At 39.0% G+C, this 144,179-nt stretch overlaps 1 protein-coding gene across 3 annotated transcripts; it reads right to left on the reverse strand.

Annotated features, from left to right (window-relative positions):
- Positions 1-8,920: 8,920 nt before the first annotated feature.
- rnf167 (ring finger protein 167) lies at positions 8,921-108,783 on the reverse strand. 3 transcript variants are annotated; one of them, XM_028798165.2, is made up of 11 exons: positions 108,598-108,783; positions 79,971-80,059; positions 63,376-63,496; positions 62,971-63,054; positions 44,140-44,262; positions 40,294-40,381; positions 31,213-31,303; positions 30,096-30,201; positions 29,496-29,589; positions 11,706-11,786; positions 8,921-10,983 (listed from the first exon to the last, which is right to left on the reverse strand). In XM_028798165.2, the coding sequence occupies exons 3-11, from the start codon at positions 63,487-63,489 to the stop codon at positions 10,616-10,618; spliced, it is 1,149 nt and encodes a 382-aa protein (XP_028653998.2). In that variant the 5' UTR covers positions 63,490-63,496; positions 79,971-80,059; positions 108,598-108,783; the 3' UTR covers positions 8,921-10,615. The 3 variants fall into 3 exon arrangements, with proteins under 3 accessions (XP_028653998.2, XP_051780046.1, XP_028654000.2); XM_051924086.1 differs by having other exon boundaries at positions 108,594-108,783; XM_028798167.2 differs by lacking the exon at positions 79,971-80,059.
- Positions 108,784-144,179: the final 35,396 nt, after the last annotated feature.

Here is a 144,179-nt window from a genome sequence, read left to right on the forward strand (position 1 = left end):
TTCTTATGGGAAAAATAGTCTTGACTTACAACCAACTTGAGTTACAACCAGCCCTCACGAATTAATTGAGTAAGGGTCCACTGTATTGGACTTAACTATGTGAGGAGGCACGCCTGTGAGGCCTGGTCAGTGAAAGCCTTCATTTAATAAAGAACTCCATAGCTATGAGCACATATTTAGTGAACTTCTAAGAGTTTGTATTGTCTAGTGAGGAATGAACCCCCTCTGAATTTATTTCACCTCAAGTTGAGCGAAATCCCGGAAATGTTGGGTGTACTTCTCCAAACACTGCAAAATGCATTGAAGTCAAGGAAGACCTGATCTAGTTTTGAGTGGATTATAAAGGTGCAGCCTTTTAAGTGTCCTTGAGGGTTAAGGAAAAGTCTGTCAATTATGTTGGACTGATTATTGTGAACAAATATGTGATCTGAGCAGTGAGGTAATCACTGTCACTCAAATCCATTCCTGAGGCACATATTGGTTGTGCCACAAAGTGGCTGCGTGGGATTGGCTCCTTCCATTGTTTGTAGTTGCAGCTCCAGGCACAGCTGAAGGTCTATTTTGTTTTCCTATGTATCTGTACAGATGCTTCATGCTTTCTTCTTCCATCAAAAAGAAAGAGGATCTTTGTAAATAGTAATAAATCTTTTTATTTTTTCACAAGGTGTCCTGTGTTTTTTCCTTTAAGGCTTGTTTTGCAATCCTTGCATTGCACATGGCTAATTTGCATGTATAATTAGCCATGTGGCACTAAGTTACTCTTAATACTGCAGGAATTTCTTTTTATTTTAAATGCTTGCAGGATGGAAATCTGGCAGTGCTTACCAACTTTTGTGCCTTTGGGACACATTTTCACCTTTTCATGTTCACTAACGACCCACCATATGGATATCCAAAAAGCCCTGAGGCTTGAAAGGATTGTGAATGGAAGAAAGGAGTGCTGTTGAGAAAAACATTTTACAACACTGTCAAGCTTTTGATGGGGTTGGGGGAAGGCTTTAGTTTCAGTGCATCTCACTAACTGAAACCTCATATTTTTTTTTTCTGGTGGGTCATGTTGGTAACGATTGTAAAGTACGCATGCGTGAAAGTTTTGCACATGGAGGCTACAGTTCCAATGATGTTGTGCTGGACTAGCAAACTATCAGCTGGCAGTATGGTGAATTTCTAGGAACATATTTGGGGAACAAGGTCACCAGCGAACCCAGCACATTCAAAATGAAAAACGATATGGCAAAATATGCTGATCAACACTAGGAGTTATCCATTTGTTTAGTCTGTGTGTGAACCCCCCTTTATTTCACACAGAATGTTATTATAGTGAACATGACCGACTTTACAATTTATTACAACTGTTTTATAGTAAGCAGGTTAAGTGACTTGTTCAGGTTTACACACAATGGAAACTGAATAGACAAAATTGTGGTTTCTCTTTGAATTTGAAACAGGTCCAGATTTGAGACTGAAATATCTGCCAAGATATTGCAAAATAAAAACTGCAGCTATTATAATCAACAGTAATAAAAAAATAGCAATGATATTTATAAAAACCTCCAGATGTATAGTTTTCCTAGTGATAGCCAACAGTGACAACATAAAAAGATGGGCAGACCAGACCAGCGTTGTGCTCCTGGAGCAATTTTCAGGCTAAGAGCCTCTCTTAAATACCCAACGGAGTAGGATCCTGTTCAGCATTAAGGGGAGTTTAATTCAGCAACCCTCCAGATACCAGCGCAGATCCTTAGCCACAGAGCCACCTCATAACCAAGAGTGGGTGAAAAACCCCAGAAACCTGCTTTCTTAAAAAGCCATGTTTACATGTACAAATAATCTCCTTTGGCAAAATGCTCCAACGTCATTAAACCATGCTAAGAGTTACACATAATCATCGAACACCATAAATCTAAGCATTGAGCCTGTGATCATTTTCTTGTGTTTTATAAATACAGTATGTTTAGTCCATCATGTGCTCTTAAGTAAACATTCATCCCCTTTTCAGCTCTTCAACTTGAGCCCCCAATGATATGAGGTATGAACCATTGTCTGCTGTACCACATACAGTATTTAGAGCAAATGGTTGGATTAAACCCTATAAATAGGTTTCTGTTACCAGTCTGCATGCAACACACTCTTCTGCATGGTTGTGACTTTGAGCTCTGCAAAGGACCGGCATACCAGTATGTATGCTACTTGTCTTATACCTAAGGCTGCTGGGATAATAATAATGGCAGTATTTTCACTTCAATAAAATAAGCATTGTGTTAGGTTGCCACTTACTTTAAAAAGTAATCAGGCAGCTTAACACACATTGCTTTTTATGTGTTACCCTCTTAGTCTCAAGATTGTGCTGCTGTTATTGTTATGATGCAGACAATTCTCTTTGCATTAAGAAACAAACTTTTCTACCTGACCCCTATATTCTGTCTCTTCCCCTTTATCAAAAATACCCGATAAGTGCAGAATCATCTGAGAATATCTGCAAATGACATGGCCTGATATTATATTTAGTCTATAGTCTGAGGTGAACAGAGTGTAGAGAAAAGGTGACTGTTCATTGTGGTCTCACAAACTGCGGTCTACCTGACAGATAGTCCATCATCCAGGACACCATAAGCTCATCCACCTGCACATCTCTGAGTTTACCCCTTAACAGGGATGGGTGTTTGGTACTGAAGGCACTGGAGATATCAAAAAACATAATCCTCGCAGTGCCTATAGAACACCAAGAGCCAAGTCACACCTACACTTCAGAGCCAGCATGGTGGAGCATTATGGTGCTGCAACTCGGGGACATTGTTAACACCGAGACTTAACAAATGAAGGCAATTCTGAGATAAATGAGTGAACACTGCACCATTAAATACAGAAGATGTAAATAAAACTGAGTGTATGGCTATGCGTTTCCATATTTGTGTGTGATCAATAATTTTACATCCTTTAATCTTGAAAGTCAGATTGTCCCTGGTGAGAGCTCCATGCAGCTTTCTCAGCTCATGCTTACCAGATCTTTACCTTCTTATTTATCAGCAAACAGCAGCACTTGTCCCTGGGTTCTCTTCCCTGGTCCTCCCTGCGTGGAGTTTGCATGTTCTCCCCATGTCTGCATGGGTTTCCTCCCAGAGTCCAAAGACATGCAGGTTAGGTGCATTGGCGATCCTAAATTGTCCCTAGTGTGTGTGCCCTGTGGTGGGCTGACGCCCTACCTGGGATTGTTCCTACCTTGCACCCTGTGCTGGCTGGGATTGGCTCCAGCAGACCCCCGTGACCCTGTGTTAGGATATAGCGGGTTGGACAATGACTGACTGACTGCAACACTTGTCCATTTCCTTTCTCACCTTGGCTGGTTCAGGATCAAGCAGGACAGAAAACTTTCTCTCCTGCCTCAGATGAGATGCCAGTCCATCAAAGGGTACACAGCAAACATGAGTACATGTAAACAGCATTGACACGGCCCAACTAAGATCAGAAACAACTGAAGCACACAGCACAAGTCACATAAGAGGGCTGATGTGCATCACAAAACCGGCACTATGAATACATGTTCAGACACCGGCATATACTGAAATATTTGTAATTGCTGTACTGTATCTACAAGAAATGAAATCAGAAACCAAGAGAAATGCTATTTATACAAGAAGGCTTAAGCCGTATATTTTATTTGTGCTGCCTGAAGGCTCACAAGTATGAACAGCTGCGATATGATGTATGCATGCCCTAAGGTTTTCAATTAGTTCATATGCGCTGAATAAAGAATTTAAGATCATTAATTTAAGTTTGAACATAAAACACTGTTCATTAAGTTTCCCAAAGCAGGCAAAATGTATTGGGTAATGTGCCATATAGCAGCAAATTTGGTGAATTAGACCAGGCATTGCCTCGGGACAACTCATAACTCACATGTTCTTCTACATTTCTTTTAGTCTCACGTTTCATTTACAAAAGCGTCGGAATAAAATCAGAAATGGCAGAGTTTGAATTCTGTAGGGCTGTAGCATTACTCCATTTTGTGCAGTTTTAATCAAAATAGTTAGCTGCTGTTAAGTGTGCTGCTTGTACTTTTTCTCTAAATGTTTAATTTACATCGGTATTTGCAAGTGTAAAACCACTGCCGATTCAGCACAAAGCTGTTTTTATGCTTCCAGTTTTGATGGATATTTTGCTTAAATAGCTAAAGGTCAAAGAAAATATCTGATTAAATTTGATGAGAGTTTTACCAAAAGTAATCAGCATATTGTACGATTCCATTAAAAATGATTAGATTACTGCATGCCAGTCTAATTGACACATCTTTGATGGAAGCATTAACACTGCTGTCCCAGAAGTCTAAAAATCTCCTGCAGCCCTGAATTAACAGCTGGATCACAAGGTGCCCGATGCCAGTCTCTGCTGCCATTTCTCTAGTTGACATTTTCTCCGGGTTTTTTAAGTAAATTTAGCAATGATTGGCAATTTCTGCAACTTTAAAGTGTGTGACCCGTTTTCTGACACTACTAGCACCTTCATGGGGCCAAAAAAGCTGTGTGTGAAAGACAACTACAAGGCTGCTTGTTTCACAGGAAATGTAATCAACACACACTGCTTAAACTAGAACCTTGTTGTACACACTTTATGCAATCCAGGCAGGTGTAGAAACTTCAGAAGAAACTTTGGCACATTTTAGTATTGTCAGGCATTTCTTGGTAATTCTGTTACGCTGGTTACATTCATATCACATGAATACTTATGAAAAGATGTCCTAATCACTCCCCTCTCTCTCTCTCTTTCTTCTCATAATCAATTGCAGTGTCACAGAACTACTGTATGTGACAGAACACTCAAGTTCAATGAACTTGCTAAGGAGAAAGTCAGAAGCCCTATTAGTAACATGAGCTGAGAGTGTCCTCCATGGGCTCAATTGGATAAAATATTTTTTGTCGCTAAAGTGAGGGCCAGAAGTCATGTCCCCCAGAAGCCTAGTGGGGACAGCCTGTGACAGAAGCTCTGCCAGTGTGAACAGAACCTCTTAGAAGACAATAATCCTACTTGGGTCTGGATCTGGACTCATCATAACTTGAAATATACAAGTATTCAAAAAAAAATGCAGGAATGCCATTCTTAAAATTACAGAAGTAGTTTGATATACGTACATCAACCTGGCTGGGATTTTTCTTTTCATTCTCTCCTGGAAGATGGATGGAGTTGAGCTTTAGCTTCTTTCATTTTTTCATCCTAATGCTACAAACTGAGTATTAGCTGAAATAAAGACACTTGGAAAGATGTGTTATTCAGTGTGATATACACTGATCAGCCACAGCATTAAAACCACTTGTGTAATATTGTGCAGGTACCCTTTGTGCCCCCCAAACCGGTGCTGACCTTTGTGTTGTTCCAATGCACATAAAGGAAATAAACGTGTATACCAAAACATTTGTAATTGCAACAATTTTCTGGGAGAAATGGTGCATTTTCTGGGAAAATTCCAGGGGTGCCGATAATTTCGGCCATGATTGTATGTACGAGGGAAGTGTGATAGCGGTGAGATCCGCGGCAGGAGTGACAGATGCATTCAAGGTGGAGGTGGGATTACATTAGGGATCGGCTCTGAGCCCTTTATTAGCAATGGTTATGGACAGGTCTACGAATAAGATTAGACAAGTGTCCCAGTGAACTATGATGCTTGCTGATGACATTGTGATCTGTAGCGAGAGTAGGGAGCAGGTTAAGGAGGCCCTGGAAAGGAGGAGATATGCTCTAGAGAGGAGAGCAATGAAGGTCAGTAGGACCAAGACAGAATACATGTGAATGAATGAGAGGGAGGTCAGAGGAATGGTGAGGATGCAGGGAGTAGAGTTGGCGAAGGTGAATAAGTTTAACTTCTTGGGATCAACAGTACAGAGTAATGGGGATTGTGAAAAAGAGTGCAGGCAGGGTGGAATGGGTGGAGAAGAGTGGCAGGGGTGATTTGTGACAGACGGGTATCAGCAAGAGTGAAAGGGAAGGACTACATGACGGCAATGAGACCAGCTTTGTTATATGGGCTGGAGACGGTGGCACTTAAAGATGCTATGAGTTGCATTGGGTGTGACGAGGATGGACAGGATTAGAAATTAGTACATTAGAGGGTCAGCTCAGGTTGGACAGTTGGGAGACAGAGAAGTGAGATTGTGTTGGTTTGGATATGTGCAGAGGAGAGATGCTGGGTATATTGGGAAAAGAATGTTAAGGATAGAGCTGCCAGGTAAGAGGAAAAGAGAAAGGTCTAAGAGAAGGTTTATGGATGTGGTAAGAGAAATCATGGAGGTGATAGGGTTGGCTGGGCCCCTTGGTTCCAGTGAGGGCTACTGTTAATGCTACTGAATACAAAGACATTTTAAACAATTGTGCATTTCAAACTTTGTGGCAACAGTTAGGGGAAGCCCCTTTTCTGCTCCAGCATGACTATGCTCCTGTGTCCAAGGACTGGTTCATAAAGACATGGAGGAACTCAAGCAGCCTAGAATGTACTCTAGCATAGAATCCTGACCTCAACCTTAAAGAACACTTTGTGATGAGCAGGAATTGAGACCGCAAGTCAGCTCTTCTCATCCAACATCAGAACCTGACCTCACAAATGCTCGTATAGTTGAAGGGGCACAGATTCCCTCAGGAACACTTCCAAAATTTTTTGGAAAGCCTTCCCAGAAGAGTGGAGGCTGTTATTGCCATAAATGTGTGTGGGCAGTTGCTGCAACTCTGTATTAATGGTTTTAGAATGGGATGTCCAACAAGCTCATATAGGTGTGATGGTCTGGTGTCCACATTTTTTTTTTAATATAGTGCATATACTGGACTATAAAAAACACATTTTTAATGTACAACAAAACATACTGTATATATAACAAGTCTAAAATTATGTTTTGCACAAAATGTAAAGAAATGGCTGCAATAATCACATTAAGGTTAAAATTTTTAACAAATTAAATGGAAAGGCAACACCTGCATTAGCAAACCCCAAAACATTTACTACCATAACTGTTGCATAAGGGAAAGTGAAGAAAAGACAGAAGAAAAACCTACAAATACAATAGTGGTGCAGGAAAGCAAAAAATCAGCATTTAGATAAACTTGAATTATTTACAGGGCATGTACGTACATGACATGGGTACTGAGAGTAGAAGTATGTATAGCTGGTCGACAGCTACCTACATGCCACCAGTCCTGATCCTTCTAGATCTCTCCTCAGCCTTTGACACAGTCAACCATGAGACCCTTCTTGCCATCCTCTCTGACCTTGGCATTACTGAGTCTGCTCTCAGATTTCAGTCCCACATCTTGGGCAGATCACACCATATGTCCTTATATGGATAGATGTGAAGTGTGTCTTAAAAATTAGTGCTGGGTTCTCTACTTTTCTCTCTCTTCACTACCTCACTGGGCCCCACCATCCAATCCTATAGTTTCTCATATCAGTGATATGCTGATGATACCAGCCTGTACCAGTCTTTTCCTCCTGAAGACAGCATGGTATTGGCTAGATTCTCTGTATCTTAGTTATGTTTCAACCTGGATGAAGGGCCATCATCTATAGCTCAAGCTGGCAAAGATGTAGTTTCTTGTTACCCTGGCAAGCCAGTCTGCTCAACTTCTCATCACTGTACAGCGTGCTCATTGTAACTAACACCATTCAAGTCAGCATGTAACTTTGGGGTGGTGATTGATGAGCAGCTGCTGTATCTTTCTGTGACCACATTTCAACAGTCTCTTATTTGTGCAGATTAACTCTATATAACATCCACAAAAATCAGATCTGACATAGTATGCAGAACAACATCTGGTCCAGGCTTTGGTCTTGTCACATTTGGATTACCACAATTCACTATCAGCAGGAGGACTGACGTGTGCTATCATCAAATCAGTAAAGATGGACCAAAATGCAAAGGCCCGTCTTGTATTTAATTAGCTAAGAAAAATTTATATCATTCCACTGTTCAGTTCACTACACTGGCTTCCGGTAAGCAGCACACATCAAGTACCAATCCTTGATGATTACCAACAGAGTAATCAATGGGTACAGCACCTGTGTATACGGGGACACTGGTGAGATGCTATGCTAATTCTCACCCACTAAGGTCTGCTGATGAACAGGTTCTGGTTATGCCACCATGTTTGCTGTTCTGGGTATATGTCTAATTGTTAATGAATACCTTGACTCTGTGTAAATCTGTCATATTGCTAATTGATATTTTTGTTACGCTACCTTTCTAGCTCTTCACTTTTGGAGATAACTTTTGTAACCTGTCCTACTACACTAGTTCAAAACCATCCCTAGACTGAGGTTACTCTATTATGTTGACCTCGTTTGGAAGTCACTTTGGATTAAGGCAACTTTTAAGAAAATAAGTAAGTGTATTCGGGGAAGTTATCACACTACAAGACACTATTCAAAATAATACTCAAAAATAATTCCACATGTTTACAGCTGTTCAGCATAATTTCAAAACTACAGCAAAATTCTAATGAACACAACTTGTTCTATTCAGAAATAAGAGGACTCTGTTGATTTGCTACAATATTAACGTGGTAATGATATATAGCCTATATCTTAATAAATTGTTTATAGGTGTAATGAGTAATAATCAAAAATGTATACTGATATTATCAAATCATGTCACAAAAAATCAGTTAAGCCAATGATTCCTTTGCTCTTCCACTGCTCTTATAACTACAAATTAGGCTTTCAGAAATCTTTTATGATTAAGAAGTTTGTAATAAAAAGAAGAAACATTACAATCACACAAACATTTTTAACGAATATAAATGTATTAGGGAAATTATCACGTAAAACAAAAAACGAAATCATCAGAATGTGTACAATGTGGAACAAAAACAAAAAGCTAATTTGGACTTATCTTTAAATAACAAATGGAAAAAAGGCTATAAAAATGCTTTACAGAATGGGTAATTCTAGTAAAATTAGAATTTTATTCTTTCATGGCACAGACAATAAGACATCTCATTAATTTTTAAAGAAACAGTAGTACAGACCCATTTAAAAAAATCTTACATAGAAATACAGAGAAACGGTGTTTCAGGCTAGAAACTGGTAATGTTGTATATAATAAAGCATGGGAAAAAATCTAAAAGCACAAGATACAGTACAGTACAATCATTTGGTCCAACTGACACCACCCTCCCCAAAATTGTATGCAAAGGTAAAAATAGAGTGAGAAAACAATAACCATTTTGATAATATACAGTATACATGTACATATAAAATAGTCCTACAGCAAGGCATGATATGCATCAATATCAATGTGGTTCATTTCTTTTTGGATTACCATCAATTTTATATTTACCATAAGGGTTTCTAACAGCACTTCACTGTTTTGTTTAATAAAGCTAATAATATAAATTTTTTAATATTATTAAACGCTTTTCCTCAAAAACAAAAAATGTCAGTTGCTCAAAGGACAAACTGGTGAAGAATAAAATACCACCTGCCAATTAGGTTAATGGAAAGAATCCCAGAAATTGTTTTACTGAGCCCATATACGTAGTGTACAGTAATTTGGGGACAAAGCAAAGATATTTATTTGGTTATTATATTTCAAGAACTGAATATGTCTTATAGGCAACTGAAAAACACTTTTAGCTCAACAAGAAAGAAGAATACTGATCATATTATTAAAGGCATATTTTTTACTGGCTAACACAGAGCACTTTTACTTTAAATTTACTTTACCTGGGGTTAAAAACTCTTAAGGTGTTTCTGTATTTGAATTTCAGTTAAAGGTCTATATAAATGAACTGATCTACTGGAATTTGTCAATGAAATTATACTGAAACAGTTTCTTTATTGCCATGTAGATCTGGTAAGTGGTGGCACTGATTCATAGTTTGTGGACTGTAAAATCTCTCCGGGCCTGCAAAACTGTTTTAAAAGTAATACATTAAGTTAACAGGAACAAAAAATTAAAAATAAAACTACCTTCTCTGTATCAAACAGCAGTCGCAAATCCAAGTTTCCTATGGTGCTACAGACCAGCTGAAAATACTCCCAAGGACCTTCTTTGAGGAGTCTACTAATTAGGGGTAACTTATCTGTGAAATTAAAAATTAATTTATATGCACAAAAACTGTGTGCTTGGATTAAGCTAAAGATATCCCTTTTGATCACATTATAAATGTGACCATGATCAGGTAAATTGACTTTGGAAAAATGAGAAATATAAAGATTCAGCATTATCACATTTCTGCATTATTAGTTTTTTATGGTAAAGTGCATCTTCCTTCTAGACCATTAGTCCACCCATTCCATTAATTAACTGTTTACAAAGTGAAGAACAAAATACTTAAAGCACAAAATTTCATTAACAGTAAGTTTAAAAAAAAAAAAAAAAAAAAAAGTTTAACCCTCCCCCCACCCCAAACAACCTGTAAACAATCCGTACATTACAAAAGACCATATGGATGCAAAGTATAGATTTCTACAGTTGATCATACAGCAGATTAGAAAACCCACCAAGGTAGTTATTGCAGCTGTAATAAGTAGTGGAGTCACTTTGCTTTTTGTTAAAAATAGAAAAGCATAAAACACACTGTTGTATTTGTAGAAGCAATAGTCAAGAGTTGTACTAAAGCAGAATATATGGGATTATCAGATGTTTATTGGGCTTCTAGATTGTTCCTCATTGGCTGAGGGGTTTAGAAGTTGAACGGTGTCTCCTTCTGACTGGCTGCATTGGCTATCAGAATCGTCCTCATTTTCAGATGCATAGTAGTCATCTTGGGGAATGATGCCACCTGATTCCTCCATGGAGCCAAAGGAATGGACACCACCACCCAGGGGTGGGTTGGACGGGCTTAACAAAGGAGTACGCTCAGAGCTTCCACCAACTTCTGGGTTGTTTTCCTCTTCTACCTCAGATTCAGAATCGTCATCTGAGCGGAAAGGACGTTGCTTACACACAGGGCAAGTTTTCTTTGTCTGTGTGAGCCAAGGGTCCACACACTTGCAATGATAAGCTGCAGAATGAGGAATAAGTAACACAGCCAATAAATATGGTAGTTTGAATCATGAAGCACAACATCAAAGAAAAGACATCTGTTATCTGTTATAAGAGCAACAATATCAAAAAAGACTCTCAAAAGCATAAGTGTCAGTGTAAATTAAAACATAAAAACAGGAATGTGATGTGCTTTATTTGTGAGTAAACTTTCTTATAGGCTGCACCTTACTGGATGGATACTGAGTGAACAGGGCATAAACAGTTACCTTACACAAGTGACAAAAATCACATATTGCAGGCTGAACAAAATTGTTCAGTTTATATTATACACATACACACAATCATTATAAGTCAGTAATATGTTAATGTTTTAATTTGCTTATTAGTGTTAAATTTGCTATATGGTCCAAACATCCCACAACAAGCTGAAAACAGGCAGAATGGTCTGGAGGAATCCTCTGATCAACAAGATAAAGAGTATAGTAATTACAAATAGGGAAGAGTAACTAAATACTATGACTTTTCTTTATTCTCCAAAAAAAGTTTAGGGAAACAAAAAACTTAAACATGACAAGAAGACTATATGAAACATACCGATATAGTGAAATTCACAAGAATAATACAGCAAAATAATGATTGAGATGTACAGTATACTGTCCTTCCTCACTGGTTACAGTCCCACAACACAACCCTGAAGTGCCCAAAAGTAGTAAGCACATGCAGATAAACCGATTTTACCATGAGAGCAGGGAAGAATTCTCAGTTTATCAGCTTCTTCATATTCCTCTAAGCAGATGGCACAGACATCATATATGTCACCTGCAGTGGAAGAAGTATAAATCATATTCAGTACATGTATAATTATAACCAATATGCTAAAAGTGTACTGCTTTTGAATTTAGACATTTTGTTTAAAATAAAACCTTAAAACAAAAACTTCATCACAAAGTTACTCTGCCAAAAGACGGATGAAACACACTGATTGCACAGGCTTTTTAAATCAAATTAAAACTGTTTCACATTTTATTTTAGTGGTAAGGCATTACAATGAAAACCTGGGGGTTTGTGATAGAAAATAAAAAAAAGATACAAAATAGTGTGCCACATAATGAATCTATAAAAAAAGAAAGTTCTATTAAAAGCATAGTCTGAAAAAGATGATCTTAAAGACAGTACAATATGTAGTACAGTGACTTTAATATTACAAGGAAAAGTGTGTATTAATTTTATTTGCCATTATAAGAAAAAGTATAAAGTAATATTACATGTAACATATCCAAAGCATTACTTGGGGAAAAAAAAAGGATCACCATTCAATAATGTTTAGATCTACATTTTTCTTGTTGGACTCACAAGGACTTAACACGGCCAACTATATGGCATATGCACACATAACAAAATTGAGGCAATTCAGAGCTTCCAATTTGATTTCCTTTCACAAGCCATAGACATGTTTGTAGCCAAAGTCTCTAAAGTTTAAAATTTTAGCTTCTATTACAGAAAAGGAAGAAAAAAAAATTAAACCACACCCATTCACAAAGAACATTAAAACAGGAAGTTAAACTGCTAGTGACTTTGAAAAAAGGAAGTGGTTAAAACTAACATTCTGCAAAAGAGGAGCTCAAGGTACAGCAAGCACCAGTACGTGCATAGATTTTGCACAAGGCTTGTGATTGCCTTTTAAGGTCATGAAAGAGTAGTGAAGAGGGTAACAAGATGACAAGCATCAAGGCAGACTTGCACACACGTTATCAGAAAGCCACAAACTAAGTGGTGGTAAAACAAAAGTTCACAGCTCTAATCATTAAAAACATTAATAAAATCAAGTAGTTTTAAAGAGATGATGGTCACACTCTACCTCTTTAAATATAATTGCAAAATAGTCAAGATCCTGTTAACTATTTGCTCATAAACATTCAAAGTAAAAGAAGAACAAAGCAAAGTAAGCTTGTTTTTATATATACACACACACATATTAATGCATACATAAACAAAAATGGAAAAAGTCTGTGAAAAAATATATATGACCTAAGGTCTAGTGGAAACATGACACTAAGAAAAAAGAGGAAACAAGAAAAAGGCAACTTTATTATTAATTTGCCCACTGTCTATCAATGTAGAACTAAAAGTAATCATTAACAAATTATCTGTTAAAGGTTGAGACATTTCAGAGAGATTCACGTAAGAAGCTAACAAGCACTAAATCAACTTCACTGAGTGGCAGTATACACATTTTTTCAGCTTCCTCCTCCTCCTTCTCATTTCTAGGTGTGAGCAAATCAGTTGGTGCCACAGAACTGACAATCAGATCACAGCCTCTAGATATTTGAAAAGAATTACCAAGTTATATTGTTAAATTAAAGCACAGCACTTGGCAGCTTCCTATAAGTATCAAGATACTGGGGCATCTATTACCTAATCAAATTAGCTTGACTGACAGAATAGTCTCCTCTCATTTGTAAAATTTTCTGTATTTTTAAGAGTCTTCTTATTTGTGAACATTTAGTTTCAATTCTTATTTTTTGTCAGACTAAGAATTTTAGGAACCAACTATTTAAAGCTGAAAAAATCTAATTAAATATATTAATGTTTTTAGTATTGATTTTTGGATGGAGAATAAAAATGCTTTATGAAATCATAATTATTCAGTGTTTAATTATAGTATAACCGAAGCCAGATCAGCACACTCAGCTAGGGAAGATTAGAAAACAAGCCATACTTCAATAGCACAGGGTCAGAAACAAATGAAGTTACTACACTGAAAATGTTTTATGCATCGGGTATAATGTGTATATATAAAAAAAAAATCTAAAAATCTTCCAAATAAACACCTGACAATTATAATAAAAAGTTCATGATTTGTAAATGTTAAAGAGAAAGTGATCAGATAAATTACATTAAAAGTATTTACTGGGTCTGGTTTGGAACTATTTTTCATTAATGTATAAGAGTTCCTTTTTATATTCATCAATTTAACTACAGCAAAAAATAGCTACTAAATTTTACAAATGAGTTGTAAAACTCCACTGTTCGCTTTCTTTCCAAAGAATATACTTGACCAGGGTATTCAACTCCTGTCCTGGAGGTCTGCAGTCAGTAAAGTTTTTCATTCCAACTAGTTTCATAATTAGAAAATGAAACCTGGTATTTAATTATCTGGAGTATTTGTACTGACACAGATACTTCATGATGCATGTACACAGCTAAATGGAAGCATGCTAGCTGAAGAGCTTGTGGCTCCTTTGTCATTTACACCTCATTATTAACTGAAGGCTGGTTAAGAAAACAGGCAACAATTAAAACCTTAACACAGCTGCTTAAAATTAAAACAGGCAATTAAGGGCTCTGAATTGTAACAAACAAGGTACCTAAAACTAAGCCCCAAAACACAGTATTTTAGTAATAAATAAATGGGCTATAATTAAAAATTTGGTTAAAGCAAAAACCTGTAGTCACTGTGAACCTCCAGGACCAGAGATGTTAGGTGTTACATCATGTTGCTATGACTGAATATACAAAGAACATACTTGCATGAAAATGATTGTTACAACATTGAACACCACCATGCAATTTCTCCTGCTTAAAAATAAACAGGTAACCCAATTCAAAACAGAAACTGTAGTAATGAAAGTTATGACAGAGGGCATGAAAAAGGTCAAAGAGCAACTGTACGAAAGCAAAATGTAAACCATCAAATTTCACATTTCTTTTACATTATTTGACAATACAATTGTCTTACTTAAAAAATGCAACTGAAGCATTGCAAGATTATTTTGCTATTATGCCATTGTAGAACACTGTTAGAACATCAACATTTTTAGATGGATTCATCCTAAGAAGATGAGAAAAACTGAAACAGTGCACACAACAGAATAATTTAAAATTTTTTTTATAAAAAGTATTAATGTGATGAGCCACGCAACACACATGCTTACTTAAATGTACCTTACTGTTCTTGACTCACTTTCTTTGTATATTTTACATAAAAAAAACAAACCATAATGCTCACGTCAAAGGTCAGTCTAAAATCAATTACTAAACAATTCAATGGTTCACTAAATTATAAAGTATATGTAGCTTTTCAAATTATGTTACATTATCTAGAATTTAAACATAAAAATTTGACTACACTTTAGAAAATAAATATAGCTACTTACAAGGAAGTAAGAAGTAAGTAAGAAAGAAGACACTGAAGGATACATTTTGCTTGTGATAATATCAAGACAATGACTGGAATAATGTTAGTTTTTTGCCTAGTACTTCTTGCCTTAAATTACTTATCTAGTATACTTAACTAGAAAGGTAAAAAAAATGTCCAGGAAGTTTACAGTGGCACATATCTCCTGAATGTAGAATTACATGGTCAACCACTGCAAATAAAGATCGTATTCAGATATAGAAATTAACCAACAATTTAAAATTTACCAAGGATAAGTACAGTTACAGTTTATAAATGCAGTGACTATTTGTGATGGAAAAAGATGAGTATAAAACTTAACTCAATAGGTGCTCTTTTAATCCAAACAAGGTAATGCACATTAAGGAGGAAGCCACTGGTTTGCTAATCTCTTAGGCTGTTGCTTCTTTCTAGCTGAGTCATAAAGTCTAGAGCCATCTTTCGGTATTATTCGCTATTAAAAGTCTCTAGCAATAATGTCACTTATGTTGATCTTTCATTTGTGTATTAAGTACCTTTTAAAGATTACTAATTAAAACGTAAAACTGTATTAATATAAACTGCATGTTTTAATTAGGCTCTTAATGACCAAATGTTTTTTTTACCTCCAATCATGTTGAAATTCTCACATGCCACACTTTTTTTTTCACCCTATTCTCACCATGTAGACATTTGATAAATGTTTAGCACTTTAGTGTCTGTTACTAAACTCTGCTGCAATGCTAAGTCGAGCTCTTGGCATAACATGTACTCCAATGGTATTAAAATATGTATTTTAAGTAGAACATTCCAAAACTACAAAAAATACAAACCATGCACAAAACCTTCTGAATATGAACCTGAAGAGAGTGTTTCACACTGATGATTTTATTAATAGCTACAAATGATCTCCTGTGCACTAAAATATTTGATTTACAAATTTATAACATTAGATGTTTATTGTGTGTTTATGGTTTCAGAACAAACAGAACACTTTGTCTTATTGAATTTGTAATGTAGGAGAAAAATACATTTTGGGTATTTATTCTTGCCTAGTCAATATGTACTAGATCCCCTTCACATGCCAAAGTCAAGAGATGGACTTCAGAATACTATCATGATGAGGATATCTCATTCTCAAATACCACCTAAATTCAATTCAACATTACAGTTTGTTCTATGGTGGCAACACTTTCTTTTGTCAGTGCTTAAGAATGGATGTGCATGAGATATGAGATACTACAGTATATGGATTAGTGATCTGTCATCTGTATTAATTCTTCAAGGCCAATTAAATATGAGCAAGGCCTATGCATAATGGGTGCATAGAATGTTGATTTCTGAAGTGATGCAACACTGCACTAAAAGTTCCAAGAAGAATCTCAAGCTAAATAATTTGGAATGGGAGAAATTAAGGAAATATTAAATAACTGGAGGTGAAATCCTGATATATCATTATAACCGAGAGACCCAACTGAAACAAAGGAAGCAAGGTGATTTTCAAAAACCAAAGAAATCTAACATCCAAGCCAGTACCAGTAAATATCACATTCACTTTTTTATGACATTATGGGTCTGGTCCAGATTTATTACAGCCCCCAAAAGTCCCATATAATTGGTCAATGTTACGCTTATTTACTTTGCCATTTACAGATGTCTCCATGGAAAAATTGATGATAAATATAGTTGAGCATCCAAGCATCCAATTTGAGCTTCATGATAACCTTGCAAAGCATAGTTTGCAAAGGTTGCACTATGAAACAGAATTGGAGATGCCATTATGATTTAAATTTGTTCTCATGTTATTCTCTACACTTTGAAGAGTACTGTATATATGAAACAACATTTTTGAAAATACAGGAAACCATGTCCCATACTGATTCAATGCAGTATGCAGCATTTTAAATTCCAATACGGGAATGGGGACGATCCCATATTATAAGGGAGAGGTGTTTTGAATGAAGTTCTTTATCAAGAAACAACATACAAAATTATCAAGATTAATTTCATGAATGGAAAAATAAAGTTTCACTTAAGAGCATAATTTCATGTGCCAAATGAATATATCCCATGACTGTGAAAAAATAAGACTGACTTGGAAAATACCAAATGTTTCCTTTAGGATAGACAAGTCAAAACATGAAGTAACCTGTGAAAGCACTCATATTGACAATGAAAGAAATTCTGCCTCTGAATCAACTGTTGACAACAGAAAAGAATTTGCTCTTACTGAACCATATACTGCTAGCACACTTGCCTATTTAAAATGTACTCTGTAGATTGATAGTCTACATCTGTAACCCTAACCTTTTTTTGTTTTTTATAAAAACTATTCCCCCGTTCTTCTTATGTTTTAAATATTCTGTAGTGCACAGAGACAAAAAAAAAAAAAATCTATGATACAGTTCAACGTCAATACAAACAGCTGGTGTGTAGTGCAGGACCTGAACAGACTTGCATTATTTATAAGTAACAACGACTAGAGTGCATTGAAAATTAAAAATGACAACAGTGTGCAAAGAAAAAAGTGTTTTTGTACTTTATGCTCCTAGATAATTTCACTTTCCATGTGTCCCCACTTTTGACATACTCAACAGAACTGAAACAGTAATGTATACTGCTCAAACACTTCAGAAACAGTTAAATTTAGTACTACAAACTGTTTATAAAATTTATCTCATTTAAAGGTGACCCTTAGAAAGGATGCAATTTAAGGCTGAATTTAAAAAAAAAAAATTCAATAGGACAATAGTCTGTCTTTTTTTCAACAACAAAAGCTAGAGTATGGTGAACAGACTGTGGAAAAATAATGTTACTGCATTTATAGTATCATAAAAAAGTTTTCCTGATGCTGTATTAACATGGAGACCCATGAGTAACTGTTTATTAAATGACTAATGAGATACTATTTTAGATAAAAAAAAGACTTCTCTTAAGATTAAAGTAGTTTTTTACCTTCAGAAAATATATCAATACAATTGAGACATTGCACAAATATTTCATGATGAGCTGCTATTAACGGTGTCACTAGAATATATAATTAACACTTAAGTTTGAGATAATTTAATACTCTAACAGGCCCTATGACCAAAGGAGAACTTATATAAATATGTATTTTTAATATTTGTTTAATAACCGCTTGTTCCAAAAAGGAACATCTTATATGAAGCTGAAATTGTCAAGCAAAGCAGTATCCAGCATTCTTATCCAGAAATTCCACAACTGCACTATTTATAAACTGGTACTGTAGAATTTTATTGTTTGACAATAAAAAAAGGTATACCCTTTATTTAATTTTCCAAACAATCTGATATTTTCAGGATTAGCAAGGGTAAAAGCACCCAACATTGTTTGGGATAGAGATTGTTTGGGATTCTTAGAGAATTTACTATCAATTTTGCATGTATGTACATTGAATGTCTAGACATTTAACTTTAAAGTATGCTGCTAACTTTTCATATCAAAACTATGGAAACAATACTATTTAGTGGTCAGACCAGAATACAGTAAACACTGAATGAATGACAGCAACAATTTAGGAATAATTTAATTTAGTAGTATAATTGTTAGCAATGGTACTTCAAGCCAAGACTCAGTAAATGATTCAGTGCTTAAAATTTAGCGTGGGATTGCACGTATCAGGCAGACACTTGGTAATTCCCGCAAATTCTAAATTTTAATGAATACATTTCCAGCACATTTTTATTTGGTAGTACTCTTTCTTACTTATTGTAGGAACACTCAACATCATTTTATTCTCTCTCTCCCCCCCCCCCCCCCCCCCCCCCCACTGTTTTACGTTTTGTTAAAATGTACTATGTCGCCTTCCTGTTGAGCCATTGCTCTGGGCCAGAACACGCAGTTGTGGAATATAGTAACTTCAGATTGCGCTGGGCCAGAACACGCAGTTGTGGAATATAGTAACTTCAGCGAAATTGTCCAAGTGTGCAGCAAAAGACGAGGTTATGGGGCTTATGGCTCCTTTGTTTAAACTTCCCTTTATAATTCAGACCATCCAACAAGATTAGTTTTACAACAGAAAGGGGTTGAAATGGGATATTGACACACAGGTATTCTGCACTGGTATTTCCCCATTCTCTGTAGTTAATGTATGTGTATCATCAGTTCAGACCACAATAACCAATATGTCTGTCTGGACCTCCAAGGAAACAGCCTTGTTGTCCTGCTTTTCAATACAAATTGGTTATAGCCTGCCTTTCGAGGGGATAACACCACAGCCAACTCAACCGCAATCCTCAACCCTGGTTATTCAACTTGTACAAAAAGGAGTGTAATGATTATGACCAGAGGGCCTCTGTAATTTTAGTCCCATTCGAATTGGTCAAATGACAGATTTACTGATAAGCCAATTCACACAGGACTAATTTAACTGACGGTTATTTTTTAAAGACTTTATATACAAGGTAAACCTGTCCTAAATTTTTACTGAGATGTGAACATGCAGTCCATCAAATATTACTGACATAGAGATTCAAATGTCCTCTGGTAATAATTTACCCCACTTTCTGGTGCAAAACTAATCTCATCCAAATAGGGTTAGAACTTAACTTAATTATGTTAAACTGAAGGCTAAAAACAGGCTGAAGTATATTTCTACATACCAGCAATATATAAATTCGGAAAACTGACTTGGATTGTTCAGTGAAATCATATTTATTTTTGTTCTTTTTTATTTGACAAACTGGCAGCTGCCAGTTCACGTCTGTGTTGAGAAATTTCAGAAAAACATACAATTATCAGTTCTTTAATATGTTTATAGTAGACTCACCGACTTTAAACCAGAATTTGAAAAGTACTTATCATCACTTGAACCTTAAGAACATTGGCTGTAATATGAACATCAGCTGTAGAAGGCTGCCACCCCTCTACCTCTGACAAGAAGAACAATCCAGCAGAAAAATTAGGACTTTGTATGATGCCTTTTTCTATGATGCCACAATTCTTCTTTACATTTCCTGTGGCAACAGTCCACAGCAACCTCAAAGCAAACATGTTCACTGGCATAATAATAATAATAGGTACTGTCCTTCTCAAACCCCACTTACTCCAATTCAGAAAAATAGTAAAGAAGAAAAAGGAGAACATGCAAACTCCACACACACACACAGTCACACGCTGGATTTAAACCTAGTATATTGGATCCATAAAGTGGCAGTGTTAATCAGTCTGTACTACTGTGCCACTTAAGCTCATGTGCTAAAAGTGTTTTAATTATATTTTAACCAAATACCTTAGATTTGGATTTCTTTCACACATACAACCTTCAGCTGACTGCTCAGCTCTCTTAAAGCTGCAGATATTATATATATATATATATATATATATATATATATATATATACACACATACATACATACATACATACATACATAAAGTCAAAGTAAAAGGTATGTGAACCCCTAAGAAATTATCTATATTTATGTCTAATTCCCATATAAAACATGGCTGTATCTTCATGTCAGTCACAATAATGAACAAACACAGTCTCCTATAACTAAAGATACACAGATTTTCAGAGAATTTTTGACTATATTGAATAAATCATTCAAAATGTGAAACTGAAGGTTGGAAAAAGTAAGTGAACCCTAAGCTAATGATTTTAAAAAGCTCATTGCAGTCAGAATTTATATTCATAGGCGAAGTGGTGGCTCTGAGGCTAGGGATCTGGACTGGCAATCGGAAGTTTGCCGGTTCGAATCCCGTAAATGCCAAAAAGAGACTCTGCTCTGTTGGGCTCTTGAGCAAGGCCCTTAACCTGCAATTGCTTAGCACTTTGAGTAGTGAGAAAAGCGCTATATAAATGCAAAGAAAAGAATTATTATTATTATTAGAATTTAGCACACCTGGAGTCCATTTAATGAAACGAGTTCAGAGGTGTGGCCTAGAATTACTTTGATTGATAAAAAACACTATAAAGTTTGAGTTTGAGCTTTTGACAAGAAGCATATCCAGATGGGAATCATGCCTTGCACAAAACAGCTGTCTGAAGAGCTACAATCGAGAATTGTTAATCTACATGAGGCTGGAAAGGGTTAAAAAGTCATCTCAAAGATTTTAGATATTCATCAGTTTACTGTTAGGCAAGTTGTCTATAAATGGATAGAATTTGGTATTGTGGCTACTCTGCCTAGAAGTGGGCATCCTGCCAATATGACCCCAAGAGCACAACGCAAAGTCAACAATGAGGTAAAGAAGAACACTAGAGTGACAGCAAAGGACTTGAAGTCATTAGAACTGGCTAACATCTCTGTTCATGAGTCAACTATAAGCAAAACACTGAACAAGAAAGGAGTCCATGGCAGGACACCAAGAAGGAAGCCACTGCTATCAAAAAAGAACATTGCTGAATGCCTGAAGTTTGCAACACAGCACTTGGACACTACATAACGGTACTGGGAAAATGTTTTGTGGAGTGATGAAACCAAAATTGAACTATTTGGGAGGAACAAGCAGAACTTCATTTGGCATAAAAAGGACACTGCATATCAGCATCAAAACATCATCCCTACAGTAAAGTATGGTGGAGGGAACATCATGATTTGGGCCTGCTTTGCTGCATCAGGGCCTGGACAGCTTGAAATCATTGAGGGGAAAATGAATTCACAAGTATATCAACAAATTCTCCAGGATAATGTGAGGGTGTCTGTCCATCAACTTAAGCTCAGAAGAGGCTGGGTGATGCAACAGGATAATGACCCCAAACATCGCAGCAAATCCACAGCACAATGGCTTCAGAAGAACAAACACCGCCTTTTGGAGTGGCCCAGTCACAGCCCAGATCTCAATCCTATTGAGATGCTGTGGAATGACTTGGAGAGCCATACACAGAAGACAACCAAAAAATATGGAAGAGTTAAGGCAGTTCTGCAGGGAAGAATGGGATAAAATTCCCTCCACACGATGTGCAGGTCTGATCTGCAGTTACAGGAAGGGTCTGGTTGAGGACATTGCTGCCAAAGGAGGGTCAACCAGTTATTAAATCCCAAGATTCACTTACTTTTTCCACTACCACTGTGAATGTTGAATGTGTTTGTAAAATAAAGACATGAAAGAGTAGAATTTTTGTGTGTGTCATTGGCTTAAGCTCATTGTGTATATCAGAACCTGTGACTGAGATGAAGATCAGATCACTTTTTATGACCAATTCATGCAGTAAACCAGATAATTCCAAAGGGCTCACATACTTTTTACTTTGACTGTGTATATATATATATATATATATATATATATATATATATATATATATATATATATATAATATAAAATACTTATTTTTCACAACCTGCTTTACATTTTTTAGATTTTTTTATATTACTCTAATAATGCAATAGTTCCTCAGCAAGTCTATTTTTGGCCAAAATGTGAATGGAAATCTCTACAAGCAAAATTTAAGAATTAAAGTTAGAACTGCAAAAACAACAAGTTATTTGAATGACTTGCTGATAGCTTTGTCTACTCAACAACTTTACCTGCTATTTTATAAACTGCACTGCACTATATTACCGTAAACATTAGAAAGAATAAATTGACATAAAAAATGCATGAAATATTAAAATCTTAGTGCGTTTTAAACTCTGGGATGTTGAAACCCTCCCCAGAAAACACTTTCACCACCCAAAACCACCCACACAACCCCCACTCCCCTTTGTGTTAAATTTAAGGAGGGAATCCAAATTTCAAAAATGAATTTCAAGCCCTGTGAAAGTAGATTTACTTCTATTACTACATTGTAATATTTTAATTTTCACTGTCAGGTTAAATTAATTATTTAAAAACAATGTCCTGTAGCCTACAGCTCTTTTTAACAAAGGGTATAACAGGAATTTACCAGTAAGGTTAACAGATACAAAGTATGTGGGAACAAAGCAAGTTCAGAATTTCAGAAATATCAACTTTGCAATTTCCTATGTTAAGAAATAATTCCATAGGTCTTCTCAGGCCAGCATAATGAGTCCATACAAATTCACTGTTTTACTTTTCTTTACAACAGTCAATTGCCTTATTTTCTTCTTCTTCTTTCGGCTGCTCCCGTTAGGGGTTGCCACAGCGGATGATCATCTTCCATATCTTTCTGTCCTCTGCATCTGGCTCTGTTACACCCATCACCTTCATGTCCTCTCTCACCACATCCATAAACCTTCACTTAGGCCTTCCTCTTTTCCTCTTCATTGGCAGCTCTATCCTTAGCATCCTTCTCCCAATATACCCAGCATCTCTCCTCTGCACATGTTCAAACCAACGCAATCTCGCCTCTCTGACTTTGTCTCCCAACCGTCCAACTTGAGCTGACCCTCTAATGTACTCATTTTTAATCCTATCCATCCTCGTCACATCCAGTGCAAATCTTAGCATCTTTAACTCTGCTACCTAGGTCTGTCTCCTGCTTTCTGGTCAGTGCCACCATCTCCAACCCATATAACATAGCTGGTCTCACTACCGTCCTGTAGACCTTCCCTTTCACTCTTGCTGATACCCACCATATCTCCACCTCTCCAGGGTCTCCTCAATCTGCTCCCTACTATCACTACAGATCACAATGTCATCAGCAAACATCATAGTCCACGGGGACACTTGTCTAATCTCGTCTGTCAACCTGTCCATCACCATTGCAAATAAGAAAGGGCTCAGAGCCGATCCCTGATGTAATCCCACCTTCAACTTGAATGCATCCGTCACTCCTATCGCAGACCTCACCACTGTCACACTTCCCTCATACTTACTCTGTACAATTCTTATGTGCTTCTCTGCCACTCCTGACTTCCTCATACAATACCACAGCTCCTCTCGAGGAACCCTGTCATATGCTTTCTCCAGGTCCACAAAGACGCAATGCAACTCCATCTGGCCTTCTCTAAACTTCTCCATCAACATCCTTAGAGCAAACATTGCATCTGTGGTGCTCTTTCTTGGCATGAAACCATACTGCTGCTCACTAACCATCACCTCACTTCTTAACCGAGCTTTTACTACTCTTTCCCATAACTTCATGCTGTGGTTCATCAATTTTATTCCCCTGTAGTTACTGCAGTCTTGCACATCCCCCTTATTCTTAAATATCAGGACCAGTACACTTCTCCACTTCTCAGGCATCCTCTCACTTTCCAAGATTCCATTAAACAATCTGGTTAAAAACTTCACTGCCATCTTTCCTAAACACCTCCATGCTTCCATGGGTATGTCATCTGGACCAACGGCCTTTCCATTTTTCATCCTCTTCATAGCTGTCCTTACTTCCTCCTTGCAAATCTGTTGCACTTCCTGATTCACTATCTCCACATCATCCAACCTCTTCTCTCTCTCGTTCTCTTCATTCATCAGCCTCTCAAAGTACTCCTTCCATCTGCTCAACACACTCTTCTCGCTTGTGAGTACGTTTTTATCTTTATCCTTTATCACCCTAACCTGCTGCACATCTCTCCCAGCTCGGTCCCTCTGTCAAACCAATTGGCACAGGTCCTTTTCTCCCTCCTTAGTGCCTAACTCTCATACAACTCATCATATGCTTTTTCTTTAGCCTTCGCCACCTTTCTCTTCACCTTGCACCTTATCTCCTTGTACTCTTGTCTACTTTCTGCATCTTTCTGACTATCCCACTTCTTCTTTGCCATCCTCTTCCTCTGTATACTCTCCTGTATTTCCTCATTCCACCACCAGGTTTCAAGATGTCACGCCAAGCATCCTTCTTCCTGTCACCCTTACTACTTCTGCTATAGTTTCCCAACTGTCTGATAACTCTTCACTGCCACCCAGTGCCTGTCTCACCTCCTCCCTAAACTCTACCCTGCAGTCTTCCTTTTTCCAACTTCCACCATTTGATCCTTGGCTCTGCCCTCACTCTCTTCCTCTTCTTGATCTCCGACTTCATCCTACAGACCACCATCCTAGGCTGCCTAACTACACATTCCCCTGCCACCACTTTGCTGTCTTCAATCTCCTTCAGATCAGCTCTTCTGCATAGGATATAATCTACCTGTGTGCATCTTCCTCCACTCTTTTACGTCACTCTATGTTCCTCCCTCTTCTTAAAATATGTATTCACCACAGCCATGTCCATCCTTTTGGCAAAATCCACTATCCTCTGACCTTCTTCATTCCTCTCCTTGACACCATACCTGCCCATCAACTCCTCATCTCCACTGTTCCCTTCACCAACACGCCCATTGAAATCCGCTCCAATCACCAGTTTCTGTCCCTTGGGTACACTGTTCATCACTTCAGCCAACTCACTCCAAAAATCTTCTCTCTCACCCATTGCATTCCCAACTTGTGGTGCATTTGCACTAACAACATTCATCATCACACCTCCAATTTCCAGCTTCATAATCATTACTCTGCCCGACACTCTTTTCACCTCCAAAACACTCTTGACATACTGTTCCCTCAGAATAACTCCTACCCCATTTCTCCTCTTATCCACACCACACGCACAATATATCAACCTTCCTTCTCTCCATTACATCTGCTAACTCTCTCCCCTCACTAGTCATACTGCCAATATTCAAAGTTCCTACCCTCAGTTCCACTCTAGTTTCCTCCTCTCCTCCTACCTCCAGACACATCTCCCCCCTCTTCTTCTCCTTCTTTGGCCAACAGTAGCCCAATTTCCGCCAGCACCCTGTTGGCTAACAGTACTGGTGGCGGTTGTCGTTAACCCGGGGCTCGACCGATCCGGTATGGAAATTTGTATTGTTGTCCGCATATTGATTTGGCAAAAATTTACACCAGATGCCCTTCCTGACTTAACCCTCCCCATTTATCCGGGCTTGGGACCGGCACGAAGAAACACACTGGTTTGTGCATTCTCTTATTTTCTTAGATAAAAATATTTAAATAAAAGAGAAAGATAAAAATGATACATACAAGGCTGATTAGAACCATACAAGCAGCATATTAAGCAAATTACAGATATTAATTACCCAAACAAGTTACCAAACCCCATTTATATTTAGCTTGAATTTTTCTTTGAAAAGATACATTATAATGTCACTTGACAGCTAAATTCAAATGTATCCAATGTCCATCATAAAGATTATACTACTTCAACCTTGTACTACAACCTGTTGTGTTGCAAAAACAAAAATAATAAATAGAATAAACTTAACATGTACTTGTTGTGTACCCTTTACACTTCTCATGTGAAGCACCCAGGGGCTTTGTAAAAGAAAACACAAATCACCTAAGCTTTTCAACCCAAGGTTTTTCCCTATTGCTGAACTCCCTATCCGATCATGGAAAATAAGCTCAGAAACACAGTACATTGTTTTGATCAGTATGCAGGGAAAGGGACTACAGACAAGGAAAGTAGACTGACTGGTAAAATGAAACCGTCACTACTGTGCCAAAGTACAATTTTAGTAAACTTACTTATCAATTCAGTGGTCAGTATCAAGACCAATCCGATGCTTGCTAGTGAGGTACTTAAAAACCACCATCTGTGTAGCTGTTTACCCCTTAATAATTGCAAGGGAAAAAAACTCTTCAGTTTAAGGGCTACAACCTTAAATATGGAAGCGTAAATTATCATTTCAACATCACCAGTCTTGGCTGTGAAATGTTCCAGTGCATGCAGAACATTGTTTTAGCTGTTTACCCAATTTCTCAATCAGCCCATGCGCTGAAATATTTGTGTTACAAAACTAATAGTTAAATTCCAGGTTTTATCTGCGAGCATATTTCAAAACATACTTACAAGAAGAGATTTAGCTTTGCTGTTTGTCTTAACAAAAACACAAAAAGAGTTTTATCTATAGGTGGGGCAGGAAGCACAATTGGTGGGTGCACTATAAAACAAAAAATAAGTGTGGTGAAAGGCTCCCTCTGGTGGACCTGAGAGAAACTAATTGTTCTAAATAATACCCAGTGGAACTGTTTGTTTTCTCAAAGGCACATGACTGATAAGACTTTCACCATGTTGTATTTAAACTGCAGACAAAGTCATAACAGGTTGCTATTTTTATTTTTTTTTTATAAAGAGTAATGGCATCATTGTTTACACCTGGCTACTATTAAAGTAAATTAACAATGTAATCCACTCAACAAAGTAGCTAGCATGAATACTTAAACAGCACAATACATCAAGATTCACCCAATTTTGAAAAAAGTTGTTGCTGTATAGGTTTAAAAAAATCGAAACGATCCCATTCATTTGTACAATTGACTGATGGGCAAAAAATAATGTAATAATTATTTTAATAATGATTTCCTCCCCCCACCATGCTTTCCATTACTCCCATGTCAAAGATGGCATACGTCATCATTTTTAGCCTTCGGAAACCTTTGGAAAATGTCAAAAATCTCCCGAGTCAAAAATAAATATTTACATATTTCAAAACAGGTTTTTCTCAGCATAAAAAGAGTATTCATTTTCCCTTGACATATGCTCTGAAAGGAAACATATCCTTTTCTTTATAGTCTTAAAAAAACTGAAAGTAAATAAATAAATAAAAACCAAAGAAAGTGAAAATCAATATTCAGTCACCAATTTTAAAGAATTTAAGAGCATATGATAAGTCAAAAAGAATCTTTTTGCTAGGAAAAACCTTTCAAAATTATTTAAATATCATTATTGGTTCAGGAGATATTAGACATCATGCAGAGGATGCAAAGGCTAAAAATAGTGATGGCTGCTATCTTTGAAGGGGATTTAACAGAAAGCAGAGTAGTGGGTAAAAAGCAAGTATTTTTGTCCATCAAACATCCATACAAATGAATGGGATTTTTTTTTTTTTTTAATATAAATCATGCAGCACACCACATGTGTGATCCTGCATGTAATGACTAATTTTCACTTGCTACTGATTTTAAACTGCATACAGAATATAGGGCACCTATAACAAGATGCTTCACAATAAACTGAAATTATACATAAAAAAATTTATATAACAATAGCCTTCTCTTTTTTAATTATGTTTTGTGCTGAAGGTGCAAGAAATGCAACAAAGCTAGCCATCATGGCTGTGTCATCTATCACCTGATCTATACATTCATCATTTTAGTTTTAGAAATTTTAACAAATGAATTATATTAACCATTTTTAAAAAAGTGGTGCAAATGGTAATAATGGTATCTGAAACTACATCATTTAAATGTTAGTAAATTATGTATTGTATTATGTTACTTAATTTAAAATTGGGTATGTGATATTCCTAGGGGTGTTCTGTATGAGTCAAAAATTAGCCCAATAACTGGAATCGTACAATTTACGACAGATAAACAATAATACTACATTCAGTATAATTTGAGTTTGCATTATGGAGAACATAAACAGCTGTATAATGAAAATGTAGCAATACAACAGCTACTACTCAGCCATTTTGTATAAAAATATTTAATGATATACGCAGGTATAATTTCTGTGCCATATTTCCAGGTTTTGTGTAATTATGAAATGGACAGACACTATTTCCTCAATAAATAAATAAATAAATAAATGACCAAGTATGATATTTTTGTCTCTTGTTTAGCTGAATTCTCCATAACTACTTTTGGGACTTGTGTGGAAATCCGATGAAGTTTTAAGTCATATTTATGGAGGAATATGGAAAATTCTGAAGGGTTTACTAACTTTCAAGCACCAATGTATACTGTAAGCTGGAACATTAAGTCTTAATCAGTAACTCAGTAGCAAAAAGCTTGTATCTGAACTCACTGAGGTACAGTTTAATTGCAGGAGACCAATTTAAATATTAAGCATCAACCTAGGCTGAAAAGTATAATGGAAGGCACAGACCCCGGCTGGCAGCCCACCGTAATGGCTGGGTAACCTGAGTGCGATGGATGCTTTTTCTTTTCCTGGTTAGAAAGCTGGTACTGTTGAAAGATGGTAGGAGATTGCCTCTTAAGGTCATGCGCAAATCCCCTACACCCTCAAACTCCTATATGGACAAACTACAGGGCTGCATGAGGGTTTTAGTTTTGGTGGCAGCAGCAACAGGATATAGAGAAGATATATTGATAAAGGTAATACTTAATGGAAAAATTAATTGTATTTTAATTCAAATATCTACTAAAATAGACTCTTTCATTTTTCTAAATTACTAACTCCTTTTTTCTGATTTGCCCCAAATTTTAGGCTACCTTTGTGAAATTAAAGTTGTCAATTTAAAATTATTATTTCAGAACTCCGGTAGAACAACCTTCGTTTTGACATTTTCAAGCTTCCTGACACAAGTGATCAGACACCTAACTAGAGACTAAATCTCATTCATTCCTTTAAATTACCAATAAATATTACTTTGGCTTCAAAAACAAATGAATAAAAGATTTAATGTTTCTCTTAGTGTGTCTCATTACAATTGTACCTTTCAATAACAAGAAAAGACAAATGTCTCAGACTTAAAACAGCTACATACCCTTCTTAAATTTATGAACAGGGATCTTCTTCAGTTGGTCTTTAGTAAGCCTGTTCCTCCTCAGCCTCCTGCGGTACTGTATGCACCGTACAATCTACAAAGAAGGTTAAAAAAAACCCCACCATATTACACAACAGTCATTGTAACCATGAAAATCCTAACCAATCTCCACCCCACCAAGGCCATTTTTAGTTTTCATAACTCAAATATTTCCATGGATCTCTTTTTCAGTACATCTCAGTTAGTTAAAACAAAGGAGTAAATCTGGGTCAGAATATGTTTTTACTTTGTAGAAAGCAGTAATACTGGCATTTTCAAACAGGTATCTATAGCACAAAAAGCAAAGGTTTCAGAAATACCTGCACTCCTACAAAAACTGGAATTATGGAATAAACATGTATATTGTGGAAACATACTAAAGATGCATTTCTTCAATTACTATGAAGCACAAGTATGATTATATATAGCAGTGGTGTTTATTATATTCACATATAATAAGAAGTAGTGATTATAACCAGTTTCAAAATGTACAGAAAACAAGCAGTTGCATAGAATTTGCAGGTAGTGAAAACATTGTAAGAAAGATGATCTGAAACTAACCATAACTGATAACATGACGATGATGACGATAGCAACCACACCAGTAAAAGGGATGAGGTAGAAGCCAAGAGGAAAGGCGTAATCCGGAAGCAAGACAATGTGAGCACTATGCCAAAAAAACAAAAACAAACTTGCTTAGCAGATCCACTCAATGAAGAACACCATAACATTCTCAACTGCTAATCTGCCAAGAAAGCTTTTATTGATTTGTCAGTGGTCTCTGGTCTTTTAGCAGCCACAGTATTATTATTAAATTTACACTTGGCCACAGGTGAATATTCAAGATGGATACATTTATTCATTGGGGAGAGCCAATTCTAAAACAAAACAAAAAACCCAAGACTCCCTAGCAGTTTTACAAATATTTGTGAATTTGGAGAGGTGTCAGCTAACTCTTAAGAATTACCCAGGACACCGGAAGTGGACTCACCTGTGCTTGCTGACCAACTGGCTTTCGTAAGATGACACTGGAAATACCATATCTTAGCTGTAGGAGTCCTATTAATCTTTTCCTGGAGAAATTACCTCCAGATAGACAATGCTTTTAGTGAAAACTTTAAGCCTTGTCATCCGTTGCTGTGGTGTTTCACTTGCACTTTATTGAGCATTGGTTTTTTCTTTGTTTTGACGTTGTCTCTCTTCATCTTTGACATTAGCACAACGTCACTGATGCGTGGTGGAGTTTGTTGCACACAGGTCTTTCGTAGTGAGAAGTGAGGTGCACGCAAACGCCAAAGGTGGAGTTTGTTGCACACAGGTCTCTCGTAGTGAGAAGTGAGGTGCACGCAAACGCCAACAAAAGTTAAAAGTGCATTCATGTGCCATCTAGTGGCTGTGGCTGAGCATGAGCAGAGCACACTGATCCATACACACAACAGGTCTTTCATTTATATATGTCTAATTACCACTTCAGAGGTGTTTTGGCTCTAGGGCAGTAGGTAAATAAATGTCATAAAAAGGGTTTCACAGACATAATACTGTCAGTCTCAATTTTAAATGGCAAAACTACGAAAAGATCAATGACTAACATGATGTGCTTAAAATATATTTCAAGTAGGAAGATGCACAAGACAGGCTTGGTTTTAGTTGCTTTATTTGCATATGTATAGGTACTTACGCTTTGTCATAAAGGAAGTACAGTTGTAAATATTCTGCTGCAGTGGCACCTATGAAGACTGAAGGGATTTCAATCTGCTTAACAATATCCTCTAAACAAAAAAAGAGAATGTTTTCATTAATACTTCTAAATTGAAGCCAATGTCAAAATTAATTTTATATCTTGTATAAATAAAGATTTTGGCAGCATGGTCAGATTTTATATGTTAGCAAAATTTACATATGGAAAAAAAAATTAGTTAATCTATATTAAACCTGTTTAAACAAACTTGTAAAATGTTCTCAATTAACTAACCTATTAAGACACTTGTATGCAGACCTTGCAAAAAACACACACGCGATCAATTCCTACACATCCAATGGATCGTAAGTTCTATTATACACATTTAGCAACTGATAAAATTTAGCAATACAAAGTAAACACAACACAACAGATTATGTACTGTATATCTTCAGCAAAAAGAACTTTAATTGAGAACAAGAAATGGAGCAAAAACTGTAAAGAATTCAGTTTTTCCACTGAGCCTTTTTTTAGACCTTACTATGTACTTGATCTTTTTTCCATTATTAAATTGTAATATAAATGATCAACCGAATATCCCTTTAAAGTTCACCTAGACTATGGTTATTGTCACTGCACAAAACTAAACTTGTAGGTTGTATCCTGACTCGCTATACCACATGTATATTGTTATACAAAATGCAATTATTTTGAGATATACAAGATCTTTGCCCATCATGTTAGTGTGGCAGCATCATAGATCTCAAGGAATATAATTTAAAGTATTTCAAAGAGTATGGAAACAGATGAGAATATAAAAAATAAAAGGAAAAACAAAAAAATACAACAGATATAGATGAAGGCAGAAAATCCCTTAACCTTTAGCCAAGTTATTATATTTGTGCACATGAACTTCCCCTAGATAGACAAAAATCTATTGTCATTGTCACTTTTATAAAAGAACAACGAAATTGAAGGTGCAGTTGACTCAGTGTGAGGCAAAAGAGTTAAAAAGACAAGAACAGAGAAAATAACAAACCAAATAGTAATAAAAGAACTTTACAAAATACGCAAATTGCACTTGCTGTATATACAAATTGCACTGGTTGACTTAAGGTCTATAATGCACATTGGGAGAATGATATGGAGCAGTTTTATTCTGAGTTCAGGGCCAGGATTGCTTTTGGATAAAAACTGTTTTTAAGGCGGTTTGTCCTGGTTTTCATTGCTCTGTATCTCTTGCCCGATGGCAAAAGCTGGAAGAGGCAATGACCGGGATGTGATGAATCCTGTGAAATGTCTATTGCTTTTTTGCGGCATCGGGAGGTGTAGATTTGTTCCAGAGTGGGGAGGGTACAGCCAATTGTTCTCTCCGCTGTCCTGACGACCCTGTAGAGCGTTTTCCTTTCTGAGGAAATGCAGCTGCCGTACCACACACACAGTCCGTACGTAAGCACTCTCGATGGAACAGTGATAAAAGGCAAGGAGCAGATTTTTGGGGAGATGGTTCTTTCTGAGGATTCTCAGAAAATACAGTCTCTGCTGTGCCTTCCTCAGCAGCTCCTTGGTGTTGGCGCTCCAGGTCAGGTCATCCTCCAGCTAAATGCCCAGAAACCTGAACCCTCTCCACACAGTTCCCATCAATGATGAGTGGTTGGATGTCAGTTTTGTTTTATCTAGTGAAATGCGATTGGTAACTTGCCAATATTATTTATTACTATGCTTTTATATGCATCAACAGAAAACAAACAAAAAAAAAAAAAATAGAACAAAGCAGCTCCAAACCATAAAATTTCCACTATTATGCTTTACAGATGGTATCAGGTTCTTTTGGTCAAATGCTGTGTTTGGTTTTTGCCAAACATGTCTTCTGGTACTATGGCCAAATAACTCTGTCTTTGCCTAGTCTGTCCCGAGCACATTGTTACAAAAGTTTTGTTATTTTCCTAAGTGTTGTGACAGATGTCCGGGGACATTGCCCCACCGGGATGCCGGGAGAAGGGCAGTATTTTCCCTGGAACGTGAGCAATTTCAACGGCTCTAGCCAAAACTGCAACTGCAGTCAGTATGGATGTGTGAATGGAATCAAGACTAGTAAGAAAAACCCCTGCTTGGATCGCTCAGCGACCACTACTGCTGCCCAATCTCTGCATGTGTAATTTCACATTTTTTTAATTTGAAAAACACTGCAACCAGTCGGGCTGCTAAAAAGAAATTAGATTTCCAAACTATAAACTTGCAAAAAAGTATGTCAAAGCTGGTGCCATGGCATACTTTCACTGGTACTCATTTTGGAAGAACTGACACATGTGGAAAAAAATACCTATGGGAAGCAAACAATTTATTTGCATAAATAATGGTAACAGCTCTGGTACCACTGTGTCAACCTTCTACTGCCATGCTTGCCATTTTGTGCCTTTTTCTATATTTAGAAACATCAATAATAACAGCAGGTTAGATTTACTACTGCATAGTCTGCTAGATGCTATAAACACAAATGAAGGTTTTAGTGAATTTATTGTCAATCTGTCACAATAAAAACCTTTATTTCCCCTTGGGATTAATAAAGTATCTATCTATCTATCTATCTATCTATCTATCTATCTATCTATCTATCTATCTATCTATCTATCTATCTATCTATCTATCTATCTATCTATCTATCTATCTATCTATCTATCTATCTATCTATCTATCTATCTATCTATCTATCTATCTATCTATCTATCTATCAAGTAAGTTTGGTTAAGTCATTTGACTCACCATTCTGATTTGCTTTGAATTTCTAAAACGTGAGGCCAAATTGAAAACTACAGAAATTGCGCTAAAGGCAATTTTGTCTTTTTCAGTTAAAAATGGTGATTCAGCTTCAAAACCTGCAAGTCCAAAACAATAATATGGTCTTTAACACTAGAATTACCAAAGCCTACAAAAAAAACTCGTAAACCCATCCCACCTCTCTGTCAGCGTCTTTTGTATTGTAAATGTGTCAATAAGTGCAAGCTGCCTACTATCCCATCCTCCCATCGTCGCAGAAACAGCAAAAATCGCTCTCCCAGCTCAAGCCTTGTTTATCAGGGAGTGAGTTAGTACCTACAGCTATATAGGCTAAATAATATTGTTACTTGGAACATATGCACTTCATGTGAAAATGCATTCAAATAAAGATGTGCTATAACAGAGGTGAACTCAGATGAGGATGAGGGTGCTACATCAGAGAAACAGAACAGAAGCCCTCCCCGCAAGAAACATCCACTCACATATAAGAACAACGCAGCTGCACCAGGTGTAAAGGTGAAACATGATACCGTTTGGATGCAGCAAGAGGTCCAGCGTCATCCTGCCAATCAGTCTGCCCCACACCTGTCCTTCAATGAAACAGCACAACTTACAGAGCTCACCAACATATCGGGCAAAGTCCTGTTTGTGATTATGTTTTGCAATGATCTTTACATAAGAAACATTTATATCTCTCTATTATAAAAGGAAATCGTGGGATGAGAGACTTTCTTGGAGATAATTTCAACTCCCTACTGAAGTGACTTTAGCTGCAAGTGGAAGCGCCACACAACTGTTGTTATGGTTCTTACTTTGCCCAGAAATGGTTTCATAAGCTTTATGACCTTAGTCTCAGAAAGACTTTCTCCCGTGGGGAGACAAGGATCTTTTCCTGAATAAGATCAAACACAGTTGCATAGGGTGCGACAAGAGCTTCCACCTGCAGCTAAAGTCACTTCAGTACACATGTACTGTGTCAGCAGCGTGCCTGTGTTGATCAAGCACAGGAAGCTCTGCAGTCTACTTGTGAGTTTACACCGTAGGAAGATACGTAAATAAATCAAGGTAAATAACATTCGATCTGGCTTTTATATAAGTAACTATAAGTAACACTAGGGGGCTTCGCGTGCCATCCACTTCGCGTCTCCGATGCTCGCGTATGTGGATTTCACTTTCAGCAAACAACAAATCTTTTAATTCTCCCAGATAGGCCTCTTCATTGGGAGGAAACACTACTTTTCCCTGAAGGCAACACGAATTAGATGATCTACAAGTCTTCGACTTAAAGTTTAAAGCCAAACAATATCTACATACTTCTGTCATATCACCTATGTCCATATATTCAATCTCTTTTCCCTGCTCCATTATTTCACAGAGTAATAATTTCCGTTTGTTAGCGCTAATGTGATCTTTACTATCAATTTTTTGAGACTTTTGAACTTTAGTACTTTCATAATCCCTAACCTGCTCTGCATGTGTATCGCACCAATGTGTTTGAACCTCTCTATGACGTTCTACTTTGTCTTCTATTTCTGATCCTGTTTAGAGCTGAGAGCACAGGAACGGTGTCTGACAATAGCATTCACACGAATGAGAAGTGATTGGACTGTAGGCGTGGTTGTAAATGTTTGAGAGGAGGGCGGGACTTGACAAAATCTCTTGGCAAAAAGTCTCTCTCGCGGGAGTTGAAATTACCTCCAAGAAAGTCTCGTCCCAGGATTTCCTTTTATAATAGAAAGATATAAATATTTCTTATGTAAAGACCATCACAAAACAATCACAAACAGGATTTTGCCTGATATGTTGGTGAGCTCTACAAGTTGTGCTGTTTCGTTTAAGGACAGGCGTGGGGCAGACTGACTGGCAGTATGACGCTGGACCTCTTGCTGCATCCAAACGTGCCATGTTTCACCTTTACGCCTGGTGCAGCTGCATTGTTCTTATATGTGAGTGGATGTTTCTTGCGGGGGGGGCTTCTGTTCTGTTTCTCCGATGTAGAACCTTCATCATCATCTGAGTTCACCTGTTATAGCACGTCTTTATTTGAAAACAGCATTTTCAGATCGGGTAGAGCGTGAATGTGACTGGGAGAATAAAACTGAATAAAAAAAAAAACCCAGTAACCTTTACAAGTACCATACATTTATATCGTCTGTTACAGACTCAAATCAAACGTATGTTTTTATTGTATAAAAGTAACAATAAGAGCAGCTCACTACTCAAAACCTTTATTTTGAGATGGGGAAGGCTTGAACCCGCAACCTTTTGAATAGGAATCTGCAGTTCTTAACAGCTGTACTACCAAAGAAGTCATGACAACCAAGTACACTAACCCGAATAACCCGAATTCTTTTTCTTTGCTTATACTCTTGAATAAAAGCACACTTGTTATATTTGTACCTTTTGTAAAAGTGCTTATTTGCTATTTGGACTTCACTCTTCACACATTACACACTTTATGTCAAAATTTTGTCGTTAGTACTAAAACAATAAAAAGTTTGTCTTTTAGGTATGTGTTCAACATTTTTTGCATTTTCCGTCATCCTACACTTACACAGATCTTTGTAGACACTGAACACACATGACATGCATGTGTTCCAAATAACGATATATTGTATTAGCCCATACAGTTCTAGGTACCTCACTCCCTGATATACAAGGCTTGAGCTGGGAGAGGTTTTTGCGGCGGTGACAGGATGGGATAGCAGGCTGCTGGCTGCTTGGGCTTATTGACACATTTACAACACAAAAGATGCTGAATGGAGAGGTGCGAACGGATTTAAGGTGGGCTGGGTTTATGAGTTTTTTCGAAGGCTTTGGTAATTCTAGTGTTAAGGAAACAACGATAAAACACATTTAATTTGACATTTCACCCAACCCTAGCAGCAGCCCCACCACAGACACCCGAAAATGTGTGTTTAAGCCAGTTTTTACTTGCTGCCACACTGCTCCTCTTATGCAACATCTTACTGAAATCTTCATCAAAATAAAGATAAATATCAAATGCATTAAAACATGCTTTAGTTGTTTCTGTATAAAATTCTACGATAGTTTTTCCACTTATTTTTCCACTAAGTGTTAACCAATGATGAATATTCGCTAACACGTGCATTTGACACAGGTTGTCTTTAATAATTGCTCCCATTAATTTCCCCAATTAAACCATCAGGTACAGTATTTATTAAATATCGATAGAGGGAAAATAAGTGGAAAAACTAAGTGTTAACCAATGATGAATACTTGCTAACACGTGTGCATTTGACACAGGTTGTCTTTAATAATTGCTCCCATTAATTTCCCCAATTAAACCATTAGGTACAGTATTTATTAAATATCATTATGCAGATCAAATTTTTAAATAACTATGGTAGCTTCCTGTCTGTAATTAATATAATATATATAATTTAAGGGTTTACATATATTCATTGGCTTACTTTAGCATTTGAGTAAACTTTTTTTTTTTTTATTTATTTGCAGCAGTTAACTCTCCATAATCTCTATGTCATTCAGTACTTTATTAACTACTGCATATGGCCTTTGTGAGATTTTCAAATTCTTCAGAGGACTCAAATATGTTAACTGAAAACATTTATACTATATTTCCGGCATATTTTCCTCTTTCTTCTTACTGTCCTTAATACATAATATATCTTTAAATGTTTTCCTCTTTTGAAATAATAAAAAGAACCTATTGGGATTAGTTTATGTATTTTCAGCTACACTTTTCTACAACTCGCTAATTTCCATTGGATGTGCACAAAAGCAGATTTTTTTCTCTAAAGAAAACATGACTGAGGTTGTCAGATTACTGAAAGTTTGAATCACTTCACTGTCCTAAATCACAGTTGCATGGAACCCATTTGGCATAAAAACAAAAAAACAAAACAAAACAAAACAAACATACAACAGAAGAATAAGAGAAAAGTAATTCTGTAATGTTGAGGAAAATAAAAGCAAACAAAAAAAGCAAAAAAATAGTTTGTGAAATAAGCACTGAACATTCTATGATGGCTATGCGACTGAGTCCTTGGGAAGGCACTGTTACAAAATCTGTTAGTCTTAATTTTGACAAAACTAAGTAATGATCCACTTCTGGAAAATTACAGTAAAGTGAGGTCAGGACATCCTCTTAGGTTAGGAGCGTCACACACCATTCTCTCATGCTGCTTTTTGCCCACTGCTGATACTGATGTAGCATACTGCGAAGAAAAAGATTAAAAAAATACACCAGCCTGTAGAAAAGTGTCATTGTTTCCTATGAACTTATCTGGCTTAGAAAGAAAAAAAAAAAAAAAAAAAAACTACAGTCAGGTTTCTAGGTTTCGTACAGTTCAGTGCATTTCAAATTCCAGAGGCTTGCATGACTTTTCCAGTAGCAGCCAGCACAAGAAACCAGGACTACTTTACAATCCATTTCTGAATATCTACAGCAAAATTACATGAACCTAATAAGAACACATACTGTATGAACTCAAACATGTAGCCTATTTAAAACTGCTGACTGCTTACAAAAACCGACATTAAAGCTTATACTATTTACCCAGAGAACTAGTGGTTGCAGACTATTTATGCAATTCTAGACAGGGATGCATTTTAAAAACAGATGTAAAGTTTTCTGGATGACGAATGTGCCATTATACACATGGTATGTATGTACAGAGTCCAACTACAGCCCTTGCCAGTGCTACTGCTGACTAATTCATTGACTTTAACAGGTTGCTTGTGTGGCAGTCTGCAAAAGGTCCAAAAATTTTTTAACACAATTACCATCTTCCTTGCTCTTCTTCAGTTAAACTTTTTCATACAGTAACAGCACATTCAGGTAGTTACTTGGAAACAGGAAATGTGCTGCAGTCTTTTTTTGGATAGCAGCAGTTTCCTATATGCCAGCCTCCCATGAAACCACTCTTATTCAATATTTTCTCTTTAAAGACTGATGACACATAAAAATATTCCAAGTGCATGAGATTCATGTAGATGTTTACCTTTTACTCTTGGGTTTAGTGTAATACTTTTGAGACCTGAATCAGCATAGGCTGATTATTTTCAGGATGCTCACTGATAGGTAGAGTGGCAAAGAAGCTTGTTTTCTTCCATTCCTAAAATAGTCTGTTTTGTTGTAAATCTATGTACATCCTTGCCTTTCAGAGAATACATTCTAATTATGTGATGGTACAGTTCAAAAGATCTCTGCAGTGAACAGTAGAAAACCAAAAAGTTTTTTTTTGTATATATATAACTTAATGTTAACTTATTGATTTAAATACCATCTGTCTTTCTTGGAGGTTCACATTACTTGTCCATCCTGACACTACAATACGCACAAATATGTATGCTTATACTTACCCATATACATATGGGTATACTTAATTTAAACAAGTAAACTCATATTTATAAATAAAATGTACTCATGTGAAAACATCACTCAATATAGTGGAAATGACTGAAAACAAATCTATATGATAATGAAGACCACCTCCCAAGGTAGTCTGATAAATATCCATTTTTATTGTATCAAAATTTGTATTTTTATACCTTTAGAAAATAAAAAGCTCTCATAATGGATTATTTTTGGTTTGTATGGCTCTGTGAACTTGGCAGGGATGTGATGTTAAGTGGTGAGCATACTAAATGTTAATTTTATGGACAGAAAGTTGGCATGGTACGGAAAAGGCAAAACAAGGCAAAACAAATAAATAAATTTGCAGACAGTTGGAACCCAAGATATTTCATGTTTTGTCTGGTCAACTTCATTTCATTGACATCACAAAAGTGGTGAATGCTTTACTGTTCCAACTTTTTTTGAAGTGAAATGCAGGAATGTATATTAACAAATGAAATGAAGTTGATCAAACAAAACATAAAATATCTTGGGTTCACACTGTGTACAATAAAATAAAAGTTAAAGTAAATGCATTTTACTTACCGTCCAAACTTTTTCTGAATTTTGGTTGAACTTTGAATGTTGAGATATTTTTATTTATAAAGAAAAAGTTTTAATAACTTCTTGTACTGAAAAAGCAATATACTGGCATTCAGTACTACAGCAAGGTCAGTGCCCACCTAATTTAAAAACAGTATATCTTATCCATCTCATTCATTCTTAACAGGTATCAGGGAAAAGAAGAATAACTTAACAGTAATTGATAAATCTTTTCATGATTTTAAAGCAGCAAAGACTATCTATAAACAGTTCTACAATCAATTTAAATACCAAAAGAAGACTGCATAATGCAAGACAAAATTATCACTAAATGTATAAGAGGTAAAAATATTTGAGAATTACCATTACTAAGAACTTACCATCGCTGAACCCCATAGTTAATAATTTGTCTGAACCTGTATTATAGACAATGGCTGCGCTGTAGCCAGCCTGCTGTGCGTGCAGTACCTATTAAGATAAAGAAATCAAGATAGATTCACATATATGAAAATGGTGTGCACGTTTGTTTAATGAATTATTTTCTTTTAATGTTATACAATATACATAGATAATTTTGATTCAGGCTTATTCACATTCTCTAAAAAGCATAAGAAAATAATTTTTAATGGTTTTAATTATGTATCAGACTGAAAACGAAATACTTAACTCAAATCATGGAAAAAAGGAGGACTCTTGAATCACACTTTTTTTTTATTAACAAATCTAGGGTAAGATATGTATGCAATGCACAACATTTGTATTAAAAAAGTAGTGAGGATGTTTTTGATTAAATCATCCATCCATCCATCCTCTTCCGCTTATCTGAGATCGGGTCGCGGGGCCAGCAGCTTGAGCAGAGATGCCCAGACTTCCCTCTTCCCCGGCCACTTCTTCTAGCTCTTCCGGGAGAATCCAAAAGGCGTTCCCAGGCCAGCCGAGAGACATAGTCCCTCCAGCGTGTCCTGGGTCTTCCCCGGGACCTCCTCCCGGTTAGATGTGCCCGGAACACCTCACCAGGGAGGCGTCCTGGAGGCATCCTGAACTGATGCCTGAGCCACCTCATCTGACTCCTCTCGATGCGGAGGAGCAGCGGCTCTACTCTGAGCCCCTCCCGGATGACTGAGCTTCTCACCCTATCTTTAAGGGAAAGCCCAGACACCCTACGGAGGAAACTCATTTCAGCTGCTTGTATTCGCGGTCTCGTTCTTTCGGTCACTACCCATAGCTCATGACCATAGGTGAGGGTAGGAACGTAGATCGACTGGTAAATTGAGAGCTTTGCCTTGCGGCTCAGCTCCTTTTTCACCACGACAGACCGATGCAGAGCCCGCATCACTGCGGATGCCGCACCGATCCGCCTGTCGATCTCCCGCTCTATTCTTCCCTCACTCGTGAACAAGATCCCGAGATACTTGAACTCCTCCACTTGGGGCAGGCGTTCACTCCCAACCCTGAGAGGGCATTCCACCCTTTTTTGGCTGAGGACCATGGTCTCATATTTGGAGGTGCTGATTCCCATCCCAGCCGCTTCACACTCAGCTGCGAACCGATCCAGAGAGAGCTGAAGATCACGGCCTGATAAAGCAAACAGGACAACATCATCTGCAAAAAGCAGTGACCCAATCCTGAGCCCACCAAACACCCCCCTCAACGCCCTGGCTGCGCCTAGAAATTCTGTCCATAAAAGTTATGAACAGAATCGGTGACAAAGGGCAGCCCTGGCGGAGTCCAACTCTCACTGGAAATGAGTTCGACTTACTGCCGGCAATGCAGACCAAGCTCTGACACCGATCGTACAGGGACCGAACAGCTCTTATCAGGGGGTCCGGTACCCCCATACTCTCGGAGTACCCCCCACAGGATTCCCCGAGGGACACGGTCGAATGCCTTTTCTAAGTCCACAAAACACATGTAGATTGGTTGGGCAAACTCCCATGTACCCTCCAGGACCCTGCTAAGGGTGTTGAGCTGGTCCACTGTTCCACGACCAGGATGAAAACCACACTGTTCCTCCTGAATCTGAGGTTCGACTATCCGACGGACCCTCCTCTCCAGGACCCCCAGATAGACTTTTCCAGGGAGGCTGAGGAGTGTGATCCCTCTGTAGTTGGAACACACCCTCCGGTCCCCCTTCTTAAAGAGGGGGACCACCACTCCAGTCTGCCAATCCAGAGGCACTGTCCCTGATGTCCATGCGATGTTGCAGAGGCGTGTCAACCAAAACAGTCCTACAACATCCAGAGCCTTGAGGAACTCCGGGCGTATCTCATCTACCCCCGGGGCCCTGCCACCAAGGAGTTTTCTGACCACCTCGGTGACCTCAGTCCCAGAGATGGGGGAGCCCACCTCCGAGTCTCCAGGCTCTGCTTCCTCATTGGAAGGCATGTTAGTGGGATTGAGGAGGTCTTCAAAGTACTCCCCCCACCGACCCACAACGTCCCGAGTCGAGGTCAGCAGTGCACCATCCCCACCATATACAGTGTTGACACTGCACTGCTTCCCCCTCCTGAGACGCCGGATGGTGGACCAGAATCTCCTCAAAGCCGTCCGAAAGTTGTTCTCCATGGCCTCCCGAAACTCCTCCCATGCCCGAGTTTTTGCATCAGCAACCAGCAAAGCCGCGTTCCGCTTGGCCTGCTGGTACCTATTAGCTGCCTCCAGAGTCCCACAGGAGAAAAAGGTCCTGTATGACTCCTTCAGCTTGACGGCATCCCTCACCGTCGGTGTCCATCAATGGGTTCAGGGATTGCCGCCACGACAGGCACTGACCACCTTATGGCCACAGCTCCGGTCAGCCGCCTCAACAATAGAGGCACGGAACATGGCCCATTCGGACTCATTGTCCCCCACCTCCCTCAGGATGTGGTCGAAGTTCTGCCGGAGGTGGGAGTTGAAGCTACTTCTGACAGGGGACTCCGCCAGACGTTCCCAGCAGTCCCTCACAACACGTTTTGGTCTACCAGGCCTGACCGACATCCTTCCCCACCATCAAAGCCAACTCACCACCAGGTGGTGATCAGTTGACAGCTCCGTCCCTCTCTTCACCCGAGTGTCCAAGACATGTGGCTGCAGGTCCGACGACACAACCACAAAGTCGATCATCGAACTGAGGCCTAGGGTGTCCTGGTGCCAAGTGCACATATGAACACCCCTATGCTTGAACATGGTGTTCGTTATGGACAAACCGTGACAAGCGCAGAAGTCCAATAACAAAACTCCACTCGGGTTCAGATCGGGGGGGCCCAATCACACCCTTCCAGGTCTCACTGTCATTGCCCACATGAGCATTGAAGTCTCCCAGCAGAATGAGGGAGTCTCCAGAAGGTATGCCCTCTAGCACCCCCTCCAGGGACTCCAAAAAGGGTGGGTACTCCAAACTGCTGTTCGGTGCATACGCAGAAACAACAGTTAGGGCCCGTCCCCCCACCCGAAGGCGGAGGGAGGCTACCCTCTCATCCACTGGGGTAAACCGCAATGAACAATCTCCAAGTTGGGGGGCAATAAGTATGCCCACACCCGCTCGGCGCCTCTCACTGGGGGCAACTCCAGAGGAGATTGGTTCCAGAGTCCAAGCTGTGCATTGAGGTGAGCCCAACTATATCTAGCCGGAACCTCTCGACCTTGCGTACTAGCTCAGGCTCCTTCCCCTTCAGAGAGGTGACATTCCACATCCCAAGAGCCAGCTTATGTAGCCGAGGATCGGACTGCCAAGGTCCCCCGCCTTCGGCCACCACCCAACTCACACTGCACCCGACCTCCTTGAACCCTCCCATAGGTGGTGAGCCCATGGGAAGGGGGACCCACGTTGCTTCTTCGGGCTGTGCCCGGCTGAGCCCCATTGGTGCAGGCCCAGCCACCAGGCGCTCGCCATCGAGCCCCACCTCCAGGCCTGGCTCCAGAGGGGGGGGGGCCCCGGTAACCCGCATCCGGTTTGATTCATCATTGGAGGTTTATTGAACCGCTCTTTGTCTCATCCCTCACCTAGGACCAGTTTGCCTTGGGTGGCCCTACCAGGGGCATAAAGCGATGGACAACAGAGCTCCTAGGATCACTGGGACACGCAAACCCCTCCACCACAATAAGATGGCAGTTCAAGGAGGGGTTGATTAAATCAAAGACATGAAAACGTCAAAATATAAATTCTTACCAGAATATTGAAATTAAACATTTTTACTTGTTTGACTCATGTATTAAGACAGAGATTACGACAGGACCCAAGAATTTACCTTGATGTCAAAGTTGCATTCATTTCTCTGGATAAGAACGATAAATTTGCTTGTGTCGTTACTGGTAGGGGGTGGCTGCAGTTGTGCACAAGCATTCAGTGGTTTCGCATCCACAAGATAGCCCTGTATGAAAATAAACAAATAAACAGAAATAAAGACATTTATGACGTGTAACAAAATTTGGTGCAGTATTTTTGACTACAGATGCCATAGTACTAAATCTACAAATTGAATTTATATATTTGCAGATTGTACCACAAAATAGTAATACTATTGGTTGAAAGAATATAAAGCAATAGAAGAATAGTAGTTGGGATACTTCCATTAGAAAGCAAGAAAAAACAATAGTTAATATAACAGATGGGACACTTTAGAATGCTGTAATAGTCTGGCTTTGTCCAAAAATGGTGCACAGCTCCAGAATGAAAGCAGCATTTTTTCTATGAAAACAGACAATTTAATTAATTTTACTATCACTTCACCCAAGCACAGTACAATGGATTATATTCCCTGTTGGCTGAAACATTCAATATGCAGTGACAATTAAGAATGTAGTACAATATACAGCAGGCATCAAATGACATATCAACATCCATAAACCAATAGCCAAATTCAATATCCCTATATATGTGCATATGTCTGCGGCGGGCTGGCGCTCTGCCTGGGGTTTGTTTCCTGCCTTGCGCCATTTGTTGGCTGGGATTGGCTCCAGCAGACACCCATGACACTGTAATTAGGATATAGCGGGTTGGATAATGAATGGATGGATGGATGTGCATATGTACCAATATAAAATCAACCTGCAATACTTTATGTACCAAATAAGCAGCAACAAAACAAAAGATGAACACACAGTACACACTGACAGTACATTGCTTTCCACAATGACTATCTTTAATTATAGCTCATATGAAGTCACCATGTACAAGTTGGCAGCTTTACTGGAATATGTATAAAACCTTGTTTTGACTCTATACTAAAATAATACATACATACATACAAAAAAAAAAAAAACACACTCCCTGAGATGTGCTGATGCCCAGTCCAAAGGTGGTCCCTGCCTACACCCAAGGCTTGCTAGGATAGGCTGCAGCTGCTCTTGCCCTGGATAAGCGGGTTTAGAGGATGACTGGATCAATGAATAGTATAATCCGTCCTGTTCAAAGCAACTCTAACGTGCACATCACCAAAAACTTGGCCAGTGGAATACTCTGTATGGTTTCAATTACAGGTTACTTCACGGTTTCTGATTTAGCTTGTCAGAGGTCATTTCAACTTGAATGTCATTTATACATTACATTCCTCGTTAACATGCTTGAAAGACACTGTTGGCAAAACATGTTAATCAGTAATTAGCACTACAGTGGTTAGAGATGTCAGAACGGCACAACTTCTGGTAAACATCCCCCTAACAACCCATGATTGTGTCTGGTTAACGAGAGTTTATAATGGCGTAGTGGTAAAACTGCAAATAAGACCATTCTTATTAATTACTTATGGAACTTTATAAAGAATGCATACATTCTCTTAACCTCTTAAAACAGGCACATTTCTATTTTGTCATAATTAAAATATGTAGACAAACTTTTTCTGTCATTTAAATGCTATTAATGCTTTGTACATCAATTCACGTGACATAACTGAGACATTCTACAGCCACTCTCTTGGGGTTATGTGCTGAATTTGAGCCTACATAACAGAAACCATCATGTACAAATTATGCAATTCTTGTTCCATTACAGGTTTAGAGGATGGATGTACGGACATTAGAATGTGACTGACACATCATTGAAATATGCAATTAAACAAGATTTTCTGTTCACTTCATTATCCTGCCACTTGAAGTAACTAAAATGCCAACACCAAAAATGAGTTTTATAAATCACAATTTTTGTGTAAGAAATGGTTTATGCAATTTCTAGAGTCTAAGCAAATTTTGAAAAAGAGGTCCCAGGGCTAATGATTTTGTGGGCCTACCACCAGTTAAATTAAACTAAGCTTGTAGATATTGATGCATCTTATCCTTATTTAATTTTCTGTTTCACCAGAGTTGATAAAGCAGATGTTTTCTAAATTAAAGAAGAGGTTGTCCAAATGTATACAAGTGTATGAGCATCAAAGTGAACGGACACTAAAATTCAGGACCAAGTCTTTCAACTAAAACAAAAAGTCAGTATCAAATAAGCAATTAGCAGAATGCAGTAGCAGACAGCAACAAGAACTGTACTGGATGAAAATGCACAAGGTGATGAATCCAAAAGGTGGTCAGCTTACAAAAAAATAAAATTACTTTGCAGCCTCCAGCACTCTCTCAGGAGAAAAAAAAAACTTTAGTACTGGAGGGAACATTCTCATTTGAACAGCTGTTGTCACTAATGGGTCTTTGGCATTATTGTTCCCAAATTCAATACCAGCTACTACTCTGCTCATGTAATAAAGGAGCTGCGACTGGCTGTAGAGAAGTGAGTAGAAAGTATACAAATAAAAACATTTGTTACACTAAAATCAACTATATAAAATACAACAAACAAAATGTGGCACTTTAGGGATTTCTCTCCAAAAAATTGATTTTGCAGCATAAGATGCACAACCCTGAAATAAATTATCCTTTGTGCCCCAATCTTTCAACTATCATTGTTCCAAGTTCAGATGTTGTGGAAGAATCATTTTAGGGTAATATAGCATTCATCTTAAAGAAATAGCATAAAGGCTTAATATATGTCAGAAACCTGTTCAGGCACACCAGGAAACCAGATAAAGGTCAAATGAACAACAAAATGTATACTGAAATATAACAATTGGTTTAGGAAAAATACTGAGATGGTCAAGTAAATAATGTACCAGAAGAAAGGTTGACGTAATATACAAAATGTCCTGAAGGATGACTAAGAAATCAGCAGATGTCCTATAAATGAGAATTGTTATATGCACAGAAATTTCAAGGGTGCTGGCGCAACTCAAAGGTATAAGAGGAATGAGAATATAAAATAACATACAGTGGAACCTCGGTTTGCGAGTAATTTGATTTATGAGTGTTTTGCAAGACGAGCTAAAATTTTTAATACATTTTGACTTGATAAATGAGCGAGGTCTTGCAATACGAGTAGTATGTATACGCTTTGTCTGCTGAGCGTCATGTGATCACAAATGAGCTGATGGTTCTTCTCTCTGCAGGATTGTGGGCAATCGTCTCCTATTCTCCGTCTGAGTCGGCGTGCCTCACTCAAATAGTCAACATCCGTACGAGTGTATACTGTTTACTACAGCATTGCAACTGTGTCTGTGTGTGCTGTGATGTGCAAGTCCCGTCTTGCACCCCAAAACACAAAGCGGAGTCTCAGTACTTTAGCAACACCAGCTTTATTCAGCTTGAAACAACAACAGCACGGTTATTTATTGTAGTGGGATCTGCCACTCTCCTATACACAGACACAGCAGTCAGGCAGGGTCGTGCCCATGTAGTACTGTGCCCTGTGCATTTATAATGTTCCTTGTATCATCCATCGACCGGCAGGCACTTATAGCATGTCCATGATCTTTTCGGATTCGCTTTTACAGTGAACTGCTACAGCGCTGGGAGACTGCGATTGCTTTGGGACGACACGCGGTGCGTGTGTCGTTCCATTGGGTGGAATCCCACAAGAGTTTAGAAACTCACTCACACCAGACATGATTCTTTTCAAAGGTAAAGTACAGGTTAATTTCTTTTACAGGGTATGTATTTTTACTTTATATTTTGTATTAATCATTTTTATATGAATAGTTTTCGGCTGTGGAACGAATCATCTGAGTTTCCATTATTTCTTATGGGGAAATTATCTTTGATATACGAAGTGCTTTGGACTGCGAGCACGTTTCCGGAATGAATTATGCTCGCAAACCGAGGTTCCACTGTACTTTTATTTTATATAAATCATTTGGGTGTAAACTAACGAACCAATGTATGCATTGATTGATACTGTATGTAAATTCAGTAGTTTATAAAATGAATCTCTATTCTTTGTTTTCTTGGACCATGCTGTAACAGAATGCTTTTGAAGAATGCTCCCCCCAAGGCATTTTGCTGAGGAGTAATTAAAAGATACAATGAACAGCTTTTCTCTCCTGATTACTGAATTGTCCTGTTAGAGGATGTTTTTTTCTTTAATAAGATGTTAAATTTTGACCACAAAGTCACATCCCACAGCATTAGAAAGTTACTAGGGGGCTCCGCCCCCTGCTCGCTTCGCTCGCCAACCCCTGGTGTTGGGAATGACAAAGAGCGTGATGTATGAATGAGATATAGAATAGTGTGACGGTGTAGATGATGCAAATAGAAAGCAAACAATAAAGTGTGTGGCACAGTGGAAAGGTTTATTTGAAAATTTCTTTGTACACGCCGTTTAAGTGTAAAAGGTAATTCCAGCTCAGAACTTGTAAGGTCATTTAAGATGGTTATTGTTGTGATCAGAGTCAAGTTTGTCAGAGCTTAGAAAGAGTTGTGTCTTTCCAGGAAGTAATGGAATGACTTGGGTATTTATGTTTTCCACATTAATATTTTTTGGACATAATATAGTGCGTTGTGTTAAAAGGGGCATTTGGTCTAATGAGATTGCTGTTCCAAATCTCTCTGTAACTAAGTCGTCGCAGATAAAGGTTTGAGGAATTGTAATAATATGTGGCTGAAGTCCATCTGTATTGGTGAGTGTACCATCTCTCAGTTGTAATAAGCAATTGTTATGATTTGGTTCTGGACATCGTATCTTTTTTACTAACTGTATCTTTTGAAAGCAATGCCAATTGTCTGCGTATTTTAAGGTGCACTGAACAATAGCTGAGTGCATGGCATCTGGAAGAATAGCTAATCACTGTCTAAAATCTCCTCCTCATAAAAGTACCTTTCCTCCAAATCGAATATTATTATTCATAAACGTTTGTTCATGCCATTGAACATTCATCAATAAACAACATTTTTTCAAGACGGATGTCACGTGCAGTGCTACCGTTAATGTTCATAGTGGATTCCGATTTGTAGGATCTAATGTAGTTGATAAAGATTTCACTTTCAGGTACATCGTCAGTTATAAGCTTCTGTAGATATTCAGTATATGAATGTAAAGAAGGCAGTCTAATTTGACCCTTTTGACAACAACGTGTAAATGTATAACTTGTATTGCCAGTTGTTTCTTCAGGGAAGTGAACTGAATGACAATGATTGCAAATGACATTCATTAATCCGAATGAATTTTCCTGGTGTATGTTTTGCTTGTGCCGTTTGAGAGGCGCGTTGTTGTATGTGTAGTATTTGGGACGTGTTGTTTTGGAGCTGTAATCGATTTGCCTGTGCTGCGTGAGAAGCCAGTTGTAGCCTTCGCTGCCATTAACGTATGTCTGAGACGGGAGGTGTTTCGTTTTGAATCCGTGTCTGTTGCGATGCAGCACTTTGATTGATAGTTTGCGTCATGTGGATCTAGGATGTAGATTTGTGCATATTAAATGAACTATTGTAGGATCTAATGCAGTTCATAAAGTTTTTACTTTTAGGTACATCGTTAGTTAGAAGCTTTAGTTGAGCTTTGCGTTTTTGGAGTCGAGTCATTTTTTCTTTTAGAAATATGGATAAGTAATAAGGAGTACTGCACTCACTGTTAATATTGAGCCTTATTGCACTCACTGTTAATATGGAGCCTTTTCTGCGGTTGAACGGTTAATAGTGCCTTATTGTAATGAGATCCACCTATGCTGCATAGCCGTCTATTTTGTTGTTTCTTTCGTGTTCGTGTGTTTGTTCCTGTTATCCTTTCCTTTTCGTTTTGTACCCGTGACCGTGTATTCATGACTTGTTTCTTTCTCAGCATGCGAAATATGGATAAGTAATAAGGAGGATCGCAGTCACTGTTAATATGTTTCCTTTTCTGCAGTTGAACGGTTAATAGTGCTTTATTGTAAGGAGATCCACCAATGCTGACACCTATGCTGTCTAGTGTGAAGGTGTTGATGTTCACTTTAGAATATGTGGCTTTGGGTGTCACTTCTTATGGATGTGTGTGTGTGTGTGTGTGTGGGGGGGGGGGATGGGGGGTTGAGGATTGTTGTCGCGGGAGCATCTTCTTTCTTTTTGTGTTCCTGTGTCTTGTTGAATCGCCCTGTTTGTGTGTGTCCCGTCCCTTGCTTGTAGGGTCTGTGGGGTGGTTTTGTGTTCTTTTTTTTGTGTTCCATGGGCTTGTTGAATCCCCCTCTTGGTGTGTGTCCCGTCCGGTGCCCGTAGGGGGGGGGGGTGGGTGCCTTGCTGTTGTGCGCGAGCCTCTTTTTTTTTTTTGGGTCTAGTTTCGTGTGCAATGTGTTTCGTGCTTTGCCTGCGTTTCCTCATTTCTCCATTTTTCCTGTGCTCACTCCTTTTTTCTGTGGTCTTGTCCGCCTCTCTCGCCCTCTTTTGTCCGACTTTCTCGGCTCCTCAGCCGACTCTCGCGGACTCTTTTTGCGCCTGCGCAGTACGTCTTTTTGCAGCTACGGCCCATTGCCGGATGTGCCTGCGTCCATCATCCGGTTTAGCATTCTCGGTTAGTAATATGGATACTGTTTGGCACAAGGGTTTGGAAAAATTTAGTCTCCTGCACCTAAAGAAATGCTCAAAACAAGAATTGTAGTAGCAGTTACATTTTTTTTGGAAAAATATATGTGCACATGCTATATGTCACTCTGAAGCAACAAGTAAACAATTTATAATTATGAAGTCCTTGAAACAATATCTGTTTACCACTAGCCACAATGAAAGCTTATATTTTGTACTGCAATTCACACATCTTTGCCATCACCTGTTGCAGATGTCCCACAGAAGTTCAGTATTTTTTATTTATCTTTGTTATTTCTTTTTTCTTACATTTCACATCTGGAATAAACTAAGTACATGCATAATTTTTCATACCAGCTTCTTCCAGGGTTGGTTTATGGGGGAGGGGACAATCCCCTTGCTGGAAGCACTGGACACAGGGCAGGAAACCGGAAGCGCTCAGAGCAGAGCAAGTCATACAGACTACATTCACCTAAACCAGTGTTTTTGAGACACATTTGAGTCTTAGGTGGCAATCACTGGGTTGCAAGCACATGAGATTTGTTTACGGTATAACCAGCCTGACCCCTGCCACAGAAAGAATCAACAAAACTGTGTAATTTTTTTTTATCCTTTTCTAATTATGCTTGCTTTACCAAGTGTTCGCTTCATGAACCCACCGATGTCTCCAGCCGCCCAATAAAGGCCACACCTGTATTTTATTTCCCATTTGCAATCGCATTCTATTCTGACTTAGGGGGCGAGCATGATTAAAACCGGGCTAAAAAATATCACACAGTCGATCCATGACAGGGCAGGAGGAACTGCACCATGAAAAACCCACTAGTCAAAATGTTATTTTTTCTCACGTGCTCATGACAGTGATGCGATTGGTGTGATACAATGACATTCAATAGAAGGGGAGGTCCTCACATGAAACAAGTACAGTGTATTCACAGGTACACTAAGAAACACTGCCTATAATCTAAGCAGAAATTGAAAGAGCACTACTGTGTTAACTAATATAGGGAGAACATGCAGCAGAGTGTTTCCAGATACAGTAAATAAACAAACAGTGCTTGAACTGTAAAAATGCATATACTAAATTAAAATAAAAGAAGTACAGTGGAACCTTGGGTGATGAACATCTTGGACCACATACAAATCGGGCTACGACGAAAAAGTTCGCCAAACTTTTGCATCTGTTCACGACCACGCACTCGGGTGACAAACAAGCCACTTTCCCTTCTGGTTCGTATGAGCTGATGATTTCCACATATATATGAGAGAGAGAGAGAGAGAGAGAGACAGAGACACACAGAGAGAGAGAGAGAGAGAGAGAGAGAGAGAGAGAGAGAGAGAGAGAGAGAGAGAGAGAGAGAGAGAGAGAGAGAGAGAGAGAGAGAGAGAGAGAGGCTTGTTTTTTTTAAAGAGACTGCTTCGAGCATTGTTTTAACCTTGTATTTAATGAAGACTTTTTTCTATTGGATTTTAACCTCCACTTCACTTCTGTTTACAGCGATCGGTTCGTAGCGTGCATTGTTGCAATGTTACTTTTCTTGGTTGTTTATTAAATTACGGATTTTTCAAATGTTCATGTTTTTCCCTGTGTTTAAAACTCATTAAAAAAAAGTGTTTACTGCAAGTGGATCGTAAGGCTATAGCATGAATTCTTGCAATTATTTAATTAGTTAGTTACTTTTCTCTGTTCAAGGTCTTCTCAGTGTTATTCAATGTTTTTACATTTAGTTTACTATTACGCTGTGCATTCTATGGTATAATTAACTATTTTTGTGCTTAAAAATCTTTAAAAATATATATTTACATACAGTTTGTAAGGTCTGGAACGGATTAATTGTATTTACATACAATCCTATGGGGGAAATTACTTCGGGTTATGACCAGAGTTTTGGAACGAATTACGGTTGTGACCCGAGGTTCCACTGTACTTACAAATCAAGTGTAGCATCAAGTCCTTCAAACATCCATCCATCCATTTTCCAACCCGCTGAATCCGAACACAGGGTCACGGGGGTCTGCTGGAGCCAATCCCAGCCAACACAGGGCACAAGGCAGGAACCAATCCTGGGCAGGGTGCCAACCCACCGCAGGACACACACAAACACACCCACACACCAAGCACACACTAGGGCCAATTTAGAATCGCCAATCCACCTAACCTGCATGTCCTTCAAACATGCCGTTCTCAATAGTGAAAACTGATTAGAATCTGATTCAAGTTTTGTGCATAATGACCCAAAGAAGCCATTTATTTCCTTCTTTTACACACAGCTGTGGCATGTAATATGAATGGCCAATCATAGACAACTATACATCATTAGAATGGGTGGATACTCAGCTATGTAATGAGCCTTTCATTGTACATGGCTTGAAGTAGATTCACACAGTTGGTATGTGCTGCCTGCCTCAGGGTATACCTGTGCAAATCTCATAATTTAATAATGAAAGAGGAAAAAACAAGGAAACTTCTGATTTATTTGAAAGACACCCTTGAGTATGTAAAAATACCAGTATTGCTTCTAACTGACTTGACAGTTTACAGAAACGTACTGTGGAATATGACCTGGACACAGACAGGCAGACATGTTGTAAGTACCCCACACATGTTTATTGTGGTCTTATAACAATGCTCTCTTCAAACTACAATACCCCACAGTTCTGGCCAACACAATGCCTTCAGACCACCTCCTTCTCTCCTCCAGAGACCTCGTCCACTCTTCTCTCCCGACTCAAGTCCCCCTCTGAAGGGAGGCGGTCCCTTTATATATAAGCACCCGGATGTGCTCCAGGTGTGTTCTCGGCAATCTCCCACTAACACGCCCCAGTGTGGGAGAAGTGCCGGCTGTATCCCCGGAAGCACTCCGGGTGTCCCTGCTCGTCTTACCCCCAGCACTTTCGGGTGTGGCGGAAGTGCTGAGGTCCAGGGTCCTACAGGTATTGGGGTGCCCCCTGGCGGTGACCACGGACCCCTACAGGGTCAAGCTTCCCAGCACTGTACCCGTGGCCGTCCCCTCGAGGTCTTCTTGGGTGTCCCGGCTGGGTACCACCCCCATCCGAGTACCACAGTACACAACTTTGAAATACTGTACGGCTGTGCACTAATGCCCAAGTTGTTTTGGGACTTCAAAGTACAGGTAAAATTCCGTTACAACGAATATCTTCACAACGAAAATCTTTACAACGAAATTTTCATTACAACGAAGTATTTTTATGGTCCCGACAGTTTCCCCATATGACATGAGTCTATAGAAATCTCGTTACTACGAAGTACATTCAGCAGATACTTTCATTACAACGAAGTGCCTTGAAATGCTTGAATGAATCATCCACAGAGCAGTTAGTTCTGTGATCGCAGCTCAGTTGTGCACATTTGCACAACGATCCCCAAACAGAAACATTGTAAAAAAAAAAAATGTCTTTCTTCGAACTTTCCTCGTACTGTTTTTTTGCTGTTTTTGTTTTCTGTGGTTTTCAGTGATACCTTTTGCTTATTGCTCGTCAACATTTGAAGAACATCCATTGGAATTTAACTCATTGTCACCCTCCTATAGAAATGGCAGACACGAAAAAACGATAAGTTCAAATTAGAAAAAAAAAAAAAAACTTTTACATTTTTGCAGCTCTCAATTGCGACAAAAAGAAAAAAGACGTTGCCAGTGAATTCAGAATTTCACCATTGTCACTGTCAACTTTCTTGAAAGACCGAGCAAAAAAAAAGAAAAAAAAAGAAAAATCTTGGGTTGCAAATGTATGCGAACTGCTGCATTTGAAGATGCCAAAAAAGCAGTTTTTATGTGGTTCAGTGATGCTGGTTCAAGAAACATTCCTATTAATGCGGCACTCATTCAAGAAAATGTGAGGTTTCTAAACTCTCTTGGGACCTCCCCCAACTGGACAACAAGCCGAAGAGCTTCCTGAAGTGCGATCACCGTGTCTGTGGAAGACTGTTTATCCGTTGCTGGGGCAACAGCAGGTTCACAGCTCTGATGTGGCTCTTCACCGAAGCAAACAGAAAAGATCTCAATGGGTGATGCAAGGAACATTGTAAATGCAGGAAACAGCATTACTTGGCCACTAACCTGGTCACAACCTTGTCTGACTGCTGTGTCTGATTATAGGTGAGTGGCAGATCCTGCTACAATAAATAACCATGCTGTTCTTGTTTCAAGCTGAATAAAGCTGGTTTTGCTAAAGTACGGAGACTCAGCCTCGTGTTTTGGGGTGTAAGACAGGGACTTATAGCGCAACCACAATCTTTTAGGATTCACTTCTGTGGCGCTTCACTGCGAGCCTGCCCTGCCCCGGCAACGGACAAACAATCTTACACAGATGTGGCAATTGCGCTTCGGGATGCACTTCAGTGTGACGTTGCCATTGGGTGGGGGGGATCCCAAAAGAGTTCAGAAACCTCACAATATGAAGAAGATGAAAAGGATGATTCGGCTTCTGATTGATAACTGTGCTGCCCACAACATGCTTCCGCATTTAGATAATGTTCGCGTTGAATTCCTCACACCCAATTGCACAGCATTACTTCAGCCATTGGCTTTGGGCATCATTCACAACCTGAGAGTGTATTATCGCAAGAAAATGCTGAGAAGAATTCTCGTCAGCATAACTTGTAGACAGGAGAAGATTAAAATTAACGTGAAAGAAGCTATTGAAATGATTGCAAATGCCTGAACTCAAGTTAAAGAAAGCACTACAGTGACAAATACAGAATCTCATTACAACAAAATATTTTTTAGGTCCCTGGCAGTTCGTTGTAACAGAATTTTACCTGTATATGATTTTTAAAAAATGTACACTTACTGAATAGTGCCATCCCTGAAGTTTCAATAAAATGAATTACTTCTAACTTCATCCATGTTTAGCACATAATTTGCACAATGCCCACTGGTAATCAAGGGGTTCTGGTACTGCTTCAGTGTTGGCTTAACACTAAAATCCTTCTCTTCTACTGTAGAATATTCAATTAACTATTGAGGATGCTATCACTCGGTATTTATATCTTAAATTGGATAAGCACATTACATAAAGATGTGTAATCTACAGACAACCCTCTTTTACTTTTTTACTAACATTGTATAGAATGGCCACTTTCACAAAATACATGCACTTCTATGCAGGAACAGAAGCTGGCTATTCATTCTGTATAGCTGCGTTGATGCTTGTTTCAGCGGGAGTGAAATGTTTGGATGAAATTTCTTAGAACAATTACTTGTTTACAAGAAGAAAACATTGATTTTTTTCCTTCATTTTAGTATTTAGTTATGCTAAACAAATCATCACCAAAGACACCTTTCCATATGAGTTGTAAGAGCATGCAAAACAGAATCTTCTGAATTTGTATTTGAGACTATTTTCTCAAAAACCCAGTAAGGACACCAGTTTATTTATAATTAGGGCTGAGCCACTGGTGGATGATGTCACCCATAGCCGATTTGCTAAGCACATCATCCACGTAAACAAGCATCCGATTTGCTCCAAACAATATTAGAAATTTCCCTAAAGTGTCAAAATGCAGCGATCACTTTATTTTTCTTCTAAAATACTGCATGCCTCACAATAATAAAAATAATCCATCTTACTAACCGAAGGTTGTAAACCGGATATGGACGCAGGGCGCTGGGCACATCGAGGCCCACGCGCACTGCTGCACTGCACAGAAAACACAGAAACGAGAAGGTTGTAAACCGGATGTCACGCGCACTGCAACAAGCCCGCCACCTGTAAACTACACTTGCTCTAATCCACTGTGCCAGTAATGTAGATCACATGACGGTCATTCAGTTTGGCGCCCGCCCCAGAGTCCAGAGTCAAACGCAACGGCGTCCCAAAACACTGTGGTGCCTGCCGCGCATGCCTACAACGTGCTTGCAAAAGGAGTCAAACTCGACCTGTGAACTACACCTGAGGTAAAGCGTGCACGCCAGGTTGTACAGCCGCCCGGACGCGACCGCCGACACCACCGCATATACCCTCCATGATATGTCTTCACGCAGCGGCTTCCCACCGAGGCGCATATTGCGCTTGCCCCACAGTCAGACGCAGCGGCTTCCCCGAGTCAGTAGGTGGCCCCCAAACAACACAACCTGTTCAGGCAGTCGGTGTCAGCGAAGGCAACAGACTCACGTCTCCACAAAACAAAACCGCTTTAGTACAGATATGCTTATTGCATTAAATGACATTTCCCCAGACGCACCCGCCATCCATGATATGTCATCCATCCACATATCGGACGGAACAGAAACTGATTGCCATTCTAGGATTTCCGATTCGCTAGCGAATCGCGGGCTTACTTGTAATGATAATAATACTACATTTTACTTATATAAGGCATCTTTCTAAGAACTCAAGGACACCGAACAAACAAATAAAAAAACACATTATAAACAAAACTTAAAACATCAGAAAATATAAAAATTAAAACCAAACAAAGCCACTTTAATCATAGAGAAACAGACATTTTAAACAAATGGGTTTTAAGTTTACATTTGAAGGTTGAAAATGATTTGATATTTCTAAGCTCAGTAGGCAGTGAGTTCCAGAGCTTGGGAGCAGAACAGCTGAATGCTCTGCTCCCCGTGGTGGTTAGACAGGCGAGAGGGATGGTCAGATGGATGGAGGAAGAGGATCAATGGTTACGGGAAGGAATGGCAACATGAAGAAGGTTGGACAGATATGGAGGGGTGAGGTTATGAATGGCCTTAAATGTTAACAGCAGAATTTTAAAATCAATTCGAACCTTAATCGGGAGCCAATGTAGCTGCTGCAAGACCGGAGTGATATGGTGAATAGATGGGATTCGAGTAATGATGCGAGCTGCAGAATTCTGGACTAGCTGAAGCTTACGGAGAGATTTTTTAAGGAGAGTGGTATGACAAATACAGGGCGGAGTGGTGACTCTGAGGCTAAGGATCTGCTCTGCTATCCCGAAGGTTGCCTGTTTGAATCCCCGTCACTGCCAAAAGAGATCCTACTCTGCTGGGCCCTTGAGCAAGGCCCTTAACCTTCAATTGCTCCAGGGGTGCTGTACAAAGGCTGACCCTGCGCTCAGATCCCAAGGGGTATGTGAAAACTAACAAATTCCTAATACGAGAAATTGAATAAGGCGAAATAAAGAACAAAAAAAAAATAGTATCAAAGGCCGCACTCAGGTCAAGGAGGATGAGAATTGTAATTAACCCAGAGTCAGCAGCGATAAGAAGGTCGTTGGCAATTTTAACAAGGTTTCTGTTCTGTGAAAGGGGCGAAAACCAGACTGGAACTTTTCATATAGATTATTATGAAATAACTGGGAGTGAAGTAAGATAGCTACTACTATTTCAAGAATTTTGGAGATAAAAGGCAAATTAGAAATAGGGCAAAAATTATTGAAGTTAGTAGGATCAGCACCAAGTTTTTTCAGTATTGGGGTTATTGCAGCAGTTTTAAAAGATAAAGGAACAGTACCAATTGTGAGAGAAGAGTGAATTATAGCAGAAATGAGAGGGACCAGAGAGGGAAGGCAGGCTTTAAGCAGAACTGTAGGGAGGGGGTCCAGCTGACAAGTGGATGGCTTGGATTTGCAGATGAGATCTGAGATTTCTGAGGAAGTGGGAAGCTGGAAATAGGAAAATGAGTGAATAGGCGAGTATAGTTCAAAGGAAATACAGAGAGAATCTGGACCGAGGTGCTGATGTATCTCTGGATTTTCTCATTAAAGGACATAAGAGAATTACAAAAATCAGTCAAGTAAAGGTGAGATGGTAAAGAGTCTGGCGGTTGTGTAATATTATTAAGTAATGAAAACAAAGACTTGGTGTTGCCTTTATTACAAGAAATGAATCGAGTGTAATAGTTGGATTTGGTTTGAGCTATACAGTCTTTATAATTAAGTACATGATTTTTATGCATCTCTTTGTGAACAAAGAGTCCAGTTTTATTATATAATCGTTCAAGGTGTAAACCAGGGGGCAGAAAAAGAAAAAGATCTGTTTTTTAAAGGAGCGAGAGAATTAAGAATATCATTGAGTCCAGTGTTATAATATGAGACCAATTCTTCGGGAGTAGATTAATTATAAAAGTCCACTTGGGAATCAAGTCTAGAAGACAAAGTTAATATTCTTAACATTACGAAAAGATATGCAATGGGGGAGCTTAGTAATAGAAAAAGTAAGTTTAGCATTAAATAAAAGGAGAATATGATCAGTTATACTGAGTTCATCTGCTCTAAGATCGAGAGGGACAACACCAGAGCAGCAGACCAAGTCCAAGTTATGTCCTTTACAGTGAGTGGGAAAATCAGTGTACAGTAATCCCTCCTCCATCGCGGGGGTTGCGTTCCAGAACCCCCCGCGAAAGGTGAAAATCCACAAAGTAGAAACCATATGTTCATATGGTTATTTTTATATATTTTAAGCCCTTATAAACTCTCCCACACTATTATAAACATTTCCTGCACAATTATACAGCATAAACCCTTTGTATTCTCTTAGATATTAGGTAAGATTTGTTGAAATTATGTATGTAAACACAGTTTATATACAGTAAAACCTAAATATTATTTTAAAGATATCAAGCGTCTCCGATATCACATATGTTACAGCCATTACGACAGACAGGCCACCAGCAATAAATACGTACAATGCAAGAAAAATTGTATACAGTAAAATGTGTGTACAGTGACACTAAACTATGTACATGTAATAAGTACTGTACGTAGATAATTAATTATGGTTACTCACCAACAATGACACGACGACTTGTCCGATAACGAGGAGTTTAATTTTACTGCACAACAAAGGATAGCGTTACAGCTCTTCTAAAGGAGCCTCTTCAGGCTACTGTGTAGCACCACCGTTGTTCTTCTTCCAGCACTCTTCATTCCAAATCCCTAAAGCAGATTCCATCCAGACTACTGCCTTATCACGTCCACTTGCAACTCGTTTTGTGCCCTGGTTAAAGGACACTGCGGCCATAGATCTTATATGCTTTTCCTCCTTTTTAAATAAAAAGAATCGTGGACTCATTGATGCCGTAATGGTGTCCTGCAGCGGTGTAGCTGTTCCCTTCCTTCAACATAACCAAAACTTTTACCTTTTCTGCAATCATTTGCATCTTCTGTTGGCGCTTGGACACGGCCCCTGAAGCAGTAGCAGGAGCACAATAATGCTGAATGAGTGAGATGAGACTTCTTGGTTAATGCAGCACTCCGTCGCTGAGCCGATCAGCAGCACACGGGAACTTAACTGCGTGCTCTGATTGGGTAGCTTCTCAGCCATCCGCCAATAGCATCTCTTATATGAAATCAGCTGGGCAAACCAACTGAGGAAGCAAGTACCAGAAGTAAAAAGACCCATTGTCCGCAGAAACCCGCGAAGCAGTGAAAAATCCGCGTTATATATTTAGATATGCTTTCATATAAAATCCGCGATAGAGTGAAGCCGCGAAAGTCGAAGCGTGATATAGCGAGTGATTACTGTACTGCTGGTATCCAAAACTCTCAAGGCAAGATAAAAAGTCTCTAGTAAGAGTGATAGGGATACTGTCTATATGTATATTAAAATCCCCCAACAGAATTATGTTTGAAGTAATTGTAGATAAATGAGTAAGAAAGGTAGCAAGATCGTTCAAAAAATCATTGTTTGATTTAGGGGGGTGGTAGACAGTTGCAATGATGGTAGGAATAGGCCTAGACAACTGACACACAGTTGATTCAAAAACAGCAGGAGCTGACAACTGCAGGACTTTCCATTTCTCGCGATAAATTATCGTGATACCTCCTCCAGGGCCAGAGGCACGAGGTTGACAAATGTAAACAAACCCCAGGGGGTGGATTCATTAAATTGAGAAAAGTCTTGAGGTTGCTGCCATGTCTCGATTAAACAGAGAAAGTCAAACTTACGGTCAATGAGGAGATCCTGGATGAGATGCCCCTTGCTCGTGAGTGAGTGGATGTTTAATAGACCGAAATTGACAGTGGTGCTGTCGTATTTGGCAGCGGTGGTAGCCGACCGAGCTAGGCTGGCTAACACGATGTGGTCATCATTCCTATCTGTGTTATGTGGAGGGTGCCGAGAGTTGGACCAGAAGGAGTTAATTCCTTTCAAGGTGTCCATTCGGAATCTCCGACGAGGGAGAAATATGATGTCTGGGTCAAAATGCAGCACATACAGCAGAGGCACAGACTGGTGGAGACGCAGTCGAAGAAGCTCAGCAGCCGATTACTGGAGCAGGCTGGACGCAGGTTGGATAGCGAGTGACAGGAGACACCGAACATAAACCAGGTGAATATCCTACCAGTCCACATTGTTGGTGAGGCCACAAGCAGCTCAGGCATACAGAGAACAAACCAGGTTAAGTTTCGAAATGGGGTTAGACTGAAGCTAATGCATACACAGCCATGCAGAGATATCAGCAATAATGGCAATATCACCATCAAAATCACCAGTCATAGCTAAAAATCAACAGTCTAGTTACCGGCGAGCAGCGGCGAACAGTCCCACCAGTGTTCGCTCAAACCGGAAGATGAAGAAGAAAGCAAGTCTAAACTAACAGATTGGTGCTAGAAGTTTATAAGTCGGCACAAATCAAATTGATTGACATGCTATCACCATCAAACCCTAACCTTAAAATCACTAACCCCTAACATTAAGGGACTCATTTGCTATCCATACTAACCACTAACCTTAACTTCTGTACAAAAACTGCTGTCATAGACATGTGGTGACATTCGGTTGAAACACTATGGAGAAATTTGGCTGTGCTCTCTGCAGTTGGATGCTATTTGGTTTAGGAGTAGTGCACTGTAAAGTTAAGAGAAGGTAGTCTGGTCACTGTGTCACACACAGCAGATATAGTTGTGGCACCCTGCCACTGCAGTACTGAAAGACACAGAATGCCTATGATTTTTTGCTCTTTTCATTGATGTTTTAGGTAGCTCATTATCCTTAAAATAATCGCTCACTGTGGCCACACAAGTTGGAATTCTTTTGTTACTTTGGCAGGTGTAATCCTTTTAAATGAGGTCCCCTGAAGCAGTCATTTGCATGATGGAAACAGTGGGTACAATATTTTTCATTCATCATCCATTTTCCTAACACGCTTATCCTGGGCAGAGTCACAGGGCAGCTGGAGTCTACACGTTGGGTATTATATTTTCCATAACCTATGCAGTAAGATTCAGGTGCAAGACAAGGAAATTGACAGCATGGTGATTCTGGTTTGGCCTTGTCAGCAGTGCCTGAAATGGGGACCCTCTCCACCCACCCAATTTCAAATACTAATATACCAGCGCTTGGGCCTCCAAGGGGGAGACCCCCCGCCCCTTTATATAAAAGTAATAATGAACTGGAAGAAGGAACAAGACCTGATTAAACAGAATACTACCAGTAATTTGGTTTCACTTCAAGCACTGCTTGTAGGAAAATAGAAATGTAATTACACTGTGTAGATGAGATAATAAATCTAAAATAGTGATTACACAATATATTAAACTGGTGCCTGGCATTGTTTTTGTTTGTTTTTTTTATAAAGCCAGTACTTTTGTTCTCCAGCAAGGCCCCTGAGGCAATGGTATCCTACATTGTCAATTTTTTAAAATACCAATGTGAACTTTTAAGACATCACACAGCCCTATTTATAGCTCCATGTTTTTAAAATGTATTTTTCAGGGAACTCATATAATTTAAATTTTCAGGGGATCTAAAGCTTTTATTATGAGGGCACAAAGACCCCATCATACCATGCATTCTGCACTTTGTCTATATTCCTGTATAAATTTTCAGATGGTTTAAGGAAATGCAAAGTAATTATTTTTTAGATGATGGGGACAACACCCCAATGTATAATTAGTATTATACTAAAAATCAAATTCAACAGTCTTCAAGAACACAGTCTGTACACCAATTTTGCAGTTATGTGGAATGCACATTTTTTAAATCTAATTTTAAATTAGAATGCACAGATTGCACTATACATGTCTAAAGGTCTTGCTCAACACAAATGTAAGAATTGTGTTAGTTCAGTGAAATAATGGTATAGACAGCTAGGATCAAGCAACATGATAATGGAGAAGAGTCCTCGTTTACCTCTTCTGTGCACTCTCTCATAACAATTGCGATGCATTCATTCTTTTTAGTGAGCTTTAAAAAATATATCATTATTGTACAATTTCATAAAGTATTCTATACTTAGAAATCTAAAATGCACCAACACTAGCAGGAGAAAGGAAAGTTACAACTCTTCTTAGAATGACAAAATTCTAGTGAATAATTCAATTAAATGTTATAACCTACTTTTAAGCCATCCTTCGGCAGCTGATTCCCAAACATGGCAGGCAAGTCATCAAATATCATTGTGGTATTGTTGTTGTTGGAATACTGCAACAGAAAAGATTCCAGTCACAAGTGGCCAAGGACGGCTCAAATTTTAAACTAATGACCACTTAGTTCATTCTTGAAAAAGTAATCAATAAGGCCTTCATTTTTTTAAGACCTCATTAAACGTGTTTGAATATTACATTCAATAAAGAAGCTAGTCACAATTACAAGTACATCTAATGGCTGATACCACACGTACACTGCAATGATGAAAAAGAAAAATTACAATAATTTGAAAACTTAAGCTGAACACAAAGCTATTAATTTGTCAAGTGCTTACAAATAAAAATTCTCATGAATTAAAAGTGAGAAAATACTTACTGCATAGATAAAAGCTCCAACATAAGGGAGAGGTCCCAGCAAGCATGGAACCAAGAAAACACTGCATAGATAGACACTGAGAGCTGCCAAAGATCGCATTATCCCTGGGGACATCGGTGACCTTCCAAAGAGAATGTGTAAAAATTAACGTGATAAAACAAAAAAAAAAAAAATACCACTTGTAACAACCAAAAATAATCAGTCTGGTTAAAAAGTTTCCATCAAATAATTACATAATGTACACTGAATCTACATGTAAAAAGGGGTTAATACAATCTTTGGAAGACACATACTTAAAAACAATGTATTTCTTCAAAATTACCATTTAATTGTGGTACTTAACCAATTATAAAAATCACCAAGCTACAAATCACAGCTGTTTTCTTGTAACTAAGAGTCCTTGTATTCTTGCCTTAAAAAATTTTCCCTCCACTTCACCTTCCAGAACACTTGTTACAGAAATATTCTTGGGTCTTGTGAGTTCACCTACAAATTAATCTATAATATTTCATGCTTTATAACTGAAATTTAGATTATGGTGTGTCTAAAATATCCAATATTTGTCAGATTCAGTTTCTTTAAATACAATGCGTTTTTCTCCAAATGTTACCCTTTTTGTTGGAATGTTCGTAAGAGCATAAGACATTTGATAAACAGGGTTTGTTTGTTTAGCTAATACCTAAGCTGTCCCAAAATCTCATGCAGATACTTCTTAAAGGTTGTCAAGGTTTCTGCCTCAACTACGCATCTCGGTAGTTTGTTTCAGAATCCCACAACTCTTGGCATAAAGAGGATCTTTCTGGCTTCAGTCCTTAAATGCACTTGCTCTTAACCTTCACTGGAGTCCTTGAGTTCATGAATCACTCTTAATTTGAAATAATTCTGCTGTATCCACTTTATCAATGCATTTAAAATTCAGAAGACCTGAATTAGGCCTCTATACAGTCTCCTTTGATCAAGACTAAACTAAAGGGTATCATTTTCCCTAAATATCTGGTTTACTTATCTAAAGCAAAACACCTATTATCAACAAAGTGGAAGACAACATGAAAATTATGTGCTACTATGCTACTGTCCTATGAAAAGGACATGTTTGAAATGGGCGCATGTAGAAAAGAAAGCCAGCTATACCGAGGGCATGTACTTCTGTTTTATGTAGCCTGTAAGCTTCATTTAAATGTATGAAGTTACAAATTTACTTTCCATTAGCCACACAAACATGACCTATGATTTGACTTAATTGAGGTTTAGTCTCTTACAACCTCGGCATGTGTTTTGATAGACCCGATCATAAGTAAATTTAGAACTGCAGTCTGATTACGTGTGGAAGGCGTGATTAGCCTGATTAGGTGCTTAGCTTGCTCTGATTAACTGGTAATTCAGTGAATTGTTTACACGAATTGTATTACACGTGTACTTGTGTGTTTTTATTTGTACCTTTTTGTTTTTAAATGCTCCAAGTTAACCCTTGACTCATTATTCAATGAATGAGACTCTGTATTACCGACAACAAACGCTTAAGAGTGACTATCATAGCGTGCACAATTTCACCCACGATGCACAGTATTTCATGTAGTTAAAATTCTAACCACATTCTTACCTCATGCAAATCACTCCAGGGTGTAACTTGGTGCTACATCAACACCAATCTATCTAAAGGGCCTCAGTACGGTTGTTTTGGTCCACACTAGAGTGCAACTGGCATCTTCATATTTACCTCAACAAACTGGACTTTTACGGAGCTCGTACCAAAGTTCAAAAAAATTTGGTTCATGTGAACTAGTTATGAAAACACCTATCTTCACAGCAAGAGGTATGTGTGAATTAAACCACACCCCCAACTGCACAGGCAATTATTGATATTTTGAAATGACGATGTGAATATTTTAAGACAATTGCACAGCTCTACTGCATCTATATATATAATTCACTAAGCCGGGAGACAAGTAGCCACCCATGGAAAGCACGCCGGAAGGGGCGTGGATTCACTAAACCGCCGACAAGTAAGACGCCAATGGCAAATGCAGGAAGGAGCCACGCCCACCATCTCTTAGACCACTGGATACGATGACAACTCGCAGAGCCACGCCCACCAACTCGGACGTGACGCCTCGGAAAACATGCCGTCATTTCTGTTTGTCTGTGCCACAGTCCACATGCAGCTCTGAGCCATGCTGACTTTTCATTAGTCAACCTCAGTGGAACCTTGGTTCACACAGAGGGAGCGCCAGAGAGAGACAGAGGCATACACAGGCAGCGCGAGAGAGAGACAGAGGTACACACAGGCAGCCCGAGAGAGAGAGCCGCGCGCACGCACACACAGGCAGCGCGACAGAGTGAGCCGCGCAATCCTTTAAAACTGAGGTTAAAACACAATGAAGGAAGCAGTCTTTAAAAACCAATAAGCCCTGTGCCTCTTTTTCATTAGCGTCTCACCTGCTTCACCGCCCTGCAACAGTCGAGACGCTTTCTCAGCAGCTGACCTTCTCTGTGCCTGACTCCACTACTGTCAGTCGCCTGATTAAAAATGGTGAACTCCTGCAATGTTACTATCTTGGTTGGCTTTTACATAAAGTTCGGATTTGTTCAAATGTTCCTTTTTTTCCCCCCTGTGCTTAAAACTCATTTAAAAAAAAAAGTGTTTATACAACTGTTGCAATGTTAGAGAGAGAGAGAGAGAGAGAGGGCTCCCGTGCTTCTGAGAGACAGAGGGGGAGGGAGCTCGCGTGCTGCGGAGAGAGAGCCTGCGCGTGCATCTGAGCAAAGACAATTTCCTGTTAGATTTGCCTTTGCAATGATAATTAATAAGGCACAGGGCCAAACTTTCAAAAAGATGTGAATGTATCTGCCAAAACCAGTTTTCAGTCACAGACAGTTGTATGTTGCTCTCTCCAGAGTTCCATCTTTTCATTCACTTACTGGTATGCCTGCAGGAACACGTGCAGCGAGCGAGAGAGAGCGAGCGACACATACACGCATACAGGTGCGCGAGAGAGTGAGCGCTGGACGCTAAGAATAATAATACTTCATTACATTGATATACCGGTGTTTTCAGTATTCAAAGCGCTATCCACACAGGGAGAAACCGGGAAGCGAACCCAAAATCTTCCACAGTCTCCTTACTGCAAAACAGCAGCGCTACCATTGCGCTACAAGGCAGTTAAAGAATGCACCGGCCTCGATTTTGTTTTCACTTCTGTTTACAGCGATCAGATCATAGCGTGCATTGTTGCAATGTTTCTTTTTTTGGTGGCTTATTACATTACGGATGTTTCACATGTTATTTTTTTCCCTGTGCTTAAAAGACATTAAAAAAGTGTTTCTCAACTGTGACTCCGGAACAACTCAGTACGCAAGCTATATTAAGCGTCAACAACGAAGACTCGCTACACCTTAATGAACAAGTGCTGAAACTTATCCCTACCGACGAAGTAACTTTCACCAGTGTGGCCTCCATCGTCACAGACGATCCCGCTTTCAGTCACGGACAATTGTATGTTGCTCTCTCCAGAGGTCCATCTTTTCATTCACTCACAGTGGTATCCACAAACCCACCCCATTTGGACAACTGTGTCGTTCAGCAAGTGTTCACCCATCAATACATAATTATGCGGCGTATGTTACGCCGCGGGTTGGCTAGTATTATTTAAAAGACATCAACCTGCCCCTAAGGTGTTTGAACTAATTAAATAGAAGGGAAAGGCGCAGCTCCCCAAAGTGAAATAAAAGCGATTGCATAAGTTTAGAAACTGTAGCTGATCCACTACTGAGCGTGCAACAGGGAAGATAGACAGACAGACAGACAGACAGACAGACAGACAGACAGACAGACAGACAGACAGACAGACAGACAGACAGACAGACAGACAGACAGACAGACAGACAGACAGACAGACAGACAGACAGACAGACAGACAGACAGACAGACAGACAGACAGACAGACAGACAGACAGACAGACAGATAGATAGATAGATAGATAGATAGATAGATAGATAGATAGATAGATAGATAGATAGATAGATAGATAGATAGATAGATAGATAGATAGATAGATAACTTTATTAATCCCAAGGAGAAATTCACAATGAAGTGCTATACAGTTTCTATAGTGCACTAAGAGGTTGATTGTGCCACAAACCTCAAGGACAGAGCAAGACTAAAGTTTGTTGCTCCACACTCAGTTTCTTAGTGGTACTGTATAATGTATAAAACACTGAACGTGCATTATGTTTTTTTTATCTGTACCTGCTTTTTCTTATGTGCAGTTTCAGACTGGAATTAATATCTTAACTGTTACCTGTTACACAATAAATTAGTTCCTTTCCAAGTTCTTAGTTATTTATATCAGTGTTTTTCAAAGTTTATTGCTTTGGGACCCAGTTCCACCTTTTCAATTTCACTGTTGACCCATGGGCTGGTGGTGTAAAGAGCATAATTAGAAGAGTGGGGCTGGTATAGCAGTTTCCTCTTGTGAAACAAACACAATTAGAAACAGATGGAAAATACTGTCATGATGTTAATCACTTTGCCAGATGAGGTTGGGGGTGGTTAGGCATTCAACGCTGGTTATAAACAGGGAAAGAATATTGTGCAATGCTGCTGTTTTTTTCGCCAGGTGGGTTGGCTGATTTTCTGAGTGGCTTTTTTCCTTTCAAAGGGTACTATCGATAATGATTTTATTATAATATCTGGTCATGTTGTATTCATTTTTCTCTTTTAGTTAACTGTTGTGTACACTTTCAAAAATGTTATGTGTAGCTCTTTTAGGGCAGATGTCAACTTTTGTCGACAGGAGTGGTTGAGGGCGAATGTCGACAAAAGTCGACATCCAGGGATAGAGGGCGACAAAACTCACTGTCACATTACAGGCATTCCCTCTCTGCTTGGAGGAATGTTAGACTCATTGACTCGGCAACTGATCCTTGTATGTGCGTGAGTTGCGAAATGTAAACAAAGGCAAAATGGCATCAACAGCTCATGAGGAAGCGAAGCGAATGCAGAAAAGAAAATACTCGTCAGACGATGTTTTGTGCATTATCGCTGAGCCAGACTCTGATTTTATTTACAGTGAGGAGCTGGCATCAGCTGATCGGAGACCAGCCGGTGCCGCCCCAGCTGATCGGCTGGCAGCTGAGCGCATTCGCGCTGCCGATGTACCTACAGCAAGGTTCGCGTGGGAGGAATACCCAGATATTGATCTGTGGGAGCCGAACTGGCTACCGGACACAATGGATTACCAGCCGCTGGACTACTTCAATCTGTTTTTTCCTGAGGCAGTTTTTCAGGTCATATCAGACGAGACAAACAGGTATGCAGAGCAATTTTTTGAATCGCGGAATGCACTTGCTCCACATTCTCGTTTTCAAAGTGGAAACCCACAACAAAAGACGAGATGAAGGGCTTTGTGGAATTGCAAATAGAGATGGGACTAGACTGGCAATATAATTTCAGAGAGCATTGGTCCAAACGTGCTTTGTCCCCTGCTGGCTTTGGACAGGTTATGCTGCGTGATAGGTACGTGCTGTTGCAAAGCTTTATTCACTTCTGTGATAACCAGAAGCAAATCCCAAGGGGTGAGCCAGGCTATAACCCCATGTATAAAGTTTAGCCCCTGCTTGACATAGTGGAGCCAACATATAAACAATTTATCAACCTGGCCGTGATTTGTCTGTGGATGAATCAACGATAAAATACAAGGAACGCCTTTTTTTCCACCAATATATGCCAGACAAGCCCACAAAGTATGGCATAAAGGATTTTGTACTGGCAGAAGCAAACACTGGTTTCTGCCTGAAAGTAATTACTTATACTGGAAAGCATTCCTTTCAAAGAGTGAACTGTCCCTTGACAAGTCAAGTTGTGCTGGAGCTGCTTCAGGGCTATGAACATTTGGATCATGTTGTGTACATGGACAATTTTTATACATCACCAGAACTGTTCATGGAGCTACACAGCAGGGGAATTGGAGCTTGTGGCACAGTGAGGGTGAACAGAAGACACATGCCTTTTCAGTTGAAGCCAGACAGGCTGAAGATGAAAAGAGGTGACAATCCGGTTTTCATGCGGGCGGATAACTTGGTGGCATTGGCATGGCATGATGTCAAACAGGTGACTTGTCTCTCTACAGTTCACACCAACAATTTATGTGAGAAAGTAATACGTTCAAAGGGAAACCCAGATGGTAGGAAGCAGGACAAGCCCGTTGCACTTGAGGAGTACAATTGTAAAATGGCTGGAGTTGATCGACTGGATCAGATGCTGGGGTCATATGCTTATGGCCATAAGTCCACCAAGTGGTACCACACTGTGTACTATCGCATGCGTGAGATTGCACTCACAAATGGATATATATTGTTCAAGCAGGCAAACAGTGACAGCACTATGACTGCGGCAGATTTCCGCAAGAAGGTGGTTGACAGCTTGCTGGCAGATTATGTTGGAGTGCCTTTGGCAAAGCGAGGAAAGCCAGCACAAAGAGCAGTGCCAGACAGGCTGACTGAGCACCACTTTCCTGCAACATATGAGGACAAAAAGTACAAGCCTGACTGTGTTGTGTGCAGCAACAGACAATTGAAAAAGAGGCACCAGTGCAACAGTATTGTAAGCAGTGCAACGTGGTAATGCATGCAATTGGCTGCTTTGAGCGTTATCATACTTTGCAGGACTTTGCTTTGTTACATGTACAGTATGTGAAATAATATGTGAAATTATGTAGTATGCAGGCTCATACAACATACAAAACAGTTACTTTAGTCAAAAATAAATATTTTTTGTTGATTTTATATATTAAACAATTGCTTTGTGTTCTTATTTAAAAAAAAAAAAAGTTTTTGGAAAAATACTCAGCCCTGGGAGAAAAGAAAAAAAAATTAGCCCTAAAATAGTTAAGAAAACTGTATAATATTATATGTTTTTAACTTCAAGGTATTGTAAAGTACTGATAAAAAGCACATATTTAATATAGTGTACTAACACATAATTGCAATCTATTATCACTGTTATTTTTAAATATGACTCATTTTAACAAAAATATTTAACATAAAAAATTGATAACTGATTGCTGGATGAAGTAAAAAAAAAAAGTGAAATGCTCAAACATTCATATCAGTTAACTTAGTCAACTAACACACTTGAATGTAATGCCATGCATACATTTTCTAGCTTGTTACAGATTGTTAGCATCTGCTGCATGGTTAACAGTAATTCCTGTGTTATTTGTAAAGAACCCACTTTAAAATATGTTGCTTGGTTTTGAATGCTTCAATTTTCCATCGAGCCATTCACTTCTTGAATCCTCACAAGTCAGGTTTTATTGGTTCAGAGAGCAGGAATGAACTCCATTAGCATCAAGTGAAAATTAAGGCAGGTACACTTAAATAATATCAGTTATAATTTTGGTTGGTTGTATACTTCAGGGCACTGTTGTGCCAAAAGGTGAACTGTCTCTTCAAAGACCTCTCTGTGTTTGGCGGCATTCACCCTTCACGTGAGTCTAAACCAGTCTCTTTGTCCTTGCTGTTGAGAAACACCCTCACGATGCTGCCACTACCATGCTTCACTGTAGAGATGGTAATTAGGTAGATGATGAGTAGTGCCTGGTCTTCGCTAGATATACTGTCTAGAGTTCTTCCACAAAAAGAAGGATTTTTGTCTCATCAGACCAGAGAATCTTTATCCTCTTACTTTTAGAGTCCTTTAAATGCTGTTTAGCAAAGTCAACAACAACAACAACATTTATTGATATAGCACATTTTCATACAAAGAGTAGTTCAAAGTGCTTTACATAATGAAGAAAAGAAAAATAACAGACAAAATACAAATACAAATCAGGGTTTGTCATTAGAGCTGAGCTAATGCTCCATGCTCATCCATTGCTGATTGGCCAGGTATGTTGTGAATGTAAATAAACATTGTTGATTGGCTCCAAACATTTGCAGGAATTTCCTCCCAAGTGCAGTACTAGGGTGTTGTACCGTGTTAGCCATTATGAATGTAGAGAAAAGCCAAGCAAAATGACACCTTTTATTGGCTAACTAGAAAGATTACAATATGCAAGCTTTCGAGGCAACTCAGGCCCCTTCTTCAGGCAAGATCTTGCCTGAAGAAGGGGCCTGAGTTGCCTCGAAAGCTCCCAAGTGCTAAACTGCAGCTGTTGCTTTTTTGGTAATCTTGCAAATCTCTCCGGAAATTGATTAGGCACTCATAGTCGCAGTAGGAGTTGCTTGAGATTCCTATACTTAGCTAGTTTGCGGGAGTGCACTGTAGTAGAGGGAAGGCAACCTGATTAGTGTTTCATGCACAAAGTTTGAATGGAGAGAGTATATGCACGTATATTTGCAGCATTGCACCACTGCGGTGCTCGCAGACTACATGTGTTTGAAGTAGGACAACAGTCAACACTTCAAGTGGACCCCTACCCTCAATATCATATGCTAATGTACACTTGCTCCAGCCTCCAAGAGGGAGTCACCCACCCCATCATGTAAAAGTAACAATGAATCAGGAGGAGGAACAAGATGATGACCAAAAAGAATTCTGCCAGTAATTTGATTCCACTTCAAGCACTCCATGTAGACAAGTGATGACTTGAGTGTGAAGTGGCATGACTGTAAGCTTAAGTGGCTGACTCAGCATTTCTTTTTGGCAACAGTATGAATCTCAGCAGCCAGCAGACTTTACCCCTTGCAAATTAAAACCGCTGAAAGAAACAGAGGGCTGAGCTCATTCGGACTCCCTGTAACCAATGATGGAAGTTAGAGAAGGCTGTGGGAGTTGGAAGGGTCAATGAGTAATGAACGGGACAGAAACATGCAAAAGTGTGCAAATCATGATAGGGCCAAATGAAACACTAGAGATGCATTCTGGGCATTCTTCATGACCGTAACAATGAACAAATGGTAGTCAGTGGTGTAAACACTTACAGCTTATTTCTCTTCTTACTGTAACACTGCTTAAAGACACTATTCTTTTTTTAATCTTTATTGCAATCTTAAAGAATAAATCTCTTTATTATTTCTATAATGCACGCCGCCCTGCTTTCTCCTCTACCCACACAAAGAATCACTACAAAAGGAACGCAATTGTAGTGTGTACATGAAATAATAAGTCTAAAATAAACTGATTATATATAAATGCCTCAATTTTTTTTTTAATTCAGTGCCATCATCTTCCTGCATGCATATTGTACACACTACAAGCTTGCAAAACCAACCAGCACTCTGCTTCATGGCCTGTATTGAGAAGAAAAGGAAATATGCGCTATAGCCAAGCCACAGATAAGTACACTTTCTCTATAATGCATGCTGAGACGCTTTTTTGCTGAGAAGATGGCGTAAAGAGAACAACTGAGAATGTTGCATTTGAGTAAGTAAATGAAATTAGTAATTTCAACTTTCAAAAAAAAAAAAAAAAAAAAAAAAAATGTATTGTATGATGAGGCAGATCTAATTTTAAGAGTTTCATGGCATTATGACATAATGATTTGGGATGGTATCCTACATTGCTGATGCCTTCAAATGAAGATATGAACTTTTAAGACATCAGCACAGCTGTCATACACTTTTTACTCAATAGTGGCTGCTCTACCATAAAAGCCTGATTATGGGAGTGCTACTGTGAGACAGTCATCCATTTTCACAATTATCAAGGCCACTGAACTACTGTGAACACTAAAGGCATTAGAAATGGTTTAATACCCTTGCCTCCACTTATGCCTCAGCACAATTTGATCATCGAGATCTACAGACAGTTCCTGGGACTTCGTGGTTTGGATTTAACCAAACATGCAGTGTGAATTGTGGGATATTATATACACAAGTGTGTGTCTTTCTAAATGAAGTCGACTCTATTCAGTTTGCCACTTGTGGCCTCCAATTAAGTTCAAGGCACATCAAAGATAATTAAAGCAAACAGGATGTACCTGACCACAATTTGGAGTACCACAGCATATACATAAAGGAGAGATTTCAGTTTTTGATTTTTAAGAAATTTGCAAAACTTTCTGAGAACAAGTTTCACTTTGTCATTATTACAGTGTAGACTGATGGACAAAAATGTCACATTTATTGATTTAAAATTAAACCTGCAGCACAATAAAATGTGTAGAAAGTGAAGGGGTCTGAATTAGTGCTGGACGGTACACCGGTTCATACCGAAAACTGTTTTTTATTTTTGTTATGATATAGATTTTTCTTATACCGCAACACCGGTTTAAATTGCCTAAACAACGTTCTAAACGTGGCGCAGCGGGAAACTGTTTAAGGGGGACCTTTTTCACTGCTACAATGCTAAACAGGGATACAACGGAGTACATGCGGGAGTGGAGGTATTGCACGGTGAAAATGGACAGAGAACATTCTGAAACTGAAGCTGTAGCAGACAATAAAATTGAACATCAGAACATGATGATACAGAAGAACTTTTGCTGGAAAAAGGATTCACGTCTGTTGTCTGGAGATACTTTGGATTTAAAAGGTTGAATGTGGACCATTATGTTCAAATGTGTGAATACTGTTTCTATACTACTGGATAATACTGCAAGCCAAGTTGTACTTGTTTTATTTTTTTCAATACTGTGTAATGTACCTGGGTACTGTGTAATAGTGTGACGACATGTTGACTTTATTCTCGCTGTTTATGTCGAGGTTAAAGTTGACATGTTGACTTTATTCTCATAATTTGTCATTAAAGTAGAACATCGTAAACTAAAGTTCATCTTAAAATGAATATTTAATTTGCTAGATTTTCTCAAACCCCGTCATAAGTTATGTAGTACATTAAATGCTTTGTGTTATGTTCCCCGAGCCATGTTAAACTGACTTCCTCTTGCACTAAGAGGAGGCGCAGGCAGCACACAGAATACATTAATTTCATGATATTCCTGCTCCCTGAACATTTAGAATGCTAAGATAAGTACTTGATTTAATTTTCATGATGAAATGCATTAAAGCATGTATTAATCATGTGGGGGCACAGTGGCATGGAGGTTGCACTGCTGCTTTGCAGCAAAGGAGTCCCAGGTGTTCCCTGCTTTGAATTTGCATGTTTTTCTGGTGGGTTTACTAGGTCTACTTCAGTTTCCTTTACAAGTCACATAGGGTGTGGGGTTTTGTTATGCTATATTAACCCTGCTAGTGTATGTATTGCTCGTATTCACCCTGCGATGTGCAGGCGCCCCGTTCAGGATTTGCTCCTGCCTCACACACAATGCTTGCTGGGATGGTCTCAATCCTGAATGGATGGCATATTTAAACATGTATAACAAAGATTTTTTTAAAATTCTGAACACTCTGTGGTCTAAGTTTATAACTAGTTTTAATTTCACAAAGACGTTTATTGTGTGGTGATTGGTTACAGTGCATCCGGAAAGTATTCACAGCGCATCACTTTTTCCACATTTTGTTATGTTACAGCCTTATTCCAAAATGGATTAAGTTTTTTCCTCAGAGTTCTACACACAACACCCCATAATGACAGCGTGAAAAACGTTCACTTTAGATTTTTGCAAATTTATTAAAAATGAAAACATTGAGAAAGCATATGTACATAAGTATTCACGGCCTTTGCCATGAAGCTCAAAATTGAGCTCAGGTGCATCCTGTTTCCCCTGATCATCCTTGAGATGTTTCTGCAGCTTAACTGGAGTCCACCTTGTGGTAAATTCAGTTGATTGGACATGATTTGGAAAGGCACACACCTGTCTATATAAGGTCCCACAGTTGACAGTTCATGTCAGAGCACAAATCAAGCATGAAGTCAAAGGAATTGTCTGTAGACCTCCGAGACAGGATTGTCTCGAGGCACAAATCTGGGGAAGGTTACAGAAAAAATTCTGCTGCTTTGAAGGTCCCAATGAGCACAGTGGCCTCCATCATCCGTAAGTGGAAGAAGTTCGAAACCACCCGGACTCTTCCTAGAGCTGGCCGGCCATCTAAACTGAGCGATTGGGGGAGAAGAGCCTTAGTCAGGGAGGTGACCAAGAATCCGATGATCACTCTGTCAGAGCTCCAGAGGTCCTCTGTGGAGAGAGGAGAACCTTCCAGAAGGACAACCATCTCTGCAGTAATCCACCAATCAGGCCTGTATGGTAGAGTGGCCACACGGAAGCCACTCCTTAGTAAAAGGCACATGGCAGCCCGCCTGGAGTTTGCCAAAAGGCACCTGACGGACTCTCAGACCATGAGAAAGAAAATTCTCTGGTCTGATGAGACAAAGATTGAACTCTTTGGTGTGAATGCCAGGCATCATGTTTGGAGGAAACCTGGCACCATCCCTACAGTGAAGAATGGTGGTGGCAGCATCATGCTGTGGGGATGTTTTTCAGCAGCAGGATCTGGGAGACTAGTCAGGATAAAGGGAAAGATGACTGCAGCAATGTACAGACACATCCTGGATGAAAACCTGCTCCAGAGCGCTCTTGACCTCAGACTGGGGCAACGGTTCGTCTTTCAGCTGGACAACAACCCTAAGCACACAGCCAAGATATCAAAGGAGTGGCTTCAGGACAACTCTGTGAATGTCCTTGAGTGGCCCAGCCAGAGCCCAGACTTGAATCCGATTAAACATCTCTGGAGAGATCTTAAAATGGCTGTGCACCGACGCTTCCCATCCAACATGATGGAGCTTGAGAGGTGCTGCAAAGAGGAATGGGCGAAACTGGCCAAGGATAGGTGTGCCAAGCTTGTGGCATCATATTCAAAAAGACTTGAGGCTGTAATTGCTGCCAAAGGTGCATCGACAAAGTATTGAGCAAAGGCTGTGAATACTTATGTACATCTGATTTCTCAGTTTTTTTATTTTTAATAAATTTGCAAAAACCTCAAGTAAACTTTTTTCACGTTGTCATTATGGGGTGTTGTGTGTAGAATTCTAAGGAAAAAAATGAATTTAATCCATTTTGGAATAAGGCTGTAACATAAGAAAATGTAGAAAAAGTGATGTGCTGTGAATACTTTCCGGATGCACTGTATGTTTTGAAAGAAAAAGGATGGGAACTGGGGGTTTGGTACGTCAGATAGAGACAGCATGCATGCATGCATGCAATAAAGAAAGTTCGCTCAGAAGAACATTCATTGATTTCTGTGTTCGTGTCTCCGACCACCAGATCACAAACCCAACATTTACACAATATTTAAGTTAAACCTGTGCGATACCCATTCATACATCCAGTTTTCTGAAGCCTCATCACACCTGTCATAAAGTTTACACTGAACATACACCTGGGGACCCCTAACTGCGAGGGAACAGCACTACCGCCTCACTACCGTGCAAGTTTCATACTTGCTTTTCATGATGAAATGTATTAAATGATATCAAGTATTTATCTTAGCATTCTAAATTTTCAGAGAGCAGGAATATCATGAAGTGAATATATTCTGTGCGGCGATCGCTGCCGGCGCCTCCTCTTAGTGCGGAGGAAGTCAGTTTAAGAAGTGCTTTGCGATTAACAACTGGGTTTGGGAACACAACATAAAGCATTTAATGTGCTACAATAACTTATGACGGGTTTTGAGAAAATCTAGTAAATTAAACAAGGATTTTAGGATGAAGTTTAGTTTACGACGTTCTACTTTAATGTCAAAATAAACTATGAGAATAAAGTGGAAATGTCGACTTTAATCTCGACATAAGAGTCAAGATTAAAGTGGAAATGTCGAGAATAAAGTCAACATCGACAAATAGCATTATAAATGCAAGTTGCAATTTATAATGCTGTATTATATTTATAAAACTGTATTTATGTATACAGTGATCCCTCGCTATATCGCGCTTCGCCTTTCGCGGCTTCACTCCATCGCGGATTTTATATGTAAGCATATTTAAATATATATCGCGGATTTTTCGCTGCTTCGCGGGTTTCTGCGGACAATAGGTCTTTTAATTTCTGGTACATGCTTCCTCAGTTGGTTTGCCCAGTTGATTTCATACAAGGGACGCTATTGGCAGATGGCTGAGAAACTATCCAGCTTACTTTCTCTCTTTCTCTCTCTCTCTCTCTCTCTTGCGCTGACGTAGGGGGGTGTGAACAGGGGGGCTGTGTGCAGCTGCTTCCTGAAGGACAGGCTGCACGGAGCTTTGCATACTTAAAAGCTCAAAGGGCACGTATTGATTTTTTTTATCTGTCTCTCGCTATCTCTCTCTCTTCCTGCTCCTGACAGAGGGGGTGTGAGCTGCCGCCTTCAACAGCTTTGTACCGGCGGTGCTTCGCATACTTAAAAGCCAAAAAGCCGTATTGATTTTTTTTTTGACTGCTTGCTTTGCACTCCTTTGAAAAGGAAGATATGTTTGCATTCTTTTAATTGTGAGACAGAACTGTCATCTCTGTCTTGTCATGGAGCACAGTTTAAACTTTTGAAAAAGAGACAAATGTTTGTTTGCAGTGTTTGAATAACGTTCCTGTCTCTCTACAACCTCCTGTGTTTCTGCGCAAATCTGTGACCCAAGCATGACATTCTAAAAATAACCATATAAACATATGGTTTCTACTTCGCGGATTTTCCTATTTCGTGGGTGGCTCTGGAACGCAACCCCCGCGATGGAGGAGGGATTACTGTACAGCTTAGCTTGAAGCAAGGTCCATATTAATGCAGTTTGCCTTAATGATGATTCAGTTGGTAAAGATGTCATCACCAAGTTGCACTTGTTTTATTTTATTTTTATTTGGTGAATACTGTGTAGGGCGGCACGGTGGCGCAGTGGGTAGCGCTGCTGCCTCGCAGTTGAGAGATCTGGGGACCCGGGTTCACTTCCCGGGTCCTCCCTGCGTGGAGTTTGCATGTTCTCCCCGTGTCTGCGTGGGTTTCCTCCGGGCGCTCCGGTTTCCTCCCACAGTCCAAAGACATGCAGGTTAGGTGGATTGGCGATTCTAAATTGGCCCTAGTGTGTGCTTGGTGTGTGGGTGTGTTTGTGTGTGTCCTGCGGTGGTTTGGCACCCTGCCCGGGATTGGTTCCCTGCCTTGTGCCCTGTGTTGGCTGGGATTGGCTCCAGCAGACCCCCGTGACCCTGTGTTCGGATTCAGCTGGTTGGAAAATGGATGGATGGAATACTGTGTAATGCACCTGAGCTTGAAGTCTTGAAGTAATAGTATTATTACTGGAAGTTGTACTATTATTTATTTTATTGTTATTATTTATTAGTTTAAATATTATGCAGTTTAATGATGGTAAAGTTGTTTAAAAAGTCACTTTAACATGTCAGTGGACAGAGATTGTTAACACTAACAGAAAGTGTAGTTGGTTTACAAAAAATATTCACTATTTATTCCTTTTCTAAGACACAGACTAAGTTCAGTGCAATACAACTTTTGACAAGCACCTCTGAATATTTTACTAAGTCTAAATGCCTCTTTGGATGGTTGAAAATATATTGTCAAAAATTTATCTTAAGTTGTTTGCAAAATTTGTTCAATAAAAAGGTTCTATATTTTGACTGCAACTGTCATGCAATGTGATTCCTTCTCTTCATTAGTGCCACCCCCTTGAAATCTATCACTTTATGGGTCCATGCAAACCTGTATTAATACTTGAGTGCACATTAAAATGTTTTTTAGTACAATGCTCATGACAGTAGAATAGGTTATTCTTAGCCAGTCTTCTGCAGTAATTGAAGTGGAAGATGTGGTTAACATCCACTCATGCATGGGAAAAAAGTACCGTTGAATACCTTGAAAACGGTATAATTTTGAAAAATACCGTGATATAGAATTTTGGTCATACCGCCCAGCACTAGTCTGAATACTTTCTGAATCCACTATAGATATAAGAGACTCGCTCACTGGTCATTTTCTCAGACTGAAAGGTAAACTAATTGGTCGTAACTGCTTTTATTAAGGAAAATTATACTCGTCATTCAACTGAAGACTGTATTGTCACTGACAATATTAATAGATTATCCAATCAAAAGTAGTAATAAAGATGGTTCTTGGAAGTGGTGAATGAACAAAAGATTATTTAAAAATGTTTATAGTAAGTTACTACTGACTGAAGAAGTTTGTATAGTGTAGTTTATTCTGTAAAATAATAAACATTCAAATTAATTTAAAACTTGGACATCTTTAGCACTAAGGCTCTCAAAACTTAACCCACTTGCAATTTTAGATAATGCCTCATTTGTCTCAGCATTTAAATCAAGACTAGAGTCCTTTGGTTAGCATAGCACACCCCCTAAATAAAGTCTGGTTTGGATATTCACACTATAAAAACATTGTATTTATTATTCGTGCAAAAAAGAATTGTAACACTCAATATGGCCAAATCATACATATTTTCCATTTCTTTTCCGTAATCTCAAGAAGCATTTGAGGCCCACTGTTAGCTAGACCAAACTATTCCTCCTAGCCTTGAAATGCACAGAAATTCTGTCTTTCAAGCAGAAAAACACATAATTAAACCATAATATGGATTAAACCACTGTTATGGATTAGCATATGCCATACAATCAGGTGGGATTCCAAGGTGTGTGTGTGTGTAGGCATCTAGGCGACTTATTTCAGTTGTTTGAACATGAAAAAAATCAATTTAACTCATAAGATTAGCCACTAGCATTTGTTACTGCAAATACTTCCCAACTGTAGTTGGGCATAAAACACATTTTACCTCAAATGCAGACACTGAGTTGTAGTTCCAGATGCTTGGTCATCTGTCTGGCAATGGTGCCAAACGTCTGCTAGACTTTAAGTGACTCACTGCATAATAATAAAAAAAAAAAAGAGAAAATATGCCAATTGGTTTCAATGAAGTAAAGGAATACTCTTAACACCACCATCCTTTTGTTATATTACTTTAAATTACTCAGAACAATGAATAAGTCATCCATATTATTTATCACGTTTCAAAGTAAATACCACAACAAATCAAGATATTTCTGTGTCTAACAGTAAAGTAAAAAAATGGTACCAGTATTTAAAACAACCTTAAAGATTTCAAGTGGATTGTGATAGTTTGCAGGCTACACTGGCTGCATATTTAGATGAAAAAGTTTCTTGTGGTATTCTGGAAAACAAACACACAAGGCAAACACTGTTGTTCTCTTCATCAGCTATTGTGCAAGATTTGAGAATCATACATATGAATTTATCAAAATCAAGGAAGCATATACAGTTTGTTAAAGATCTTTTCTAGAAAACACATATGCGGTGTCAAAAACAAACATATGCAAGGGTGATCTTAACAATAGGATAACTCCAGAAGACTGTTAATAATCAAAGAGATATTTAGTGTCTTACTAATTTATTATTAATTATATTAATAAATGAAATGCACATTAATACAAAAAGTGTTTTTAGGATATCAGCATAGGGTTTAAGAATGCGATCATCATGGGCTACTGTATTTATCTTAATATGCGCACATTACAAATTTAATTCTTTTACATTTTCTATCCAGTATCTGAAAAATCCTGCTTTAAATACATACTAAAAATAAAAATTCTAACAGTATTATAGAAGCACTTTAGTAGGTTCAAAGTTAATTCAGGATAATTTCCATTTAAACAAACTCTTTAAAGTGGTTTCTGCAACAACATGCTTTTAAATTCTGGTTTTTCATTGAACCAACCAGTTAGATTTTTAACATTTACTATTGTAGGGTTTATATTTACATCGTTTTCAGCTTCAAAAAAACATTACTAAAGAATAATATTTAACACATTCTGAAATGTGAGAATCTCATGGTTCTTTAATTTTCTAAATCTGTCCCTCTTTTTTATATTTGTCTCAACCTGAAGATTCCTGTGTGAACTTAAACTTGTCAGTTTTATATTAATTTATTTCAGAACTTCTGTTAAACAGCCTAAGTTTTACTGTTTTCAAGGTTTCTTATGAGTAAACATAATTTGTTATTGCTGATGCCTCTGTACAAATTGAGTAAGGGAAAATTACTTGAGCCGTCGTTACCTGAACTTAGTAAATTTAAAACTGTTAAAGACAGAATTACATTCCTCAATATAACATTCAAATATATGATGTGTGCTTTTACCAACGGGTTAAATTAATGAATATTAGTTTGCCTTCAACAGCTAAAACAAAACAACAAAGTCAGTGTTTGCAGATTCATATTTAGCACTGCAGTATTGCTTGTCCTACAAACAGCATGTTTCATCAATTACACTCATCAGCCACTTTATTAGGTACACCTTTGTAGTACCAGGTTGGACCCCCTTTTGCCTTCACAATTGCCGTAACTCTTCATTGCACTGATTCAACAAGGTGCTGGAAACATTCCTCAGGGATTCTGGTCAGTAGTGAGAGGATAGCATCACACAGCAAGGTTATTATACTTAATGAAAACTAAAATCAAAACTGAAACTATTATTAAAAAAACATTTTCGTAAACTGTCCATCCATCCATCCATCCATTGTCTCCCGCTTATCCGAGGTCGGGTCGCGGGGGCAGCAGCTTGAGCAGAGATGCCCAGACTTCCCTCTCCCCGACCACTTCTTCTAGCTCTTCCGGGAGAATCCCAAGGCGTTCCCAGGCCAGTCGAGAGACATAGTCCCTCCAGCGTGTCCTGGGTCTTCCCCGGGGCCTCCTCCCGGTTGGACGTGCCTGGAACACCTCACCAGGGAGGCGTACAGGAGGCATCCTGATCAGATGCCCGAGCCACCTCATCTGACTCCTCTCGATGCAGAGGAGCAGCGGCTCTACTCTGAGCCCCTCCCGGATGACTGAGCTTCTCACCCTATCTTTAAGGGAAAGCCCAGACACCCTGCGGAGGAAACTCATTTCAGCCGCTTGTATTCGCGATCTCGTTCTTTCGGTCACTACCCATAGCTCATGACCATAGGTGAGGGTAGGAACATAGATCGACTGGTAAATTGAGAGCTTCGCCTTGCGGCTCAGCTCCTTTTTCACCACGACAGACCGATGCAACGCCCGCATTACTGCGGATGCCGCACCGATCCGCCTGTCGATCTCCCGCTCCATTCTTTCCTCACTCGTGAACAAGACCCCGAGATACTTGAACTCCTCCACTTGGGGCAGGATCTCGCTACCAACCCTGAGAGGGCACTCCACCCTTTTCCGGTTGAGGACCATGGTCTCGGATTTGGAGGTGCTGATTCTCATCCCAGCCGCTTCACACTCGGCTGCGAACCGATCCAGAGAGAGCTGAAGATCACGGCCTGATGAAGCAAACAGGACAACATCATCTGCAAAAATCAGTGACCCAATCCTGAGCCCACCAAACCGGACCCCCTCAACACCCTGGCTGCGCCTAGAAATTCTGTCCATAAAAGTTATGAACAGAATCGGTGACAAAGGGCAGCCCTGGCGGAGTCCAACTCTCACTGGAAATGGGTTCGACTTACTGCCGGCAATGCGGACCAAGCTCTGGCACTGATCGTACAGGGACTGAACAGCCCTTATCAGGGGGGCCGGTACCCCCATACTCTCGGAGTACCCCCCACAGGATTCCCCGAGGGACACGGTCGAATGCCTTTTCTAAGTCCACAAAACACATGTAGACTGGTTGGGCAAACTCCCATGCACCCTCCAGGACCCTGCTAAGGGTATAGAGCTGGTCCACTGTTCCGCGACCAGGACGAAAACCACACTGTTCCTCCTGAATCCGAGGCTCGACTATCCGACGGACCCTCCTCTCCAGGACCCCTGAATAGACTTTTCCAGGGAGGCTGAGGAGTGTGATCCCTCTGTAGTTGGAACACACCCTCCGATCCCCCTTCTTAAAGAGGGGGACCACCACCCCGGTCTGCCAATCCAGAGGCACTGTCCCTGATGTCCATGCGATGTTGCAGAGGCGTGTCAGCCAAGACAGTCCTACAACATCCAGAGCCTTGAGGAACTCCGGGCGTATCTCATCCACCCCCGGGGCCCTGCCACCAAGGAGTTTTTTGACCACCTCGGTGACCTCAGTCCCAGAGATGGGGGAGCCCACCTCTGAGTCCCCAGGCTCTGCTTCCTCATTGGAAGGCATGTTAATGGGATTGAGGAGGTCTTCGAAGTATTCCCCCCACCGACCCACAACGTCCCGAGTCGAGGTCAGCAGCGCACCATCCCCACCATATACAGTGTTGACACTGCACTGCTTCCCCTTCCTGAGACGCCGGATGGTGGACCAGAATCTCCTCAAAGCCGTCCGAAAGTCATTCTCCATGGCCTCCCCAAACTCCTCCCACGCCCGAGTTTTTGCCTCAGCAACCACCAAAGCCGCATTCCGCTTGGCCTGCCGGTACCTATCAGCTGCCTCCGGGGTCCCACAGGACAAAAGGGTCCTGTAGGACTCCTTCTTCAGCTTGACGGCATCCTTCACCGCCGGTGTCCACCAGCGGGTTCGGGGATTGCCGCCACGACAGGCACTGACCACCTTACGGCCACAGCTCCGGTCAGCTGCCTCAACAATAGAGGCACTGAACATGGCCCATTCGGACTCAATGTCCCCCCACCTCCCTCGGGATGTGGTCAAAGTTCTGCCGGAGGTGGGAGTTGAAGATACTTCTGACAGGGGGCTCTGCCAGACGTTCCCAGCAGACCCTCACAACACGTTTGGGCCTACCACGCCTGACCGGCATCCTCCCCCACCATCGAAGCCAACTCACCACCAGGTGGTGATCAGTTGACAGCTCCGCCCCTCTCTTCACCCGAGTGTCCAAGACATGTGGCCGCAAGTCCGACGACACGACCACAAAGTCGATCATCGAACTGAGGCCTAGGGTGTCCTGGTGCCAAGTGCACATATGAACACCCCTATGCTTGAACATGGTGTTCGTTATGGACAATCCGTGACGAGCACAGAAGTCCAATAACAAAACACCGCTCGGGTTCAGATCAGGGGGGCCATTCCTCCCAATCACGCCCTTCCAGGTCTCACTGTCATTGCCCACGTGAGCATTGAAGTCTCCCAGCAGAACGAGGGAGTCCCCAGAAGGTATGCCCTCTAGCACCCCCTCCAGGGACTCCAAAAAGGGTGGGTACTCCGAACTGCTGTTCGGTGCATACGCACAAACAACAGTTAGGACCCGTCCCCCCACCCGAAGGCGAAGGGAGGCTACCCTCTCGTCCACCGGGGTAAACCCCAATGTACAGGCTCCAAGTTGGGGGGCAATAAGTATACCCACACCTGCTCGGCGCCTCTCACCGGGGGCAACTCCAGAGTGGTAGAGAGTCCAGCCCCTCTCAAGGAGATTGGTTCCAGAGTCCAAGCTGTGCGTTGAGGTGAGCCCGACTATATCTAGCCGGAACCTCTCAACTTCGCGCACTAGCTCAGGCTCCTTCCCCTTCAGAGAGGTGACATTCCACGTCCCAAGAGCCAGTTTCTGTAGCCGAGGATCGGACTGCCAAGGTCCCCGCCTTCGGCCACCACCCAACTCACACTGCACCCGACCTCCTTGGCCCCTCCCATAGGTGGTGAGCCCATGGGAAGGGGGACCCACATTGCCTCTTCGGGCTGTGCCCGGCCGAGCCCCATGGGTGCAGGCCCGGCCACCAGGCGCTCGCCATTGAGCCCCACCTCCAGGCCTGGCTCCAGAGTGGGGCCCCGGTGACCCGCGTCCGGGCAAGGGAAAACGCCGTCCAAAATGGTTTTTCTTCATAGGAGGTTTGTTTAACCGCTCTTTGTCTCATCCCTCACCTAGGACCAGTTTGCCTTGGGTGGCCCTACTAGGGGCATAAAGCCCCGGACAACAGAGCTCCTAGGATCATTGGGACACGCAAACCCCTCCACCACGATAAGGTGACGGTTAAAGGAGGGGTAAACTGAAATAAAATAAAATAATTAACAAAACCGAAATGAAAAACTAAACGAAATTATTAAAGTAGCTAGAAAGACTAACTAAAATTAAATCATAATTTACTAAAAATAGTTAGTTTTTGAATGAATATTTTTGCCGTTAGTCTTTAACCCTTGTAACTTTTAACTCTAAACCAGAAAGTCATCCACCACAAGCTGCTGTTCACACAGTATTTGCAGTGACAGAGCAAGCTAAATATGGGTACTATAAAGCATGTGAAATAGAAAGAGATTTACGTGCCTCCTTTCTTTGCACTTGTAGATCGAGATGCAATTCAAATGCCTGAAATTGGAATGTGCTGGTCAACAAAACCTTTACCGTATGGACAGAAAAATCACGAGTGAGTAACATTTCAGTTTACTTCTGAGGTGACTGCTTTTTATTGACAGTAATTCGCCTGCCACTTTGCACAAGGAGAAATCGTTTTGACTTTCTTGTATAATATACAATCATGGCCGAAATTATCGGCACCCCTGGAATTTTCCCAGAAAATGCACCATTTCTCCCAGAAAATTGTTGCAATTACAAATGTATTGGTATACACATCTTTATTTCCTTTATGTGTATTGGAACAACACAAAAAAACAGAGAAAAAAAGCCAAATCTGACATCATGTCACACAGAACTCAAAAAATGGGCCAGACAAAGTTATTGGCACCTTTTCAAAATTGTGGGTAAATCATTTTATTTCAAGCATATGATGCTCGTTTGAACTCACCTGTGGCAAGAAACAGGTGCTGGCAATATAGCAATCACACCTGAAGCCAGTTAAAATGGAGAAAAGTTGACTCAACCTTTCTGTTGTGTGTCTGAGTGTGCCACACTAAGCATGGAGAACAGAAAGAAGAGCAGAGAATTGTCTGAGAACAAAAATTGTGGAAAAATAACAACAATCTCAAGGCTACAAGTCCATCTCCAGAGATCTTCATGTTCCTTTGTCCACTGTGCACAACATAATCAAGAAGTTCACAACACATGGCACTGTAGCTAATCTCCCTGGACGTGGACGGAAGAGAAAAATTGATAAAAGACTGCAACGAAGGATAGTCCGAATGGTGGATAAACAGCCCCAATCAACTTCAAAACACATTCAAGCTATTCTGCAGACTCAGGGTGCAACAGTGTCAGCTCGAACTATCCGTCGACATCTGAACGAAATGCAAATGCAATGGCAGGAGAGCCAGGAGGACCCCACAGCTGACACAGAAACATAAAAAAGCCAGACTGGAGCTGGCCAAAATGTACTTAAGGAAGCCAAAATCATTCTGGGCGAATGTCTTGTGGAAGGATGAGACCACGGTAGAGCTTTTTGGTAAAGCTCATCATTCTACTGTTTACAGAAAACGGAATGAGGCCTATGAAGAAAAGAACACAGTACCTACAGTCAAACATGGTGGAGGTTCTAAGATGTTTTGGGGATGTTTTGCTGACTCTGGCACTGGATGCCTTGACTGTGTGCAAGGCATCATGAAATCTGAAGACTACCAAAAGATATTGGGGCGCAATGTAGGGCCGAGTGTCAGAAAGCTGGGTCTACGTCAGAGGTCATGGGTGTTCCAGCAGGACAATGACCCCAAACATACCTCTAAAAGCACTCAGAAATGGTTGAAGACAAAGAGCTGGAGAGTTCTGAAGTGGCCAGCAATGAGTCAGGATCTAAATCCTATTGAACACTTATGGAGAGATCTCAAAATTGCTGTTGGGAGAAGGCGCCCCTCAAATCTGAGAGATCTTGAACAGTTTGCAAAAGAAGAGTGGTCGGAAATTCCAGTTGAGAGGTGTAACAAGCTTGTTGATGGTTATAGGAAGCGCTTGATTTCAGTTATTTTTTCCAAAGGGCGTGCAACCAAATATTAAGTTGAGGGTGCCAATAATTTTGTCCAGCCCAGTTTTTGAGTTTTGTGTGAAATGATGTCAGAATTGGCTTTTTTTTCTCTTTTTTTTGTGTTGTTCCACAAGCTTGGCACACCTATCCTTGGCCAGTTTCACCCATTCCTCTTTGCAGCACCTCTCAAGCTCCATCAGGTTGGACGGGAAGCGTCGGTGCACAGCCATTTTAAGATCTCTACAGAGACGTTCAATCGGATTCAAGTCTGGGCTCTGGCTGGGCCACTCAAGGACATTCACAGAGTTGTCCTGAAGCCACTCCTTTGACATCTTGGCTGTGTGCTTAGGGTCGTTGTCCTGCTAAAAGATGAACCGTCGCCCCAGTCTGAGGTCAAGAGCGCTCTGGAGCAGGTTTTCATCCAGGATGTCTCTGTACATTGCTTCAGTCATCTTTCCCTTTATCCTGACTAGTCTCCCAGTTCCTGCCGCTGAAAAACATCCCCACAGCATGATGCTGCCACCACCATGCTTCACTGTAGGGATGGTATTGGCCTGGTGATGAGCGGTGCCTGGTTTCCTCCAAATGTGACGCCTGGCATTCACACCAAAAAGTTCAATCTTTGTCTCATCAGACCAGAGAATTTTCTTTCTCATGGTCTGACAGTCCTTCAGGCGCCTTTTGGCAAACTCCAGGCGGGCTGCCATGTGCCTTTTACTAAGGAGTGGCTTCCGTCTGGCCACTCTACCATACAGGCCTGATTGGTGGATTGCTGCAGAGATGGTTGTCCTTCTGGAAGGTTCTCCTCTCTCCACAGAGGACCTCTGGAGCTCTGACAGAGTGACCATTGGGTTCTTGGTCACCTCCCTGACTAAGGCCCTTCTCCCCCAATCGCTCAGTTTAGATGGCCAGCCAGCTCTAGGAAGAGTCCTGGTGGTTTCGAACTTCTTCCACTTACGGATGATGGAGGCCACTGTGCTCATTGGGACCTTCAAAGCAGCAGAATTTTTTCTGTAAACTTCCCCAGATTTGTGCCTCGAGACAATCCTGTCTCGGAGGTCTACAGACAACTCCTTTGACTTCATGCTTGGGTTGTGCTCTGACGTGAACTGTCAATTGTGGGACCTTATATAGACAGGTGTGTGCCTTTCCAAATCATGTCCAATCAACTGAATTTACCAGAGGTGGACTTCAATTAAGCTGCAGAAACATCTCAAGGATGATCAGGGGAAACAGGATGCACCTGAGCGCAATTTTGAGCTTCACGGCAAAGGCTGTGAATACTTATGTACATGTGTTTTCTCAATTTTTTTATTTTTAATAAATTTGCAAAAACCTCAAGTAAACTTTTTTCACGCTGTCATTATGGGGTGTTATGTGTAGAATTCTGAGGGAAAAAATGAATTTAATCCATTTTGGAATAAGGTTATAACATAACAAAATGTGGAAAAAGTGATGTGCTGTGAATACTTTCCGGATGCACTGTACCTAATAAAGTGGCGGGTGAGTGTATATGTCTCTGTTAACACAGTATATGTCATATTTATAAGGAGATGTATGTGCATTGTCCTTCAAAGCACTGAAACACTAAATATATTTTATTTTGGTATTAACAAATGGAGCAACTAATGTCATTTCCAATGTAAGAAAGCCAAATACCCACTTTGTCTGAATCTTACTATTGTTAGCACTGACAGGCCTTTGAGATCCCACCATTATATATGTATAATTGTGAATGGGTGCAGGGTGAACAACCAAGACCCCCTTCCTTGACACCTCAACCCATGACAATGACCTGTTCATGCTGGTTAGAAAATGGATGTATGCCAAGACTGATAAACATCTGTAGAAGTGCTCATTACAAACAGAGAATGAACGCAAATCCTCCATTCTTTTGACAGGTATGATTATATCACTCTCGAAGCATACAAAAATCTGTTTCTGAACTAATTCCATAATGGGATAAAAAAGGCAATAATGCAAGCCTTTGACTTTGTCAGTCATTTCAAGCAGTAATAGCCATTAGCAACACTAGTAATGGACTGGATGTATTTTGAAATAAATGTAATGGCATCTTGAATTAAAAAAAAATATATATCAATTGCTATCAAAAACATGAAAATGTCTGGGTGTGCTGAGACTTTTCAAGGGTACTATAAATGAACATGTCTCAAAGTAAATCTTCTCAATGTAAATTTTAATTAAACATGTAACTGACAAAAATCAATTGGTTACCTACATTATGATTTTAAACTAAATAACAATGAACTGTTAACATCCATAATCTAGACTATACTGGTTAATGTGCTCTTACATGTTCTGTGTGATCAACGTCAAGTCTGGACACTTGGTGGAGCAATCAAGTCAATTCAGATTTATTTATAATAACACATTTAAACAAATGTGGAATAAATTGCTTTACAATGACACAAGTTATAAAGCAAGTATGGAACATAATATGTTAAAATTAAAGTATAAAAATAAACACATAAAATGCCACAAATGTATGATCATAAAACTAAGAATGCAATTAGAGATAGAAAAAAAAAATCAAATAAACTGCCAAATTTTAAATATCAACACAACCTAAAATTGTGAATAAAAATATATTTTTAAACGAGATAGAAAAATTATCAGGTGTGGCAGCTGAACTTATTATGAAAGGCATGCTGTTGAAGGACCTACTACAGACTGAACAGACAGAGCTAGATCTGAAGACCTGAGAAACAAGGAGGATGAGCAGGGACAGAGGTGATCAGCAAGATAACACATAGATATCCTGGGTAAAGCTTTAAAAACAATAACACTTTAAAATTCACCTTGCATCTCTCTTGAAGCCAACACAGATGAAATGGCGAAATGAAATTGTCTTTTATTAGTGCCAGTCAAAACTCTAGCAGCAGCATTTTGGACCAGGCAAGACAGAGATGAGCAGCACTGAAAGCAGGACAAAACAAAACCATTTATGGGCTTTTGCAAAGCATTAAATTATTAGTTTATCATATTTGAAATCCAAATCAAAAATTATACTAAAGGTTTCTGATGTGTAGGGTTACTAAAAGGCTAATAAAGATTCAGGTGGGTTTGGGGGTTTTGTTTGGGCAAAAAGAATAATTTCTGGTTTCTGAGATTTTTTTTTAAAAACTAGGGGGCTTCGCTCGCCAAAATACAATTTAAAGTGTGTTTTATTTTCATGGGAATTGTTACATATGCATTATGTTCACTTTTTATTTTAGAACTTCAGTAAAAACAATATTTGAAATAAACTTTTCTTCAAGATCACATTGAATTTTGATTCCTTGTTTGGTCTTACAGCGTGATAATGCAGTATAACTGGTCGTGAGTGAATATCGTTTCTTTGTCTCTTATAAATAAACTGACTTTTTCAAATGTTTGTCCTTGTGATTTGTTAATTGTCATTGCAAAAGCTATTGTCACGGGAAACTGTAAATGTTTTAAAACAAATGGCATATTCCCGTTTCAAGTTCATTCAATAAAAATAAGACTTTCTGATAAAATCTACTTACGAAAGTGGGAATATCCAGAGCCAATGTAGCCGGTGGCATTGTTCTCAAGAAGCTGTGGATTTCTGGCCATTGTGAATCGCACGTCATTGTAATAAAGAAATCTGGCTAACGATAGTTCTGGTTGCATCAGGATATAACTGTTGCAATGCTCTTGGACTACCTTGATATGATGATGGTAATATTACTGCTTTACCTATTTTGAATTGGTCAGACCTATTGATATTTGAATTGTGTACGTGATCAATGAGACCTTGCATATGTTCCGTTCTAAGTTTAGCATGATTCAATTTAATAAAGAAGAGACGATTAGGTGTGAGTTTTACCCGAAATATTGTGTGGGTGTTATTTGTTTTTCTGAATGTGTTTGTTTCATATTGTACGGCCACCCTGTTTCGCCATCTAGGAAAAGCAAAGGAAAAGAGTACAGGGTTGGCATGTGGTGATGTATTTGACATACACGATGAATCATGCTTTGCCTTTGAATATACACGAATATCTATTCTGTCTTTGATATCTCCATTTTTCGAAAGTATCGCTGACAATTCCTCACATGTGGGTTTATTATAAATGCGACAATGATCTTTCGGATTCATATAGACATCCAAGATAATTACTTTGTCCGTGTTTTACTAATAACTTCCATGTAAAGTGTGATACTTTTGGATGTATGGATTTGTATCCATTATTGGCTGTATAATTTCTATTACGTCGGATCGTTTAACTCTTTCATTTCTATGTTGCATCACTTCTCCGTGATCATAAATATACACCTGACCAAATTGTGTTTTTTTTTTTTTAATTAAACTTGTCGTAGCTGTAATTGTTGCGGGAACATCGATTCTCACAGTATATGGTACTTTTCCCTGTTGGCAACATGAATTAGACGATCTACAAGTCTCTGACGTAAACTGTATAGCCTTACAATATCGACATACTTCTGACATATCACCTATGTCCATATAATCAATCTCTTTTTGCTGTTCTGTTATTTCACCTAGTAATAATTTCCTTTTGTTTGCGCGAATGCGATCTGTACCCTCTGTTTGACACCTTCGAATTGTAGTACTGTCATATTTTTTAACTTGCTCTGCGTGTGTATCGCACCAAGGTTTGTTTTGAGCCTTTCGAATTCCACTGCTGTCATAATCTGTAAACTGCTCTGCATGTGTATGTTTGGACATGCCTTTGCCTTTTATTTCTAACCCCCGTTATTTCACCTATCTGTAACTGGGAAAGCTCGCTCTCTTTACAGAGAGGGATTACTAAATATAACAGTAATCACCACTTTTCACAATTAGTATAACATGACAGCTGTAATCACAGTCTTGATTAATTTATGATTAAATGTACAGCACTAGCCCGAGGAATCCAAACTCAACCCATGAAACTTTAGTGAAACTTGGTCTAGTGTAGGAAATATCATACAAATCGATACTTCGGTGCCAAGTGGATATCAAAATTCTGTAAATGTAACAGTAATAGTACTACATATACCATGGAAAAGCTAAGTGAAAAATCAGTACTTCACACATGAATGGCTCCAAGTAGATGAATTACTTTGGAAGGCACAATAATTCACTGAGAAAAATGCAAGTGAAAACTACACACAAAAATGGATCATGGTGTTGTTGATACAGATACACATTCTCACGTAGAGAAGAAAACCAGCATAAATAAATTTCTGGGAATGCTTTGTGTTAGAAGTGGAATTTCGATGAGCAATTATGCAAATTGTAATTATAAAATACGGCCAAAATAAAACACACAAGCTTTTGTTATTGTCATTTTTATCTTATTATGAAGATTTGCCCATGTTCTGAAAGCAGTTATGTGACATATCTACATGAGTGATACTGTTTAACTGTCACATATTTTTTAAGATGAAGTGAAATGACGGAAAGATTAGTCACTTTTAACAAAATGTCCTATACACAACTGATAAAAGAGCAGAAGCTGCCCATTTGTTCTCTAATTGTAAGGAAAATACCTACTGGTCCAACTAAGAATTCATTAATTTTCTATCTGGCATACACAGTTTAGAGTTGTGGGGAAAGCTAGTATCAACAAATATGCATAATGGACAGTGGGATATGGGAGGAAAATGTACACTTGCTGCTCCCTTTGTCAATACCAAAATAAAATCAGTGTTCTAATGCTTCAAAGCACAACTGCACATCTCCCTTTTAATAAATGTACTCCATTAACAAAATGCCAAACTGCCAAGACATGCAGTTAGCAGATCGGGCAAAACAGCATAACACATACCTAAATAATGATAAACAAACACTAAATTTGTATCTAAGTTTTCTTTCAAAAACCAAACGAATGTTCATGAGAATAAGCCATGAAATGTGAAAAACATATTACAGGCATATATTTTTATTTTAATGGTTAACGTTAATTGACTAAAAGGAAAGGCAGATCAGTTAATTTTCTAATTTTGGATTTTTACATAGACTAAGCAATAACAAAGTCTGGTCACTCATGTAAGATACTTTAAAAATAGCATAACATTATCATGAAATTCAAAAATTCAACTGTACAGATAAGATTTGAATTTCTATTTTTCATTTTTAATTTTTTTAATATAATGCTAACTTACATTCTCTGTGCTGCACCGACAGTGTGTTTTATGCAAACAACCGACAGAACAGAAGCAATCAACAGGCTAAACAGCAGCATTTACCAACAGCTTGACAAACGACTAAAGGACAGGTGGTACCCTGGACAGGAAAACAGAGAAGTGATCATATTAAGCGTTTACAGTTAGAAATTAAATGGAAGGAGAAAGCAAAGCTCAAAGGAGATGCAAGGTGTGCTATAAACGGAGTGCGTCGGTGCCAGGCCCTGTGGTTGCGAGTAAGTGTCAACGAGACCCATACATGAGGAAGTGGTGTCCTCTGAGCCAAAAGTGAAGCTGTAGTGTTGTCAGAGTGGTAGGAGCCCTTGATCTATTGGTTACACCATTACATGAATATGCATGAAAGCCCAAAGGAACACCCTTCCCCAAAGCTCTTTGATTTTAGGCCTGACATCATCAGTTTAAACTTAATGTCATAATCATAATATACTCTCATTTCACATTATTTCAACTGATTATCCATTTCAATTCAAAAGAATATACTCTTGTAAAATTGTGTTTTATAATGACCATCAACAAAAGCCAACTTACTAGGAAAAGCAGGAATTGCTTAATTCAAGAATGTTTTACTCTTGTGCAACTGTGTATAGCATGTTCAAAAGTAAGCAGCTCCAGATTTCTAATATTATTACTTATTTGACTAATGTCATTATTCAAGATGACATACAACATCTGAGATATGATTAGTAAAACTTACTTTGTTGTTCCATTTGGAGTACAAGCAGGTGATGTGACTTGCTCAGGTTATCAAATTGTACAGAGTACACATTCCTATTTATATACTTGACCAGCATGCAACATACACTACTGTTCACCACCATGAATGTTGCCGCATTGATTATATAAAATGTAACACAAAATACAACAGGCCAAATCTCCAGAAACCCTGGTTGGGCCATCAAGAATTCCAAATGTAGCAAACATTTAAAATATAAATTCTTTCGTTTACTGTATGCTTCTTTTGTAAATTGTGATTATACTGTTTATAAAATAAAACACAGTAAAACAGTACAAAAAACACTACACACAAATGGGGAAAACTCAAAAACCAAATAAATCAGCACCCACAAGCTCTTCAAAAGCATAGGGAAAGCAGAGGGAAAGTCATGACATGGCATAACACTTGAAGCTATTGTTTTAGCATGCATGGAATCTTTGTCATTTTTGTAAATGTCAATCTATTTAAATTCCATCACAATTCAGCTGGTACACATTTGTCAGTGTGTTATCTATTGTGTATCTGTGATCTACATAGTTACATACATACAGTAGTACTTCTGATGCATCCAATTAATTGATGACCCAATAACTGAGGTCCATTGTCCTACGATATTAACACAGCTAGTACTTCACAAATTGAACTTATATCAACATTCTCCAAGATTATAGCAATGTCACCGAACCCGTTATACTGAAGGAATCCCCATGTCTATCATACATTAAATAGAAACACTAGATTGTATTTTGCTATTTATGCATGTGAATACTAGTTTACTTAAATGACAGCTGGGTAACTACTGGCTGGATAAGAGTATTTTGAAGTTGCTAATACTGTATTTACACAGTTTATCCATATTACTAACCGAGAATGCTAAACCGGATGATGGACGCAGGCACATCCGGCAATGGGCCGTAGCTGCAAAAAGACGTACTGCGCAGGCGCAAAAAGAGTCCGCGAGAGTCGGCTGAGGAGCCGAGAAAGGCGGACAAAAGAGGGCGAGAGAGGCGGACAAGACCACAGAAAAAAGGAGTGAGCACAGGAAAAATGGAGAAATGAGGAAACGCAGGCAAAGCACGAAACACATTGCACACGAAACTAGACCCAAAAAAAAAAAAAAAAAAAAAGAGGCTCGCGCACAACAGCAAGGCACCCACCCCCCCCCTACGGGCACCGGACGGGACACACACCAAGAGGGGGATTCAACAAGCCCATGGAACACAAAAAAAAGAACACAAAACCACCCCACAGACCCTACAAGCAAGGGACGGGACACACACACACAGGGCGATTCAACAAGACACAGGAACACAAAAAGAAAGAAGACACTCGCGCGACAACAATCCTCAACCCCCCCACCCCCCCCCCCCACACACACACACACATCCATAAGAAGTGACACCCAAAGCCACATATTCTAAAGTGAACATCAACACCTTCACACTAGACAGCATAGGTGTCAGCATTGGTGGATCTCCTTACAATAAAGCACTATTAACCGTTCAACTGCAGAAAAGGAAACATATTAACAGTGACTGCGATCCTCCTTATTACTTATCCATATTTCGCATGCTGAGAAAGAAACAAGTCATGAATACACGGTCACGGGTACAAAACGAAAAGGAAAGGATAACAGGAACAAACACACGAACACGAAAGAAACAACAAAATAGACGGCTATGCAGCATAGGTGGATCTCATTACAATAAGGCACTATTAACCGTTCAACCGCAGAAAAGGCTCCATATTAACAGTGAGTGCAGTACTCCTTATTACTTATCCATATTTCTAAAAGAAAAAATGACTCGACTCCAAAAACGCAAAGCTCAACTAAAGCTTCTAACTAACGATGTACCTAAAAGTAAAAACTTTATGAACTGCATTAGATCCTACAATAGTTCATTTAATATGCACAAATCTACATCCTAGATCCACATGACGCAAACTATCAATCAAAGTGCTGCATCGCAACAGGCACGGATTCAAAACGAAACACCTCCCGTCTCAGACATACGTTAATGGCAGCAAAGGCTACAACTGGCTTCTCACGCAGCACAGGCAAATCGATTACAGCTCCAAAACAACACGTCCCAAATACTACACATGCAACAACGCGCCTCTCAAAAGGCACAAGCAAAACATACACCAGGAAAATTCATTCGGATTAATGAATGTCATTTGCAATCATTGTCATTCAGTTCACTTCCCTGAAGAAACAACTGGCAATACAAGTTATACATTTACACGTTGTTGTCAAAAGGGTCAAATTAGACTGCCTTCTTTACATTCATATACTGAATATCTACAGAAGCTTATAACTGACGATGTACCTGAAAGTGAAATCTTTATCAACTACATTAGATCCTACAAATCGGAATCCACTATGAACATTAACGGTAGCACTGCACGTGACATCCGTCTTGAAAAAATGTTGTTTATTGATGAATGTTCAATGGCATGAACAAACGTTTATGAATAATAATATTCGATTTGGAGGAAAGGTACTTTTATGAGGAGGAGATTTTAGACAGTGATTAGCTATTCTTCCAGATGCCATGCACTCAGCTATTGTTCAGTGCACCTTAAAATACGCAGACAATTGGCATTGCTTTCAAAAGATAGTTAGTAAAAAAGATACGATGTCCAGAACCAAATCATAACAATTGCTTATTACAACTGAAAGATGGTACACTCACCAATACAGATGGACTTCAGCCACATATTATTACAATTCCTCAAACCTTTATCTGCGACGACTTAGTTACAGAGAGATTTGGAACAGCAATCTCATTAGACCAAATGCCCCTTTTAACACAACGCACTATATTATGTCCAAAAAATATTAATGTGGAAAACATAAATACCCAAGTCATTCCATTACTTCCTGGAAAGACACAACTCTTTCTAAGCTCTGACAAACTTGACTCTGATCACAACAATAACCATCTTAAATGACCTTACAAGTTCTGAGCTGGAATTACCTTTTACACTTAAACGGCGTGTACAAAGAAATTTTCAAATAAACCTTTCCACTGTGCCACACACTTTATTGTTTGCTTTCTATTTGCATCATCTACACCGTCACACTATTCTATATCTCATTCATACATCACGCTCTTTGTCATTCCCAACACCAGGGGTTGGCGAGCGAAGCGAGCAGGGGGCGGAGCCCCCTAGTATTCTAATAAAGTACACTTGAATAATGGAGGCACTTTTAATAAAAAAAGCCTCTGAATGATATTTCTGTTTTTACCATGGTATTGGATAAGTATTGTAAAATGTCACTGGTATTTGTATTGAATATAAATATTCTGGTATCCTGACATCCTAAGCTGGTACATTAGCCCTGATAGACACTTAAGTTTGGCAACAAGAGGAAACTATTCAGTCCATCAAGTTTGTTTGTTTAGTGAACAGCTAAGCATTTAAAGGAATGGCTACATTTTATGCATTTTCAACGTGTCTTTTATATAGCATTCTGTTACTTTGGATGATGTGTTTTTGGTAACCTGTGAAAGATAAAAAAACTGCACCTCATGATTAAAAAGATCACTTAGATCCAACAATTGCCTCATTGCTCAAGGTAAATACTGGCTCAGCAGGGACCACTGCTGGATAACAAGAAGCAACCATTACGACAAACTAAAGTTTCCACCTAGATGTGAACTTTGCTCTTACCTCACAAACAGGTATTTTTAAATAACTTAAAAGAAGAGTAAGAGATTTGTTCTCAAAAGTCTCAGTTAACAAATGACAGTCAAATACTGCAAAATGCATGTCATTTCAGGTCAGTTTCAAAGAAGAATTGGATTGTACTGTATACACCCACAAAGGTACCTGTTGACTGTTGCATAAACCTTTTAAAAGGCATACTCATTGGAGAGGGTAAAATGATGGAGAACATGGCATTACGTCATTAAAAATAAGCAGTATGGAAAAACTTTTAGAATAAAATACCAACAATTAGTAGTCACAATTTACATACTAGAAAGCTAAGGATTAATTTAATTGACGAGTATGCCTAGTTACACTTAAGAACTCAACATACTGATATTTGAGAGCCTTAGTTGAACCTGTTCAAAAAAGTAAACTTTGAAATGCATCAAAATTGAGTTAGTTAACAGAATAAAAGAATGCTGCAAACAGGGCTCTGTGTTCCACCTACCAACACATTACTACCATTAAGCAAGATCAGGGTTATTACTTTCTGTAATATAACAGTAGTTTTCATTTTTGTATGTGCGTTTTCATAACTATATGTACTGGTACTATGTTAGGTGAATTTCTTCTTTCTGTTACATAAGGTCTTTTTATTGTTGGGACATCACAAGATGTTTTCATTACTGTTATGTCACGTTGATTAAGTGTGAATGTTGAGTATATTGGTGTGTGCCTCTCTACTCATATTTCCTATGCATTCTTAAGCACTCTGAGGTTTTATTTAATTGAAGACTTAGATACCTATGCAAGGAAATGATTATCACAAAACCAAAAGAAAACATACAAGACTGCATCACATAAAATAACTTTTACTTTTCATTTCTTTTTTCAATATTTCTTGCAAGGTCATTTGTAATTGTATGGCATGATATAGAGGTCAACGTTTGGACTTCAAACACAGAGCTTGTGGGTTCAAGTCCAGCCACTGATAACTTGGTGACCATGAGAAAGTTACTTCACTTGCCCATGCTCCAATTGGAAAAACAAAAGGAATGTAACCAATTTTATCAATTAAATGTTGTTAGTCACCATGGATGAAGACATTAGCCAAGTAATAATAATTCATAATACCTCTACAGAATGAGTTATTAACTGGCACAACCTCTGCCAAACATGTTTCTGGCAATATTTTTTAACATTGTTTGGTGAAACACTGTAGGTACTGTGATACTAAAGAGAACATGGCAAAAACTCTCACTGGGCTCACAATGGAAATATTTATGCAAGTACAATGACTAAGGAAACATCCCAGAAGATACACAAACCAAGCAATATAACTTTGAACCTTAAAAATGTATTATTTACACCAAACACAGCTAACCTACTATCGATATATCATAATGTTCAACATAATAATTAACAATCAAAACAAACCAGATGTTTGCTTTTTCTGTTAAGTGTTAACAATGCAACTACAATGATGAAGGAATTTACTGTATTTCTTTGTAAATGTTAGGGTATCCCTGGTCAATTCCCTAAATAAAAAATAGGTAACATATCCGTAAGGGCTGAAAGGCTGCAAAAACTAATCATCGTATTCAATAATAACTGGTTATTAATAATGTTTGCAACGATCACTAGTTTATGTAGTCATTAGTTATGTCATTAGGGGCAGTATGCTGTGCTGCGCAATTGTGTCACTTCTTTATTGAGTTGTGAACATATCTGAAAAAAGGCAGGTGCCAGAAAAAGACAGTGCGATCTAAGACTTCCACTGTACATCTGCACTACAAACATTAGTGCAGATGTACAAAAAAAAAAACCCAAAAAAAAACCAGGAGTGCTACTAAGAAGGCTACAAAGTGTTTTATTTCTATTTATTTTAAATGTATTATTATAGAAATGTTTCATAAAAAAATTGTTTAAAATATCCACAAGTAGTTTATTTTTTTTAAATACATTTCTGAAAATTTTATACAAACTTATTTATCTGGTGAAAAGTTCCACTTCATGCACTTTGTTCTTAATTTCAAATAATTTTTTTTAACAAATCAACTAATCTAAAAAAATAATCATCAGATACATTTGTACATTTTAATACATACTTTTTGTTTCTGTGGGCTAGAAAATTGAAGAATGTTTGCTACAAAAAATATCTCTGTCAGAAGACATCAGACTAAGACTAGGGAAGGAATAATCGCAGACGTAAAATCTGTTACCTGCGACTAAATATTAATGTATTTAGTCTACTGCTGTTTAACCACATGTAATATTATGATAATGAAATTCAATGAAACTTTAAGATTCACCATCTCGTCAACTGAAGTAATGACAATCAACTGAAGTAATGACAATCATTTAGCCTCTCAGTGAGGTGCAAAGTAAAAAGTATGATTATGCGGACCTATTTTGTTAACAACTTTCTTAGCCTCAGAATTTGGAATAGCCTTGTCCATTGAAACAAAAGACATGGTAATATGCTTAATTGTTAAAGTAATAGAAAAATATGTTCTGGATTTCAATTGTGGCAGACAGCCAGGGAGGGAAGGACCGGGAAAGGTACAATATCTTCCCTGGACGTAGGAGGGCAACCCCCTGATTCCCATCAAGGGCCATGGATACGGAGCTTGGAAGCTCAACCCTGTGGGGGTCTGTGGCCCAAACAAGGGGCTGCCTGGATGGTTCCTGAGCCCTGGAGGAGAGCACTTCCGCCACACCAGGAAGTGCTGCCGCTCCAGAAACTGTGTACGCCCAGAGTGCTTCTGGGTGCAAGGGCAGCACTTCCGCCACACCAGGAAGTGCTGCTGGAAGACCATCACTAAGCACCTGGAGCACATCCGGGGCATGGTAAAAGGGGCCGTCTCACTCCCTTTGAGGAGCCGGAGTTGGGAGAAGGAAGACGGCGCTTGCGGAAGAGGAGTGGAGGCGGCCGAAGAGAGATAGAGACTGAGGAGCAGTGTGTGAGTGTGTGGAGCCAACTGTAAATAGTTCTGTAAATAAACCCATGTGTTTTGGGCATTGGTGTCGTGTCTGTCTATGGCCGGGCTAGCTTTTACACAACATACAAATTAACTCAGGAAACAGATAAATCAGATAAAAGAGCAAAGTATATTTTGCATTTGCAAGTGAGTCCAGCATTAAAACAATGTCAGGTGTATCAGGTTTAAGCCAGCTGCACATTAAGCACGAAATGGCCTGTGAGATGTTATGTGCCACTGAACATTATGTCTCACATCAAAAAGGCCTTTGAGAGACAGGTCTTGGACTATAAGAGTCCTCTTGTGGTAGACCACCTGGACCCATTGTAGTTTGGTATCGGACAAAGACTGAAATAGTGGATGCAATTATCCATCTGCTCCACAAGGCTTATTCTCACCTGGACAAAACCTGCAACACTGTAAGGATTATGTTTTTTGATTTCTCCAGCCATCTCTGGTTAAGGGGTAAGCTCAGAGATATGCAGGTGAATGAGCCTACAATGTATTGGATAATGGACTATCAGGCAAATTACAGTTTGTGAGACTCAAGAACTATGTTTCGGATACAGATGTTAGCAACACTGTAACACCACAACTGACACTTCTGTCTCCTTTTCTCTTTACACCTCAGACTACAAATATAACACCAGGGGGGTATTTTCCGTACGTCGCTTAAATCATCCGAGATCAGATGCCTCATCTTGGATGAGTTAATGCCAGTGAAACTCATCCGGGATAAGTCGGTTTTTCAAACGCAACCGTGTAGTAGATTAGTTTAGCTGGATCTAATCATCGGAGATGAATGCACACACCCGCGCTGATTGAAAAGCCCATATATATTGAGTCTAGAAAACATGATCAGCAAGTCTTTGATAGGCTGTAACAAAATGACGAAAGAACGGGCGCATTTTTTTTTCACACATGCGGAGCAAGACCTTTTATTTGAAGGACATGAAGAATTTCAAGATTTAATATGCACAAGGGGCAACACTGCAAAAGCAGCCCAAACCAGAAAATACGGCTGGCAAAAAGTGGCCGACAAATTAAACGCTAAGTAATGTGCATTGTACTTACTGAATGCAGCGTTTCATTTCCAATTTGTCAGATTAATTATTATTTAATATGTCATAATTCCAGATCAAATGTGAGCACAAGGAGAACATGGGAACAGGTTAAAGTATAGATAGATAGATAGATAGATAGATAGATAGATAGATAGATAGATAGATAGATAGATAGATAGATAGATAGATAGATAGATAGATAGATAGATAGATAGATAGATACTTTATTAATCCCAATGGGAAATTCACATTCTTCAGCAGCAGCATACTGATATAATAAAAAATATTAAATTAAAGAACGATAATAATACTGGTGAAAAAACAGACAATAACTATGTATAATGTTAAATATTAATGTTTACCCCCCCGGGTGGAATTAAAGAGTCGCATAGTTTGGGGGAGGAGCGATCTCCTCAATCTGTCTGTGGAGCAGGACAGTGATAGCAGTCTGTCGCTGAAGCTGCTCTTCTGTCTGGAGATGATACTATTTAGTGGATGCAGTGGATTCTCCATAAGTGATAGGAGCCTGCTGAGCGCCCTTTGCTCTGCCACAGATGTTAAACTGTCCAGCTCCGTGCCAACAATAGAGCCTGCCTTCCTCACCAGTTTGTCCAGGCATGAGGCGTCTTTCCTCTTAATGCTGCCTCCCCAGCACACCACTGCGTAGAAGAGGGCGCTCGCCACAACTGTTTGATAGAACATCTGCAGCATCTTATTGCAGATGTTGAAGGAAGCCAGCCTTCTAAGGAAGTATAACCGGCTCTGTCCTTTCTTGCACAGCGCATCAGTATTGGCAGTCCAGTCTAATTTATCATCCAGCTGCACTCCCAGATATTTATAGCGTTTAGTAAAGTACAAGAATATACTTCAAACTGGTAAATATTGGTATATAACTATTTAAAGAATTGTTGACATAAAGAATCATATATAAAAAACATTAATTCTAAAGCTAATAAGAAGGCAGACAAGCAAAAAACAGGTGGAGGTCCATGCAGTCCAGACCTAACCCCTGCAGAAGAGTTGGCTGTCCAGCAAAATGCTCATCACCCTGTTTCTGAAGGCATTCCTGGGGGAAGCTCCTCCTCAGAACCAGTGGCAGGATGCAGTGATCACTTCATTTCAGGTAAAGGATGGTCATTGCATATATTTGTCATCGATGTGTGCCATAGGTATGTTCCATATAGCCATCTTTTTTGTCGGGTCAGTTGCAGGGAATGTCATATCCCTAGAACCCGTGTCTGACCAATGAGATATTGACAAAGGTCAAATATTTGATGAAGACACTGTGTCTGATTATTCGGATCTGCGTACAATCCAGTGCCTCAATCACATTTGGAAATCCTGGGTAATGAGAATGTTAGGCTGATTGTGAAATTCTTCATGGAACTGTGGGTGTTTTTGCCTGTGTATTACCTACCTGCAATGGCATGAAACACCTCTTTTATTGTCTGCACACGCAGGTGTCCAGGAAACACTATGAAAACCCGAAGGAAATATTTCAGAGCCAAACAGACTTTACAAATTGCCTGGCAAACTGCACTTTTATATAGATTTTCCGCATCGCCTACAGTATATAAAAAAAGTGGAGCTTGCAAAAAACCGCAAAGCAATGCATACTGTCTGTGTGGTTGTGAGAGCCCGACTTCGCAGAGTTTGACCTCAAATATAAAGGTGCTAATAAATCTTTGAGGTACAATATTTCCCCTCGGCTAAAGCGGTATCTTTCGAAAAGAATTTCCTCCGGGAGCAATAAAGGATCTTGCTGATTGCGCAAACCCCTCTCTATATGAAATTCTGTTCTTATAATTTGCACACCGATATCAACTGGTCACTCATTCATGACACGGTGAAGTCATGACTAAATCAATTCCACGCACGGACAATGATTAAGTGTGTGAGCTAATCCTTGTTTACCTCGAACAAACCTGCTCGTTTGAGGATTAGGATGTGGTGCTATGACAACACTTCCAGCAAGAGTTTCGAAAAACCGACAGATCCAGGATCATGCCAAATCGTCAAAAATTACATCCGGCTAAATGAGTAATCCACGTACGAAAAATAACCCCCAGGTCATGTCACTTGCAGAAATTCTCAGATGATTCTGTACTTATGGAGTGTACTGACAAAGGGGATGAGACAAAATATAGGAGTCAGATTGGTGAACTTTGTTTCTTGGTGCAAAGAGAACTGTCAGCATCTTCACATCAGCAAAACTAAGGACCTGGTTATTGACTTTTGCCATCACTCTGTAAAAGCCAGTGCGATTTTCTACATTGTGGTGTGCTAGGCAGGTAACAGCACTTTAAGAGAGGTGTGCCAAATCAACAAGCTAATTAAAAGGACACGCTCAGTTATAGGACACACTCTGGACCAACTAGAGGTAGTAGTGAAGGAGGGTATTAAAACAAAACTGAGTGCCATTATGAACAATGCTGCACATCCTCACTGTGACACACTAACACTGAGCACTTTCAGCCAACGAATTATTCAGAAGTGTGTCAAGAAATGCTACTGGGGCTCCTTTATACCAACAGCAATATATCTGCATAATGGCTCACTGTGACTGTGAAGTCAGAAAAGTTTTCTTTCTTTTTAATTTACTTGCTTTATAGTCATTCTGTTGTATATTCAGATCAAAGTATGTGTGTGTGTGTGTGTGTATATATTTACTTACTTATCTACCTATTTATGTATTTATTTTTTTAAAAGCTTTTGCAAAAAGCCAAATTTGACCCTTGAGACAAATAAAGTTCTATCTATCTCTGTGCCCATGGATAAGAATGACCAACTAAAATATGATTTTCAAAAAAAAAACACTCTTAAACACTAATAAGAAAGGGAGATACTGTATAATCAAGTTAGAAACATATCTAAATATTTATTTTGTTTAAAAACGGACAACATCACCTAGCTGAAAATATATTGTGGGTTACATAAATACCTACACCAACTATCCATATTACTAACCGAGAATGCTAAACCGGATGATGGACGCAGGCACATCCGGCAATGGGCCGTAGCTGCAAAAAGACGTACTGCGCAGGCGCAAAAAGAGTCCGCGAGAGTCGGCTGAGGAGCCGAGAAAGGCGGACAAAAGAGGGCGAGAGAGGCGGATGAGGGTCCGCGAGAGGCGCAGGCGCAAAAAGAGTCCGCGAGAGTCGGAGAAAGGCGGACAAAAGAGGGCGACAAAGGCGGATGAGGGGCCGCGAGAGGCGAACAAGACCACAGAAAATAGGAGTGAGCACATACAAAAAGTAGTCACAGAAATGAGGCGCGACAAGCACCAAAAAAAGGAAAAGGCACATAAAAGAGTAGTCAAACGCGGGCAAAGCACGAAACACATTGCACACGAAACTAAACACACCAAAAAAAAAAGAACAGACGAGCGCACAACAGCAGGGCACGACCACACCCCCCCCCCCCCCCCCCCCCCCCCCCCCCCCCCCACCCTACAGGCACTGGACGGGACGGGACACACACCAAGAGGGGGATTCATCAAGCCCATGGAAGACAAAAAAAAGAACACAAAACCACCCCACAGACCCTACAAGCAAGGGACGGGACACACACAAAGAGGGGGATTCAAACAAGACACAGGAACACAAAAAGAAAGAAGACGCTCGCGCAACAACAATCCCCCCCACACATCCATAAGAAGTGACACCCAAAGCCACATATTCTAAAGTGAACGTCAACACCTTCACAATAGGTAGCATAGGTGTCGGCATAGGTGTCAGCATAGGTGGATGTCCTTTCAATAAAGCACTATTTAACCGTTCAACTGCAGAAAAGGATACATATTAACAGTGAGTGCGATCCTCCTTATTACTTATCCATATTTCGCATGCTGAGAAAGAAACAAGTCATGAATACACGGTCACGGGTACAAAACGATTCGCGTGTCAAAGTGCTGCATCGCAAGAAGCACGATTTCAAACCGAAAGAGCTCGCGTATCAGACATACAAAAAAGGGAGCGAAGAGACAGAATAAATGAACGGAGACGTGTGCAAAGCGCAAATGAACTGACAGAAAAAAAAAAAGCAAGACGCGAAAAGCACAAACCTCAAATGACCGACATACAAAAACGGACAAGGCTCGATACAAACAATGCACGGCGTAGACTGAAACGGACTTTGCGCAAAGCGGAGGCGAAGAAAAAAAAAGAAAAAAAATAGCGCGTCACAAATAATGGACATGCAACAAAAAGGCAATCAAACGCAAAAAGCAAAAAATGCCCGTCGCGGACATCAACGCCACACACCTGTTAAACGCTTACGCCAAATGGCTGAAAACGCCTTCAATAAGGAATCCACTATTGAGGAAAATTCATTGGGATTAATGAATGTCATTTGCAATCATTGTCATTCACTTAACTTCACAGAAGAAACAACTGGCAATACAAATAATGAATTTACACGTTGTTATCAAAAAGGTCAGATTAGACTGCCTCCTTTACATTCATATCCTGAATATCTAAAGAGGCTTCTAACTAACGATGTGCCTGAAAGTAAAAACTTTATGAACTGCATTACATCCTACAATAGTTCATTTGCTTTTGCATCTACCGGAGTACATATCAGGCCACCAAAAGGCAATGGCCCATACTGCTTTCGCATATGTGGACAAATATTGCATCGCATTGGAACAGTGCACCCTGAAACAAATCAACAACGCAAATATGCACAAATCTACATCCTAGATATCAACGCATGAACCTTCCTGAAAACAAACAATGCACGGAGCCTATAATGAGAAACGTCACTCATGTCATAAACAATCACCCATTAGCTAAGTCTATAAAAATGCTACATGAAGTTGAAAAGGAGGCAAATACAAAAGCAAATGCAGAAGTTATAGCGGCAACTACAATTGCTTTGGTCTTGATAAAGGACAAAGAACAAGATCCAAGACGATACGATCTGCCCGTCGTTAATGAAGTGGCAATTGTCTTTCAAAGTAAAGATGGTGAGCCTCCATTTCACAGAGATATTGTTCTACATTTACGTCCTGATAAAAACAACACACCTACATTCCAACGCATAGACATTTGCTTTCTGCTTCTTGATACTTTAACATACCCCATATTATTTCCAACTGTACAGGAATGATGGAGTGCTACAATTTCAAGAATTAAAAAACAGCAGGCACAGAGACGATCACGTGTATCCATGAAAGAATATTTCTCCTACACATTCTCAGTAAGGGACGACTTTAATCCATTACCCAATGCAGGAAAGCTGACTCAACAATACATCGTTGACGTTTATGTTCGAGCGGAATCAAATGATCTGCAGTGGATAAAAAACAACCAGCCTTCACTTAGAGCCGATAAATACAAATCGCTGCTGGACTACATTAATCGGGATGCTGACATCATGGAGCACATTCCAATAAAACATTAATATATGCCAAACACTCTATTTGTTATTTCTATGCGCATCAACCAAAGCTGTGCACACTATTCTATATCTAATTCATACATCTCACTCTTTGTCATGTCCCAACGCCATGGCGAGCGAAGCGAGCAGGGGGCAGAGCCCCCTAGTATTTGAAGATGCATTAAATGTCAGTATTACAAAGTAAGAAGTCACTACGGCCCTGTACTTTGTAAAAAACTAAATCTGCATTCCAGAGGAATTGAAATTTAGGTGGGAAAAGGGGACTAACTTTTAGTGGCTTACTGTTATGACTAAAATAATAAAAGTGAACATAAGTTTTAAACTGCAATATTCAGTAAGGTAGAATTAAAAAAATTCTATATACAGTATAAAATGTAAAACTTTACTCAGTACTTAATAAAGCCAAGGTATTAGGTTATTTACTTATATAAAAGTAGTGAAACTCCACCCTGCAGATGGCAGCAATAGACTACTGAGTGTATTCGCGTCAGAGTTTGACAGAAACAAAAAAAATAAAATAAATAATAATCAATTTTGAAGACAATTTCCAAAAGAGAAAAACTAGAGGGAACTGAAGACATATTTTGCAAAGAATCGTCTTAAAATCAAATGTCTGGATCTTTGGGAAACAAAAGCTTGCACACTGCATTAGTTTGAAGCCGCATTTCCCAAAATTAAATTAATAACAAAGGATATCACCGCCGCTGTAAAATGAGTTATTCAGTCTACATACTCACAAACTAAACTTGGATAATGTCGCCGTGCCACTTACCCGTAAAATTATTATTTCCAAAGTATCTCCCGTATTTGCTCAAGAGACAGCGCGGACTACTGTCTATATGCCTGATGTTCTTACTGCCTGGTACAGTATTTTACTATTTGATAAAGCCACTAGACTTCTGATGTTAAAAATGTACATTTTCTCTGACAGTTTTAACGAGTGACATTAACTTTGAGTTGGGCATCTCGACTTAACTGTGCACCCATGTCCTTACCAAGGTTTATTTAGGAAATACACCAAAAATACAAATGTTAATCAGCGCCTTGCTATATTTGGATGCTGTGTGTCAGTCGGCATTAAGTGTCATTTGGCAGTGGCCAGTAACCCACATTGTAATAAAAGCCTTGATTTTGACATAATTCCAAAAAAATCACTTGGGATATTCAGTGGTCAGGAAAAACAAAATTAACTGCATTCTTTACTGAAATTCAACCACAGATCAAAGTCCATCGACCTTGTTACGTACTAACACACAACCTTTGGCACGGTGTATTCTAGATTTCAACAAACATAAAAAAATGAACACACTCGAGACAGACAGCGGTGTACTGTGGTTACGACTGGAAAACAAACGTAGAGAAATTTTCAAAAAAGAGCGACATATTTTTTTCGAGAAGATAAAAAAAAAACTGGGAGTCCAAGAAAATAATAGTGTATGCGTTCAACATTTTCCCCATATCTGTGAATACCGACAGTGGCAAAAGCTAAGCTGTTGACACCAGCGTACATTGTATCCAAACTTAAATATACAATTTGCAATTTTCACCAACAACGTTAAAATACGCACACACTTAAACAAACATGGGCCTTGATTAAATCTTACTCAAGAGCAACACTGACTTAACGACACACAAATCTAGGATTTCACTCCTTCGTCACTTACCCGCTGTTACTTTGGCGGATACGTGAAATCCCTTCCCAAGACGATGAGTAAAACAGTGGACTACCGGTTCTCTACGCTCGGCAATTTTTTAGATTTGCCTTACAATACATCCACAGATTCAGAGTAGCATATCAACCACACCTCTGCTCGCCCAATGTTTACGAATATTTCACAAACTAATATGGCGGTCAGCCGTAGTCTCGCGAGAACGCGCGAGATTAACGACTTTTTTATTCTTTATCTTTTTCGTCTTCTTCATTATTATTATGGGGGTTGACACGCTAACGTAAGGTGCATTACCGCCACCAACTGGACTGGAGCGTGATGCAAAATATGCAGGACGAAAAAAAAGTCACAACTTCACTTTCCACATTACTAGATTCATTAGACAGCACAGTCAGATGTAAATACTGTAATACACTCTTATAAACTCGGGAATTCATAATTTCGTATCTTGTTAAGTTCCTCAGCGTGAAGAGTGTTACCAGCAATGAATTCAAATTATCTTGGAGTTGTTTCCGAAGTTATCTGTAACTTTTACAGTGCAGCAATACTTGGTCAACTGTTTGTTTTTTATTACAATATCTGCGCAATCCTGATTTTGTTTACCTAGTAAGAGTTAAGTATTGTGTGCCCTAACCTCAGTCTTGTGAAGACGATTTCTTCTCTCCTATTTTCTCCCTTTTTTCTCCCTGTTTTCCTACTCCACTCATACTAACCCAACAATATTCTGAATCTTGTAAAGATGTCTCCCTTAACAATCTTTATCCCTCATTTCTTGGCAAATTTTACTGATTGTGGATTTCACAAACGCTCTTGCTTCCCCTATTCCAAGTGGAAGTTCTATTTCAGATTTCTGTGTTTTAGGAGTCTTTCTAAAGAGAAAGTCTATTACCTCATTTCCATCAACACTTTTATGTACTGGAACCCATATGACACTTGCATATACTGTATTCCTAAATACCTTATTCTAAACATTGCCTGATGAATCTCTATTATTAAATCATTTCTGCTCTGTCTAGCTTTACTTCTTCTATCCACCGCAAAGCTAAAACTATGGCCACCACTGTATTTCTGTAATGTATACAGATATGCAGTTAAAGAGCCTTTTCCTAATTTGGATGAGAAAACCCCACTTCTTCTTCTTCTTCTTCTTCTTCTTCTTCTTCTTCTTCTATTCTAATTTCTGGTGGTTGGCAGACCGGTTTCAAGGACCATTGCTGTCACCTACTAAACTATGAAGAGCACATAATGAAAGACCCATATCCTCTATACATTTAACCTTGACTATTGATTTAAAACAATTACAGACTACCTTATGATATTCTTTATGTCCTTGTCCATATAGTAGTAATAAAGTACCCAATGTGATGCTATTCTGTCCCATCAACTCCTTATTCTCTTTTTCATATGCTTTACATCTCAGCAGTATGTTTTCTACTGTTCCCTGATGACAATAATGTCTTCACATCCCAGTATTATGCTTTTTTTATTTTTAAGTAACGTATTATTTAATCCTGTGTGACCAATTGTAACCTGATTAATTTTATTTCCAGCTATAAGCCTGTTATTAAATGGCAACCTGTTACCACCAGAATAGTGAAGAAGTAGAGCATGGAGGCTGAAATAGCTCTGAATGACTGCTTCCAAATGACAGACTGGGAAATGATGTGCAATTCACATGGGGACAATATTGAGGGTCTCTGTCATTACATCACAGAGTATATCAACTTCTGTGTTGACACAGTGGTATCCTCAAAGACAGTGTGTTGCTTTCCAATCAACAAACATTGGATTACTAGGGAGCTAAACGGTCTCCTGAATGAGCAAAAGAGAGCATTTAAACATGGCGAAAAAGAGGCTCTGAAAGATGTAGTGTTAAAAAAACCTGAATGAAGGAAAGGAAAATTTCAAAGCTAAAATAGAAAACAAACTCACTCACAATAACATGAAGGAAGTCTGGAATGGGCTGCATATAATTACGGGACTCAAGCAATCCAGGGCTCAGGTGCTAGATGAGGATGTGGACAAAGTGAACACCCTGAACCAGTTTTTGAATAGATTTTTATTTCCACTGCCACTTTTTTTCCAGTCTCCCAACACCATTCCTTCTACATAAACAACTCCTACTATGTCAACTGGAATGGCCAGTAACAAGTCCTCCTCTGACCATCGGTGTGGAATGTCCATAACTGAAGACCAAGTATGGAGACAACTGAGGAAGCTACACACAGGAAACATTTGGAGTCAGTCCTACAGTTCTTAAGACCTGTGCTGACCAACTTTGTGGTGTCCTCTGTCACCTGTTCAGTCTGTCCCTTAAGGCTTCAGAAAGTGCCACTGCTGTGGGATACATCCTGCATTGTGCCTGTCTCAAAAAAGGTAGGCACTCTTAATTTAATGACTACAGAGTCATTGAGAGACTGGTCCTGGACTATATGAGTCCTCTTGTGGTAGACCACCTGGACCCACTGCAGTTTTCCTCTCAGACAAAGATAGGAGTGGAGGATGCAGTTGTCTATATGCTCCACAAGGCTTATTCTAACATGGACAAAGCTGACAGGACTGTTAGGATTATGTTTTTTGATTTCTCCAGTGTCTTCTATACCAAAAGAGCTTCTGTAAAAAGTGAAGTTCATCCTGGAGACAAACACAGTTCTCTTTATCTGTCTATCTATTTTGTCCATTTCCACCTGTACTGCTTAGACAGGAGAGGATCTAAATGCTCCAAAACACATACATAAAACTTTTGCTTGTATTTCATCTAACTGTTATCCCTAAACCAGTGCAACAAACTCTTTTCATCCAGGTAAGCCAGCTCATTGCTGTTATAGATCAGGCTTACCACAGCTGTATCATCAGCAAACTTGATAATGATATTAGAGTCAAGTGCAGCCATGCAGTCTAATGTGTACAGGGAGTACAGTAGAAGGCACAGAACACAGCCCTGAGGTTTGAGAGTATTGGATGACAAAGTGTGGCCACCCATTCAAACGTCCTGGGATCTGTCTGTCAGGAAGTTAAAAAATCCAGGTAATGGTTTCATATAATAAACATAAAAATACAGAATAATTTATACAGACAGTAGAAAAAATGCAATTTCAGACTGATTGATGTGAAAGGATTCTAACAGTGTATGTTCATTAACAGTATTGTTGACATATGGCCAGTTGACAGGAGAGGAAAACAAAAACCTCAGCTGGTGGCATCCCTGGGGAAAAGAAACCTCCACAGCTGTCTATAATGTTATGTCATAAAAAAGATCAGACGTAGTAACAGTTCTGAAGACCTAGGCCAACTGACCACCAACACCCTCCTGTCTATTCTACAGTATAGGTTTGTGCTGGGCCATGTAAAACGATAACCAAGTCCTTTAGTTCTTGTATTCTAGGTTTCCTAATATCTCTTTTATCTTTCTCATGAGCATGAAAATTGTTTGGAAGAGCGATGGCATCAAGTCTCCCAACAGGATACTGAGCAGAGAAATAGAATAAAGAATGTACCATTGTTGCATCATTAGTTGTGAATTTCCCATTGGGATTAATAAAGTATCTATCTATCTATCTATCTATCTATCTATCTATCTATCTATCTATCTATCTATCTATCTATCTATCTATCTATCTATCTATCTATCTATCTATCTATCTATCTATCTATCTATCTATCTATCTATCTATCTATCTATCTATCTATCTATCTATCTATCTATTAGTTAACAAATGGAAATGCAATAAGCACAGCTAATCAGCAGCTCTAAACAGAGTATGCTAGACTAAAGGAGCTTAAGCTCAAGATCAAGCTCAATTGGCTCAAATAACTATTTGGGTTCTGGCCTGTGAGAGGGGTCTCTTCTTTGTAGTGAGCTCATTCCATTTCAGCTCTTTTACACTGTCTCCCCACAGAAGCACACCCTCCATGGTGAGGTGCATTTCTTGCCACTTCTCTTAGTAAGGATGAGGGGCTGTGCTCTAGACTGTCTTCCTACATAGGTCTGATTCCTGCTTTATGCCCATTGTTGGTAGGATATGCAATGGCCTCCATTCAACCAAAGTTAGATTAAATAGGTTTGAGAATATTATATTATGTTGTCCTAATAAAGGTTGAGTGGGCCTGACCAGATTTCTCTGTTTCCACCAGGAATCTTCAGTTAATAACTTGGAAATCCCAGATGCTCTCAGGTCAATTGAGAGGTGTAACTGTTTGTCACACCTACACAAAAAAGATCAATCCATAAGATGAACTGACTGCAAATTACAACACTTCAGATCTGTCTTTAAAAAATGTACTCTATATTATGATCACAGAGCTAATTGGGTCAGCAACAGAAATGAGTGATAAAGAAGAAGTAGCTGTTGTGAGCTAAATATTAATAAATAAATACATATATAATGGCAAACTATCTAGAGACAGAGCTCTGCATAATAACTTACATTATCCACAGTGCTTTTCTCTTATGGTCTAGCTGTTAAAACCACCTAATTTACCTCACCTTATTACAGAGGGGCACTTCAACCCCGAGAGCCTCAGAAACTATCCAGTCACTTGCAACTGGTTCCCAAATGTTATACAAGTAACCTCATTTTGGACCACAAGTAATCACAATGAAGATTGACTGGTAAATCAAGGACACTGTACAATGCTCTCAACCAAAATATAGTATTTTGCTTACTGGTCTGCTCAGATACTGTTTGACAAATTCATTTTTTCAGACTCACAGTCTCTTATACACTAAGTCATAAATAAGATCTCAAAGAACCTAAACTATGCCACTTGGGGGAATTATTTCTATGTCATATTTATAAACCAAGTCACTCTTTGTCAAGGAATGATGCAAGATCTTATATTTGGAGGTGCTGATCACCATCATGACTGACCATGAACAACTCCAATGTGCACCAGCGTTTGCAGTCCTATGAAGTCTAAAGGACCATGTCATAATCAAACAACACAATTGCAACTTTTAGGTAACCATAATGAATATTCTTCCCGCCTCAGATGTGCACTGATATGACATGAAAAAAATGATGAGGATGGGAAACAAGACATCTTTAAAGGAGTCAGATAACACAAGCAAAACTGTTCATACAGGATTTGCACTTTCCCATGACAGGTCTATTGTCTGCAAAAGAGAAAACACAGATAAAAATTATTTCCATGCTGAAAAAAAAACTGTCAAAACATCACAAAATATCTATATATAGCCCTCATTAGTTGATACATGCTATATACAGTTGAAATACTGTGTGTCTAATCTTCTTTTCTTTTTTTCTGCAATGTTACACTAACTCTTCCTATAAATTCCCACAATACCTCCAGCTGATCCATTCTTCTATGGTCAGGGCAGAACCCTCATTGCTTCTCCCATGGGCAATACAGAAACTATAGTTAAAAAATAAAAAAACAAAAGTCTATATGCTTTAGACCAGCTTATTGCAGAATGTCCCAGTGTCTACTGACTTATTGCTCACCTGTTCACTTGCAGTTGATCTGAATTAGTACCGGCATAATGTGTTTTATGGCTCCTCTTTGTATCTTAGAAAATAGGGCTTTCGCTGAAATTCAAGGCATTGCACTAACATTAGGCAGTCATGCAGTGATGGCAACCCTTGTTCTGTATGTGGTTTTATGAATTTAGCTTAGAGCACAGAGGGGTGAATACAGTGGTTCAGGCTTCTGCCCCTTTTCCTTTAAAGTACCCTTTTCTCCCATTAGGACCTAAATGGTTGCTTCCAAGAACAAATGCACAACTTTTTTTCATTATAAAAATGAGAAAAAACAGCGCTAAGCAACATGCCTTGTTAAATTTAGGTAGCCTGTTGTTTACTATCACACATGGAAATAAAATGTAGTTTATCATAATCATTGCTATTGACTCAATAAAAATTGAGAAATAGATATTTTTGTGCTGGTCGTGTTGGTTTATATTACACTAGCTGTGCCACCCATCTAAGACAGGTTGAAATCTAAGCAATCAATGTAGACCTCAGCGTTAACGTTTGCAGTATACCATGCAATGCATGCATCTCTGTTATGTGCCATTTGACATGGTATTGGAAGAGCAGTGTTAGTGTTTGTGATGCACCGTCTATTGGAATGACAGAGACATAGCAACCCAATGGAGACACAGAGACACTTATCCTTTACTTAAGGTAGATTATGACATGAAAAGTAGATATAATGTATTTTCATAAGCTGCACATATTTACTTTGATTTTCTAGTCAACCAGCTAGCTTTTCCGGTTAGCTTATGAGCCACTTCTTACTTTCAGAAGATTTTATATCTTTCAGAAATTTATAAATCTCCCTATCAATTCAAACACACTGCAATCAAGCAAATCATTGTAAATCTTCAGGTGTCTGTGACAATGCATTTCAGTGTTTGCATACATGTCTGCATGCTCAAAAATGGAAAATGGTGTAGTCAATTTTGGGTTTAGGATTTGCTCGTTTTCATTAAAGCTCAGTTGTGTCAGGTCTACTAATAGAGCTGATAGTATTTCATTCTGCATACACCTGCTCAAAGAATAGAGCCCAAGTAATACAAGGTATATGCAAGCAGTTTCATGCTATTTAAGTGTTTCCATTTCTGAAAATCTGTCACATTGCCTGTACTTGCCGCAACTGCTGAACAAAGCCTTTCCGAGCTCACTTCAGTTAAGTCCAAAATCAAAAAATTGTATTGGCAAGAATGGCTTCCTGATCTTCTGAGTTTGTTGATAGAGAAAGGAATCAATATTAACACATATGAAGTCATTGCAATCTACCAAAATGTGGGATCCAAAAGGAAGATATATTAAAATAAACAAAAACTGAAAACACCTGGAAAGCAAAAAAGTATTATTATTATTATTATTGGTTTGTTTTTGTTTTGTTGCTGAGACATCTTAATACAAATTGTATATATAAAATCAATTTACATTGTAGTTTATGGTTTTGGATCATAATAATATTACGTTTCCTTGCTGATGTACAAAATGATGATATATAGCACCAGTGGATCAGTGCTAGTACCTTTCTGAATATTTTACCCTTAATAGGCATTTTATGTAGTGAATAAACTTTGATTTATCTTTTATGCTCTAACATGAACTCTTGCTGTTAAGATCCATTTCTTATTTCATGAAGCAAAATGGAAATTCTTTAATTTAAATAATGTCTTGTTAAGATAAGTTATATTTTAGTAGAGGTGATGTAGTGTCTTTTCTTAAAATCATAATTAGCAATCATGAACTTATATTTTTTGTCAAGGTTATGAATATTATATTGCCCCTAAAGTTACATCCAAATTTCCAGTGAAATTAAAAACACACAGAATTAAAATTTGTGTCCTCTCCTGTAAGGTTCCCCTTATTTCCTTTTAAGACACTGCTTACCAAAGGGTCCATGCATATCACTGGTTTAAAGTGCTAATACTCTTGAAGCAAAGGCAGAGCAATTGGAAATGGTCAAATTAGCCATCCATCTGTCCTTCCATGATGGTGCCTATTCTGGCATTCCCTATTGTAAAGCAGGAAGAATCTTTTGGACAGTGTGGCAGTCTGTTCTGAGGCATACTGATGCACATACTCACACTTTTTGAACTGCCTTTCCCAAGGTTCCTTCCATTTTTTCCCTACAAGGGTTTTTTTGGGTGTTTTTCCTTGTCTTCTTAGAGAGTCAAGGCTGGGGGGCTGTCAAGAGGCAGGGCCCGTTAAAGCCCATTGTAGCACTTCTTGTGTGATTTTGGGCTATATAACAACAACAACAACAACAACAACATTTATTTTTATGGCACATTTTCATACAAATAATGTAGCTCAAAGTGCGTTACATGATGAAGAAAAGAAAAATAAAAGACAAAGTAAGAATTAAAATAAGACAACGCTAATTAACATAGAGTAAGAAAGGTCCGATGGCCAGGGGGGACAGAAAAAACACAAAAAACTCCAGACGGCTGGAGAGAAAAAAATAAAATCTGTAGGGGTTCCAAACCATGAGACCTCCCAGCCCCCTCTTATACAAAAATAAATTGTATTGTATTGTATTGTACTTATTCATACATAGGCAGTTTGGCATGTGGGAGGAAAACCCAGGCAGGCACACAAAGAAAGTGCAAAGTTCTTACGGACAGTAACCAGGATGGGTTTTGATCCCAGGACCCTGAAGCTAACAATATTAACCATTACACCCTGGTGAACTGAAAACTGTTGAACATTTTATTTCAATCTTCCCAAGTGTGCCTCTTTACAAAATCTACAACATCAAAATGAGAAACATCTTCTTTGATGTTTTCATATTTACCCATCAGTTTTAATCCCTTTTCCAATGTAAGTGCAGTCAACAAAATTTTATAAAGGGGCAAATAAGGAATGCTTCCTTCCAGTAGATGGTCTTTCCAGGCAAATACATACCCAATGCTGCCCGGATAGGCTGTTCATGTCATTGTGGGTTTTCTTTGAATGACAACATAAACAGAATCCCAAAAAAGTAGGTAAAAAATCATGAACACTAAATACCAATACATTTCAAAAATCACAGAAGGAACTAGAGAGGAAACCTTAACAAAAACAGATTGCAAAATGTTAGAGAGATGTGCTGCTGCCTAACTCCATTGTCTCTTTTTTTGCCCCTCCCATCACATGACTATCACACAATCAATGTCACATGTCAGCAGAGGAGTCCAGGGATGCAACCCCAACCACATTCTGACAATTGAACTTTGACTATTTTTGAGCATGACTTTGAACTTTTGTATTTTTCCTTTTACTATCACAGAATAACATCTCTTTCTTTACAATTCTTTAAACAAGACAGATGTCAAGTGAGACCTTCATTGCCGAGCATAGCAGTTGACCTAGTATGCTTGGGACTTGGGATGTGGGTAATAATAGGAGTACCCAGAGAAAAAGGTGAACTTGCATACTCTACACAAACTATTAATTTCTGGTGTTGTCAAGTGGCATTGCTGTTGATAAGCCCATGCTAAAAAAATAAACCATCTCCACCAATAATTCAATTTGCATTTTCCAGATTAGCTGGTTAACCCCAAAAACATTTCAGCATTTCTCTGTGGTCTGGGGTATCTTTTGGAGTGAGGTAAATTTTTTTCATATCATCTGAAATAACTTTCAACCACTTCTTCTTTGACTTTGCTCTATGCCTCAGCCCCTCTGTCCCCATCTTGGTTCATCTCTTTAACCAAGTATCCTCTGCCTTTTGACCCTCATAGTAAAACCACCTTAGTCTGTTTCTCCTCAGCACAACACCTATGGCCAACATGCCAAATATTTCTTTTAATTCAGCATTCGTTGCTCTCTCAGTTTGAAACACTCTGCTCATCCATCTCATTTTTCTCATCCCTGTTCTTTCCAGCTTTGCTTTATGTTCCACTTTCATTAGCCATTTCTCATTGCTATAGACCCTACTACTCCTCACACAATCTTTATAAACCATACCCAGTGCTGGTGTTAAGTTATTTTGAGCCTTAGGCCAAACGTATTAGTGTACCCACTAACTGTTTGGTAGCTAACCCGTGTGAATGAGTTTTTCCCCACCTTATGATCTGCGCCCTAGGCAAATGCCTAATTTGGTTTAATGGTGGCACCGGCCCTGACCATACCCTTTAATGCCTTTAGAAAAGAGAAAGACAGCTCCCTGAATTATTTGCAGACACCTTCCTATCATCGATGCATATCACCTATGTAGCAGAACATCCCTACTTTCTCCAAAGCAACTCCATTGCTGATATCTTAATTTAAGTTTCAGCATCAACTCCTTCCCACTCTTTCTGAAAATGGTTCCACTTACCACTACATTCTCTTTACACCTACTTCTGACAACTCATACATTTGATTATCTGATTGAGGTTTTTCCAACATCTCTACCATACAAACAACACAGCCAAACACCCAACTGTTCCACACCTCCTTCCCCTTCACTTTGATCGTTTCTTGAGGCCTTTTGTTTCCAATTTAGCTTTCCATTTCAGTAAGCAATTTTGCTTAATTTTTTACCATCAATATGATATAATCCACATACAGAAGCTACCACTGCATTTAATTTTCTGGTCACCTCATCACTATCACAAACAAAAACCAATGGGCACAGAGTGGATGTCTGGTGTATCCCCACCTTCACCTCAAACGTCTCACTATCTCCATCTGCTGTTCTGACCTCTGTTTATGCTTCAGCATACATCCACATTACCACAAACACTAAATGTTCATTTACATTTAACTTTCTCAATGCCCACCTCATTACCTCTTCTGGTATCCTGTCAAATGCCTTCTCAAGATCTATAAACCTATAATCTCAAGATCTATAAATGCATAATCCATTCTGAAAAATTACAGAATATCATAAACAGGAAAGAGATTTCTATAATGCTGTGCCTATCTGCCTATCCTCTTCCTTCATTGGTCAAAAACACAGTATTATGGGAATGCATTTTCCTGTCTGCAATGTGCGCTGATTTTTAGAGAAGTAGCTATTAATAATATTTTAGCAAAAAATATATGTGTTTTACACATTTGGAGCATATAACTGGATAACAGAAATGTCGATTTTGTGGCATAAGAAACATAAGAATTTTTTCTGTTTTCCACGGTCGTTTTTCATATTGTTTGCCATTGTATAGCATTGGTCACTATTGGCTTCTATTATATCATACACTTTTTTCTATCATTTGGAATGAAAACATGAAATAAAATTTTTTTCTTGGCCTTCACTACAAACTACATAGGCTATGCAACATATAAAAAAATGAATACCATTACTAACAATCATGATGTTCCCTTTAGAATTTTTTTAGGCACTTCACACTTGACACATTTGATTTTTTGCCATCTGCTTTGCAATCCTAAACAAATTTTTCTTTCTTACCTTTTTCTACAGCTTACTTGTCTTTTGGTTTCTTGCACTTTTCTTTATTTTCCTATAGATTGGCTCACCAAATTCTGTCTTTGTTTTCTGCAACATCTTATAACATATCCACTGTTCCTCAATTGCCATCCCTACCATGCTTCCTTCTGCTTCTGCAGCTCCTTATCCAACTGCAGACTTCTTCTGTTGTTTTCAGTGAGACATTTTGCATTGCTTCCCACATTCCATCACACCTGATGCTTCTGAAACCTCATACACTCTTGCTATACCAGTTTTCATTCATCTTTCATTTTATTTCTCATTATAAAATTAAATTTCAACATTTTTCCTTGTGGTAAATGAATTATTAATTATATATTTTTTTAATAGCCACATGAGATTAATGGCCTACTGCCAGGAAGTGGCTTGAGCATGCAGTGTTAGCTCATGTCAAGCTGAGTAGCATGCACTGGTACAGTGCATTGCTGCACCCACCACACAATGAAACAACTCAGGATCCTGGTTGGCAACCCCCTAGGCAGACACGCACTCCAGTCCCACCCTCTGGAAATTACTATCTATCTGCCGCAGCAAGGTGTTTCATGGGCACCCCGTTTCCCTGGTCCAGCCACTCGGGTCCTCAATAATGAGGATCCTGTGAGCCGGATCACCATCGGGGAATCGTGACATTAAAATGAAATTATCTATTTTAATATATTCCTGTTTTTCATAGTGCTGGAGATGAATGTCTTGAATGTTAGTTGGACGTGCAAGTGAGAATTTCACTTTACTCTGTTCATATGATATACTACTCCTACTACTTGCTACTACTGCTGCTACTACTGTTACTGCTACTTCTACTAGTACCGTAGTTCTTTTTTTAAATTTCCACAAACACTCACCACAATATTATTTTCTCAATATGCTTTGCATGATTACAAATTAATTTTTGCAAAATCATTGTACTTGTAATCACATGACTTTGAATTGATTCCTTGTTACCTTCCAACAGCTTTTTGTAATATTGTACTCTGTGTAGTAAAAATTCATTGATTGAGTGTCTACAAGAAGATGGTCTTGATCAGAGTATTTAAATGCAGAACTCTTTTAATCAAACATTTCTCACAAAAGAAAATATATCATATGTATTTCCTTCATGGAGTCTAGTTTTCTAGTTTAAAGACATCTAATCTGGTTGATTGACAACTCTAAACTGTTTCTGTCGCAGAGCGACCATGGACATATATATTAGTGTGCCTCCATATTGACACTTTTCAGTCCAAAGTAGTTCTTTCCCATTGCATGTAATGCTGGTAATGGTTTGTAAGATACTTTGCATCTACTGAGGGCATCCCCTGCTGTGTTAAGCCAGGGTAGGAGAGAGACTACCCAGATTTAGAATTCTGGTTCGAGAGTCATACCTAATGATTACTTTCCAGAACCGTGTACAAACATTCACTCTTTCCCCATCACTGAAATTAGGTTAATAACCTAACAGCTATTTCCTAGATAACACACAACTCAGGATTGGTTCCATGGATAACTTGCTGCATTACTTCTATGGGTGAGGTTTTCAATAATTTTAGTGATAGCAGTCATGGCAGTCAAATTTCAGAATCTTCTTTGACAGGTCTCTGCCTGCATACCAGTTTGGCAAGAGAAAACCCATCAGATGAAAAAGGCTCTTGGGGCCTCTGAGCTCTTTTAGATATTAAGACATTTATGACAAATACGTGCTGGGTAGTTCTGGCAGAGTTCAAATAATGTTATTTTAAAGAATGATCTTACAAAGAAATTTAAGAGTTTATCTTATATGCATGTGTACAGCAAAAGGAGAGTGTGCTTGTGGTGTCACTCTACACCTGGAATAATGCCAAGAGTCAAAGATAGAGGTGAGTTTTTGGTAAATAATAAAACTCACATGGTATAGCAAAGCACAAAAAAGGAAAACAGACAGAAGATAAATAAAGCCCCTCTCTTCTTACAGTGATCAGTGTAGTCCTGTCTTACTGGTGGGATGTCTCTCTGATTTAGAGAACTCAACAGTGTTCTCATTTTCAATACCCCCTTCCCCACCCATCACTATCTCACTCTCTCTCTCTGTCTGTCTTCTGCAAAAGACACATCGTCTCTTCTTCCCTTCTTCTAGAATCAATTGAGTCTCTGGTATTAGGAATCTCTAATTTCCTGGAGTCACTTCTGAGATCATGAGTGGCCCTTCTTTGACAACAGTAAACGTATGCGAGAGCATCTTTAACTAGCTTGCAATATCCCTGTATTCCTGCACCCTGAGGCTTCTATAGTGCTAAAATTCATGGGTATCCATGTCCACTAAATAGCTGCCCACTTGTGGCATCTGTTGACCAGGAAGTCTCAATTCCTAATTACAGCACTCCTTGTCTTTCTCTGTCTCTCTCTTTTTCTCCCTCTCAAAACAACCCCCATAGCTACAAGGTCACTTGCCTGATACTCATGCTTATTTCAAAACTCATGATAAGAACTGAGTTCTGCCAAGTGATTTCACACACTTGGCAGAATTGATAGCAAGCCATGAAATGACTACATGGGCAAATAAACAAGCATGGTCTAAGCTGGGATATAATTACTAACAAATTAACAAAGCCTAATATGTGAACTAAATCATAAAGTACTAGTGAAACACAATGGAAATTATATGTAAAATCTTTCAGGGATTGTCTATTATTTTATACTAGCTGTGTAAGCCTGTGCTGTAAAAAGCCCGGGCTCCTGGAAACCATGGATTCTGGCAATTCAATCAATTGCATCAGTTGTGCATTAGCGGCTAAGCGAGGTTCTCTTTCCTCGTCGGTTTCACTTTGCCGACATGCTCGCCTCTGTTGTCTATCAGCAGCTAAGCAAGTTTCTTTCTCCTCTGAGGTTTCGTTTTCCTGATGTGCTCGCCTCACTTGTGTATTAGTGGCTAAGCGAGATTCTCTTTTCTTGGCAGTTTCACTTTGGTGACAGAGTCGGTTTCACTTTGGCGACAGAGTCAATTTCTTTGAGCTTTATGCTGTAGCCTTGCACTTCCGGGCTGAACAGACAGACACACACATTTCCACACGTGTATATAAGATAGTACTGTCAGAATTCTGGTGATTGTGCCTTAGCAACCTAGACTCAGATCTTAGCAAATACTACCATAAATATGGTGGTGCCCATAGAAAAAACATTGTGGCAAATACAAAACATAACATTATCAAATTTTAACTTTGCTCATAAAAATATACAATGAAGATGACTATTCATTCAGTATTCCCTAATACCCTAAACCCCAAAAATCATTTTATGTGCATTAAAAAATAGTATTACCACAGTAAAACATTTTTAAGCTTCCAAAATTACAATAGACTACTGCCGCCTAGTACACCCACAGTACCCACTGGCATAAGAAGGACCTCTCCTTTGGCCCGTGTGTTTTTTTGTTTCTTGAATAGGTTCACTTTTACATTGGCCTTGCTATGCAGGTCTGCTCATAGGAATGAAAAGTCATAAATTAAATCTACATATCTTTTTGGTAGCTCCCAGACAACAATAAGATCATAAAGAAATAAAATGGAGACTTTATCTTTCGTCTCTTGACTCTCAGATTTTTCTTCTGAGATAAAATACACCAGCATTCTCACATGTGTCTCCTCTTGAGTCTCAATAGAAATCTTACATAAGCCACACAATGGGCTCAGATTTTTCCAGTTTGAAAGTATTTGCATTGTGTGCTCAGTAACATGTGGTGAAATGTATTGACAGTTGTTTGTGGTAATAAAACACTTTACTGTGATCACACAACTGTAGTCCTTGCTTCTGATTAATACTATTAGTTGCTGTAACTTATATTGCCGCTCTCTAATTAGATCATACTCATTCAAGAAGAAAAGACAGGCAGGGCAAAATAGAATTAAAGATTTTGAGTTTCAATCCCTAAGGTTGTGGTTCAGATCCCACTACTTACATTGTGTGACCACATGCAAAACACTTCATCTGCTTGTGCTCCAACTGGAAAAACAAAAAGAATGAAACTGATTGTACAGTATCCATATTACTAACCGAGAATGGCATGGACGCAGGTACACGGCGATGGAACCATGAGACGTACTGCGCAGGTGCGTACAGAGCACGTCTCATAAACCGCAAGCGAAGTCGTATCCACCGCGCACCCCCTTGTATCAAATGTTTCAAGTTACCTTGGATAAAGTCATCAGTCTAATAATAAGTAAAAAAATGAAATCTTGAGAGTAAAGACTGGAAAGAGATCTCATGAAATGTAACATGGTTTTCAAACCAAATTCTCAGTTTTGACCCCTTTTACCTCAGTTGTATCTGACATCTCTTTTAGCTTAGGAGAAACATCTGTGACAAAGATGATTCTTAAATGAAACATAAATGAAAATCTCCTTTAGCTCTCATGAGCCTTCAAAAATTAATGTCTGAGTAGTAAAACTTCCCTAAAGGTGAACCCTGTTGCCAAGATGGAGTGAGGGGTCTCTGAGCCCATTGTCCAGAATTGTTCACAAGTATCTATACAGCTACAAACAACCTTTCACTGTTATATAACACAATGGCAACCACATAGACAAAAGAGAAAAGGACCGTGAGAAGAGCAGTAACACACAGAGTCAAACAAGGAAATCAATTAAACATCTACATAAATCTCTAATCGGAAATAGATAGATAGATAGATAGATAGATAGATAGATAGATAGATAGATAGATAGATAGATAGATAGATAGATAGATAGATAGATAGATAGATAGATAGATAGATAGATAGATAGATAGATAGATAGATAGATAGATAGATAGATAGATAGATACTTTATTAATCCCAAGGGGAAATTCACATACTCCAGCAGCAGCATACTGATAAAAAACAATATTTCCAGGTAAAAATTCAGGTATAACAGACAGTAACTTTGTATAATGTTAACGTTTACCCCCTGAGTGGAATTGAAGAGTCGCATAGTGTGAGGGAGGAATGATCTCCTCAGTCTGTCGGTGGAGCAGGACAGTGACAGCAGTCTATCGCTGAAGCTGCTCCTCTGTCTGTCTCTGAAATCAAAGTCAAAGAAGAAAGCCATAGCCAAACCTTAGATCTACACTGAAGAAAGCTTTTATTAGAGTTTTTATTGTTTGATCCACAATCTTGGAAGTCTACAGACATGCAAAGCTGGCTTATAAACTGTCACATTGACAACATTGTGCATTGCAGCTTCCAGGAAAAGGCCTCTGGCAAGAGCTGCATCACAGCAACAAAATGGTGACAGCCCTGAAAAACAAAATGCCACTGTGTAGGTATAAAAACGAAACCTTAATAACAATTAGAAAAACAGTCAAGTCAATAAATTCAAAACAAACAGTAATTATGAAAGTTTTACACTTCAGAAAATGAGTACAAAGAAATTAACAAAAAGCACCACAACCTTACAACTACTCATTTGTAATATTTAGCTTTCTGGCTGCTCTTCTTGTCCAGCTGACCTCTGCACTCTAACTTCTGTTAGCCAAAGATGGAGTTCAAGTTCATTTCCACCACAGAAAGCCCATGGTCTGACTTTCAGCACTTTTCCTGGCCATCTCCTCCTCCCTACATTCCTGAGCTCTTTTTAAAGAATTAGTTCCCAACAAATACTCCTGAGGCTCAATACATTTTGGGTCAGGTAACCATCTCAGATATATTATAATTCCCCTCTATTGTGAACACAAGGAGTATAACAGATCTCTGCCATTAGAACAATTTGAATGAGAACAGGCCTAGAATCCCCTCTGTTCACTATATCACTCCAATTTTGCAGCAGCTTCATTGGCTTCCAGTTCAGTTCTGAATTCAATTCAAAATTCTCTTACTAATTTTTAAGGTTATCCACAACCTCGCCCCTCCATATCTGTCTGACCTCCTGCATGTTGCCATTCCCTCCCGTACCCTTAGATCCTCTTCCTCCATCCACTTGACTGTTCCCTTTGTCCGTCTTACCACTATGGGGAGCAGAGCATTCAGTTGCTCTGCTCCCCAGCTTTGGAACTCACTACCATCTGAGCTTAGAAATATTGAATCATTTTCACTTTTCAAATCTAAACTTAAAACTCATTTGTTTAAGACTGCTTTTTCTCTTTGATTACAATTGCTCTGTCTGATTTTAACTTTTGAATTTTACTTTTGTTTATAATCTGTGTTTTATCTATTGTTCAGTGTCCTTGAGTGTTTAGAAAGGCGCCTACAAATAAATAAAATGTATTATTATTATTATTATTATTAATATTATTATTATTATTATTATTCAGCCCAACAAATTCTTCCAAAATAACAATAATAAGTTGAGTTGAGTTGAGTTTTGAAAGTACTTAAAGTCCTACTGTCTACTTTACATGGTAACTTATTCCATGTCTCTGTGTTTCACTGTGTGAAGAAAAACTTCCTAATATTTGTATGAAATTCACCCTTAAGAAGTTTCCAACTGTGTCCCTGTGTTCTTCATGAACTCATTTTAAAGTAATCATCTGGACTAATTCCATTCATAATTTTAAACACTTCAATCATGTATCCTTTTAATCTTCTTTTGCTTAAACTGAAAATAATCATCTCTTTAAATCTTTCCTTATTACTTTGAAGCTTACTGACATGAAAGAGGTCATTTTAGGTCTGCCTCCTGTCACCTCCCTGTCTACTACTCATCTTTACCCTTCTTATTTTGGGGCTGTCTCCCTAGACCTATGCCCAGTCACACAGTGTGAAGCACACGGTAGCTATCTTGCATATCTGTTTCACTTATTATTGGTATTTAATTTTTTTCAAATATTCATAGGCTATAATTTTTTTTAATAAGTGTTTACTTACTGTCACATTATTGTTTTTGTGTAATGTGCACCATGTTAGAACTTGTCGACTGTGTTGTGCTTGCCTAGGACACTATATTAGAATACATTTGTTTGAATTGAAATGGTAGTATTTGCATTATGTTGTCTGCAAGGCCAACTGTTGTAAAATTCCTACATTACCTTTAGCTCTCCTGAAAATATACCTGTAAATGTTTTTTTTTTAAAATGACCACATTTACATAGTCATTGAGTCATATTGTTTAGCCTTGCAATGCTATTGGATAGTAAATATGTATATGTGCCTGGCCATTTGGTCATGAACTCATTCAACCTGCAACCGCTCCTTGAAGCTCATCCCCTTGTTTTACTGGACTGGATATAACAAGATTCAAGTAAGTAAAATGCCTGAAATATTTTTATTTGTTTATTACAATGTCTAGGAGCATGTAGATACTAAGTTACTGTGGAATATTTTCATCAAATTAGATTTTGAGCTTATTATGTCCATGTTGTAATTCTACAACATTGGGTGAGGTTGGTAGTCAAAGTAGCATATGCACCTTACATATTGCATGGGGACTTTACACTTCATATTCACATATGGAAATAAAAAAAAACTAGAATAGTTTAGAATAGTTTAGAATAGTTAATGACATCATTACATTTCACAAACAACTTGACAGTGTCGGAGACAGGAAAGAAAGATAAACTCTGGAAACTCAGACCATGGCTTGATTCATTCAGAGAGAAATGCCTGCAGGTGGTACCAGAAGAGCCCAACTCTGTGGATGAGATGTGATTCCTTTCAAGGGGAAATTCAGCTGCATCAAGCAATGTATGCGAGGCAAGCCTCACCCATGGGGGTTCAAACTGTGGGTAAGAACGATGGGATACGAGCCAAATCTGAACTTGGATTGTCAGGTGATGTTGTGATGAAGCTTGCCTCCACACTCCCAAAAGGTCAGAACTACAAGATCTTCGCAGACGCTTCACCTCTGTCCCATTGGTAGCTAAGCTCCTTGATTGTGGAATTCATTATGTGGGAACAGCCAGGCAAGTACGCTTACCCAACTGTAACCTTGAAGATGAGAAGAGCTTGAAGAAAAAGGGGAGAGGAAGCTTTGATGCCAGAGTGGAGGGGAACTACAACATCTGTGCTGTCAAATGGTATGACAACAGGGCGGTTACACTTGTGTCAACCTTTGCTGGCCCAGAGCCTGTGCAAAAAATTCAACGCTGGGACAAAGCCACCAGAACCTACATTGAAGTTGAAAGGCCTTACATTGTGGGTATCTACAATAAATACATGGGAGGTGTGGATTGTTGGACTCATTTGCAGCCAAATATAAGTTCCCTATAAAATCATGCCGCTGGTATATATACATCTTCTGGCATACCATTATCCTTGCTGTGATCAATGCCTGGCTCCTCTACAAGCGGGACTGCAAAACTCTCAGCATTCCTAAGGAGATTTTGAACAGGAGACAGTTTCAGGTGCAACTCGCATCTTCTCTTATACTAGGGGGCTCCGCCCCCTGCTCGCTTCGCTCGCCAACCCCTGGTGTTGGGAATGACAAAGAGCGTGATGTATGAATGAGATATAGAATAGTGTGACGGTGTAGATGATGCAAATAGAAAGCAAACAATAAAGTGTGTGGCACAGTGTAAAGGTTTATTGGAAAATTTCTTTGTACACGCCGTTTAAGTGTAAAAGGTAATTCCAGGTCAGAACTTGTAAGGTCAATGAAGATGGTCATTATCGTGATCAGAGTCAACTTTGTCAGAGCTTAGAAAGAGTTGTGTCTCTCCAGGAAGTAATGGAATGACTTGGGTATTTATGTTTTCCACATTAATATTTTTTGGACATAATATAGTGCGTTGTGTTAAAAGGGGCATTTGGTCTAATGAGATTGCTGTTCCAAATCTCTCTGTAACTAAGTCGTCGCAGATAAAGGCTTGAGGAATTGTAATAATATGTGGCTGAAGTCCATCTGTATTGGTGAGTGTACCATCTCTCAGTTGTAATAAGCAATTGTTATGATCTGGTTCTGGACATCGTATCTTTTTTACTAACTGTATCTTTTGAAAGCAATGCCAATTGTCTGCGTATTTTAAGGTGCACTGAACAATAGCTGAGTGCATGGCATCTGGAAGAATAGCTAATCACTGTTTAAAATCTCCTCCTAATAAAAGTACCTTTCCTCCAAATCGAATATTATTATTCATAAACGTTTGTAGAAGTTTATGAATGGTGTTGAGTAAGTGACTTCATGCCATTGTACATTCATCAATAAACAACATTTTTTGAAGACGGATGTCACGTGCAGTGCCACCGTTAATGTTCATAGTGGATACCGATTTGTAGGATCTAATGCAGTTGATAAAGATTTCACTTTCAGGTACATCGTCAGTTAGAATCTTCTGTAGATATTCAGTATATGAATGTAAAGAAGGCAGTCTAATTTGACCCTTTTGACAACAACGTCTAAATGTATTACTTGTATTGCCAGTTGTTTCTTCAGGGAAGTGAACTGAATGACAATGATTGCAAATGACATTCATTAATCCGAATGAATTTTCCCGGTGTATGTTTTGCTTGTGCCGTTTGAGAGGCGCGTTGTTGCATATGTAGTATTTGGGACGTGTTGTTTTGGAGCTGTAATCGATTTGCCTGTGCTGTGTGAGACGCCCGTTGTAGCCTTCCTTGCCGTTAACGTATGTCTGAGACGGGAGGTGTTTCGTTTTGAATCCGTGCCTGTTGCGATGCAGCACTTTGATTGATAGTTTGCGTCATGTGGATCCAGGATGTAGATTTGTGCATATTTGCGTTGTTGATTTGTTTCAGGGTGCACTGTTCCAATGCGATGCAGTATTTGTGCACATATGGGAAAGCAGTATGGGCCATTGCCTTTTGGTGGCCTGATATTTACTCAAAGCAAATGAACTATTGTAGGATCTAACGCAGTTCATAAAGTTTTTACTTTTAGGTACATCGTTAGTTAGAAGCTTTAGTTGAGCTTTGCGTTTTTGGAGTCGAGACATTTTTTCTTTTAGAAATATGGATAAGTAATAAGAAGTATTGCACTCACTGTTAATATGGAGACTTTTCTGCGGTTGAACGGTTAATAGTGCCTTATTGTAATGAGATCCACCTATGCTGCATAGCCGTCTATTTTGTTGTTTCTTTCGTGTTCGTGTGTTTGTTCCTGTTATCATTTCCTTTTCATTTTGTACCCGTGACCGTGTATTCATGACTTGTTTCTTTCTCAGCATCCGAAATATGGATAAGTAATAAGGAGGGTCGCAGTCACTGTTAATATGTTTCCTTTTCTGCAGTTGAACGGTTAATAGTGCTTTATTGTAAGGAGATCCACCAATGCTGACACCTATGCTGTCTAGTGTGAAGGTGCTGACGTTCACTTTAGAATATGTGGCTTTGGGTGTGACTTCTTATGGATGTGGGTGGGGGGGGGGGGGGGGGGGGATTGTTGAGGATTGTTGTTGCGCGAGCGTCTTCTTTCTTTTTGTGTTCCTGTGTCTTGTTGAATCCCCCTCTTTGTGTGTGTCCTGTCCCTTGCTTGTAGGGTCTGTGGGGTGGTTTTGTGTTCTTTTTTTTGTGTTCCATGGGCTTGTTGAATCCCCCTCTTGGTGTGTGTCCCGTCCGGTGCCTGTAGGGGGGGGGGTGCCTTGCTGTTGTGCGTGAGCCTCTTTTTTTTTTTTTTTTTTTTTTTTCGGGTCTAGTTACGTGTGCAATGTGTTTCGTGCTTTTCCTGCGTTTGACTTTGCGCCTCATTTCTCCTTTTTGTATGTGCTCACTCCTTTTTTCTGTGGTCTTGTCCGCCACTCGCGGCCCCTCATCTGCCTTTGTCGCCCTCTTTTCTCCGCCCTTCTCCGACTCTCGCGGACTCTTTTTGCACCTGCGCCTCTCGCGGCCCCTCATCCGCCTCTCTCGCCCTCTTTTGTCCGCCTTTCTCGGCTCCTCAGCCGACTCTCGCGGACTCTTTTTGCGCCTGCGCAGTACGTCTTTTTGCAGCTACGGCCCATGGCCGGATGTGCCTGTGTCCATCATCCGGTTTAGCATTCTCGGTTAGTAATATGGATTGATGAATGCTGCTGCCAACAGACTAAAGAGAGGGCAACCATCGTCAGGCAATAAGAGCCCAGAAACATCAAGGAGCCCTTTGAATGCACAGAAGAGGCCATTTTCAGGTGATGGGAGTCCAGCAAATAGGATCTCAGCCAAGAGGTCATCTGTGCATCCTCCACCGGATGTGCGCAAGGACATTAGATAGATAGATAGATAGATAGATAGATAGATAGATAGATAGATAGATAGATAGATAGATAGATAGATAGATAGATAGATAGATAGATAGATAGATAGATAGATAGATACTTTATTAATCCCAAGTAGATAGATAGATAGATAGATAGATAGATAGATAGATAGATAGATAGATAGATAGATAGATAGATAGATAGATAGATAGATAGATAGATAGATAGATAGATAGATAGATAGATAGATAGATACTTTATTAATCCCAAGTAGATAGATAGATAGATAGATAGATAGATAGATAGATAGATAGATAGATAGATAGATAGATAGATAGATAGATAGATAGATAGATAGATAGATAGATAGATAGATAGATAGATAGATAGATACTTTATTAATCCCAAGGGGAAATTCACATTCTCCAGCAGCAGCATACTTATACAAAAAACAATATTAAATTAAAGATTGATAATAATGCAGGTAAAAACAGACAATAACTTTTTATAATGTTAACGTTTACCCCCCCCCCCGGGTGGAATTGAAGAGTCGCATAGTTTGGGGGAGGAACGATCTTCTCAGTCTGTCAGTGGAGCAGGACAGTGACAGCAGTCTGTCGTTGAAGTTGCTCCTCTGTCTGTAGATGATCCTGTTTATTCTTTATTATTGCACATTTCCCCGTGAAAACAAAGAGGACGCTGCAGACACTGTGGTAAAGGATATACCAACACGCTGTGCAGCAAGTGCAATGTCCGTCTCTGCTTTTCAGATGACAAGAACTGTTTTTGGGACTATCACTGCAAATGAATAGTCACTGGTTATGGACAGTTTTCATTAAGTTGACTAAATACAATTTTATCCTGTTTTCTAAATTATGATTATCAATAAATCATAATTGATAAAAATGCAAATGTTGTTCAATTATTATTCATAATATATAGTGTTATGGTGGTATATGAGCAGTAAAACCTGCAATTAAACCCTTAGGTGTTTATATTTGTTTAGAGAGTGTGAGTACAAAATGTGGAAGTTCTGCTCCCAACTAGGCCCAATGTTGCAATATTACAACATATCCCTAAAAACTAACTAAAACAAAAAAATTTTAAAAACTCATTTCTGCATCAGAGGCCTCCTACAACAACATCTGGAAGGAGAAAAAAAAATTGCTCATTTTTTTAAATATTTGGGTTTTACTGGGTGGCAGAGCTACTACTTTAAAAGGAAATGAATATCAGGGGAGCGAAGGGTTGGGCATGTCTTGTGATTCAACCATGTGCAGTATGTGTGTTGTGCCGAGTGTTTCCTTAAAACAAGGCAACTAGAGTCAGCTCTTTTGTTGAGTCCTTTTCTTGTTTGTCTTTGTCACGATAAAAAAATACCAGAGCCTAATAATTTGTTCAGAGCATGTTTGTGCTGAAAAGGCTTTATATAATAAGTGATCATTTTCTTAATCTACCTAACTTCTTAGTTATTTGAAAGTCTTGCTCTTGGAGTTTTGAAGTGTGCTTTCTAATAATTGCATAATACATTAAAGCAAGTAAGGGTTGTACTGACACACCTCTTGCTTTCCAAGCTACTATACAGTATGTCTTGCTCATTCAGCTATGGTTGAGGTACAAATGACAGGATGTTAGATAAACAGCTGTTTTAAAATATTCAAAAAATACCCAGGGTTTCATCTCAGTACATATTTGTTTACTGTTTCCTAATATGTATGGATCAGTTCTGGTCATACCATCTTTACAATAATATGCCCACATTGCACTTCTCCAATACTCTTTCCTCACAGTGAAACCTGAGATCATTTGGTGGATGCAGATGTTTAGGTATGAATGAAATTTCTTCCTGAAGATGCGGGACATTTAAAGAGTTGTGGTAAATCTGGATAGAATATCAACTATTGGTAAAAAGGTCATCTTTGAACGTGTATTCTGTTATCTCAGAAGGGGCTGCATGGTTTTAGTCATGTTTTCTTGAAAGTTTTTTGATTGTACACTTTTAATGATAATGAAAGACTGAAGAGTATTGAGGAGCACTGGAACCTCAAAGATCCCTGAGGTAGGGTTAAAATTTCATCCCAGTCTATGTGTGTGTTTATAGTCTGCATGCTTTCCCTGTCTCTGTGTACAACAACCATGACAACAATTTACTTCTTGTATAGCCCAAAATCATACAAGAAATGCTGCAATAGACTTTAACAGGCCTTGACTCCAAAAGGAGACAAGAAGACACCAAAAAAAAACATATAGGGGAAAACAAGTGGAAGAAATCTTGGGAAAGGCAATTCAGAGAGAGAGACCCTCTTCCTGGAAGGTTTTGGCATGCAGTGGGTGTCAACAAATGGGGTAAATACAATACACAAAATGGAACACAAGTAACCCTTTTCACAACTATCATGGCCACCTCATAAATACAATAGTACAAGCTACAAGGCAAAATGCAACAATAGATTATACCACTCACAAAATACAGAACTATCACATATGAGGATACAGATTTGCTCAAAAACATTATAAAGCAGAAACTAAATATTATAAATGAAAAACAACAATATCTGTCTATCAGCTAATTGTAGATCCACAACCAGATTTTAGAAAAGGAGTCAGAGACAAGCCAAACACAGTCAGAGTCCAGGATGCCTCCCCACTACTGGCCATTTTACAGCTGAGTCAGTGCTGGGCTGGCCAATCTGATGAAAGGATCCTTCTGGCTGATGGTTCCAGTGGTCCTTTATCTGAGATGATTTTTCTATAGGTAGGCAAACAACCTGACAGTAGAGCAGTAGCACCAAAAATAGGTTGATCTTTGAGTACATTAATTTTCTTATATAGAGCAGTAGCACCAAAAATAGGTTGATCTTTGGGTACATTAATTTTCTTATACCTTCCAAACATGTACTGTATATGTTGAATTAATTAATGTACCTGGTGTACATCAGCGTGCCCTGTGACTATCACCTCAACAAGAGTTGGTTCCTTTTTGGCACTTGATGATGATGTTGTAGGCTATGACACCTTGCAACCCTGTGTTGAATAAGCAGGTTCTGTCAGTTGACAGATGGATGGACAGATTGACATGAAATGTAATTTATCTGGTAATTACTGTATTGCTAATTACATCTAAAATTCTTCATTTGACAGAAGTACATACAAAATCAGTGCACATGGAATTCACTTTAATGTGTGTCAAGACTGTGTAAAGCTAACACTTAAAATAAATATTGGTTAATGAATTAGCCACTGGGAGTATTTGTAGTGAAGTGTTGAAGGCAGAGGCATTGGGAAGCATTCCCTTACACTCCATAAAACAGCATTTGTTTTTGTCCCACATAATCAAAATTAGTGAGTAGATAGATAGATAGATAGATAGATAGATAGATAGATAGATAGATAGATAGATAGATAGATAGATAGATAGATAGATAGATAGATAGATAGATAGATAGATAGATCGATCGATCGATAGATAGATAGATCTACAGACAAACCCTTGACACATATTATTAAAAATTGCTGTATTCTGGAGAAACTTCTAAAGACTAGGAGCTAGTAAATATTATCCTGTTGTATAAAAAGTGATCAGGCTGATCTAAATAACTATAAGCCTGTGAGCTTAATGTGCATCCCAGGTAAGTTAATGAAAACATTTATTAAGGAAAAGATCAAGCAGCACATTCCTAGAATGGCATCCATGTTTATCCAGCATTAGAGAGAGAGAGAGAGAGAGAGAGAGAGAGAGAGAGAGAGAGAGAGAGAGAGAGAGAGAGAGAGAGAGAGAGAGAGAGAGAGAGAGAGAGAGAGAGAGAGAGAGAGAGAGAGAGAGAGAGAGAGAGAGAGATGCTTTATTAATCCCAAGGGGAAATATAGTAGGAAAAGGGTCCTAACTGGGTCAAAGGACTCAGAGTGATGTAAATTTTATTCTACTCTTAAGAGTAAAAGAGAAAGCATTTTATAAGCTCTCCTAATTTAGTAAACTGCTCCTAAATCACTAGGAGCTGCCAGAAGATGGCATTCAGGCAGAGATCAGCATGCATATCCCAGGAAAGGTGGAATGTTTTGGAAATACTAGATGGCAATGAACGCATAACAAGATATTGATCTGACAGAGTTGGAATCATATTTGTAACAAATATTGCATGTTATGTGACTGCTACATCTACATTTAGAATCCATGTACTGTTTGGAAGTGTTGGTGATGTCACATGTAAAATTCAGCTTTGCAATAGCAATGATTTGGGTATGTTACAAATAACTGTTTCTCGAATTTTGCACCAAAATTTGAATGCCCTTAAAACATGTGAGGTACTACGCATTTATACTTCTCCCCAACACTCCATGTGAAGTAATGTTAAAGCAAACCACATTCATGCAAATCGGCATGCACTTAAAATTCATTGCCCCAGGTGTGATTAAGCACTCATATGTTAATCGCAAGCAAAACACACAGGTGGCCATGAATGCAAACTACTGTAATAGCCAGCATGTTACAATGAAGATAAGCAGGTCTGGATGAGTGATTGCTACACATTATTATTATTATTATTATTATTGTTGTTGTTGTTGTTGTTGTTGTTGTTGTTGTTGTCTTTGTGATGAAGCCATAGCATTAGTATCAGGAAAACTAAAAAGTGCCATCATGATTTCCAAACAAACTATGAAATGTCATCATAACTACCCCCTTCTGGCTCAGGCTGTTAATCAGTGGAACACTTCATAAATACTTCTAATGTCTTGCTTTGAGTTTGGCAAATTCTTACATTTGGAATTTAAGTGCAATTTATAGGAGTACTTCTGAGACAGTTCATAAATACAGATGCAACTGTATTAGCAAATAGCTGGCATGGGTTCTGTGGTAGAAGAATTTTAGGGTAACATAGCATTCATAAGAAATGGCATGAAAGATTAATCCATATTACTAACCGAGAATGCTAAACCGGATGATGGACGCAGGCACATCCGGCCATGGGCCGTAGCTGCAAAAAGACGTACTGCGCAGGCGCAAAAAGAGTCCGCAAGAGTCGGCTGAGGAGCCGAGAAAGGCGGACAAAAGAGGGCGAGAGAGGCGGATGAGGGGCCGCGAGAGGCGCAGGCGCAAAAAGAGTCCGCGAGAGTCGGAGAAGGGCGGAGAAAAGAGGGCGACAAAGGCGGATGAGGGGCCGCGAGTGGCGGACAAGACCACAGAAAAAAGGAGTGAGCACATACAAAAAGGAGAAATGAGGCGCAAAGTCAAACGCAGGAAAAGCACGAAACACATTGCACACGAAACTAGACCCGAAAAAAAAAAAAAAAAAAAAAAAAGAGGCTCGCGCACAACAGCAAGGCACCCCCCCCCCCCTACAGGCACCGGACGGGACACACACCAAGAGGGGGATTCAACAAGCCCATGGAACACAAAAAAAAGAACACAAAACCACCCCACAGACCCTACAAGCAAGGGACGGGACACACACAAAGAGGGGGATTCAACAAGACACAGGAACACAAAAAGAAAGAAGACGCTCGCACAACAACAATCCTCAACAATCCCCCCCCCCCCACCCACATCCATAAGAAGTCACACCCAAAGCCACATATTCTAAAGTGAACGTCAGCACCTTCACACTAGACAGCATAGGTGTCAGCATTGGTGGATCTCCTTACAATAAAGCACTATTAACCGTTCAACTGCAGAAAAGGAAACATATTAACAGTGACTGCGACCCTCCTTATTATTTATCCATATTTCGGATGCTGAGAAAGAAACAAGTCATGAATACACGGTCACGGGTACAAAACGAAAAGGAAAGGATAACAGGAACAAACACACGAACACGAAAGAAACAACAAAATAGACGGCTATGCAGCATAGGTGGATCTCATTACAATAAGGCACTATTAACCGTTCAACCGCAGAAAAGTCTCCATATTAACAGTGAGTGCAATACTTCTTATTACTTATCCATATTTCTAAAAGAAAAAATGTCTCGACTCCAAAAACGCAAAGCTCAACTAAAGCTTCTAACTAACGATGTACCTAAAAGTAAAAACTTTATGAACTGCGTTAGATCCTACAATAGTTCATTTGCTTTTAGTAAATATCAGGCCACCAAAAGGCAATGGCCCATACTGCTTTCCCATATGTGCACAAATACTGCATCGCATTGGAACAGTGCACCCTGAAACAAATCAACAACGCAAATATGCACAAATCTACATCCTGGATCCACATTACGCAAACTATCAATCAAAGTGCTGCATCGCAACAGGCACGGATTCAAAACGAAACACCTCCCGTCTCAGACATACGTTAACGGCAAGGAAGGCTACAACGGGCGTCTCACACAGCACAGGCAAATCGATTACAGCTCCAAAACAACACGTCCCAAATACTACATATGCAACAACGCGCCTCTCAAACGGCACAAGCAAAACATACACCGGGAAAATTCATTCGGATTAATGAATGTCATTTGCAATCATTGTCATTCAGTTCACTTCCCTGAAGAAACAACTGGCAATACAAGTAATACATTTAGACGTTGTTGTCAAAAGGGTCAAATTAGACTGCCTTCTTTACATTCATATACTGAATATCTACAGAAGATTCTAACTGACGATGTACCTGAAAGTGAAATCTTTATCAACTGCATTAGATCCTACAAATCGGTATCCACTATGAACATTAACGGTGGCACTGCACGTGACATCCGTCTTCAAAAAATGTTGTTTATTGATGAATGCACAATGGCATGAAGTCACTTACTCAACACCATTCATAAACTTCTACAAACGTTTATGAATAATAATATTCGATTTGGAGGAAAGGTACTTTTATTAGGAGGAGATTTTAAACAGTGATTAGCTATTCTTCCAGATGCCATGCACTCAGCTATTGTTCAGTGCACCTTAAAATACGCAGACAATTGGCATTGCTTTCAAAAGATACAGTTAGTAAAAAAGATACGATGTCCAGAACCAGATCATAACAATTGCTTATTACAACTGAGAGATGGTACACTCACCAATACAGATGGACTTCAGCCACATATTATTACAATTCCTCAAGCCTTTATCTGCGACGACTTAGTTACAGAGAGATTTGGAACAGCAATCTCATTAGACCAAATGCCCCTTTTAACACAACGCACTATATTATGTCCAAAAAATATTAATGTGGAAAACATAAATACCCAAGTCATTCCATTACTTCCTGGAGAGACACAACTCTTTCTAAGCTCTGACAAAGTTGACTCTGATCACGATAATGACCATCTTCATTGACCTTACAAGTTCTGACCTGGAATTACCTTTTACACTTAAACGGCGTGTACAAAGAAATTTTCCAATAAACCTTTACACTGTGCCACACACTTTATTGTTTGCTTTCTATTTGCATCATCTACACCGTCACACTATTCTATATCTCATTCATACATCACGCTCTTTGTCATTCCCAACACCAGGGGTTGGCGAGCGAAGCGACGGACTCTTTTTGCACCTGCACCTCTCGCGGCCCCTCATCCGCCTCTCTCGCCCTCTTTTGTCCGCCTTTCTCGGCTCCTCAGCTGACTCTCGCGGACTCTTTTTGCGCCTGCGCAGTACGTCTTTTTGCAGCTACGGCCCATGGCCGGATGTGCCTGCGTCCATCATCCGGTTTAGCATTCTCGGTTAGTAATATGGATACTGAGATGGTCAAGTAAATAAAGAATGTACCAGAAGAAAGGTTGATGTAATATACAAAATGTACTGAAGGATGACTAAGATATGACTAAGCAGATGTCCTATAAATGAGAATGAACAATTGGTATATGCACAGACATTTCAAGAGTGGTGGCTCATCTCCAAAGGTATAAGAAGAACCAGAATATAATATAATATACTTTTATTTTATATAAATCATTTGGGTATAAACCAACGAACCAACCAGAATAAAATGTGTGCATTGAGTGACACTATATGTAAATTCAACAGTTTATAAAATGAACCTCTATCCTTTGTTTTTCTGACCATGCTGTAACATAACGCTTTTGAAGAATGCTCCCTCCAAGGCATTTTTCCGAGGAGAAATTAAAAGATACAATGAACAGCTTTTCTCCTGTTAGAGGATGTTTCTTTCTTTAATAAGATGTTAAATTTCAGCCAGTGTTCAGATAGAGAAGCACTAATATGTTGGAATTCTATGAGGAAGCAACAAAAGCATACAATTAAAGGGATGAATATACTGTCTCCTTATTTTCAGATGGTTTTTGGTAAGGTGCTATGTGAAAGGTTAGTAATAAAAGTTAAAAGTATAAATTCAGAGAACAGTAAAATAAAAAAGGTAAAAATAAAGGTTCTGAAATGGCACATTACTATGTTGTATGGTTCTTCATATAACTGTCGCTTGATAAAGTATCATTTCATTCTATGAAAGGATTTTTGCAAATGAATTTTTTTGGTGCTTTGTAAAGGTTTCTATTATGGGGAAAAATATGAAATCTTTAATGTATAGTTGGCTAACAGGATACAACAGATCAAGAAAACATGAACTTAGCCTGTGGGATAGTATACAGCAAGAGCCCTTTTAAAGTCAAGAACCCAGTGGTATTTTAAAACTCTGCTATAATCTATTCATGATCAAAACAATAAAGGAACTTTCTGGAACATTCATGTGGATTGTTGTTTAGTAATCTATTCATGATCAAAACAAATAAAGGAACTTTCTGGAACATTCATGTGGATTGTTGTTTAGGGAACCAAAAATGGCTCCACTAGGGTATTGCTCTGAAGTACCACTATGGCACCTTTAGTTTTAAGAGTGACAAAGTTAGCTCAAACACAGAAAGCAAAGGGTTATGGTGAGGGGAAGTTTTGTTTCAGAACTAGGTGTCATTAACATTTTCTTCCACTGGGTTCAATGCCAAGGGCCAATACTCTTTATAATATACATAAATTATCTGGACGAGAATATAATCTATAAGGTGATTAGGTTTGCAGATGTTGGCAATCTAACTTGAAGGTCATATAATGCAAAATCAGTGAAATTATTGTAGAGGGACTTGGACAGCATACAGGCTTGGGCAGATTTGTAGCAGATGAAATTTCAGTAATTATAAGGTATTAATAATAATAATAATAATTCATTATATTTATACAGCGCTTTTCTCAGTACTCAAAGCTCTGTCACTGTAGGAAGTAGAATTGGTACATTTGAATACACAATGGGACGTTCGAAACTTGACAGGACACCTTACAAGAAAGGCCTGGAAGTCATACAGGGCTTGTCATTATCTGCAGCAAGACAGTGTAGAATTCTGAGTCAGGAAAACCTCTTTTGAGTCAGAAGGGATGAGAGTAAGGGTACAAGTGACTATAAGGGGGAATGTCCTTATTGTTACTGGGAAATACAGCATGTTTGCATGACTGCATGAAATGTTAATAAAATTAATGGAATGTTTGATTATAAATCGTGATGTGTGGAGTACAAATCAACAGGGGTTATGGTTAAGTAATCTAACGCACTACAGAGGCCTCACCCTTGAGTATTGTGTACAGGTTTGGTCTCTATATTACAAAAAAGACATAGCATAGCTAGAGAAAGTCCAGAAAAGAGCCACTGGGTTGATTTCAGGACTGAGAGGTTTGAACTACGATGAGAGATCAAAGGAGTTGAACATTTTCTTTGTAAGCAAATGGCGAGGTGAATTAACTGAGGTGTTTAATAAAATTATAAAGGTGAAGTGAATCTCATCTGTTAAAACTTAAAATAAAGTGTTCAACAAGGACACGTTTGGCAACTGTTTAAGGACAGATTTTGCAGAAATGTTAGAAAGTTTTTCTCCATACAGAGAACCACAGACATATGGAATTAATTACCAAATAGTGTGGTGGAGAGTAGGACTTTAGAGACCTTCCAAACTCAGCTTGATGTTATTTTGGAGAAACCAGGTAAATGTGATTGGCAACTTTGTTGAGTTAAATGGCCTGTTCTTCTCACAGTTGTTCTACTGTTTTACTGTAATGTTAATAAAAACAACAATAGAGCAAAAGGATGCTTTCATTTAGAAGTCATATACAGTACATTTTCTTCTGGACTTGTACTTGTGAAGCTTTACTTTTGACCCCAGGAGAGGATCCTGACGCATTTCTTATCCTGATTTTCAGCTGTGTGTGTCTGCAGCACAAACTGCATGTATTGAGCCAGTAAAGCCTCTTTTGAATCGGAAGGGATGAGAGTAAAAGTAGATGTGACTATAAGGGTGAATGTCCTTATTGTTATTAGGAAGTGTGTCTGCATGACTGCATGTGTTATCTGAAACTCCATTAGTAATCAGTCTCAACCTGTCCTCCTCAGGAGTTACTCAGTCAGTTTTATTTTTAAACTTGTGGGTGTTTTGAATGTGACATAACAGTGGAACATAATATCAGCCTAGGATTTTACTTGTCGTTTATGCCGATGTAATCCTGACAGTGTAAACTGTATTCTCTACAGTCTTTATTTATTTAGCAAATTGTTTTATGCAAAACCACTTACAATCACAAGTACATGAAGACGATGAAGAGGCATGCTAAGTGTTGTGCACTTAAAAATTGTTAAAGTGGTATACATTATTGCTCAAAGTATAAACAGAGGAGAAGCAGGAAAAAAGCCAAATAAAAACAAGAACTGCATGCCATGAAACCTGTACCACCTACTTACTTTGCAGACCCGTTCCTGAACACCTCTACCTCACAGCTGCTCATTCTGGTTGGCCCAGAAATAACACCCAGGGTGTGTGCGTGTTTGCATTTCTTTGTAGAAAGGTGTTGATTAAATCTGCCTCAGACTAAAACTTGTATAATTTGGAGTTGGGAGTAAGTTAGAGCAAATCTTCAGTGCAAAGAGGAGAGACAGAGAGAGCAGGTGAGAAGGAAGGGAGCTTTTGGCCCTTTGGGAGTTAAGCCATTTGATCATCGGAACAATGGTTAACACATATAGTGGCCATAAAATGTGTTCAACCCTTGGAACTTTTCACATTTTATTGTTATACATTGCATTACAGTGGATTTAGTTTGCCTTTTTTGACACTGATCAACAGAAAAAGACTCTTTGATGTCAAAGTGAGAACAGATCTCTGCAAAGTCCACTGTGGACTGCCAAATTTACTCCACTGTGATTCAATGTTATAAATCAATAAAACGTGAAAACATCCAAGGGACTGAATCATTTTTTTTGGCATTGAATACTGGAATCCCAGTTTAAGGATAATCCTGTGTTATTCCTGCCTTTTTATTATTACATTTTTTTCCACATATGTGAACTCCTTAGTATTTTTACAGGAAGGGAAAGATACCAGGAAGTAGTTATGCATGTAAGTGTGCCCAACAGGAGATTGTAAATGGTTGCTTCCTGTCATGCAACAAATGCGTGGGTATAAAGTAAAGAACCTGTATTGATAATTTTTGGAATGACACACTAAAAGTGCATATTGCATGTTTCCCTGAAATAGAAGCTCATTTAAACAGATAAGCTGGCTGAAATGAAAATCTGTAGCCACTTTAGCCATCCAAAACAAGGATTGACCAAACTTGCTATATGGACTCCAGGGTGCAGTGCCCTCCAACAGTGTTTCTGCACTCCAATCCTTCAGTATCTTCTAAAATAGTGGATCTCAAGGTCAGCCCTTATAAACCCTTGTGGCTGCTTTTTTCATCCATGTTGGCTTAGTTCATGCCCACACTCTTCATAAGAAGGTCCAGAGATCTTTGGAATTGGCTGGGTTTTCTAGCTTCTAGTTCCATGTAGGAGCCTTTTCCATTTTCTAGGAGACTACTTTCAGGACGTCTTTGCTTTATGCACTTTTGGACATTCAGCACACATTATCTGCACTACCATGATAACATATGCCATCCCATTTACTGCATACTTCCCTTTCTCTCCTAATACCTTGATGACCCTGCACCTGCTGTCTATTGCCCTTTCCCAACTGCTTCCTACCCTCTCTTCACTAGGTCACTCAACAAAATGGGCCCTGGGAAAATTACTAAAGATCAGAAGCTAGCAATTCTTACCCCAAGTGAGAAAACGTATGTGTGGTGTAACATACGGGTGGACTTGGAGACTTAGTTGGTTTAAAAATTGGAGTATTTTTAAATTCTTTAGTTGCTTCATCAAGTCCCATAGGAATAAAAAATCAAAAAAGAGATCTCCGTAATATCTTTTTGGTTTCTCATGGACAATAATGAGATTCGAAAGAAATAAAATGTAAACAAAGTCACACAGTAGGCTCAGATCTTCCAAGTAGTGTCTTGACATTTTTTTGCAGTTTGAAAGTATTTGCACTGTGTGCTCAGTAATATACTGTATGGTAAAATGTATGAGTAGATGTTTGTTGTAATAAAACACTTTACTATGATTACAAAACTGTAGTCTTTGCTTGTGACTAATACTATTAGTTGCTTTAATTTGTATTGCTGTGCTGCAGTTAGATCATACTCATTCAGGAAGGAAACACAGGTATTGTGGTGTAGTTGTTAAGATGTTGGACTTCAAACCTTGACATTGTAGGTTCAAAACATTCTGTGACCTTGAGGAAGTCACTTCCAAAAGAAATGTAACTAGTCATATTTTAAATGTTGTAAGTCACCTGGATAAAGTAAACAATATGAAGTCTTGAAAGAGATTAGAGCAAGACTAGCATGAGATAGTACAAAGTATATGATGCTTATCAAACCAAATTCTCTATTTTGACTCCCTTTACCTCATTTGTATCTCAAGTCTTATTTTTGTCTAAAGCTGTTTCTCCTAAAGAATTTTAATTTTAGGAGAAACATCTGTGACAAAATTGATTCATAAATGAAAAATAAATGAGAATCTCTTTAAAGTACCACAAGCCATCAAAGTAAAAATTTCCTATGGTATAGTTTGTCATCACAGTTTTGTTTATTCCATATATTTTCAACAGTGAGTGAAAAATAACCTGGTTAATAGAATGTAACAATGTATTAGTAACTTACATAAAATATTTTTTGATACCATTTTACAATATCTTGTGGTTGAAATTGTTTTCATAGACAGCAAATTCCAACTCAAAATATGAGAAGATTCATATCTTCATATCATATCTTATCTAACACTAGTAATCGAGCACTGCACGATAACGTGCAGTGAATACACTTGACTTGAGCATTCATAGTTTTCATAATCTTTGTACGTTTAGCATTCATTTGCTCATTGGTTGATGCGCTTGCTGCTTCCCGAGCAGCTCTTCTTTTTTCCACCTTAGCGGCCCACTTCTTCTCTTTTTTCGTCTGCATCTTTTTATGTTAAAACTGATTAAGTCAGTGTTTGTGTTGCAATATTACTTAATACCTTTTCTTTAATTTTTCACTTAAGCTGGCACTTAAGTCTTCAATCTGCCTCAAGAATGATTTAAGATATGAAGAGGTAGGGGAAGTGACGGCGAGGTGGTAGGGATGAGAACGGCATCTGTACGCATGTGCTGCATGGCCGCCCTGCTGGATGCTGCCGAGAGTTCATTCTACAATAACATAAAATGAAAAAAAAAGAGGAATAACTTTGGAGATCAATCATCACCCCAAAAGCTGATAGTAGATGTCACGTAATATATGTTGTGACAAATAAGAACACCAGACATCATAAAGGTTTGGGGCTGCCAGCCATATAATATGCCCTG

The sequence above is a fragment of the Erpetoichthys calabaricus genome, chromosome 3, assembly GCF_900747795.2.
Source record: "Erpetoichthys calabaricus chromosome 3, fErpCal1.3, whole genome shotgun sequence".
Classification (NCBI taxonomy): Eukaryota; Metazoa; Chordata; class Cladistia; order Polypteriformes; family Polypteridae; genus Erpetoichthys; species Erpetoichthys calabaricus.

Coding starts and splice junctions, on each gene's coding strand:
- rnf167 (XM_028798167.2), bottom strand. CDS start 63,489: ATGTCCCCAGGGATAATGCGATCTTTGGCAGCTCTCAGTGTCTATCTA. Junction 40,382..44,139: donor AATGCAACTTTGACATCAAG/GTAAATTCTTGG, acceptor TTATCTTAATAG/GTACTGCACGCACAGCAGGC. Junction 31,304..40,293: donor AACTATGGGGTTCAGCGATG/GTAAGTTCTTAG, acceptor TTTTTTGTTTAG/AGGATATTGTTAAGCAGATT.